The sequence below is a fragment of the Vanessa atalanta genome, chromosome 3 (assembly GCF_905147765.1).
Source record: "Vanessa atalanta chromosome 3, ilVanAtal1.2, whole genome shotgun sequence".
Taxonomy (NCBI): Eukaryota; Metazoa; Arthropoda; class Insecta; order Lepidoptera; family Nymphalidae; genus Vanessa; species Vanessa atalanta.
Genome location: NC_061873.1, coordinates 5,902,685 through 6,015,456, shown reverse-complemented (window position 1 = coordinate 6,015,456; position 112,772 = coordinate 5,902,685). Strand labels below are relative to the sequence as shown.

The 112,772-nt window shown below is 31.0% G+C and overlaps 10 protein-coding genes across 12 annotated transcripts; 7 read left to right on the top strand and 3 right to left on the bottom strand.

Annotated features, from left to right (window-relative positions):
* Nucleotides 1–27,228: 27,228 nt before the first annotated feature.
* LOC125076895 lies at nucleotides 27,229–34,153 on the top strand. Its single transcript, XM_047688624.1, has 6 exons — nucleotides 27,229–27,393; nucleotides 27,544–29,672; nucleotides 29,741–30,802; nucleotides 30,890–32,448; nucleotides 32,569–32,848; nucleotides 34,141–34,153. The coding sequence occupies exons 1-6, from the start codon at nucleotides 27,229–27,231 to the stop codon at nucleotides 34,151–34,153; spliced, it is 5,208 nt and encodes a 1,735-aa protein (XP_047544580.1).
* Nucleotides 34,154–37,914: 3,761 nt separating this feature from the next.
* Nucleotides 37,915–42,370, top strand: LOC125077299 (aromatic-L-amino-acid decarboxylase-like). The gene is made up of 5 exons (XM_047689208.1): nucleotides 37,915–38,135; nucleotides 40,032–40,152; nucleotides 40,393–40,506; nucleotides 40,743–40,862; nucleotides 41,015–42,370. The coding sequence occupies exons 1-5, from the start codon at nucleotides 38,056–38,058 to the stop codon at nucleotides 42,086–42,088; spliced, it is 1,509 nt and encodes a 502-aa protein (XP_047545164.1). The 5' UTR covers nucleotides 37,915–38,055; the 3' UTR covers nucleotides 42,089–42,370.
* Nucleotides 42,371–42,873: 503 nt separating this feature from the next.
* LOC125077300 lies at nucleotides 42,874–44,488 on the bottom strand. The gene is made up of 2 exons (XM_047689210.1): nucleotides 44,140–44,488; nucleotides 42,874–43,061 (listed from the first exon to the last, which is right to left on the bottom strand). Exons 1-2 carry the CDS (start codon nucleotides 44,312–44,314, stop codon nucleotides 42,931–42,933), a joined length of 306 nt encoding a protein of 101 aa, XP_047545166.1. The 5' UTR covers nucleotides 44,315–44,488; the 3' UTR covers nucleotides 42,874–42,930.
* Nucleotides 44,489–46,249: 1,761 nt separating this feature from the next.
* LOC125077052 (negative elongation factor E) lies at nucleotides 46,250–48,084 on the top strand. Its single transcript, XM_047688840.1, has 4 exons — nucleotides 46,250–46,657; nucleotides 46,763–46,916; nucleotides 47,092–47,253; nucleotides 47,797–48,084. The coding sequence occupies exons 1-4, from the start codon at nucleotides 46,390–46,392 to the stop codon at nucleotides 47,999–48,001; spliced, it is 789 nt and encodes a 262-aa protein (XP_047544796.1). The 5' UTR covers nucleotides 46,250–46,389; the 3' UTR covers nucleotides 48,002–48,084.
* A 5,910-nt stretch (nucleotides 48,085–53,994) lies between these two features.
* On the top strand, nucleotides 53,995–56,975 carry LOC125077327 (cysteine desulfurase, mitochondrial). Its single transcript, XM_047689243.1, has 8 exons — nucleotides 53,995–54,194; nucleotides 54,277–54,353; nucleotides 54,431–54,685; nucleotides 54,883–55,048; nucleotides 55,127–55,411; nucleotides 55,608–55,781; nucleotides 56,125–56,257; nucleotides 56,606–56,975. Exons 1-8 carry the CDS (start codon nucleotides 54,074–54,076, stop codon nucleotides 56,757–56,759), a joined length of 1,365 nt encoding a protein of 454 aa, XP_047545199.1. The 5' UTR covers nucleotides 53,995–54,073; the 3' UTR covers nucleotides 56,760–56,975.
* A 1,600-nt stretch (nucleotides 56,976–58,575) lies between these two features.
* Nucleotides 58,576–61,290, bottom strand: LOC125076947 (ras-related protein Rab-14). The gene is made up of 3 exons (XM_047688694.1): nucleotides 60,847–61,290; nucleotides 60,527–60,771; nucleotides 58,576–60,139 (listed from the first exon to the last, which is right to left on the bottom strand). Exons 1-3 carry the CDS (start codon nucleotides 61,024–61,026, stop codon nucleotides 59,941–59,943), a joined length of 624 nt encoding a protein of 207 aa, XP_047544650.1. The 5' UTR covers nucleotides 61,027–61,290; the 3' UTR covers nucleotides 58,576–59,940.
* Nucleotides 61,291–61,743: 453 nt separating this feature from the next.
* LOC125077434 (MPN domain-containing protein CG4751) lies at nucleotides 61,744–66,768 on the top strand. Its single transcript, XM_047689396.1, has 7 exons — nucleotides 61,744–62,096; nucleotides 62,465–62,581; nucleotides 62,671–62,905; nucleotides 63,375–63,468; nucleotides 63,823–63,992; nucleotides 64,500–64,748; nucleotides 64,836–66,768. Exons 1-7 carry the CDS (start codon nucleotides 61,899–61,901, stop codon nucleotides 66,461–66,463), a joined length of 2,691 nt encoding a protein of 896 aa, XP_047545352.1. The 5' UTR covers nucleotides 61,744–61,898; the 3' UTR covers nucleotides 66,464–66,768.
* A 190-nt stretch (nucleotides 66,769–66,958) lies between these two features.
* On the top strand, nucleotides 66,959–84,288 carry LOC125077433 (chitin synthase chs-2-like). Its single transcript, XM_047689395.1, has 25 exons — nucleotides 66,959–67,104; nucleotides 67,890–68,001; nucleotides 69,333–69,577; nucleotides 69,658–69,824; nucleotides 70,251–70,584; nucleotides 70,665–70,864; nucleotides 70,935–71,250; nucleotides 71,395–71,615; nucleotides 72,079–72,170; nucleotides 72,240–72,391; nucleotides 72,798–73,060; nucleotides 74,172–74,382; nucleotides 74,996–75,196; nucleotides 75,915–76,141; nucleotides 76,406–76,573; nucleotides 76,651–76,956; nucleotides 77,534–77,763; nucleotides 78,231–78,351; nucleotides 78,663–78,815; nucleotides 79,514–79,690; nucleotides 80,225–80,392; nucleotides 80,998–81,229; nucleotides 81,776–81,945; nucleotides 83,723–84,101; nucleotides 84,252–84,288. The coding sequence occupies exons 2-24, from the start codon at nucleotides 67,901–67,903 to the stop codon at nucleotides 83,852–83,854; spliced, it is 4,587 nt and encodes a 1,528-aa protein (XP_047545351.1). The 5' UTR covers nucleotides 66,959–67,104; nucleotides 67,890–67,900; the 3' UTR covers nucleotides 83,855–84,101; nucleotides 84,252–84,288.
* A 599-nt stretch (nucleotides 84,289–84,887) lies between these two features.
* Nucleotides 84,888–108,597, top strand: LOC125077432 (chitin synthase chs-2). Of its 3 annotated transcripts, none has more exons than XM_047689394.1 (23): nucleotides 84,888–84,998; nucleotides 92,814–92,921; nucleotides 99,315–99,559; nucleotides 99,692–99,858; nucleotides 100,198–100,525; nucleotides 100,616–100,815; nucleotides 100,941–101,259; nucleotides 101,351–101,571; nucleotides 101,670–101,937; nucleotides 102,146–102,408; nucleotides 102,542–102,752; nucleotides 102,828–103,028; nucleotides 103,207–103,433; nucleotides 103,515–103,682; nucleotides 103,766–104,071; nucleotides 104,160–104,401; nucleotides 104,506–104,656; nucleotides 104,728–104,880; nucleotides 105,156–105,332; nucleotides 106,620–106,787; nucleotides 106,897–107,140; nucleotides 107,223–107,359; nucleotides 107,672–108,597. In XM_047689394.1, exons 2-23 carry the CDS (start codon nucleotides 92,827–92,829, stop codon nucleotides 107,867–107,869), a joined length of 4,689 nt encoding a protein of 1,562 aa, XP_047545350.1. In that variant the 5' UTR covers nucleotides 84,888–84,998; nucleotides 92,814–92,826; the 3' UTR covers nucleotides 107,870–108,597. The 3 variants fall into 3 exon arrangements, with proteins under 3 accessions (XP_047545350.1, XP_047545349.1, XP_047545348.1); XM_047689393.1 differs by lacking the exon at nucleotides 105,156–105,332 and adding an exon at nucleotides 105,494–105,670 and having other exon boundaries at nucleotides 107,214–107,359; nucleotides 107,672–108,596; XM_047689392.1 differs by having other exon boundaries at nucleotides 107,214–107,359; nucleotides 107,672–108,596.
* Nucleotides 108,304–111,293, bottom strand: LOC125077435 (COP9 signalosome complex subunit 8). The gene is made up of 4 exons (XM_047689397.1): nucleotides 111,122–111,293; nucleotides 110,602–110,672; nucleotides 109,963–110,144; nucleotides 108,304–108,599 (listed from the first exon to the last, which is right to left on the bottom strand). Exons 1-4 carry the CDS (start codon nucleotides 111,173–111,175, stop codon nucleotides 108,349–108,351), a joined length of 558 nt encoding a protein of 185 aa, XP_047545353.1. The 5' UTR covers nucleotides 111,176–111,293; the 3' UTR covers nucleotides 108,304–108,348.
* Between the last annotated feature and the right edge of the window lie 1,479 nt (nucleotides 111,294–112,772).

Below are 112,772 nucleotides of genomic sequence, written 5' to 3'. Positions count from 1 at the left end.
AGAAGCAAGTCTCCCTTAGCAATTCCAATGGAATGCTTAAAAAGATATGAGAAAAAATTTGGAACGGATGGAGCTCGTACCTAAAACTGGCTAATTTTGGCTGTTCATGATGAACAATCTATTGATGTCTTTCTAATGGTAACATTTATTTTATTCATTTAAAAAAAAGTACAAAGTTACGATTACATGTTTTTCTTTTGTACATTACTCGAAAGAAAGCCAAAACGTATAAATAAAATAAAGGTGGAAGCTTAGATTATTTATAAGTCCTGATAGAGTGTCGCTCTAAAAAAGAACTAAAACAAACGAGCCAAATTTATTATTAATTTATTTATTTCATTTATTAGATGTGCAGTGACCGCTAGACTTGAAATACCCGAAACGTCATCTACTTTATTAGTGTGCATGTATAATGAAAAATAAAAGTGACCAAGAGTTGGCACCTATTTTTTACGATGCGTTCTCAGCTTTGACTTTCTATGTACCCTATAATAAAGGGCGGAAGATGTAAAGTATAACACTTGTTTTTTTTTATTATATTACCAAGTAAAGAATTAAAAAAAATATATTTAACGAAACATACGGTTGATATAAACGGCAATTGGTATTGTTTAAAAATTGCAATTTCATTTCATAAGAACTTTAAAAATTAGCAAAAGACAATCATTAGTCGAATAGAGAGACCAGCATCAGTAGTTGGTGAAGTCAGTTTACCAATAAAAAAATCAAAATCAAAATATACTTTATTCAAGTAGGTGCCCTTCATTCAACAAGCACTTAATCATCATTTTCAAAACTATATTAAGTGAAGCTACCACTAGTTCAGAATGTAGATTCTACCGAGAAGAACCGACAAGAAACTCAGTAGTTAATATTTTTCAAAATTCAAAATACAAAGTTAAGTTAGTTAAATACGATTATATTTGTATATAATATATCCCGTCTGGAAGTCAATAAGTATAAGCTCCAAGCTTTTTTATCATCTATATAATCTTGTATTGAATAAGATGATATTTTTATTAATGTATTTTTTACAATTTATGTGCAATTATAAATCATATTTACCACTGAACTCACGTACCACATGAGAATCAAATTTCGTTTTTTACTGCTTTCAGTATTTACAAAATATGTACAAAGATTTTATACAATTTAAAGATATCATAGTATCTTGTATTAGAAGTTCGTAACTACTCGTAATATTATGTTTTTCGATATAAAAAGATTAACGTGAATAATTATGGATGGATGACACGGCTGGGCACACCCGCCTGTCGCAGACGACGGTTTAATTCGATAATGTCTCTGTTATCTAATTACGATGGAAGCGAAAAATTATATCATCATACAATTAGATTAAAATGCAATTTAGAGACGAGCGGCGGGCGACACGCGCCGCGCCCAACATCAGTTTATGGTGCTTACCAGCGGGGTTTCTCTTAGTGCTTTAACCGCTTGCCTTACCTACAAATATATATTTCAATAACCTGAATAATCAATTCACATTACTTATTATTTGGTCCTAAAACCAATTTAAAGTAATTTAAGAAATATCATAGCACAATTTTAGTTATTATTATATACAGTAATAAAATCAAATTATAAATCCACCCTGAGTAATGTTTAAATTAAACAAAAAAAAAAATAGATCAAGGCATAAAGCAGAATTATATTAATATTTTATTTTCTAATAAGTAATTTTGAATGTAATTGCTATTTAAATGTGAAAGGCTCGCTTGATGGGATATTATTTTAAAATAAAATATTTGTGAACATATAGAAAATATACAAATGCGAATAAAATAAGAAAATATGCGAATACTACCAAATAATAAAAAACCTTATGTTTATTGTTTGTTTAAACATAATCTCACCGTAACACGATTCCCATTTGCAACTAGTGGCTTTTTTATTGATCGTATTGTTTCCTTTTAATTTTGTATATTTATTAAGTATTTATGATTACATTTCATTGCTGCCAAAATATTACTATAAAGTTTTAAATTGAAATCTGTTATGGTTTTTTTTTAGTTGAAACGAATAGACAATTAATATGTTTTTCGTAACAATTATCTGTGTTGCACCAGTCTTGTGCTATTTTTTTAAATAAGGCGCAGAAGAAGAATCGTCGGCTTACTTGAACCCTTTTATAGCCAATATATATTTTTCGTGTAAATAAATATATATTTTTCGTATAAATTTAATGGAAAAAAAATGCCAAACCACAATTGAATATAATTAAAAATATATCTCAAATCTACCTTTTTTATACCTTTACGCGTAGATAAATCTTGTGATTACGTTACATTACACATAAAAATAAAAACACGCACAGGCATTTTTTAACAAAAAAATTATTAACACCTTTTATTATAATCATAAGATTTTAAACAGACTTTAACCAGTAATCAAAACCTGTTTGTAAATATAAAAAAAAAGAGATAAACATTTTTTAGAGCAGATAATTGAATAAGAGCGCCAGAAACCATAAAATCAAAACTAATAAAACAAACAGCGAACTGTCGTCGCCCCCTCCTAAACGAGTCACCCCACTTATTAAAATTAATAAGTGGGCCCTTGCCTGTATTAATGATCGCACTGTGTCAATAGCGGAGTAATATATTTAGCAAACAAAGTTAACCATGCCATAGTACGCTTATTATACCAGAATTCCGAATATACCCAAAGTGGATATATTTGAACATTTCTGTGCATTTACTGCTCGATGTTTAAATGAGATACAATTGTAAGTAAGATTTCCATTTTCAAATTATTATACGATACGGTATGTTATTTAGGTTACTATACGATTTGCTTTTTACGTTAGGTCACAAAAGTGCACTAATAGTAATGAGCAAATAATAAATAACTCGATTTTTTGCACAATGTTTTGCATATCTGGCATGCATTATTTGAAATAAAAGTGAGGTTAGCATAAGTTTCACTATTTTATAGTATAATATATACAAATATATATATATTTATATATAGGACAATTTTTTGTACCTGTACATTGAGTTTTATTAAATTCTACATTTTATTTACTAACAGATGTTTATTCAAATGGCCGCCATTTATATATATTTAAATAATATTAAAAAATATTATACTGTTTTATTTAAGAATTGCAGCGCTTTGATCTAGTTATGTTTGCTCACCACTACAAGACCGTGTCTGAGGGTAACCAGTGGAAGAGGGGTTCTTGTTTATTAAGCAAATGTTTTTAATAAGCGTACCCGCATTTATTTACTTTATAATAAATGATTATGAGTACGAAAAACGAGAAATCTAGTTGGGAAGCTTTCTCATTAATGTAGATATTTTTGTTCTGGTTTAATATTATGTCCATATCATGATTTGCCTGCAGTGAGAATCGTATTACAAGTTGGAACGCATTCACATTGTTTTGGTGTGAACGAGTTTTTGAGTTAATGAGGTACCTACATTAAGAAGAAAGCGGCGGGCGTGACGCAACCGTGTCGAAGTCGCCGTCAATTCGCATTCGGTAGCTGAAATTGAATCCGTGGGCATGCCGACGGCTCTACGTCGCATTTAGCTATGCTTGCTCGCAACCATAATAAGACAAAATAAAACATCGACGTTGGTACTGTACTACGTACTATTAAAAAACAAATAATTTATTAATTAATGAATTATATGAATCAAATCCATAGAGATTGATTGTGGTTTTTACAAATTCACATTTTCAGTAAAGGTTTGGTTATTTGTTGTAAGTACCTTATTATTTTTTTCCTTAATGATAACCATAAAATGACAGCCCGTCAATTTCTGTCAATATAATACATTGTTAGGGAGAAAAGGTCCTATTACGGTAGAGGATTTCGAGCTCAACGTATTTGTATAATATAGCGTACAGTATAAGAGTATGCGACAACATTCATTTTATATCAAGTTAAGGACAATTTTAATAAAACATTTACATTAAATACGTCTTATATACAAAGAAAAACGTCCTATTTCTAAAGAAGACCAATACAGTGTGTCTTTTCAATTCTATAAAAAATCAAAATCCAAATATATTTAAGTAAGTATTTAGATTCTCCCAAGAAGAACACCTTACATATTAGTTTTTAATTTTAAGTGTTTAGTGATAAGTTCATAGTCGAGCTATTTCAATAAATTAATAAAAAACACAAATTAGCATTATGTAGTAGCTATTTTTTATGGAATATAAAAATAAAATATCGGTCATGTTCGATTTGAAATTGAAATTTTTACATGATATTGAATATATTTTTTTTATAAATTTTGTAGTGTATTTTTTTATTACCATGAAAATGAGGATTGTTCATTTCATTTATAATATTGATTTGTCTCTTTTAAGTTTAAATTATTAGAAGATAATAAAGAATACGTATACAATGCTACTTCTTTGGTAACACATAAATAAAAATTACTTTTGTACATATCATGACCGCGTTAGGTGGCAAAAATATAAGCAGCATTACTCCGTTGCAATTCCGATCCAGTCCTGCTTTCACCAATGCCTTCGTTCATTCACAAGACGAGGACTTAAAATTAATAACAATCTACACAGGTCAACATTTAATACCTTAAATAGGTACTTATTTAAAACAAAGAATATAAAGACAATACATAATGATATTAATATTTATGACTATACATAATGCTTTTGTACGGAAATATCAGTTTCAAATACAAAAGTCAAATTATTAGTGTTCGAATTGAAACCTTTGAATCAAGTCGAATCACGATGCGGAACATGAAAAAAAATTGAAGTTGGAAATTACAAAATGCCTGTGCAAAGATATAACTGATTACTAGCCGTTGCTTCCTATTCAAGTTTTTAACAAAAAATTTATACCTAACACTTTTTATGAAGGTATTTCGTTGCAATTTTATATAAATATATGTATATATGTAGTATAAATATATTCCTATGATGGATGGACTATAATTATTGTTTTATTTTTCAAATTAAATTTTTCATTAAAAGAAACAATGATTTTTCGAACAACATAACTGAAATTACTACTAAACCTATACAAATAAAATACGAGATACAACGCGTTTCGGAGTTTTTAGTATATAATACATGGCAGACAATGTCTAACGGTTTGCTTATGTTTTAATAAAATAGCAGTTGAAATCATTTTCCTGTCTATCGTTGAAATCACCGATTTACCATTCGTGTAAGAACAATGAAACGCTTCGCTTGTCGTTCCGATTGATCTGCATAATGTTTGTAACAATTAAGAAATTATGTATAATTTAATTTTTTTACCCGTCTAGGGCGTCCTAATTCGTGTATATATTATGTCGTTGTCTCGTACTTAATCGCTTTGACCGTATTTTACAAATAGCTAAGTGCTAGATCCGCAGAGCAGTCTTATCGAATATATCGAGTCACCGATTAAATTGTGGGTGCGATTTCGAGATTAACCGTGTTGTATTTTTTTACATGAAAATGTAGAGTCACAAGTTGATATATACAAGACATATATATATATAACTTGAATTATATTATATTGTATTCTACATAAAGTAACATTGACAAGTGCCTTAAAAATTTACTATACCTAATATAATCATTAATATGATGAATTTTATTTTATTTTCATTAGGACAACCAACAGTAGATACAATATCAGATCCAAAATAAAAAATTACATTTCAAAATTATCAAGGCAAAAGTTCTACTACTTACAGGTAGTCTCACCACGCATTATCATATTACACAATGTAATTATTGAAAATATGAATTAAACATAAGCATAATAATTAAAAATAAGAAATACAATACATTTTTTAAACTATTATATAATAAATAATAATTAATAAGATAAACCATATGATTAGAATTGAGCACAAATGAAATTCTTTATTTTTCGATTGAATTCACATAGCATCAATGGATAATACATACTCACTTAGATATATTTATTAAGACGTGACCATGTAACATTTCCTTTGACTCAGCATCGCGTGCTCCACCGCTTATTATTCTATACTAAAATTATTGCAAGTAACAATACAACGTACCTAAGATTAAAAACTACATTTTATCATCATTGAATTACTTGCATCGTTAAACTGAGAAGTATAATATTATAAATTTAAGAGATATTATTTTGAGAAAATATTTATATATTAATACCGTAAATATGCATCGAAATTTCCTAGTATTGTTACATTCAGATCCAATCGTATTCATACTAATAATATATGTATTTATCTTTAAAAAAAAGGTTGAGGCATAACAACAAAATTAGATACAACTTGAAAGAAATGTAAAACATGAACTAACGTACAAAATGTACGAACTAGCGGTAACCGCAAACCCTTCAAGGATGAGTAAGTACGATCTCCAGGAAATCATAAAACGTACGAACTGCAAATCAGGATGGATCAGCTGTCATGGGGAGATGTGGCACGTGCGGAGTGTTCCGAAGCCGTACGGGGCTTCGCGTGACGTCAGCGGCATCTGCCCGACAGATGGCGCCGCGCCCGACCATAGATAATATCGCACAATACTCCCGGTCAATTTAAAAGTGTTCATTATTATACGTGGACAATAATCATGATCAAATGGCCATTCGGTATTTGTATTGCCTTGGCAATCAAATCTATCAAGGCATTCATTTTTCAAGGTTATTTTTTATTAGCACAGCGTATTTTATAAGATACATTTACGAAAAAATAACATTCAATTTAATTTAACGTCTAAGCAACGTCTTTAAAAATGTAATGATATATTAAAAATATATTACAAAAGTCAGTTACTTGCAATCGTATTACGTGTTAATAATTAATTGACACGTAGTTTACGGGTTAATTATATCGCGGAACAATTACGATAAAACTCCTCGTACGTAAGCGTAAGAAATCGACTCCGTAACAAGGCATAACACCATGGTGCAATCTATTCTAAGTGTCTACGCCTCATCTTACAAGTACATAAAAACTGCACGCGATTTTCCATATTTCTTGACATCGTGAGAAATACGTAGTACAATTCATAGTATTGAAATATAACCTTCACCTCATACGATAAAAGGAAAAATAATAGATTTATCATTTCGACGCTTGAAACTCTTGCCTTTGCCATGAAAATTACATAATAACCTATAATAGTATTTAGTCTTGAATTTTCAACGTGGTTTTCTTACTGTTCGTACCAATTCCTTTGTTCAGTTTGTTATATATTGTGTAGAGGTTAGTTTTTTTTTTTTTTTATACAAATGTTGCTTAAATACCAACCTTTTGTATTATATACCCAAGTTTTAATTTCTGACCATATAAATTTTCATAAATAGGTAGGTTAAGGGTTAAATATAATAATAATAAAAGTTCAACGTTGAATTACAAGGATATTTATAATAACTTACAATAGCTAATAGATACGCTTTCGTAGATCATGTTCTTCAATCTTGACATTTTGATTTCGTTTCATTTCTTCTATGGAAAAAAAATACCACGTTTGACCATCTGGTTGAGGTAATCACTAGGGCGCTTTGCATGCACACGCTGCGTGATCCACCCTATTGTTTTTATTACGAAGTAACTAGTAATTACTGTGAAACATCATCAAAATAAGTGATTTGTTAGATACGCCATATGCTTATAGATGGAATCATAAAAGTATTTTTTATGAACTCCGGAACAATCGAACAGTATTATGATCTATAAACTGATTTTATTACGATTTTATAATTAAAATGAACCAATTAAATAACTATTTATTATCTATAACTTATTACCTAGAAGCCATATAACTATAACGGAAATATGACAATGTATACTGTATTCCAACAATAACACGAAAAAAGCCAAAAAACAACATTTGAAAGCAAATTGACGCGATATAATTGATCTATGAGCTTGATTAATCTATGATATTCACTATGAATTTGCCAAAAAATGGCGTTTTGTACGTCGACGAAACTGCTATCGGAATTTTTGAAGTAAAATTAAAGTGGAAATACGTAGTTATCTGCAATAGTGTTGTATTATAAATAAAGATATATTAATCATAAACTCGTCGTTCACAGTCTAGCTTAACAAATCTTAGTACGGAGTAGAACTGTGCTATTAACAAATCCAGAAAACATGAAATACGTAAATGTATATGTGTCTTCGTATCATTCTATCTCATTTTGAGACAAGTAATTCGTAAAATTTAGTTATAATTATAGAGTCCTATAATTGCTTATTATATTTTTTTTTATTGTTTCTGCAACTTAATTAATTAATAAAATGGGACGTGTCCAGAATTTTATTGTAATTGACACAGGTTTTTATAATTTATAGGTACTAATATTATAAATGCGAAAGTACCCTATCTATCTCTTGCTATTTAGCAGCTAAACCACATACGCTACATTTTTATGACGAACAACCCCTAAAACGCAGGCGAAGCGGCCGCGCCAGCGACAACTAAATTTATATTAATTAATTTATGTTATTTAATAAAGATCTTAAAATATGGCTGTAAAATTAATTTGTAGTTTTCAGATTATTGAAAGATTATTTTTTCGAAAGGCTAAAACGACCGTGAAGAGTAGGCAGTATAAAGTTTAATATTGTATTATTTCATCATTCGTCCACTGCTGGACATAGGACAAATGTACGCCACTGTGGTCTTTCTTCGGCAACTCGCAACCAGCTCCTGCCAGCCGTCTTTTATTACTTCTTAATAATAATTAAACAATAATAAATAATTAAACCATACACATTGTATATTACAATTTTGATGATTTGTTCATTTATCTATTAATTAATAATCTGAATTCTTACTTAGACTGAATCTTTCAACACACAAACGTACAGAAACACGCTTACAAAAGTCTTAAGAAATAAGAAAATATATGTGTGTGGGACAAGGGAAAACGAAATATATTTTTATAAAAACAATGAACTTTCACATGGTTGGGTCTGGTTGATATAGTATAGCTTATCGCATTATCAAAGCATAGAACTGCCTGTGGTGTCGTAATTGAATTTAGTAAACAATCTGTTTCCCGCGGAGTTCACGCTTCGTATTCTACTCGCACACCTGTCTGCAATATTTACAACAATCACATTAGAAACGAAGTAAATACTTTAACACTTCCGTTCTACTAAATATTATATTTATATTAGTACATGATAAATATATGAGTAATTTTACTAATAGTGTAATAAAATATTAAATTAGCGATACAAAAGTATGATTACCCTTATTACTTGTAACATTGATTTATTTATTGTTTATTGCAGAAAGTACATAAGAAAATATGCTACATTAATACAAAAAGGTAAACTTCAAAACATATATAGGTTTCATGATCTCTTTCAGGCAATATCATAAGAAATTAAGGCACGGTCAAAATAGGGCACTGTGTGGACTTTTAAAAAATATGTTAAGTATATACGTAAATACGTTTAATACAAATATATCTAATTATTTAAAAAATGGCTTGTATAATTTTAATTAAAAAATACTTAGAATACTTAGAAAAATCATAGATCGATATAAATTATATATATTGAAGTATCTCACACTAGCTCTCGTAAAAAAATCTCGATTGAGATTTACACGTTCGGTTTACACAAGAACATAAATTCACCCTTATCAAAACGTTGACGCGTGCGAGTAACTTTTTAGCCGCGAGAAAAAACAATGGAGCAATCTCTCACAAGTATCGTTTTCACCCGTCGGCAGATCTATGTGAGTCCCGCGTGATAATTGAATCGCGAGGGTCAGACCGGCCCCGGATCCATTATTAGTGATACATTTGATTCGTATGTGGCTTCCCTAACCAGAGCTCTTGTAAGGGGATGTCTCCGTACTAAATGGAAAAAGTCAACGTCGTTAGCAAATCATTTAATTATAGTTTGCCAATAGTGTTCTAAAATCGACCAAATGAAGGCTAAATGTTATTTTTCTTTAAATTATTTTTTCAAAAGTAGACTATGTTGTATATGGTGTTATATTGTTTTATAGATACAATAGGTAGTATTTCAATGAAAAATAATAAAAATCCATAAATTTTCGTTTAAAAATAAAACAATTCTGCCCTAGCGTAGCTTGTGTCTGTTTTCCAGTGGGGTCTTTACTTAACTCCATTACACTTTTTGTGCCAAGTGTTTTGGTGGTATTACAAGGGTGAAAACGACCCTACGAAGCGAATGATATGCTCTCAACGACCTTCTTTTATTTTATTTATTTTGAACATTAACTTTTATGTGTATAAGCTATTTTAAAATCTTAATTTATTTATTATGAAAACAAACTGTTATCAAAAACACATTTTCTGAATATATTTTCATAATTACCTCCAAAACTAATAGTCTAATTTGAAATGTTGGAACGTCAATGTATTTTTTTTTAAAGAAAACAATCCCATTTAATCAAACAGCTTATTGTCATTAAGAAGTCACAGTCATGTATATATGGTTAAACATTTCTTATTAAATTTGCACTAAATTCGGAACGATAAGAGTATCACGAAATGGAAAGAAAAAGAAAACAAGCAGGCTAAATGACCTGTTAATGTTAACCTTTTGAATACTTGATAAGAATTAAACGAATCTTTGAATAAGGCGTTCGTGATTGCCAATGTGTTAATATAACAGTATATATATTTTTTGTAAAATAATCAAAATTTACACAATGTAATATTATTTTAAATCGATATTTATAGCCGCTAGTCCAATTTACAATGTTTGAACGACAATTTTATACACGGAAAATACTTTGTTATAATACAACTAAAAGAAAACAAGTTTATATCGATTTAATGTTGATATAAACGTGATATAAGATCGTGGTTGTAAAATTATATAACAATAATTTTATTATTATATATATTATACAATGAGAACAGACATTGTAATTTTCTGAAAGTGACTTTATCGTTTTATACGACTTTCCAGTGGTAAACATTTGTTTGCATTAAATACTTTTTGCAATAAAGTTTTAATAGCTATTAATCTAAGTGATCGCATAACATTTACATGCCCTAATACGCACGAATGCGTAGAGTAGTCATCAATCTTGAAGGGTGTAGTGTATAGTAAGCGTAGAACGGTAATGCGTGTGGCATATGGCATCGTACGCGTCCTCTGGCTCGTGTATGGCGCGTTACGCTTCGATGCCATCAAATACCCGAATGACCCGCACCGACCTTTAGATTCATGGTCGTCTGTGAATCGAGATAGTATCATACAAGTGGACACCTATTGTAGCACCCTCGAGTGAAGCTACTTCAAAATTTTCATTATTTGTGACAAGTGTTTGTATTTTTTTTTTGTACAGAAAACAAATTCACAAATAACCCGCATAATGTCCACTTGCTAAAGCATTTTAAAATATTTAATAGGTATTATATGAAGTAGAGTTCCACGATATAATGCACATAGCAAATATAAACGTCAAGATTTCCAAGCCAAGTCTACCTCGATAATAAATGATAAAGCCTTTGCACACTGTTTTGTTCCTTAACTTATTTTCTAGTTTTTATATTATGACCTGCTTGATGCATTAAACAATAAATAATCCATAAAAATCTTCCACTACATAAAGATTGTTACAATTTTAGGTTTCGTATGGATGTGAAATATTTTGTCAACGGCGTTACTTCACAAGGCAATATCATAAAAATGAATATTTAAAATACATGACGAATGAGCTAGCACGTATGGGCGCGTTAGGAGATTGCGTCAGCGGCAGTCCGGGGATGCCTACAGAGGGTTGTGAAACGCTAACTGCCGGGAGGCCACATGTCGCTCTCGTCGCGCTAATCTCCAGGATTTGCCATCCGATGTCCCTTGAAATCGCCTATCTCACTTTCCATTACGCGCAACAATACATCCATCTCACTCGGCTCATTGAATATGATTGCTCTATGGGGATTTTGAAAATATGGAGCCGTTTAGCGAAAGCTATACATTGTATCCATCCCGTGGAATTATTCATACGCGGCCTGCTGCATTTATCACTTAATGGTATTAGCTATTAGGCCGTTAAATCGCTCGATTTACGTCTTTGTCATTCTGCTTTGTTTATGCAGTGTTTATGAAAATTTAGATTAGCCATTCGAATGATACGCATAAGCGTAAATACTACTTAGTATTCTAGTAGTAGATCTAACAATTCAAATTTTCATTTGTTTGTCCTGTTTCTCACATTTTCATTACACAATAAAATTGCTGTAATCAGATTGACTAATTTGGTAAAGTATTTTTAGGACAGCGTTATAAATTACAGCTTTACATTTTCTTTACAAACGCTATTTAATCAATGGAAACAATTGTCCATTAGGAGATTGATGTCAGAACTGCATATATAATAATGATCGCACTGGCTGTCAACGCGACATGCGGTATATAACACATGGCAAGTCTGTTTGTGCACCACATTATGTAAAATAATCAATAAGCGTATTATACGCTTCTATTTCAATGGTACAAGGACTATTTTTGAATAGCAATGGTGGCATAGGTTGCAATAATAAAGTTGGTATGAGTTCATTGTAGAGACTACGGTATGTCATTCCCTCGCAACCCTAAAATCGTTCCATTCCACCAAGCCGGACGGATGGACAGGTTAACTTTTGTTGTTTTACAAAAGGCGAGCATTACCAACTGATTCTTGGCACAAATGTTGAGTATTACCGAGCGTTTTATGTTGACTTAGCAGTAATAATTATTCCAAGTTTTAATTCATTATTATTTTCCGGTGGTTGATTTGATTACATTTGAAATAATGAACGATGAATACACGGGAATTATTTGCTTAAAATGTAATTAATATACCTATTTACTATACAAGAAAATGTGTTTATTTAATTGTTTACGAATCTCTGTTTATTCGTTAGTACGTTATTATTAAATTTATATTTTACAATGCAGAAAATGATCACGGAGTGATACTTTTTGTTTTCCTTTTCAGGAACATAATTTTGTTGTATATGAAAATATTACAATAATTCAGAATGTAATGACAAGATAAACTCCCTTTAGATCAAAGACTTGTCGTCATAGATATTGACGTATCAAACAAACAAAGAAAATATAATATTTCTTTAGCAAACGAAAAGTCAATAGAGGTTTTGAAGCATTGCCCTCGAGGTTGAGGTGCGGGTTTCAGGCAAGGGGAGTGCGGGCCGGGCGGCGCCTAGGGACGGCTCTACTCTTCTTGATTACAGTTCCCCATGCCTCCTCTCCACCTCTCTACCTCCCCTGCTGCATAAGCCTACATTACCAATTGCCTACAAGTTACAATGACACAGTCATACCTATATTTGAAACAACTTTTTGCATAACTATTTAACAATATAAAAACCAATTGAGTCGAGAACAGAGTATATAAGAAACCTTGTATTGGGCATCGTAATAAAAATATATATTCACATCCTTAAAATATACTATTAACAAAAATATTTAAAGCCACCAATAAATAAAGTTATCACAAAAAAAAACAACATTACTAATTATCGAAAGTGCATTATAACTCTACAGTATGATTGATATAAGGCTTAAATAATGACCTTGAAATAAATACCTTCAGTCGGAATGATTTAATAAGTAAACATATATATTATACTAAGGGTTATCCATAGTTATATTTTACTGTAGATGGCGCAGGCGAAGCTGGTGGAAGGGCCGAGATTACAGGCATCAAACATGCACGAAGTTTCGCCCCGTGCTCGTAAAAATACATATTCTATCAGAAGGGCCCTGCTTTTAATACTACCCAGTAATGAGCAGCGGAGGTCGGTCGTCTCCTTAATATTCTCTCTAACGTGCTATTTAGGTAAATTGTTCGCCTTAACAAGGTGAAGGTGAAAACGTTCCAATATTAAATTGCTTAATTATACTCGTAATTTAATAATATAATTTTAGAAATAAAAGACCCATTTATCGGTTTAATAATGAAATTATTTATATATGAAAGCATCAACAACCGTTAAAATTATTAAAACTTAAGAAAACGTTAATGTTTACATACCTGAAAACAACTAGAAAATATATAAGGAAATAATACGAATGATCCTTTCGTAATTATTATGTATATAGTATGGCAATACTAATAAAGTTATATACGATGTTTCTCTTTCATTATATATCTCATCAGTAATATGACATCCGATAAAAAAGATAAATTATCGTGTAAGTAACTATACCGATGCTATTCAATTATATTTTTATTAAGAAGGCACTGGTACAATAAAGTTTTGTTTGGAAATGGGCATAGGATCTATATTTTTTGTTCAGTGTTGCCTTGGCGTACCCCTCTCTTTTCTTGAAAAGAGAAAGTATTTCATTTAAATTTTAACGCCTGTTTCATACATTATACGACTGTATAAGAATAATAATAATAATATACCGAAAGAGTTTATGCATATATGACGTCATAATAAGTATCATTCTAGTACTTCACCACCTACAACGAATTGAACTATTATTTTAAATAAAGAGTTAATTTGTGCTAGGAGTCTCCGCTCTTCCACATACAGCACAAGGAGATCTAGTGTGTTACGTTTAATTCGCAATTTATTGCAATGGCTGTTTTATGAGTTGAGGTAAATGTGTGATTTTTTTTATTATACCATATTCTGTTTTATTGTAACCAAATAATTTTTTTAACTTGTTTATTTTCTTTCAATCATGAGGATTGTTATTATTTTTTTCATTTCATTGTAAATATATTCGTAGCTTTTAATAAAAAATCTTACGCATACGATTTTAGTAATAGTAAACATAACATATTGTTTTTTTACACATTGCTTTAGGTACTCATAATTTAGACGTTTGAAACATATCTGAAAAACATATAATATATTTTAGTCACATAAAGTAAATTAAAAAAGTTTCAAAGAAAATTAACTTGGCTGATAAGCCGATATTTATGTCCTAGTTAGTCCAAAGAACTTAATTTTACTTAAATCGAGACGCACTAAGATAAAACCGATTGTCTCCAAGTGGTATCGTACTTTATTGAGCAGCTTTTTCGTAACTGCGTAAGATATTTTTTTGGATTTCATATTGATTTGTATAGAAGTCGTTTATTTAACTTTTGTTATATTAAACGTACAGTCATTCAATGACAGCCCTGAGGTGGCGAGTATATGTGCTTTCTCCAAAGTATCGCCTGGGAATCTTACCGCAGTATTAAGTAAGCATAGACCTCTCCTACTTCAATATCTCATTTTCAGAGGTCATTTCGTATATAAGGAAAAGTGTTGGACTGAGATTGTTTCACTTAATAACATAAAAATAATGCTTATGATTGTCCATATAATGACTAATCTCACAAGCTGTTAACAGTTAAATAGTTTTTCATACTAAATATATATATAAATGTAAGAATTTTAAACAAAATATCAATCATACTAATAAAATAAAAGGTTACTTTTATTACTATTGATGATTCTACGGAATTTTTCATTCGTCTGAATCACTCATTACTATTAACTTGACTGATATAATTTATTTATATTAGCTTATAGTACGATAACTGACCAAGTGATGATATTTGATTAACGTAGATTTGTCGCAGAGATAACTCCGCGTCCATAAAGTGATCAAGGCGAACACTGCCAAAACTATTAAAGACCAACGATATTCACCAAAATTATTAAAGAAAAATACGCAACAATTTAAATATTAATCCTTAACAAAAAATGTATTTTTTTTTTATTTAGTTCTATACATTTGACACATAATTTACAAATTAATATATATTGTATTTTTAATGCATAATATCTACACAAATAACATATCGTAAATCTCATATTCCATAGAGAAACCCAGTCGGATACACGTGGCAAAATTATACGATATAATTAAACGATACATCCAATTTTTCAAGGCATTTTTCTTCAATATCGAAAAACAGATGAATTATAAAAACGAAATAAGCTCATAAAAACTCAGTTCTTTTTTCCTATCCAGTCAAAATCCACGCGTGCATTAACCACACATATCTTTGATACTCATTAAAAACAGTTTAGAATAGTTAAAAATAACTTATAATTTACTCAAAACAGTCGACGAATCTATTAAATTTCTTTCCTTATTCCAATGTTTGACTCTTGAAATATACCTGATCGAATGAAAAAATAATTGTCAAAATTTGTTTTTGATAAACTAACCTATTGGGGAATACACAAACAGAAGTAAAAAACAATAACCATTTTCTTTTAAAAACGTTTAAAATATTATATGAAACGTATCTATAGCTTATAATTACATAACAATAACATTCATTTGCAAAAATTTTATAAATACGTTCAATTCTTTAAAAGGGACATTAAATGAAATGTTTCGTGCTATCGAAGAGACACGCGAATTCCAAATAATTATTCATAAGGACTCAATGATTAAATATAAGTTTAAAATTATAATTATTATCAATCCATATAAACGGTTTAATAATTTTTACAGATACAATGCAAATTGTAACCATAGACGGTTAACAAATACTATTTTCAGATGGTGTTCTATTTATTCACACGTAGTCATTTAAAACACGAATATCGATTTTTTTTTATACTGTTTACTTTTTATTTAATAGGTAGTCAGACTGGCAAATGCCCATAGCCACTGGTAATGTAAGAAATATTAACCATGCCTTAATTTACTAATACGACATCAACCTTGGGAACTCTTATGCGTCTTGTTCCTGCAGTTACACTGACTCATTTTCTCTTCAAACTGGATCACAATAAGCAGTAAAATATAATATAAAGAAATATGTTATGACTTCATATGGTATAGTGGCTCTAATTGTTCGAAGTAATCAATCTTTAGGATCTAAAACGTAAAACATTATTTTCCGTTAAATGATCTAATGCTATGAACTCCGAATATAGATTCTAACGACAAGAAATGACAAAACTCAGAAACTACTTTTTAATATTTTAGTTATTTGTGGTTGCAACCAGCGTATGAATTTATGAATATGACCCAACGAAGTCGGCCAAACTGGGCCGAGATAGCCCAGTGGTTGGATCGCCTTTATCTTAGCCAATGATTTCGGCTTCAAACCCAGGCAAGCACCACTGAATTTTCATGAGCTTAATTTGTGTTAATCTCGTGCTCGGCGGTGAAGGAAAAATTATGTGGAAACCTGCACATGTCTAATTTCATCGAAATTCTGCCACATGTGTATCAACCAACCTACATTGGAGCAGCATGGTGGAATATGCTTCAAACCTTCTCGTCAAAGGGAGAGGAGGCCTTAGCCCAGCAGTGGGAAATTTACAGGCTGTTACCTAATGTTGAAGTGGAATCAAAAGAAATGATCTGATTACGAAACACGCTGCATCTTAATATATAAACTATGTATGTATGTATATCGGTATAGTTCATATCCCTAGTTTGTGAAAATAAAAAGGTCTCCTTATTTATAGATTGAGACTTAATATTATAGCTAAGAGATTTACGACTTGACCGCATACGAGGTGTATAAAATAAAGACTAATAACAAAGCAAACAAAGCATAAACACTGTTCGCGTTTTCCAAAAAGTTCTGTTAAGCGACCGCAGACAACATATAGATAGATAAAAACAAGATAAGTTATCTATAATTTAATAAAACAAGATATTTATCTAATTAAATACGTAATTAATACAATACAAAATTTAATAAAGTAGTAGGTAATTTAGATAAGACGAATCTCAAACATTGACCGCTTCTAAGTCGAACGTTTTAACGATACCTTACGGACATATCCTACATATGTAGATTAGAAAATAAAATAGGGGCCAATGATGACTGAGTAATTGTCGTTAGGTATACTTACGATAATGATTTAAAATATATAAATAATAGCCTACAATTGGGCTGAAGCCTACTCTCCTTTTCAAGAAGAAGACTTGGAACTTACTCCACCACGTTGCTCCAATATTTGGTGGATTTACATATGATTTTCATCCGACATGTTCAGGTTTCTCTACAATATTTTCCTTCGCCGCCCAGCATTAGACGAGTCAGGAACACAAATTAAGTACATTATACTTATACTTATAAATAAAGTGGTGCTTGCCGAATGATTGTTTAAAATTTATTTATTTATCTTATTTCGTTTCTGATAAATATTTTTATCTTTTACTTAAACGCCGTAAACTTGGCTACAATGCCTCGTCTTATTCATCTCTCATTTGACATAAGGATTAGTTTATCTTTCGATATTTAATTAACAAATGCTGCTAACATGAATTGGCACTATTTGTAATGGGTGTTTCATGGCAAGGTCCAATTTGTATTTTTTTTTTTGTTATATATTATATAAATATATATTTCATTTCGTTTTCAATTATTGTTCTATTTAGACTTAATATTGTTATTATTAACTAATTCATATTTTTGTTCTTTTGCAGGATCTATTAGTGTTAATTTATTGAGTATATAAATATATTACCACAAGGTTATAATAAAAAAAATGATTGTAATAGAATAGTGTAGGTATTATCTGAGTTACCACAACCTTTTTGTGAAACAAAATTCACATCTTAAATACCAACAATAAAAGCCGTTTCTAAAATTAATAAAAAATTCAGTTGACCTTCAAAAATTAAACTGTTTAATTATCTTCTTAAAATAAATAATAATTTGTTGTTGAAATGTTTAAATGTTTGTGTTCTTGAAGGGAAACATCATCTTAGTTCGCAAGTTTGGTGACGCATTTGCGATGTAAGGAATGTTTAATATTTCATACAACGCCATTATCTGTGGGCGGTGGTGACCATTAACCATCAAGTGGGTTATTTGCATAAAAATCGGTCACATCAAAAATAGAAGAAAAGTTACACCAAGGACACGGTCAAAAAGTCTGTGGAGATATATTTATTAAAAAAACATATGTATAGCATATATATAAATAGGTTTTATGACTGATGGATGGAATTAGATTATGAAAAAAAATTCAAGCAATCGCGAATTGTGGCATACTCTTGTATTAATGTTGAAAATACAAGTCATTTTTTTTTTTAATAACAGTAACGTTTCATTAATGTCTGCTGAACAAATGTATATTAATAAGCTATTTGGAACTTACTGAAACTTCCTGCTTCACCACGGGATGTATATATGTATATGACATGGTAGACTTTCATCCCACATAGATACGAGACGACGCAGTAGTAAGAACAACACGTGATATAAAAAATATCTTGTTTGAATAAACGGGACCTTACTGGTGAAAATTGGAGATAATCTATGTAATCTGATATTATTATTGATGTTTGTGGTATAATTGCGTCAATTATCTTTTAGCATGGTATAGTTAAAATTAGACGTAACGGGGAAAAAACATCTATCCACACAAATTTCCATTTTTAACTTCCTACTAAGTAATTCACAACAGTACATCATCATAATAACGCCTAATTACGTTCAAATTGTTGGTTCTCTCAGTAGCGTTGATAGAAGTCAAAGAGCTACCTCATCCAGCCAATATAATTACCCACGCAACGGTTCCCCTATTACCATCTGTCTCACGTGGCGCACCCACATTGTTTTGATATGAATTTATTAGGGAATAATACTTGTTAAGATAAAATCACCAACGCGTCGGTGACTTATATTCTCAGCAAGCTCGAGTCAATAATGGTTGAGTTTGTTATATTCTTTTTATAATTTTATGATACCTATAGTTTAATAAACGGTTCTATTCTACGCTCTTATGTATTCTAGAATATGTAAAGTCCTATTCTGGAATAAACAATACTATATATATTAGAAAGGCATTTGGACCTTCTGATATTAAGTGGTCACCTGCGCCCTTATTGATACTGTAGGAAATATTAATCACAGCTTACAATGGCAATGCGTCGCCAGCCTTGGAACTAAGATGTTGATGTCCCGTGTGCCTATAGTTACACTGGTTCACCAACCTTTCAAACAAGAGCTCAAAAATAATAATTATTGCTATTTGCAGGTAGAATATATGGTGAGCGGATTGTACCTACGCAGACGGCCTTGCATAAAGCCCTACCAGTATGTAAATTGGGCATGTTCCCATTAATATTTTTTATTAAAGTATCTCCTCAGGATTTTGCTTCTAACTATCTATTATTATGAGATTTGCAATAGATTTATTATTAGAACGCATTATTATTAATAACATAAATAGTTAAATCGATAATACGAAGCGATGAACACGCGATCAAATATATGCAAAAGCCTTATTTTTATTCTTTTTAGTGAATAATAATAAAACAGAAGCTTTGTATTAAAAATATATCTATTAATTTTAATTTATTTAACATACATAAAAACTCGTCACACTTATCTAAGAAAACAACCAACTGTGACCAACGATTCGAATAGTCTGCACAGATCTCAGTGATTGATTAAAACTCTAACAAAGGGATAAAGCTGATCACGGGCTTTGTGCAGAAGCCCTTTATATTCAAGTAATCAAAGACCTCTCCCTACTAAATCACTCTACTACAAATGACTTTTGGGCTTCGTTTTTGTTTGAGATATAGTATAATGGAGGATTTTTTCATAATACATTTCATAATACATATATACATATTGCTGTTTTTTTACAAATTTAGATTAAAAATTATTCATAAGATATTTTTTATAGCTCATCCGTTTTATAATTATAGCTTTTTATATTGATAAAAAAATTGATGGTTAATTATTTTGCCAAGAACAGAAAATCCTATGCTTATTTTCCTAGACAAATGAACCTTTATGTAAATGAAAAGTTAAATAAATACAAATAAATAAAAATCGATCTAAGGATTACGTTCCATAAAATAATATTTACCCTCATTACAGATGTGAAACTTATATTATGTACAAAATAATAAAGAATCGTTTTCCAAATTAAAAAAATCTTTCGATAAATAATTTTCTTGTATTGTCTAAAATCTATAAAATTTCAACAGGTACGCGACACAGTAGGTACACCGAGTCAGCCAGGGTTAAGTATAAGTGGACAGATGTCGACCCCTGCTGAGCGAGTGATGATTCCGCCCCAATTTAAGCTATAAGCCATAAAGTTACTGTTTCCCTATTTAATTATTTGAATATATATCCGATACTATTATTCGAAGTGTTTTTTATTTTAATGTTCAGTGATGTTATCACTGAGATATTACTCAGTGAAATCTCACGAGATGGGCCTTGGATATGTGAGAAACTTATAATACTGAGATTTAAAATGAGTATTATATTTCGTAATAATTATTATTAATTGCGAAATATTTCTATTATCAGCGATAAATGGACTGTTTTGTTATGCGATTTATTTCGGCACTTCTACTCACACACATACACACTACGTACTCATACGTAAGTAAAATTTTAACAAATATAATACAGATGTTGCTCGAAATTAAAGTTGCCATGCTTTCTTCAAACTGCTTCTCCTGCTTGGAATTGAATGGCTTGGAAAAATAAAAGACTTCTGAAAAGATATCTGAAACTCATCTGAAAGGGTTACACAGAAAATTAGAGTCTTTACATTTATAATTTGAAATTTGGTCAGGGATTTAAGATCAGTTTTAAGGTCCAATAGTTTTGAAATACAATTAAAATTAAATGATTTGAACGAACACAAGTTTTTTTTTTTTGAACGAATATAAGTTTTGTATTTCTTATCCTGTTATTGTTTTAAAAATAACACAAAAACAATGCATATTAATCAAAAAATATTACTCAACAAATGAAATGGTATATTTGAACCTCTTAATGAGGCGCTGGGTAAGATAAGTTTTATTATAAACCTAGATGTTTGGTAACAATGAAAACATTAAACCAGAGCCGCGTCATATAGAAAAAAATATATAGGTCCCCTGAAATCACACTTTGGTTTGAACATGGTATAAGTTATGTAGGTACGAGTGCTTACGTAAAAAATTTATTATTGCTTGACAAAATTATCTTCTTATTAAGATGGAACAACTGATAATGATTTCAAAGTTTCATTCCAATCATGGGTCGTGTGTAAGCGATTATTTTAATAATAAATAATTGAATTTATTGTCAATACATTGCCATACGTAATTTAAGTTGATGTCATTATTTCTTGCGGTTTGACTCACTTTGTAGCTTTGTAGCTCACTCACCCCTATTCTATCGATACGAAAATAAAACGAATCGAATCAGCCTTGTTTGGCGATAAAATAATAATTGACGTCTGCATTGATACTTCCTTACTACTTCCGATGGCATGAGATGGGTCATTGAGAAAATTAAATTTCTTCTTATATCTATATCTATGTAGATATGATGATATGTAGAGAGAAATTATTTATATACATCAATACTCCTTGTTTCTTAATTATAAATAATATAACTGAAGCAAAATTGTATTTATAATTAATGAAATCTGGTAAAACCTATTATAATGAAGTATTTTTATCGTATGCAAAGTTTTTTCCAAAAATATGTAAGTCGTTTCTCAATTTTAAATTACGTTCATTTTTTTCTACGTATTTTTTCTTTATATCGTTTAGGTGAACTGTGCTGGTTAAATTTGTCGATTTAATTCTATTTAATAACTGTAACCAAGTGAGGTTTGTAAGGGAACCGGAAGGAGACGATTCGTTGCGCACGCGTCGCCACGTGCACCCTTCCGGCGTTAATGCGATAACATAATAGGTGACATCTCCACTTTCTGGCATTAAATACTTCCTACAAATAATGTTTCCACCCTTAAAAATTGGTATTGTTTTGAATTTAATTAATATTTTAATTGTATACCTTTACATAAATGAAAAAAATGTATAAATGTTTTAAACGAAATAAATGTTTACATTCAAAATGTTTAAAATTATTGTCAAAATATGATAAATATATGTTCATTACAATGGAAATATTTTTGGAAATATTTTTTAAAATTACAAAAAAAATATTTTGATAAAATTGTAATTTTTTTTCTCACGGTAGTAGAAATGCAAAAACGATCCCTTTCGTATAATATTTAAAGATAATATATTGGGATTTGATTTCTACTACAAAGCTTGTTCAACACAATACAAGTTTACAAAAATAATAAGCGCCTATGCCACAGGCGAAAGCGCTCCCTATCAACATAATCATAGCTTTTAAACATAATAAAAGGGTCGTAATCTCATATTAAATGGAATTGAATGCGGTTATGGTTTTTACTAATTCGCAGTAATAAACAAAAAAAAAACGTATATAAAAAAAAAATATATAATACGTGTATACGTCTTTATAAATAGTTTATTATTATGTGTTACTACTTATGTATGATGTTAAAGATATAGGCAATAGTCACTATATATTTATGTGTAATTTATAAATAGGCAAAGGGAAAACAGTTCAGTGCCATTTAATTCAACCTTCTTTGCAGTTTGAGTAAAATTTTTTCAACTGAGTTTTTTTGTTTAGTGTAGCTACGGCACACGAGTTGGTTCAAAAAAATTCAACCCAAGAGTAGAAATAAAATATTTGAAACATGCAATTTTATTCAAATTTCCTCAAGTCTTCTATAATGATTACGACGTCTGAGAGAAAACTCTCTTTACCGTTAATATAAATTCTTTAAAAGTATTAAATCATTTGTCTCAAGTCCTGCAACCGGCTGCCTGCCTGAATAGAAGAAGTCGTTCAGTGCTTTACTTCCATTTTGACAACAAAAGATTAACTACTGATTTTCTTACCGGATCCTCTCTGTTTAATTTAAATCTGTAACACGGCCAGAAGTGATCATAACAGCTCACTTGAATAAAGAATATACTTATTTTTCATTTAAGAAAATACATTTTGACGTTACACGAAAATTTAAATGTACGACTCCCAAGTACATCTTCTACATCTTTATTACATGTATTTCATCAATAGTAGGTTAGGTAGGTAGGTAGGTAGTTATTGTGCATAACACCATACTTATAAGAGCGATACAATACAGCAAACTTACGTTTATTGTTGTGTGAACAGGCAAATATTTTGTGATGTATTGATGACGTCATTATTATAATTTCAAATACACTAAATATTTGGTTAGACGAAACATTAAAATAAAAATAAAAATAATATATAACTTACTTGTATGGCACTAGTCGTAACCTAATTGTTTGACTTTTGGATATATAGTAAAAAAAAAACCTTTTCACGATATTATATGGTTCATATTGGTTTCATTTAAATTTGGATACATAGTAAAAAAACCTTTTCACGATATTATATAGTTCATATTGGTTTAATTTAAATAATTCTTTAAACATACATCAGATCCCGGACAGAATCAATATCCAGGTAAAAGTATTAGATCAATTTCGCTAAGTGCGACGTTATCGGAATAATAGGTGCCGTTGGCGTTAAAATCAAAAAGAGCCCATCGACGCTTTTGGGCAAGAGCACTTAACTTGATTACGTGCATTTGAAGCCCTACTGGTAAAAAATATAAACTTCGCCTAAGAACAGAAAGTCGAATAGAAGTGGCATATGAATCAAATAAATCATATTCAATATCGAGCAAGCATTTTAAGTTTTAGTAAATATAATTGCAGAAATAGAAGAAAAAGATGGTTTTTGTTTATAATAAAATATATCAGATCTAATAGTGAGCTGTAACACTCAGTAAGTATAAAAATACGTACATTTGAACTTACAATAAATTTCGTTTCAATGTTTAAATCAGAGAATGCACAAATATATTTTCACTGTTTAAGTTCAGGATATATTTGTACATGATCGACCGATAAATTGATTGGAAATCTACGTAATACATGCCAACTGGCAGTAAAGCCGTATGGTTGAATAATCTCTGGTAACATTTGATTAAAGTTTGAAATTTACGAAGTCTAACTTAGTTGTAATAAAAATGGAATATGACATTTCTGATTTCTGTGGTATTAACACTGTAATATTAATACTTGGTAGTAAAAAATATAAACAAAACGCCGTGCTGGTAGGAAGAGGGTAGGTGGCACGTGCCGTGCGCCGCCGTTCGCCCGCACAGCCACGCGGCTCACTACGCGGTAATTGTAGCATTATGAAAACGTCATCCCTATTTTAAATTCAACTTCAACAAGTACTACCATTTCAAGATAACAATTACTTAGGTATTTTCTGCAATAATATATTAAACAGAAATTACCTTAGTGTTTTCTTTAATTGTGAAGGTAACCAAATACAAAATTTAACTAATATATTTTAAAAAAAAGTAATATTGTCAAATAACTTTTTGTTAAATTCGCAAAAGGCATTAAACAAAATAAATTTACAATAGTACTTTATTATTACAAGATGGACAGATATAGAATGTAACGATCTATTTTTTTTCCCAAATATTTGAAATACTCAATGTTTGTTTGCTCATAAATGTAATACGGTATTTTTTCACAAAAAGAATTGTGTATAAATTTACATGTTTGCAACCATTTGGAATTTTCAGAAAGGCGCCAAAATTTTAACAAGATTGATAACCATGTAATTAAAGAGTTATCTATTTCCTAGATCTAACCCATCACAAACGTATGACGTATAAGCAAATTAAGGAATAGATTGTTAAGCGCACCATCGATAAGAGCAAGTAACCATGTCACGCAACAGAAGACCAGAATCAACCAGATCTATACACAACATTAAATTATTATAGACGTTCATTGGTATGAGTGAGTGACGTTCCTGTTTACAAGATATCTTAGTGTGAGTGAGACGACTAATAGTAAAGACAGTAAAAAAATACACATGCGTTTTTGTTTGTTTATGTTATTTTATTAAAAATTAATTAAATTAATGTGGAAGGGTGGACGGAGTGCCTGTCGGCCGTCAAAGATGGTTAACCCATTTTTATATGTAACTTATACATTTATATACTATATTATGTATTTAATTCTATATTAATTCACGCTGTTTTAAGTATGTAATATTTTATTTTTATTCATATGTATATTGGTTACATATATTAGTTTGAGTAAAAAGTTTTCTTATAAAATAAAATATGTTTCATTTACACATTTTTGATTATTTGCTGCACTTCAGATGATTGTTGTTTTTTTTTTATATTCTACGTAACAAATAATTAAATATATAAATAATATGATCAACTACAAAGAATTTAAGGTAACTTAATCACAGAACTATTTCTTAGCTTAAAAACGGCTTATTTCCCTTAGTTATTAACACAAACAACGCACTGCTATTGTTTTATAAAAATATCTAATAACACGACGTAAATAAATTTTATTTACTATATTATTAAATAATAATATATTATTAATTTGCTATCATGAAACAATTTTAATAGTAACAGTTAAAGTACCTAATGCAAAAGTTATTTCCACGAATAAAAAAATCTAAGTTTTATTTAATATTTTCAAATAAAGTTTTCAGTAATCACCAAGTTATTACGAATCTTAATGGAGTATCCTGCCTTGTTAATCGTACCTACCTTCCAGAGCCTTATTTCTCGCTAATAATGCAAGTAAAACGTCGGGTGGCGGTGGATCCAGAGGATGCATAGCCTCCAGCGTGGGGTCCATGGAGCTCTCACGAAGCTTTCGCCCAACATTAACTTCACAGAAACTAGTATCTTGTATCTTTACATCCAATTTGTCCGATAAACACAAAGCATTAATCCCTCAATACGACACCACAGCATCCCGTAGTAGTCACGGCTTAAGAGTCTTACACACGCACCTTTTCATAATTGAAGCATGAAAGAAGTGCAGCGGTCGTCGCGGCGGATAAAGGCTTGGCCCACGTGGCAGCGCCGCCCACGCCCGCCCCTGCCTCGCTTTCGCCGCGCCCTCCCATTGAGAAGTAATTTTTCACCCCCTGAATCTGATAAACCCCCGGGCCCGGGGTGACGAGGGGCTCCCCCGCCCCGAACTAATTTTCCCGAGTCGTACGACACACCCCCCGTGCTTACATCCATCTACAATATTACTCTAGCGCGTTATACCGTTCACGGGGCACTTCGTTCCTACTTATCTCGTACCGAAGCGAAGAAAGGGAATTTTGAAATTATAACAGACTTTTGTAATTCGCATTTAGTACTCGTTTCTTATGTTTATTTTCGAGATACTAAAACGTTTGAGTAAAATCCGTATATATACTAGCATATTTATATAGTATTCAGTATTCTAGAAAAAAAAATATAATTAATAATTTTATTTTATTGAATTCTATATCATAACTATTTGATTACTTATTTTTTAACTGTTAATTCTAAAGTTTATTTTGTCTATGTCATAAACAGTATTTTTGAAGTTTATTGTATAAATCGTCATTTTAATATAGAATCAATTTATTTTAATATAATTATGTCTAATTGTAATTCCTACAACCCTGATGATGTTTTCAAAAGATTTAAAGTTGTGGAATTTCCAATATCTTTTGTAGGACTTTCTACAACACTTGAATTAGATGTTGAATTCGATCTTGACACATCTGCTTATCTGAAAACGCTATGCGAAGGACGTTTAATGGTAATATAGCTAAACTATAAATTAAAATAGTAATTTTATATAATTTAATATCAAATAGTCAAGGTAAATAATACTAATAACTCGTAATATCAACAACGTATGTAATTTATTCGAGACTTTAATAACTTATAGACTTGTACTTTTTCTCAGAAATTTGATGAAGCCTTTGAAATTTCTGCCGCACATAGAGCATTTAGTGTAAAGTATAAAAACAGCCATACGATTGAAATAACATTTACACCTAAAAACGAATGTATAACGAAAGCGAAATACGATAAACAATTCGATAACAGATTTGTATTTGATTTACGTTTAATAAAAGTCGATGGAAGTCGGTGTTGTTACGATGAATTTCATTCCGAAATTGGCCGATATTATATTAGTGGCCAATTCGAATATCCAAATGTACACCACACCCCGGAAAACATAAATTTTGGTGATGTCATTATAAATACTAAAACAACAAAATGTATAAGAATACAGAATGAATCTGTTTTGAGTGCTAAAATGCAATACGTTAGAATACCTGGAATTAATTTAGATCCCGAAACTTTTACAATACCACCGAATACTTCGAAAAAAATTGCCATAACCATCAAGTCGACATGTCTCAAGTTAAAAAATATCATAACATTAGAAATAATTAATCCACACGACGTATTTAAAGAATCGTCAGACAAAAATTGTATAACTTATACTGTCCATTTTAATATAAAAGTAATTTATAAAAAATCTTCGAAACAAATACAAATTGAATCATTACATAAATTGAACGAATTAAACCCAACTTATACATACACAGGCAAAGAATTATTAATTCATAATGAAAGAAATAAATTAGGACTAAAATATCTTCAAATGTCTAAAATGTTGTATGAAAAAATACCTATTTTAGAAAAGTACACTACGGACAAACACAAATGTTATACAATAGCATCAAAGGAAATTAAAGACAACATTTTTTATCAAGCGATCCAAGAAACACCTTCAACGTACGATCTATTCCAAATAAGATTAATCCCTTTTACTATAAATTTTGGAAGAGTCGGAGCATCAACTTATGGGGAACATAATCTCATAATTCATAATAATACGAAATTCAATATATCAGTTGAATTTTTTAAAGATAAATTTATACTTTATTCAGATGAAAAGAAGGTAACACTAAAAATGAAAGTAAAATCTTTTGTAAAAGCGAATGTAACAATATTTTGTTTAGCACATATGGAAGGAACATTTTCACATACATTTAAATACACTATAAATGAAAAATATCATCGGAACCATCCTTATACTTTACAAATTGGCAATCCAACTTTAATGGTAAATGAAAAAAGCTTGAAATTTGGTATGGTTACAACTGAAACATTTGTAACTTCAGTTCCCATTAGAATTTATAATCATTTTAATTTACCCGTTGACTTTAAGTGGGATGAATTACATCCAGATACGCCTTTTGAAATAATACCAAAGACTGGAACTATACCACGACACTCGTGTAGATTATGTGATGTGCAATATATATGCAAGCCCAACAAAACAAAAACACATGAAGTTGAATTATTATCAATAAGTAAATGTACGAGAACTATACCTTTTGAACTCAGTGTTGTTACTCGTAAGCTGTCGATAAAATTTTTACAGACAGCGGTAACATTCAAAGATATTGCTTTAAATATGGAAACTGTTGAAAACGTTAAGCTTGAAAACTCATCGAGGGAAATTGCTCTCTTTCATGTTGTAGAGCCGTTAATTCAAGGTTTAAGGATAGAGCCAATGTGTGGTACTATACGTCCAAAAGTAGTAATGGTCTTCGATATTATTGTTAAAATTCCATGCATTCTTGAATTCAATTTTGATATATATATAAAGATAAATAATAAAGAAAATGTCATCTTACCGGTTAGTGGAAATGTTGTGGAACCAAAATTATTAATACACCCTAAAAATATATACATGCCTCGAATACCATGTAATATGATTACTTTTGTACCTGTAACATTTCAAAATTTAAGTGTATTAAAGACAGTTGTCGAAGTACTGGATACAGGAGATGATAATATTTTTGACGTATATGTAATGCAAGGGAATGAAAGAAAGAGAATATTTTATTTCAATTTAGATGGTGGACAATCCAAAACAGTATATATTAAAGTATATGACATATTTCGAAGAGAATATGAAATGTATATACCATTTAGAATAAACGGCTTGCTAGGGCCACCTAATCAAAATCTATGCTCAACAGAACTTCGGCACTATATAGAAGACTCTGAAAAGTAAGTAATCGTTAAAATATAATAGTCACATATATTATTTTAATAATATACATTTGTTAATTTTTTAGGTCATACGAAAATAATCCTAAAATAAAAATAAAAAGTACGAATAAAGATATTTGTTACTGTCGAATAACAGGAGTAATAACAGTACCTTGGATAACATTTTCGGTTGATAAATTTGAAATGATTTACATACAAAATATCGAAAATACTATGGATTTTGCTATGACTAATATATCGAAATATTGCTTACCCATAACAATTGTCACCTCAAAACTGTCTCCAATATTTACCTTAGACATACATAGTACAGAAGACAGTCAGATTGTTATAAATGAAAATAATATGAAATTCGAATTAAATATTGGAAAATCAGCCAATTTCACATTAAAATTTCAACCAAAAGGTCACGGTCGATTCGTCTCGACGGCTTTATTATATTTGGACAAACTTATGACCATACCTTACTACAACTTAACTTTTATCGGAAAAAGACAAATCCCAGATATGTATCCTGATACATATAAAATTATTTTTCCTCCATGTTCTATAGGTACAGAATTAAGAAAAATGCTAACATTAAAAATGGACGGTCAGTCTACGAAAGAATTATTTTCTTGTTCTTCCAAGGAAGAACCAAATCTTACAGTAGAATTCATTGACTCAAAAATCGAATTAGAAAATGAAACGTACTATACTTATGTTTCAGTAAAAGTTTCAGTTTCCTGTCAAACAACTTATGTTCAAAATATTACTTTGAACTTTCAACACACTAACGGTTCATGTTGTGAAGTAGAAGTTTGTTTTTGCTTCACTTACTGTCCTTTAACTTTACATTCCCAGTTTTTAGTTAAAACTGAAGAAAGTTCATATCCATATTTTCCTTTAAAAACCCAATTCGAACTATATAATTACATGGAAGTCTGCTGCTCATTCCTTGAAAAATGGATGTTTCAACAAGGATTTCGAAGAGATTTGTATCCCATTATACCAGACACGTTTCATGCTATTTCAGCATCTATATCAACTCAATCAGGCGGCGCCAAATCAAAAGGAATTAATGTTTCATACTTAAATTTTGTTCGGAGGATTGCCGGGCCACTTATGAAACACATACGTAAAATATCGTTAGTTATCGAAATTATTTTTTTGTTCTTATTTCGTTTATCATAAAGTAAAGTGTTTTTTTTAACATATTCAACTCACATTTTTAGAGTAATTGGCGTGGACGAGTCATATAAATGTGTTAAAGAAATTCATGACACATATCGGGAAATATTAATATTACTAAGATCTCGCGGAGCAAATGTAGGAGTCTTACAGGCGAAATTTTTGCTAAGTTATGAACAATTTGTTATATATTCTGATAATACGACCCCACGGTGCAATGCTGATATTATTTTAACGCAACAACTACTAGCCGATGTTGTGCTTTTTAATAGGTTAAGTAAACAAAGTTGGATTGATTTAATTCTTCAAAGTTACAAAGTATTTGTGATGGATAGTTGTTTCTTTGAATGCGTCTGTATGAGTACACAACCGAGAGATATTATTAAAATATTAACAGAGTGGTATAATGAAAACATTTTATTACAACATGAAAAACTTCGTGGTAAGAAAAAAACTCCGAAAATTATCACCAATATAACAACAGATTTAACAGATGGAATTGCAATAATATCAACTATATTGACTTACTGTCCGTTTATGGAAGAACATTTTCAATTATTTTGTGACGATTGCAATAACTGTGTAGAAAATAACATTATAAATAATGCTTGCCTTATAATTGAAGCAATGAATATTTTAAAACTATATTTTCCACTAAGTAGCAAAGATTTTTTACACCCAAACTTTTTAGTTATGTTATTTTTATCTATACATTTATTCGTAACATTGCCCATGTTTAAGACAAAAGATCTGGTTGAGTTTAATCCACCTCTTCTTAGAAGTTCAACAAGACTGTTAGCCATTAGTCCTTCGAATCAAGAATCATTAATATTTAATTATATTATATTAAATAATATAAAAAGTAATTTCACTGTTGAAAAGACGTCATCCGCTGACACTGGAAAAAAAATATACCTCAGTGTTAAATATACAGCTAATTTTGTTGCAAAAGAGACAGCAGTGCTTCTCGTACATGGATTTAATAAAACAAGAATATTTGATACGTTTATTATTTTCATACTCTCTGGACATGCAGGATCGCTCTATCCCATAAGAAAGTGTAAAGTAACGGGACCGTTATATAGACCAAATAAAGTAGACGTTTTGGTAGCATCCCCGTTTGCCGTGAATGCTGTATTTAAATTACATTTGACTGACAATGAACCTGTAATACCTGTTACCTTTGAAAAAGATATTCAACCAAAGTTTTGCATAAACCGACTTTACCTTATTGATCAGGAAATTACTTTAAGTGGAATACCCAAAGAAAGTGGGCAAGAAGTTCTAGAACACAAATTATATTTTCAAATTGTTTGCCTTAGTACACAAATGGAAAATTCATGGTTATGGTTCAGAAGCGACGTTGGTGAATTTTTTATCCGTATAACAACGCAACCTCGTTGGGATTTAGCTATAGATACTTTACAAGTAAAGGTTCAAACGTGGCCTATAGACCCCTGTAGTTGCGGAGAAGCTTGTGAGTGCTATCGAACTACAGCCGTAATGGTTCCTCACCGAAACGAGTTAATGGTAAAATCGTTACGCTATGCATTACTTGAACAAGCGTCAGATACAATGATTCACGTTTTTGATCAGCTAATAGGTATGATATTTAATTTTTCGGTCACTCTAAATTGAGCTTAATGTACTGTACAAAGTATTACTATACAAAACTATTGTTATTATAACTTGATTCATATTTTTTAATCTTATCCTATTTCAGAAACTGCTACAGGAAAGATTATCTTAGGGATGCTTTTAAAAGAAGGTGGTTCAAACTTATCAGAAGTGCAACACATTCTAAAAAGCGAAGCTACCTTCCGGATAACCTCTAAGACTCTATTTCCAAGACTCGAAAAAGTAACATTGGCTCAACATACAAACGCCTTTTTAGCTCTGCCTGTGACAATACCAGCGAAAGACAAATCAGAGAAATATGCAATTACACTGACATCTGAGTGCGGAATGGACATACGCACTTATAGGATAATATTTATTGAATCGTATAGCGAATAATAATAAAAAGGAAATGTATTTTTAATACATGCACTAATAGCGTGTATAAATTCAAAATTTATAGTTTAATTATATATATACTTTAACAATAATAGAAAACTAACCTTGAATATGCAGTTATCATTTCGTTGTGTTTGACGTGTTTTAATATTATAAAAAAATACTTCCGGGTCGAACAATTTCATATTGATACAATTACTTTATAGTAATTTGTTCCTTATTTATTAATCACTTAATTTGTTCCTTATTCTAATCATTAACTTCATAAATAAATCGTATTTAATAGCTAACGAATACTACAAAGTTATATATTTTGTTATTAAGTAATAAAGAGTAAATTAAAACTTTAAAAAATCATTCTTTTAGCACCCTTGTGTTGAATAGTTTAATATTAAACGTATGTCATGTGTCAAAACCGTGCTTTGTGTGGTTTATTGACCTCGTGACGTCGATCGCAGGTTCGATCCACATCTCTCGATGTCTTTCTCACTTTTGACAAAGCTTAGCTTTCCTTATATAAATCCATAGCAGATCAATTGATTCAGTGACTCTACTCTGTGTTTTGATAAAGCAGAGTTTGGAGCGTTTTAACTCGATCGTCGAATAAAGAAGGCAGTTTAGCTTAAAACGGCGAACTCTTAATCTAGTCAGTCTAACTTTCATAGTCTGTATAATTTTTGTGAAGGGTGTCTTATTTATTTATATCTTTTTATTTATTTTTGATTTGTAATTTTATTTTGAAATATAAATAATTCCTAAAATAAGTAACAAAGATATCAGTGTCAGTACACTGCTAATAAAAATTATAATTTTCTCTCTTATCGTTAAATATCTTTCTCTCATAAACAACCTTGAGAGTGTGAGAAACTCTAAATAAATAAGAGAGTATAGACACAGTATACATTAAACAATACTCACACATATTCACCAAATTATTAACTACGACTATATACAAACAACAACCTGGATTCTCCTTACCGATGAATATAACAATGCTTCCCATAGCAGAAGTGACACTCTTCACTAGTGTCACCTCAACTAGAATCATAATTAGTCGTCTATACAATTCAACCTAGTAAAATGTATAAATTAAAACCAATTTCTTAGATTAATTTAATGCTTTGAAATTAAATTTCAAGTTACTAATGTACAACATACTACACACAAAAAAAACGCGCACATATACACAAATCTAGTGCCTTAATTTGTATACATGCTAAACATTGTATGTTAATTTAATATATTCCTATTTAATTTAATTTTTATATTTTATTTTAAGAACTGTATCCTGAGATGTAAGTTTGTTATAAATTTATCTAGTACAAGACAATTAAAAAATTACACCTGAAATTAACTAGGTAACACATTTTTATTTACTAACAGTATTTAAAACGGGATATTTACCATGTTTTTTATTTTTATTTGTTGGAGCTCGTGAACAAGACATTCGTAGATAATGTCGAAATATCGAGCTCCAACAAATAAAAATAAAAAACATGGTAAATATCCCGTTTTAAATACTGTTAGTAATAAAAATAACCATGTTAATTTAGAATCTTACATTTTTATTTAATTTAAAGAGTGATGAAATTAAAAATAAAGTTATCATAAAGTTATTTTGACGTAATGTTATAAAATATATTTTAATTATTATGAGTTTTAACTATCTAATAACATTTAATTTTATGTCCTACCGTCATTGATAATATTTATTAAGCTACATTAACCCAGCGGTCCACGTTACGATTCCTAGGTGATCAAAAACGGTTGTTTTTGTCAACAAACTTTAAGTATGCGCGTGTTTCTCCGTTCATGATTACCTTCGCCTCAAATTATGACTGCACTAAAATATATATAAATAAATATCTTTATATTAAAAGGCTGCTGGACATACTTTAGAAGCCTCCTGAGATTATAAAAGATAAGAAGGATTTTCTTTGAATTAATTTTCAGAAGCAATCCTGATTTCTAAAGTTGCCGTTTATCAGATATAGCCCTCACAATGGCAAAAAAAAACGCTTATGATTGTGAAATCGCCTAAGAGTAAGGAAATCTAAAGTATCTGTGTGTGCTCAAACAAAGATGTGATCTATAAAAATCGTTATAATAAGGTTTGTCTTATGGTAAGAGTAAGTTGATTAATTTGCCTTTTATTTGGGAAAATTTCTCTATTTTCTTTAAAAAAAGTATATTTACAAGTACGGAAACACCAGGACCAATAACTTCTGGTATAAGAGAGATGTCGGTACCACCGCGCGTCTGTCGCCTTGACCGATCCACTTAGCCACGCTCACCCGAGCGGCAACTGTCTGACTTTAAGTAAGCTATTATTGACCTTTCTGATTTGTTTCCCATTATTTATTCATCCATACCCATAATTTGTTCATCCATCTATAGCTTCCTTAGTCCATTTTCATAAATAAACTGATTTTTACAGAGATTCTAAGCATGAATCAGACTATTACCATTAAAATAATAAATCTTAGTATTTTTTTACCGCCTATAAGTATAATGATGTCGTGAGAATTTTTTTTTTTTAATTTAAGTACTTTTCAAAAAAATTACAATTTATTTTTAATTTTTTTTATACTGTTGAGAGGAAATAATTTAATATTTTTCTTATGCTGCCAAATCTTAGAAAATTGAGATTTTGACGAGGTTGACTCCGACAATATGAGTGATTTTTTATATCTATTATTGTATCTACATACTACTAAGCGGCTGTGCCCTTATTTAACTTATAAATAAACTTGGTGGTAGAGCCTTGTGCAAGCAAGACTGGGGAGGTACACATTCACCACATATTCTACCGACATATGTACAACAATACCTACTAATACTGTGTACAGGCTTAAAGGGCGAGAGACCCAGTGTTACACAATGGACATAACATCTTAGTTCCCAAGTTCAATGGTGAAACGACGATATTAAAAATGAATATTTATTACAGTAACAATGTCTATAAGCGATGTTGACCGCTTCCCATCATTATCCCATTTAGCACTCGACCAATATGCTTACAGATAAAGTTAAAGAGTCATTTGAATGAATTAGCAAAGATATATACTTAGATAGATAAGATATATACTATATGTAGTCTCTAAGGCTGTTTACTAGACATATGAAACTTAAATTAAGTCATTAATAATAATCAAGTTATATGATATAACGATTAGCAATATTTAATTGAACCATTACACTTTATTGGACAAAATTCGAAAAATGGTCCGTTGTCCGTCTATATGACACTTCTAATGAGTAATGAAATAATTCTGCATTACGAATAATGATTAATTTAAAGTCATATTTTGGATCTTATAATTAATGTACAAAAATCATTTTTATGTACAATTATTGTTTATTAGACAATTTAACTTTGTTAAAAGAATGTAATAGTTCCTTTGTTAAAAAATATTGTTTAATAATACATTGCTTTTAATATTCTTTTATAGGAACTGTTTTGCTTAAAGACAAATGATAATGCCCAAGTGTGTGCGCTAACACAATCCCGCTCTCTATTCCTACACATCTCTCTCTCATAATCATAATCTCATAATCAGATGGAATGGCAAATCCAACACGAACAATGAACTCCATCATGTGCAAGGCCCACGATTTTACGTGTTTTACAAGGCACGGGAGTATAGACACTGACATCCAGACTCCGGGGTGCTGCTGTGAATATCTCGACAGAAAACCCAATTATTTTTTAATGGCCAATTGTTTCCTACATATATGTCTTTATTATCATCAGATAACAGTATCTAAAAATAATATTCGAAAACGTTATTTAAGATAAGACGAATGAAATTTTTTCTTACAGGACTCGTAGAATCATTGTATTTGCCTCCAATTTATTTCATTTTAGTACCTAGATAATTTGTTGTTTTACTCGCAAGCTTTATAAGTGTTGATGCATTGATTAAAAATTAAGAAAAAAAACATTACGAAACTACAAATTTCCGAAAAACCTTGATAACTTTTTAAAATTTGTAACACTTTTAGATTTACTCTCACTGTAACTTATTTATAGATAGTATATGAATATGAAGGTGAAAGCTATAACCAGGACTTACGTTTTGCAAAATTGTAATGTTTTTAAAAAAAAAAAATTTGCAAAAGGCATAATTTGTGATTAGACAAATTCATTTATTTTTTTAATAAATTGAACTACGTCTATAACAGGAACCAACTTTTCACAGAATTAAGTCATTGCAAATTGTTTCCTTGATTTAGTTTAAATTTTATTATATTAGTCATTATTTTTTTAATATGGTTAGATTTATATTTATACGAACTTTTAAGAACTATATTTTATAAAATGTATATATTCTTTGCTTAAACTCTTATATTGTTACAGCAATGTGACAGTCTTTGAATTTAATTGTATGTATTTAAATAAAAACAAAAAATCTTATTTATTTAAAAATCTCTTTTATCTTTAGAAAAAATAAAATATGTCAGAAAATGTTAACTAACGAGTTTCTTGCCGATTCATCTCGGTAGAATTTTTTCTCCGAATCAGCAGTTGTTTTCCATTTAATTGTATACTAACATCACGATTCAAAGGTGCACAATGACCTTACATTAATAAAAATCTGATTTGATATAATTTTATGTATAAAGAAATAAAATATATGTTTGTTATATTGTGTATTCAATTTGGTTGATATTAACACAATAGGTATTATATTAATATCTAAAACACTGTTTCCGTTAAACCGAGAACTTTCCTAAAATAAAAACTGATTTTCTTATTATTAGTTACGTATTAATTTTTTTTTTTTATTAAAAATGAGACTCTCGAAACTAAAACTAAAACTTATAAGCTGTAGAGACAATTTTGTTGTGTTGTTTATTATTATAACACAACTTTTCAATATCCGTATAACTAATTTAAAGATAATTCGTTGCAAAAATTTAAAATAGAGCTTGTTGACTTATTCCTTTGAACGCTGAATTCGCGAATACAAACAATCGGTCGTAGAAAGCTGAGTAGCGCATATAAACGCGATCTCACAACCTGTTTCACCATTGTCTCTCTGAACGTCTCTCGACTTCGAAGTGCCTTCGCTTCTTTTACTTAATCGAACATTTTATCCCTCATAATCTTTTTCACTGTATTCAATATTAAAAGTATTATACGTAAAGGAAATTAGGAGTCGTGATTCAAGTTCATCAAGTGCAGTGCATTATGGATTCCGGCCAATTCCGCGAGTGCGCTAAAGCAACGATAGAGATGTTGATTGATTATTACGAGAATATAGATAATAGGTAATAATTTTGATTTATGTTACACTTTCATAATATGTAAATTAATATTTTCAAATTTTGGAAATATTAATAAATATTTTATATATTTTTACAAACAATCTCATTATTCTTTCGAAATGGGCTTATGCTTGTGCGAGTGGTTAAGAAATAATAAGTACAATATTAACCCAGAAATAACTCTTTGGGATCGAACATGCGGCTACTGCATCGACAAACAGGCCGGCTGCTGTTGAACCAATGCGGTTTTTAGATTCAACTTTTTTGTCAGTTATTTGAAAAGAAAAATGTTTATTTCTTTTAGTTTTCCCATTATTATTTGTTGGTTTTTATTTCACATGGGTTAGAGAACGAGCGTTTCATTTAACAATAGAATATGAGTACCATAATATGTAACGTTCATAATTATGATGTTCTTTGTCAACAATGAAATCTCGTCCTAGTTATTGTGTTTATAAGCTTGAAATAATTCCGCTAATAATTGCTGTAATTTTTATTACATAACGCAACTAGCAATGAGTTGTAATGATGCTTATATTTACAAAAGTTTTTTTTTAATGAAACAAATGTACCTATTTCGTTTTTTTATGGCTCTAAATATTATTGCTAACATACAATGTTACGCAAATAAAAAAAAATAGTTTAAGCTTACTCAAAATTAGTCTTCTTTTGGTTTTTGTTTAATTATCATTAAATGTCACTAGTTTTATTTACAATATATTGTAAATTCGCAATAACTGGACGACTGAACTAACAAGAATATAATGATATAAAATATACGCCGAAATGAAATGAAAAGAAATCGATAATAAAGCACTGTCTGATGTTACGCATTATGAGTCGATGTCCCTAAATGACGTAAATAATTAATACAATTCGTATCAAATAATAAACCATAGATAAAAATATTTGTAACAGTTAAATAGATATATTAAAATAATTATTTATTTTATTATTATTTGCACTTTGTGCATTCTCCAAAGATAATTTGTGAAAACTCTTTTGAAACATATTTTACTTAATTCATATTTTATTAGACCTATAATTATCCTATTAATGTATAAAATAATATGAAATATAGTTAAAAACTAATTAGGATGGGTAACAGAAAAATGACTAAAAGTCATTGCGCTGAGCCAAAAACATATAGAGACCTGTTTTTAATACTTTAGGCCTTTAACGGCTCTTTTTTAACAATTACCATAACAACTTTTTTAAAGTTTTATTTCTCTCTTCGGGATGTTTTTAACAAAGAAGGAATACTCACACAGTAGCATTGATCACTTTGATAAAATCAGTGATAATCATTGTATGTGCACAAGAAGTAAGGATAAGCTTAGAACGCCAAGTTTCCGACTCCTCAAAGTCAATAAATCATTCTTAGGGCAAGGTATCCGCTTCTATAATAAAATTCCGTAGACATTTTTGACTTTGCCGTTTCATAAATTCACGTCAATTGTAAAAAAAACATTGGTAAAGAAGGCATATTATTCGATACAAGATTATATTGATGATAAAAAAGCGTGGAGTTAATGCATGTTGACTTCCAGGCAGGAGACGTAACATACATATAGATATTATTATTATTAGTATTTAGCTAACATGACTGTATTTTTAGATGTTGAAAAAGAGTAACTACTGAGTTTCTTGCCAGTTCTTCTCGGTCGAATCTACATTCCGAACTGGTGGTAGCTTTGCTTTAAATAGTTTGTTAAATGACGATTCAAAAGTGCTTGTAAAAACCTACTTGAATAAAGTATATTTTGATTTTGATACGAAAGTAGAGCAATAATACGAACAAAAATTAACCCTAACATTTGTAGATAATATTCCTAACGTTTATATTTAAGAGAGATTTTTTCATAAATAAGAAACAGTAACAATGTTATTTCTTGGCAGAAACGTTTTACCCTCAGTGGAGCCCGGGTATCTCATGAAATTACTGCCTGAAAATGCACCCGAGGAACCCGAGGATTGGAAAACTGTACTCAAGGACTTCTACGAGAAAGTTTTACCCGGCGTAAGTTGAATTTAAAATAATGTTTGTAATTTTCCTATCATATTACAGAATATGAATATACCTTATAACTGTTTATATACTGTTAAAATATTATAAATAACATTATAGTATTAAAAGATTTATTGTAATAAAAAATAATGTACTTATTTTAGAGACTTAAAATTACAGACATAGAATTAAATTAATGATATTGATAAATAGAGGAGGATGAAAAAATTGACTAAGTAATGTTTGTTTTAGGTAACACATTGGAATTCTCCACATTTTCATGCTTATTATCCTACTGGTTGTTCCTACGCCAGTATTATTGGAAATCTTCTCAGTGACGGTTTAGGAGTCATAGGACTTACCTGGGTAAGGTTATTTTAGCTAATAATATTTTGTTTTGTTGTCATGGTGTCACTTTTTTCAAGATATGCACAATTTTACTATGTATGTATTTATTTTAAAGCTAACTAATTGCTATACTGAGAAAAGACCTAAAAAAAAATACAAATCGATTAAAAATTCTTTATCACTTACTAAGAAGCAACTTGATAATTACCAATCAATGTGATTTCGTTCGGTCAAAACCAATTATTTTTAATTAGATGGCGAGTCCAGCGTGCACTGAACTAGAAGTTGTGACCATGAATTGGCTTGGTAAGCTGCTAGGATTACCCGAAGAATTTTTAAATTGTACAGATGGTCCTGGGGGTGGAGTTATTCAGGTATCTTAATTGGATATAATCTCATTTCTTTAAGTTTCACATATAATATATCTGAAAGTTGTCAATTACTTGAAAATTAACTTATTATTCATAAAATTATTATAATAGATCACATCAAATATTGTGTTAATTTTTATTTTATTTATTTTAAGGGTTCTGCAAGCGAAGCTACACTTGTTGCTTTATTAGCAGCTAAAGATAAAATGGTTCGTACACTTACGCAAACAAATCCTGATTTAGATCATGATATATTGAAAACTAAATTTGTCGCATATACGTCAAATCAATGCAATTCTTCTGTAGAGAAGGCTGGTGTACTCGGATCTATGAAAATGAGGCTCTTGAAAAGTGATCCTAATGGTAAATTGCGTGGAGAAACATTAAAAAAGGCCTTTGAAGAAGACAAGGCGCAAGGTCTAATACCATGTTATGTGGTTGCAAATTTGGGTACTACAGGAATATGCGCCTTCGATCCTCTTCATGAGTTGGGACCAATATGCAATGAAGAAAATGTATGGTTGCACGTTGACGCTGCTTATGCTGCATCAGCATTTATATGTCCAGAATATAGACATTTAATGAAAGGCGTTGAATATGCCAATTCATTTGTTGTTAATGCACATAAATGGCTTCTTGTAAATTTTGATTGTTCAGCTATGTGGGTTAAGGACTGTTATGACTTGATCTATGCTTTTGACGTTCAACGCATGTATTTGGACGACTTAAAAACTACAGCAAAAATACCAGACTACAGACATTGGCAGATGCCATTGGGACGCAGATTTAGGTCACTTAAATTATGGACTGTTTTGAAAATGTATGGAGCCGATGGCCTACGTGATCATATCAGAAATCAAATAAACTTAGCACTGCATTTTGCAAAATTAGTACGTTCGGATAACAGATTTATCGTCGAACCAGAACCGTCAATGGGTCTTGTTTGCTTCAGACTTCAAGACGGCGATAGCAACACGAAAAAATTACTTGAAAATTTAACAGAGAAAAAAGAATTATTCATGGTCGCTTGCACGTATAGAAATCGTTATGTTATACGATTCGTAGTATGCTCCAGACTCACCACAAAAGAACATATAGAAACGAGCTGGAATTTGATTAAAGAAGAAACGGATCGTTTGATTAGTCCAGACAAAATAAATCCTAAATCACAAGCAATTTCGACAATCGATCATTTCGACAGTATTAATATTTGTGAAAAATCCAAGTGAATTTAATTAAAATGAGGTTATAATATAAGATAGTTACACGAGAGCACGCTTAGTTTAAATAACATTTTTGTTTTTTTAAATAATTTTTTTTCAACATGTGTTTAATACAATATTTAAATTTTGTTTATTTACAACAACTTTTTAATTCGTTATTCGTTAATAGACGGTGCAAATAATAAATAATTTAGTAATATTATTTCTCTATTAAGTATTAACTTAACAGATAAATAAAGGTATTTTTTTAATTATTGGGTAAAGGAATACAGAAAATAAAATTATAAAGTTTATTGAAAAGAAAAACTAAACCTATATAAAATTATATAAGAAATCATTATTTATGTGTGTATGTGTGTACCGTGTATGTAAGCATATCAGAAGCTTTTATTTATTGGTAAATGGCTTATTGCAGGTGTAAAGACATCAATCAATGTTTAAGAAAGAATATTTTGCATTATGTGAGAATAAGCTTCTCCATTATGAACCGAATTTTCGTATCGGTTGAGTTTTTATTATGAACGAGACGGAATATATTTGTTTTAAAGATAGTATATTAATTGTAAACATTAGTAAACACTTGTGTTCGAAGATAATTTTTTTTTGCGTCATAATTTAAACTATAAATTAAGTTGGCTTACTAAAAGGGAAGTCGTATTTAACATATCTGGAATCATTTAGTTGTTTATTTTTAAGTTCTAGAAATTCAATTAGAATCTTGAATTTCAATTAGACTACGATGCATATTATACGTAATCGTGAAATATATTCAATAATAAATGAATACAACATTTTACGAAACTGTTTACTTTATTAATCCATTTTTCTTAGAAATGTGTACGAATTATCTAGATGCAACTACACGTTTCACTGACACAAATGCCATATGAATAACCCTTCGGTAGACAATGTTCTTGACATATAGCATATTCGGTCGCCTCCTCGTAGGGACAGCTCACACGGCCTGGTATTTTGACATCTGAGAAATTAGAGAAAAACAAAATTAAAATAATTAGTTCATCATAAAAATATCAACTCTCTCTCTGACGATTGTGATTATTTAAAAACCCATCTAACACATTTCTACACAAACCAAATATTAATTCATCGTTATTATTTATAGTCATAGTCGGAACTGAAATATATGTGTAGTTTAAAACCGATGAGACAAATTACAGAAAAACTCTTTGAATTCTGTGGTTTGGTGATAAAACAATACAAGTCTCAGAAATTTTGATAGTACACGTTTTCGCATAAAGTTTTCCTTTCCCATTTAAATATAACGAAATAATTGTAATTATGATTTCATTATATTCTCACAACAAACAGCTAAGAAACAACAAATTATTTCACAAATAATAACATTTTAAAAGTAAAACCCATCTCCGGAAATAATCGTACTCAGAAAGGCGCGTACGACACATAACCCTGGTTTCTGCCTCGCCGTAGTCGGGTATTGAATTCAAATGCTCATAATGTATTTTATATAAAAAGCTAATACACAAGTGTCTTGTTATTCCAGTTTCGATTTCCGCGTCGGGTGTCTATTCTAGTAGGAGGAGGTAAGTAAAGTAATAGAATGCACCTGTATTGTGCACAATCAAGTATAACATCTCCAAATAAAACAATGTCAAAAAATAGTTGTATTCGGTATCATATTTTTTACAAAAAATACAAAATTAAAGAAATATATATATGGTCAAATACCCTCCAAAGTTAATAAAACTCAATTTCAATTTGTAATGGACAACAAAAATAGTAATGTAGTATAAATATTTCATATTCCCACATAATAACTAGATAATGTTACATAACTTTAAAAATATATATATATTTATACAATCAGAAAAATTACAGACAATTGCACTATCAAAAATAGTGAAAGTATTTACAAAATACCTACAGGTAAGTATACAACATGTCAATAAAACAAAAAATATTTCAGATTGACTTTACTGTGTAATTTCAAATTGTTATTTCTTGTTATTTTTCAAGTAATTTCAAATTTATATTACTTGAAAAACGTACATAAATAAAATGTATATTTTAATTTTTACCTGATTCACTAAGGACTTGTACCGGGCTGCCTTTCACCGGAGACGACGCTGTTTCGTGTGATTCCAACAAGGTTTCTGTTTTCGTCACACTGCTGTCTCTTGGAAACGCATCAGTATGTTGTATTAAATAAATAGAAAGGGTAATTAGGACAAAATAAATTCCCTTTAAACCCATTGTTAAACGGTCTTAGTTCACACAAAATCAAAGAGCACTTTATACGTGAACAAATACGAAATGAGCTTGCCTTTCTGTGAGGTCAATATAACTGTTTTCCTTAATATACCTACATGCATGAGTCAGTTGATTTAATTACGTATGATGTTATTTTGCTAATCATTGCTATGACACAATTACCGAGAAAAGTTGTTGATACACCTAACAGTAATTGTTTATGATTTATTTATAACTTTAGTCGGTAGTAAAAGAAAAAATAAAATAAAAACAGTTCTCATTTGTTTTTTTTAATAAATTACACTTTAGACAGAAAGTAGAAATGCCATATACTGAAATTGTTTTACGGATGCTTAAAAAAAGATTTTCTTACATATTAAATAGGTAGTACAAGTAGGTAGGAAATTTAATACATTTTAGAATTAAACATTAACCCTCAAAATAAACACTTTAAAGAACATATCGTAGCGTAAATTATTATAACTATTCATGTACATGCAATATTACACCGTACTGATCGGTATTTTATTTATTATAGATAGACTTTTGTTACGGTAGGTTCTATACTAAAAGTACACACTAATATCAAACAGAATAAAAATATCAACACCATAAGTCGAAAATTGCTTAGGTCTCGATCGAAATCATGCAGTTTTATAATGAATATTTAAAACGAGATAAGCCCTCCAACAAACAATCAAGAAGACTCAATCTGCAATATATGATATGGAGTTTAAGCCATACTACCTATAATACCCATTTGTCATGTTTTATTTTAATTTTAAAGATTCCATTAGGTAAGGGCTATAAGAAAATTAAGGAAATCTTGAGCCCGTTACGAACGAAACTTGTGTTTGCTCTCCATCGTTTGTATTGGACAAAGTAAGAGTGTATATGAATATACGACAAAAGGTCATAATATTTATGGTAGAATTGGAAACCAAATAAAAAGCGTTATTAATTATGAACGTTATTATCATGAAAATAGGTTATTCTAAAATTCTGTTTTAAAAAGTACTTCAAAATGTTGATTTCCTTTTTTAATCCCGCAAAAACGCTGTTAGTCATTTTGGTGACGTCACATTGATATAAACAACAGTTGTGTATGTACGACTGGCACTCATGCAACGTTAACAGCTATAAATGTTTGATGTTTTTTGGGAAAATAATAAATTAAAATCGTTATTGGTAGTATACACACCAAATACTAGCATTAAAACTCCCACAATAGTCGTTTAACAAAGTGCCAGATAATAGCCTAGATTATATTGAAATTACACTTTGTGCCTATCTGACGCCACACCATGGCGGCTCAGTTACGTGATAAACAGATTAAAAATTACGAACTTTAATTTTAATATAATAAAATTATGCGCTTTTATGACTCAAAATCAAAATAATTAAGTATATTTCCACATATATTTTAATTTTTAAGAACCGACATTACCGAAAGTACCCTGTTGCAATGATCTATAACATAGTAATCATATTATTTTTAAAATTTGATGTTATAATGTTTGAATGTTGCTACCGGTTCGGAAAGCAGATTCTACCGAGAACAGCCGGCAATATACTGAGTAGTTACTCTTTTTCACAATTTCAATTACATAGTATGTCATTAAAGTACAATTAATTATCTGTTTATCTTTATCCACGCTTTTTTATCTTTAATATTATATTTTATTGAATTGCCTTATTTATATTTTTTTTGAATGAGCTTAAAATTGTTTAACAGGCCAATTTATAAAAAAACTGTTCCATATGTAATTCATTCAATAAATGAGTAATACACGGATGGAAGCATTATGGAAATAATTAGGGTTGTTTATAAATTGTGTTTGACAACGCCTTTGCCTTTTCCAAGAGAACACAATCATAAAAAAATGAATGGAAATCTATTTTTGTTTGTTGTTGCTGTCTCTTTGACATTGACAGTTACAGTCTTAACTAAAGTCGGATTTTATTCACGAAAACTTTTCATTTTTCATTTAGTATTTAAACTATTTAACTAAAAAGAGCTTTTGTTAGTATTTCATACAAATTAAACGATAAACTAAATTATCCCATAATTATTTAAAATGGTGTATCTTCATTTTCCATCTAATTTAACCGAAGAAGAATTAATGCTTCAGGCAAAATATCAGAAATTAAAGAAAAAGAAGAAAGCTTTGCAAGCTTTGAAGGCTCCTAAACAAGAGCCAGAAAAACCTGTCTTACCGAAACGGCCTACTGAAGCGAGAGATGCTCGAGAAATAGCTCGAAAACTTATTAAAAGCGGAGCCATCCAAGCTATAAAAAGTCCACCAACACAACCACAAAATGCTACATTTAAACGACCAAGAGCAGGTAATTATATTTAAGGTATCTATATTTTGTATAATATATACAATAATCGAAACTGTAACTTAACTATTAAAATCTGCCAAATAAAATATACTTTTAATTTAATAGGTCGGGAACGCAAACTTAGTGGTTCAACTGGGACAACAGGAGGTGTAGCTTCATATCAACCATTTAGTGCATCTCAAGAACCACCACCACCTGATGAGAAAGCTGCACCCAGAGTTAAATACTTATATGATTCTTTCGTAACTGCTCGGGAAAAGTAAGTTTTAACAGTGCAGTTTATTTTCATTAAAAATTATATTTTTTGTTGTGTAGGATTTGTATTGATTTGAGAAGACAATATTATAATATTATTTCTCTATTATAAAATATTTAACTGTCTAACTGTGAAAATATTTGAGTGTTATCTAAATAAAATCTGTAAATTATTTCAGAGAAGAAAAAGGTGCCCGCAATCAACCGTCTGACCCAGCAACTCCAGGCGGAAAAAGTACTTATTTACAAATTTTAGGCCCTCGAATAACTGAAGAGGTTATAAGACGTCGCTTAGCTTCATTTGAACCATTTACATATACACAGGAACCAGAGGAAGAAAAGTAAGTATAGGAAGGTGATTGCTTCATTTCATTATTAATTATAATTACTCAATTTTATTTTAATTAAAATGTAAAAATCCCCTATCACTAAATAGTATACAAAATTATTTCTGTTTATTTAACTTAAAATTATCTTGGTTATATTTGAAAAATTACGACTTAAGACACTTAAGTGAAGCTTAACAGTGTCTTAAGTGGTAATTTTAGCATTTTAAATGAAAAATACAAGTCTATAATAGTGCATTACTGCTGAGCAATTCTTTTCTGCTACTCAAGAACAGAAAAGAGGAGGACAAGAAGGAATTTCTTGTTAGATTTTATTTCACTACATTGCTTCAGTGCATTTGTATAGACAGAATTTGATCTGACAAATGCAGATTTCTCACATTCTCCCTAACTATTGAGCATGTGATGAAATAAGAACGTTCAGCTCTTCAGTATTCTAGATTTTCGAAATAGTATTGATTACATAGGATATAACTACTGTTTAAAACAGTACTTATACATTATTACATATTATACTGACTATATAAATTATTTCAGAGTATTTTTGTCTTTTGATACTGTGGAAATGGCAACTCATGCACAAGGGGCTCTTGATGGATGTGAAGAAGGATGGCGTATAACATTTGTAAGAAGGCTTCCACAACCTGCTGGATCTTGGACCCCAGCATCTACTCCAAGAAATGCTCCTCCACCAAAAGATTCAAAGCGTGCTCTTGTGACTTATGATGACATTTTTGAATGAAGACTGAACAAAAAATGGTGTAAACTAAAATTGTACTGTCAAACATTGTACCAGCTGAAAATTAACATTTATTTTTGCATATACATTGATATTTAATTTCAAATGTCACAATTTGGACTAAGAATGCAGATAATTTCATAAGTTAGGATTTTTTGTAGGTGAAATTATGTAGAACTTTTGGGTCATTTGTGAATGACACAACAGACCCAAAAATTGTACAAAGTATTGCATCAGAAATTACAGTTACATATTAACCTTTTGAATACGTTATTTTCTTAACTTTACGTTAAGAGTACTTATGACACCCAAATGAGTCAAATAAACATAAAAGGTGCCTCTTGCCAAAACTAAACAAAAATCTTACAGCAAAATAAAACAATTATAATTTTTACTCAAATGACTAAAGACAAGAATGTCTCTGTTGAAACGAAAGGCAATAACAACAACTATGTTATATATATTTTTTATTCTTAATCGTTTATATTTTTTTCACTCCGTTATATTTTACCGCCTAGTTGCTATAGCGACCCCGTCTTTTCTTTCCTGTTATCGGTTGCCATGGGCGACCATCCCTTTTGCATAATTGTTAATGAGTAACGTTCGGAAAAGACTGGGTCGGCTATTCAATTCTAAGGCTTGGCTTGGCTTGGCTTGGCTTGGCTTGGCTTGGCTTGGCTTGGCTTGGCTTGGCTTGGCTTGGCCTGGCTTGGTTTGGCTTGGCGTTGCTCGGTTTAGCATATAGCGTTACAATCGGCCATCCTGTAACAATTGCTCCCGCAATGGGGCACACAATGTTGATTAGCTTTCTAGTAAATCAATCAGATCTTCTGTCACCAAGCTGCTTGCACTGTCAGATACACTGCAATAGGATCGCAGTGAATCTGCAGACACCAGCCCAGTAAAGTTTTTGTAACCCCTTACACCCTACCTGTCCTATCTCATCGTACATTTGTACAATTTTCCACCTAGCTGCTCCAGGCACTACGATTCTATTACCAGTGAACGCCTTCCGATACAACATATCGTCTAACAGCACATAATTATTAACAATATCGGGTCCTGCTGATCCGGTTTTCAGTTGATCGATAATATTTTCCAATTTAGAATCCTTATATTGAACAGTATGAAACCAATCAGTAAATCTAAGCGATTAATATTTACGGCGTCAATTGGATTCCTACTTAACGCGTCTACATGTTTCATGCTTTCCCCGGGTCTACATTCTACGCTAATATCATATTCCTGTATTTACAACCACAATATTGCAATGCGGGGAATCAAGTCGCGTTTTGTAAGAGTGGCATGGATAGCGGTACAGTCAGTGACCACCTTTACGTGTTTGCCCACAGTATATACCCGACACTTACACAAGGATTCAACAACGGCTAGTGTTTCAAGCTCATAACTATGATACATAGCTTCTTCCTTAGACGTCACTCGGCTAATATACATAACGGAATGCAGGGTACTATCGAACTGGTGTTGTAACAATATACCTGCTACTTCTAATTTGCATGCATCGGTATGTATTTCTATATTTAAATTTGGATCATACAAAGCTGAAACTGGCTTAGAGCACAAATGTTTCTTTAACTTAACAAAACTAGAAACCTGCTTATCACTCCATGCCCACGGCACAATTTTCTTAGTTAATTCTGCTAAAGGGCGAGCTATAGCTGCAAATTTATATATAAATTTTGGGAAGTAACTACAAAGACCTATAAACTGACGTACTTCATGTACATTTCTAGGTTCACGAAATTTTGAAACTGCCTTTAACTGTGGTTTTGCTGGTTGCAAACCGTCATGTGAAATTTCATGGCCTACATAAGTCACTTAGTTTTGCAAAAAAAAACACTTTATATTTAATTTTAAATTTTCTAAATGTAATTTTTGAACTACAGATGCTGACATTTTTATACCGGAAGCAAAATCAGTCGAAGTTAGTAATCAATCATCTAAAAGGGCAAGAATCTCTTTTGCTGAAACGTCACTTTATAAAGATTGAAATGTGTACAGTATATTGAATTAACTATTTTATTGACCGTTCGTATAAAGGCTGAAGGTGCATTCGCTAAACCAAACGGCACACGCAGATATTTATAATGACACTGAGGTGTAATAAAATCAGTCTTATGAGTGTCTTCAGGCGCAATTAACAATTGATGATAACTTTTAGTCATATCAAGGCTCGCAAAATATCTTTTACCGGCTAACTTTGAAATCTGATCGTCAATATTTGGCAAAAGATATCTTTCTTTATAGCAATAGCGGTAAGAACACGATAATCAACACATAACTGACTATCACTGTTATTTTTCCCTATTATAATAACTGGAGAGGCATATTTCAACTCGGATTCTTTGATGATTTCCCCATACTGATTTCAACTATACCTACCCCACTATATACTATTATTATCTATGTCATTAGTGAGGAAGACGGAGGCAGACAGAAATGTAGAACCATATGAATTTAAAACTTTAGTCATTAAACAGTTTGGCTTATGATTGGGCAAAATATTACGCAATTTAGATAGTAATGGCTTGGCTGTTCTTACCCGGCTTGGCTGATTGGCAGATTCAACACAGCTATCTGCTCTTGTAAGAGTCTCGTCTGCTTCCCAATTTTCGTTCTTAATACCAGTGTTAATAATCTTCAAGTAACCCTCACCGCCTCGAAGCAATGTTGCTGTTTAATTAGTAGGACACTTCTTGCAACTAAAAATGACGCGTTTTTGTGCAGACATTATTTCCTTTGGCATTACCTAGAACCCGAACTTTGATGATAGAGGTACCAGGTGGTAAGGAATCTTTGTTTGTTGTCACCACAAGTGACATGCGATCAGCATTAATAACTGGTTGGCTGATCAATAAGTGAATATCCTGCATGTCAATCTCTGCTATATGTGCGGTACATCTTACTTTAATTTTATTGATTTCCAGATCAAATTTTACCACACCGCGACCCCTTAGTAAGCCTCCAGAAAAGCCTTTTAGAAAAATACATGATGGTATAACGTTAAACGTCAGTATATTAACAATTTGAGTATTTATATAATTCACTTGGCTTCCCGTATCTATATATGATTTCAGTAAAATCCGTTTAATCTCACAACCTTTTTGTAAAACTCGTTATAATTTTGCACTGGTTTGATTTCTTTAATGTTGCTGTTCGAATCGACATATGGTTTATTTTGGGTAGTTGAAGAGCTAGGGCAGCGATATGACCTTGTAAACCACACTTAAAACAAAACCGTTGATCAGGTAATGAGCAATTTCGTAAGATGTGGCCAGGTCTTCTTCTAGCACGGACAGGGATCAAATTCAGATTTCATCTTCTTGTCCAGGTTTGGCAACTGCTTAGCATCCTTATTTGGTTGTCCTTTGATTCGAATATAGGTGAACGGTAATTGACGAGAGCACAAAGGAAACCCTCGTATAATTCATCCGGATGCTGACATTGAAATGCACGTGCGTTAGATTGCAATGGAGATGTTAAGCCGCCTCTGATTATGCGTGAAACGCTAGCGGTGTCAGATAAGTTACAACAAAAGTACATTTCGATTTCATGTTGGTAATATTTAGTCATTGTTTCGTTCGATAGCTTCTTCCTAGTAATTATTTCATAAAATAATGCACTGAAGTCACGTTGTCTGGGAAATGCTCTAATCAACATACGCTTCCATTCGTTCCAAGTAGATACAATTCATCAAGATGATTATACCATTTACGGACTCGACCACGAAGTTTATCTTGTAGATGAAATGATTTTACGTCGTCACTCCAACCGTGAATATACCATAACTAATAAAATTTTTTTATCCAAGCCGTTAATGTACAATCTTCTCCTTCGGCATCAATTTGCGGAAAAGGAGACGTTGCACGATGACCTTTGAAATGACTGAGCGATAAAACTTCTTGATTGGGTTTCCGTATCGCCCTCTCAACTTCGTTTTCTAGTAAATATTCCAGTAGTTTTGATAGCGAGCGGTGGCGGAGATTCTTCATCTTCACTAGAATCATTTCGTTCTTGCCTATGCTACCCAGGCGGACGGACTTTATTGCCAACAAACTCGTTAGGGCGATTACGTTTCACATCCCACTTCTGAGTGAAACGAAAGGCAATAACAACAACTATGTTATATATATTTTTTATTCTTAATCGTTTATATTTTTTTCACTCCGTTATATTTTACCGCCTAGCTGCTATAGCGACCCCGTCTTTTGCATAATTGTTAATGAGTAACGTTCGGAAAAGACTGGGTCGGCTATTCAATTCTAAGGCTTGGCTTGGCTTGGCTTGGCTTGGCTTGGCTTGGCTTGGCTTGGCTTGGCTTGGCTTGGCTTGGCTTGGCTTGGCTTGGCTTGGCTTGGCTTGGCTTGGCCTGGCTTGGTTTGGCTTGGCGTTGCTCGGTTTAGCATATAGCGTTACACTGTTTTTTTTTTGTTGATGTGATCAGTGATCACTATTGCTACGGCGTCATTATCATATACAATAATTTATCTTTAGATAAATGGTAACAATTTTTTAGAATGTTAAAAAACAAGGAAACTTGTTTTTTATGTAAAAGAACATGATAATTGATAAGTAACAACATTTCTTTTTAAAACATTTTTATTTGTTGTATTACTTTTAACCTTATCATGTATTAGTAAATAAAACATTGATTACATCGTCATAATGAGTCTTTTATATACTTTAATAACCTATTATGCATTATCAATAAGCGTTATATTTTAAATACCGATTAACATACAAATAGAGAGAGGTGTTTCATAATATCAAAAATAGAAAATGAAATGCCATTGTAGCGCGTCTGATATTCATGTATATATATCAAAATATTGAAGATATATATACACATCAAAGATTATTTTTTCATTCAAATTTATTTTTAGATAAAAAGAAAAATATGTGCTACATTTTAAAGGCAATATTACAGGTAAATGAATCGTTTACAAATCCAGTTATTGAAAATCAAGTTGTTCTATACAATTAAGGTGTCATAAATAAGAAATAGGTAAATAAAAAGTGGTTACATTTTAAACACAATATAGTAAGTTTAATATAATGACTATGAGAAAAGTATTAAAATTAAGCTGGTTATGCAAGCAAAAAAATTGGTACTTAAAGATTCAAGTTATCAGTAAGATGTATTTGTGTAATCTTTACACTTATAAGCGATGATCTTAGTAACGCTGTATATTAATAATTATTGGAATTTGGCATACTGTAAAATTATTGGCAACTATCATACTTATTATTGGCACCCTTTTTTATATGAAAATAAATAGACACCTATTTAAGTAATCATAGATAATATGTATGCTATAAATAGATTTTTAAATAAACAAATAATGCGCAAATATTAAAATTAAAATAAATATATTCCATATTTTTATTTTGTTTATTTCTGTCAATATTTCAAAGTTCAGCTTTATTTCAATAATTATATACTTAGTCAGTCTTACTCAAAATACAAAACTCAATTCAACAGAAGTATAATTAGCACTTTCATATTGATTCTAAGATCGGATTTAATGTTATCTCTTTTTATTGAGAACGTTGTTTGATTTTCATTTTAGGGTTGTGTTTTGTTCTGTATTTAAATTTTATGTCAAGATTTTTTGTTCTTTTTTATCATTAATTACTTGTGGTAATCTTTAAATGTCTTTCATTTACCTTTGCTATCAACCAAATTTAACCGTGCATAATGGGAAAAATAATGATTTTAGCTTATTTTAGTACAATACGAACATAATAATATCAACATAAAATATAGTAAAAGTACTTAAAAGACTTTACTTTAAAAATTGAAATAATCAGTTTCAGTTATTGTATCTCATGCCAATATTGCGGCTTATATCAATGAAAACAAAGAAATAAATATGTTATTTTAAATTATAGCGAGTGTTACCCCTGAACAAATATTATATTATTGACTTGATCACTTCACTAGTTATCAGTGACAAATGACAATGTCATTCTCATATGTGACTGCCAATGTCGTAGTCACTAAGCTATTGAAAAATATAAAAAAAAATCTGAATAAGAAAAAAGAACTTAAAGATGTTTCGGGTTATTAAAAATATTTCGCCAATTGTTTCTAGAAACTTATTACAAAGATATCCCCAAAAAGTAAATGCAGTTCTGATGGTTATACAAGACAAACGTTTCTTATCAGATTCCGGTAAACATAAATTATATACATACGTTTTTTTTAATGAGTAATTAAGAATGAAATAATAAATCTAATCTTTGTTTTTATTTAGCAAATGAAAGATTTGCTCTTAAACACGAGGAGATTGGACGTCCCCTCTATTTCGACGCACAAGCAACAACCCCTGTTGTAAGTAAAATTTAAATGACCACCGAGTCCTTTTCAGAGCCTGTTGATTTTGTGATTGATTTGTTTTTGAATTTTAGGACCCCAGGGTACTGGATGCAATGCTGCCATTCTTGGTAAATTATCATGGCAATCCACATTCTCGTACACACGCTTATGGATGGGAAAGTGAAGCAGGAGTAGAAAATGCAAGAGAGCAAGTAGCTAATCTTATCGGCGCTGATCCAAAAGAAATAGTGTTTACTTCTGGAGCAACTGAATCTAATAACATATCTGTTAAGGGAGTAGCTCACTTCTATGCTCCAAGAAAAAAACATATTGTAACGACACAAATTGTAAGTTTAATCCTAATAATTAGCATTTCAATTACAGTATTTGTTTTTGTGATATGAATTTAAAATTGTGTATATATTTTGTAAATTAAAACTAATTACATAAATTTTACAAGTATTGTGCAATATTAAAAAAAAATTACAATTGAAAACTTTGTGTATTACAAACTATGTATTGTTATAAATTATAATCATTTAAGGAACATAAATGCGTACTGGACTCTTGTCGAGCATTAGAAGGAGAAGGGTTCAAAATAACATATTTGCCAGTGGGTCCTAATGGTATCATTAATTTAAGTGATCTTGAAGAGGCACTGACACCTGAAACAAGCTTAGTTTCAATAATGACTGTAAACAATGAAATTGGTAAGTACATGATAACTTGAACTAAAAATGATTCTATTTAAAAAGATTTTTATTTAATATTGTTCCTTTTTACCTTAGGAGTGATGCAACCCATTGCCGACATAGGTGCAATGTGTAAGAAGAAAAAGATTTTTTTTCATACTGATGCAGCTCAAGCAATCGGCAAAGTACCTATAGATGTAAATAGTATGAATATTGATCTCATGTCAATATCTGGCCATAAAATATATGGGCCTAAAGGTGTTGGAGCCTTGTATATAAGGCGTCGGCCAAGAGTACGAGTCGAACCAATTCAAAGTGGTGGAGGGCAGGAGAGAGGAATGAGAAGTGGAACAGTCCCTACACCTTTAGTTGTGGGATTAGGTACTACACATTATATTTTTTTTTGTTTACCATGTCCATTGGTTGACTATGACCTCATTATTTATATGTTTGTTATGATGGTGAGGTAGAATAGCTTCTCATCAGGAACTCTCCCTGTGTTCAAATATTTTATAATCTTAAACTGTTGTAATTTTTTAATGAATACTGATAAATAATATTACTGCTTCAATTAAAGGTGCAGCGTGTGATTTGGCAAAACGTGAAATGGCCTATGATCATGCTTGGATGCAGAAGTTGGCAGATAGATTTTTAGACAAAATCTATTCAAAATTGACACATGTGATAAGAAATGGAGATCCTAAGTTTACATATCCAGGATGCCTTAATTTATCATTTGCATATGTTGAAGGTAAAGTTAAAATGGTTATATAGAAAATAATACTATTTTGTGTTAAGTATTACAATAATTTATACATTATGATTCATCTCTTGCTCACTGATTGAGCAAAATATTAAGAGGGTAAGATGTATGTGACAGAAAAAAATTGTTTCTCATGTCCCCCACAGTATTGATACTTTACAATTGGCATAGTGATTTATTAACTGGTATAGGAGATGAAATGCTGTAGTATTAAAATGCATATAGGTATTCACCAACTTCCATGGTGACCAGTCAAATGTAGTTGAAGATTATTAATCTGAAATAAATATACCAATTTCCATTTTATTTCAACATTGAAATTTTACTTCAGGTGAGTCCTTACTAATGGCATTAAAAGATGTGGCTTTATCAAGTGGATCAGCATGCACTTCAGCATCTCTGGAACCCTCTTATGTGTTAAGAGCTATTGGAACAGATGAAGATTTGGCACATAGTTCTATAAGGTATTGTTAGATAGCAACTACTGTTTCTTGTTGGTTATCCTTAGAAATTTCATACTGACTTATTAACCTTTAACACAATCCAAATATGTTTATAAAAGCCTACTTGAATAAAACATATTCTGATTTAATATAGCTTTTATAGTATTTATTATTTTACAAAAAAAAATTGACAAGCTAAAATGTTTGAATACACATTTAATAGAAAGTAGTCATGTAATCAGGTAAGTCATGTAATGTAGTATTTGTATTTTGAGCTACCAAATAGTTACCAATAAAATATAGACACATTACAAATAACAATATAAGGCAAACATAGTTATGTAATACATATGTGCACAAATTTTACAGATTTGGACTAGGAAGATTTACTACATTAGAAGAGGTAGATTATACAGCTGAAAAGACAATTCGACATGTAGAACGACTAAGAGAGATGAGCCCACTTTGGGAGATGGTTCAAGACGGAGTTGACATAAAAACAATTCAATGGTCCCAGCACTAGATTCAACATCATATCACATGAGGCACTCCATTATTTAAAAACTATGCATGAAATTCAAAATTTTTAGGTGAAAGACAAAGATCTGGCTAAAACTTTTAGGTTCATTATATAACATAACTGTGTTAATTATATGATGACATCAGTAATAGTAGTTTATAAAATGACATTTAAATGTGATAATAATGCACTAAGTATTGGAACACAAACTATATTCATGTTTGTTGTTTTTTTAATTTTTCTTTTACAGTTTATTCATATAAGTTTTAGATCCTGCAAAAAGGATGCAAAAATTGTAATATTTTGAACTTATATTGTCTGTTTGTAAGCTTGGTTACCTATTCTACTCATATAAGATTATTTTTTTTTATCAAAATTGACTATATAGACATATTTTGGTTTTTGAAATTTTATGTTTAAAATATTAAATAAAAAAGTCTGTTTCTGTTCAGTTGATTGTTGAAAAAATGTATCACAAATTTTCAGAATATATATAGAGTATTAATAATAAAAATATACTTTACTCATTGCTAGTTAAAAATTTGTATATTTTTTGTCTACACTGAAATGTATAAATTATTCGACACAATTGTTAACAGTTACACTGTAATGGCTGCTATTCATGAAAATATGGCACCAGTTTTTTATTCAAAATTCTCGAACACCCAATAAAAATGTAGTGTAGATAATTTAGAAATATTTATGAATAAACAGAGAAATCTCTGAAATTATATTGTTAGAAAAGGTTGTTTATTTGAAACCAAAATACCAAACATAACATGAACACAATAACTTTATTTCAAGTTATTTATGAAATATTTATTTGAAGAGATTATTATTACAACTACATTACAAAAAATGAATATTTTATTTGATATTACATTTATAAAACATTAAAGCTATTATTCAACTCATACAATGGCTTATTAAAAATTATCAAATAACAAGTTATTTTTTTAATATCAGTATATAATATGAAATAAATGAGATTACAATTATTGCAAACAAATTTTAAAAACCACCATGAAAACATATTAATTAGGTTTTTAGATTTATCCATTATATATAAAAATTGTAGAAATAATTAATAATATTAGAAGAGATTGATAAAATAATAACATATAAGTCACTTGATTCAGGTATGTATATAAATAAAAAAGAAATAAATATCTTACAATTGAATACAAAGAATATAAGCAAAATAATGTAATACTTCATACTATAGTAATATTTCAACAATTATCTTTTAATAAGGAATAATAGTAAGTTTATGGGTAAGCATGTTTGTGCTATTGCATTATTTTTATAACATTTGAGACTGGTAAGTTTACCATTAAGATAAAAACAATTAATTACATAATATTCAAAGGAGATGTTCCAAGTTTGTATGGAGCTCTGGACATGTCCATGAGCACATAATTAAAGGTTACAAAAAAATTAATAAAACTTAGATTTTACGTTATTTTTAATGAATTACACGTTGTTTCCATGTACATTACATTTTTCGCGATTGTATATTGATTGTATTATTAGTATGTCAATAAATGGCGTTTATTATATTGTCAAAATATCTAATTGACAAGTTTAATTAATTATGTAGTGTTATTATTTTGGAGTCATTAACCTAAAAATGTAAATGTTATAAGTGATATAATATATATTTATAGTTGTATTATTTTATTACAAACGATGAATAATTTTTCCGAACGTTTCGTAAACATGGCGTGTCAAATTGCCATATAATATTTTTTTATAAATAATCTAATATTTTTGTACGGCGTTATTTCGAAAGATAAAAAATGGTTGTTATTTTTAAGGACTTAGTATGATTTTTTTAGCATTGATTTATATGGTGCTCATTGACATGTCCAAATTTGGAACATCTCCTTTCTGTCAAATATCAGAGAAACAAAACTTGCAATTTAATAATACTTACTTGAGTCTGGATCTTTAATAACCATTTGATGACAGAAGTTAATGCAAATACTGATATAAATGTAAATAATTTAACATAAATACAAAATGCAAAGATAATCTTAACAAATTATCTAATATCTTATAAAGTAATCTGGAATTATTTTTACAGAATCATATAAACTTATCTTTTTAATCATAAACAAATTAAAATTCAAGTAATAAAATATCCATATATGAGATGAGAGAACAATGGTACATTAACCTTTTTTAATATTATTACTTCACTGGCATACCTGCTATTCGATTATCAACTGACACAGAAGTGACTTTGGTCATGGACTAGGCATGTCTGTACATGCGACTTATACTATATTGTGTGATTATTACAGTTGGATCAAGCTACACATACAAAAGAATAAAACATGCAGCTAGAAGAAATTTCTAAACTGACTGCGCAAAATTTAATCATCTCAAATTTTAGATGGGTTTGATTTGTTTAGAAGATGTTATTAATCTTTTCTTTTGATTTTGGTGCTCGAGACTATTTAAATTAGTTTGTGATTTTTGTTATCATTGATGTTGAGTTGTCATCCAATGCCTCTGTGGGCCGTAAACTCCCACATGTGACAGAATCAAGGGTGAATAAGTAGGATTTTACTGCAGGTCTCTAAAAGTTAGTTCAATGAAACATTGTACCAACTATCACATAAAATCATCACAGTTCCTAGTCCTATACAGAACTATATTATATCAATGTGTAGTGTCAATAGACAGGAAATGTCACATTTAAAATGAACTAGCCATGAACAAAAAATCTTCAAAACAATAGTTGTACTGAAGAAGCTGAAATTTCTATCACTGATTAGACTAAAAATATATTAGTAACAATGATCCTAGTCTACAAATACATAATGCAAAAGTAGTACTTGTAAGATTTCAAAACAACCAAAGCAACCTACGATGTCAGTTTAACCAATTAACAGGCTTTTAAATTGTAATTGAAAACCTACATTGTAGAGTAATCTACTTATTTTTAATTATAATAAATACTACACATTGACACTATATAATATTTAAGTTTATAATACAAGTTACATACTAATACTTTACGTTATAAAAAAGTTGCTGATCATAAAAAATATTAAGCATACACCTACTTAATGAAAATGATAAATACATACAAACTAGTGACAATATCTTAAATGGAGTATATTAGTATGACTAATATAGCCAAGCTTCATATTAAATATAGTAAATAAGTTGCTCATTAACAACTACAGGACGGTTCATCTGGGGGTTCTGGGTGTGTTATCTTGAAGCTATTGTGATCTAACCTTTGAAGTTCAATTTTTGACCGGTTACATTCAACTAATTGTTGAGCTATATCTAAAAACATGTCTTCTAAGCCTTGTCCACTTTTGCATGATGTTTTGTAAGTGCTGCTTATTAAATTGTGGCACTGTTCACTAAAATATAAAATTTATTTTAAATTATACGCATCTAAAAATACATACAAAAATAATTATTTCTTCTTTATTTTGATATTTGTATGATGTGTTGTACCAACAACAAACAAATAGTCCAAATTTTACATTATTATACTTTCTATTTCATTATCTAATATTATTTTACTATCTAACATTTATTTTACTAACTAATCCAACAAAAATATCATAATCTTCTATATAGGTATATCATATAGCATTTAATGATATTATCATTATTATAGTCATAGTATAATCCTCCTCTACTCAAAGGGAGAGGAGGCCTTAGCCCAGCAGTGGGAAATTTACAGGCTGCTAAGGTAATGTAAAAAATATAAAATGTTCCATAAAAAAGAAAAGAATTCTTACCAGAAATTTTCTATATCAGCATCAGTTACTTGTGGGCATGATCCTTCTAAATCAGATTTATTGCCACACAGAAATATCTTAGCATTTTCAGCATATGTTACAATATCCAAGAGATGCTGACTTAAGATATGAAATGATGAAGCATTATCTAATGAAAAGACTAAAACTGCTGCCTCAGCATATTTATAATAACTTGATGTGACTGAAGCTATTCTTTCCATACCACCAGTATCCCAAAGCTGTAACTGAAGTGTTTCATGTTGTTGAATAATCAATATAATTAAATAAATTAGATATATTTAATTGAATAAGCAAATCACCTTGACATCTTTGTCACCCACTCGGTACATCTTCTCAAAGTGATCTAGGCCCAAAGTAGATTTTTTATCAGCATTAGGTAAAAATGTATTATTTATGAACCTTCGAAATATTGAACTTTTCCCGACTCCATATTCACCACATAATATAACTTTAAGCACAGGAGTTTTAACAACAGCCATTGTTAATTAATATTCGTTGTAAGGAAGTCTTCAGAAATTATGGTTTGTTCAATAAATAACAAATACACTCATTTACTTAATACAATAGCCTAGAACATTCTTCAAGTCATAGTAAAAATAATAATTAGATTGGTTATTGAAATGTTAAGCTTAAGAAACAGTCAAATTTCATAAGAATTGAAAATTTAGGAAATTGGTATGTCAAATGGTTAACAGGATGAGAATAACAAGAATTTAAGATTTGCCATTTGGGACTATAGAGTATAGATTACCCAATATGACAACTTAGTCACTGTGTAGCAAGAAGTAAAAAAAGTAGTCTTATAAGGCTACATTACACATTGATTTATACTGAGCTACAATACGGGCACTACTTACGGCGGCCCATAAAACCACGATCAGACGATTTAAAAAATGTAGCCCCAATGAGAGCTAAATGTTGCTTTAAGTTGTATAAGAGTGTAATTATATGTTTTTAAGCAAATACTTTAAAATAAAAAATACAATTATGACATGGAATAGATCGGAAGGTACTGAGATACTATTTGTATCTAAACATTGATTAATGTTATTGATTTCTGCCTCTTCATTTAATATATAATATTAAAATAAAATAACGTCATAATTATTTTAAATAAATAAGATTGCTTACATCATAATGCCAAATTTAAAGAAAATGTAAAATAAATAAGTATACAGTCTGTGCTAAGTCACACAGGCAAGTGGAAGTGCTTACTGCTTATTGCTTTCTAGCTTTTATAGTGCTTACTGTCAGCGTTCCGATGGTGTATATGTATAATGTTTACTTATTACGATTCTCACAATTGGAGCAGTTATATTAATAAGATCACCTTTTTTAAGTAAATATAATTATGGATTTACAAACATCTCACTTAGCCGCAGCTTTAATGTCGGGAAACAATGTGTTTAATATACCACAACAAGAACCTGCCGGTGGAACAACAGAAACTGGCAACGGTGAAAGTAAAAAAGAAAAGACCAATGAAACTCAAAAAGAAACCGCTTTTGAAGAAAAGGAGGAATTAGAAGAAGAAGAGTTCTCTGATGAGGTATGTAATAAATATTTTACGCACTTTTTGCACAGAATTGGGTATGATATAATTAAAGTATTTTTTTTCTAAGGTATATGTATATATGTATGCTATACTTAACAATTATTTTTGTTAAGTATAGCAATAATGTCTATAAAATTATATTGTTTAAATAAAATCACATAAGTGACCAGTAAATATTGATAACTATTCTTTCAATATTATTGTAATAATATTAATAATTGTTTTATACATGTCAATGAAACACGTAAAAAATACACGAATATACATATCGTATGTTAATGAGGCCTTTAGCCTAGCAGTGGGAAAATTTACAGGCTGCTAATGTTAATAAAAATATGAAGGCTATTAATTTTTGTTTTCAGGAATCTGAGACACAGCCGGGTAACAAATCTATACCTGGTAGAGGTGTTACTCTACAAATGCTGTTAGAAGACAAAATGTTAGAGCCAGGCACTGCTGCAATGACTATAGAGTATCTGGTAATATTTTATTTTTTATTTCTAACAAATAACTAAGAGTGTCTAGATTTATAACTGCAAGTTAACCCATCCTTTCTTAAACATTTTAGGGGCAAAAATTTGTTGGTGATTTACAACCTGATGGGAAAATCAAGTCACATGAAACAGAAACAATTTTTTGTTCTCCCTCTGCCTGGGCTATACATTGCAAAAGGATTATTAACCCTGACAAAAGATCTGGCTGTGGTTGGGCATCAGTAAAATATAAGGGCAAAAAACTTGATACCATTAAAGCAACATATCTTCGGAAAAAACAATTACAAAGGGAGAACATGCACACTGATGGTAATTCATACATAAAAGTTAAAATGTTTTTATGTATTATTTTTACTTCAGTTTTTCCTATTATAAATCATGATACATTTAGGAAGGTAAAAGTAAAGTATAATAAGACCTCACTTAGTAGAATGGTGGACCTTATTCACCTAAACTGTTTCAATGCAAACACCAATTCAGTGGTGAATAATCTGTGGCAGATTTTCATCCAACTTATACCCATATCCCCACAATGTTTTCGGAATGCACTCTAAACTTATTGGAATTTTCGAAATTATTATTTTAATATAAATAATGCTATGTTTCATTCAGAGACTGTAAAGTCTTCCAGAGCACTAAATATTTCTAATTTCGGCAGAGTACTGTACATATTCTATTATAGTATCTATTCAAAGATAATGGGATTTACCAAAGAAAATTATACGAATTTTCACTAATATGTAATATTCCTAACATTTCCATTAAAAATTAATTTCAGAAGAGACAGAAATGGAAGTAGAAAGTCCTCCTGAGCCCCCACCACAGAGAGTTGTGATGAAACATAATACAGTGCCTAATAGAATGATGCAACAGTATGTATTTAATTCATATTGATTTTTTTATATCATTATAATTGGTTATCAAATTAGATGTTAAAATTATTTCGAGCTATCTCAGGCTTAGTATTTGTCTTAAGAACCAACTAGACTAACACACACACAATATCTTAAGCAATTATTACATCACCAAACTGTACAATGGCAAGAACTACATATGCATAAAACACCATTCTACCAATAGAAGCAATAACACCAGGCAGGTGGCCCAATACAAAAGTGGGCCCAATTCTTTTTTCTTGCAATTATTTTAAAATAAACATCAACACCCAAGGAGACACATAATGTGATGATTTTAAATAAGTAACATATTATTTTATTTTATTTCAGTGATGCAAATATGCTAATTGAGGCAGTTTCATTTTCATCAGCTGGAAAAGTTCAACCATTTCTAGTTTCAGTCAGTTCTAATGCTCTTCTTCTCCTTGATATTCACTGCCATTTGAAAAAGGAAGAAGTTTATGGATATCTTGCAGGAACGTGGGACTTGAATAATCATAGTAAGTTTAAATAATATTTTATTCAATATTTATAGATGAAAATTGTGAGATGAGACAAATTTTGGGTTTATGTAAATTGCAAAATTAACTTAAAAATGTATTCAGTACATTCATAAATTGAAAAATGTATTAAATATTGAGAAATATATATATAATATCCCATGCGATTTGTTAATAGCTTAGCTATATTTTACACTAATATCAATTCTCGATAAATATATCTTTATTTATAATACAACACTACTTAACTGCTTGTATCCAATTTAATTTTAAATATAAAACTCCATTAACAGCTTTGTCTACGTTCAAAACCCAACTTTTTCGTTAATCCTTAGTATCCATTACATAGGTACTATCGTAGATTATTCAAGCTTTCAACCTGATTTTACATCAATTCGATGTCTTTTGTCCTCTTGTGGTTAGAATAGACAGTAGAATAGACTGTAGTAAAATATGTTTACAAGTATATATGTACCTGAATTAAATGATATTTATTTTTATTTACAGATCTGATGATAACACACACATTCCCATGTTTGATTAGTAAAAATGACACAAGGCCTAGGGTTTTAGTTGAATTAGAAATTCAAATGGAAATCGAAAAACTAGGTCTGACTCTTTTGGGATGGTATCACTCCCATCCTACCAACCCTGCCATGCCAAGCTTGAGAGACTGCGATAGTCAGCTAGAATATCAAATTAAAATGAGGGGACCATCAGAAATATCTTACATTCCATGCATTGGAGTTATCTGCTGTGAGTTCTTTGTAATCTGACTAGATTAATGATCCTTAAACTTTTTTATTTTTATTTTATTTAAATTACTTAATTTTTGCATTTTAGCACCCTACAATCCAGAAAGTCCAGTTCTAGAATCTTCTTTAACATTCTTCTGGGTGATGCCGCCACCAGAACAGAGGCCTACGGAATACCCACGCCCATTATTATTGCAATATAATATGGTTCATGATAGTCATTTATCCACGCATGCTATGGAGCAAATTAAGAAAAGTATCAAGTACTACATTACATTCACAGATGATGCGTTTGTTAATTTTAAGGAAAACTATAAACCAGATATAACGTTTTTAGATAAATTAAAGTGTACCCTAACACCTAAATTTCCAAGAGAACAAAGCGATGGTCTGCTATGGCATTTCATAAGAGATGAATTAGGTTGTTCTTCGGAAAATGATGACAAAATGGATTTGGACGCCTTGTTAGCTGTGCCTCAAGTTATTCCAGCTTGTAAACCAAGTCAGACTTCATCATCTAACTTTCCATCAGTTAGTACTTTGCAGCAAATGGTCAGTAGACCACCTGGTGTACCACCAATTAATGTGTCATCGGCGATAGGGCCTGTTTCCCCGCATAAATTTGATACACCACCATTGAACATACCAGTTTTATCTTCTTCTGCGAAGCCATCTAAATCAACTACGCCGTCTCTTCCACCAACTTATCCAACAGGTTTAGACATGTTGACGAGCATGGCTTTAGGATTGGGATCTCCTAATATGTCCCTTCCTCTAGGCACCACAGGATTAGAAAGTTTAGCAGCTGCAAATAGTATGCTCACCGGTTTCAATCCTGGTATGTCCTCTAATTTAGCGGCTTTATCATCTTCTAAGCTTCCCGATCTACCCTCATACGCAGCATCATTACAGAATCTGTCCAGTAATATTGTAAACTTTGAAAAAACCTCGACTAGTACATCAACAAGTTGTACCACATCTGCAGCTCCTATTCCTGCAAATATCGCTTCGAACTTAATGATGAGCTCCGCAGATATAGCGAATGCTTTGTTATCGGCTAGTAAATATTCTAGTGCTGGGATATTGGGAATACCGGACCCTATGTCGAAGTCAACACTTGCCGCTAATAACATGTTTTTGTCCCCGTCTTTGCTCAAGATGCAAGAGTCACTGCTTAAACCTTTGTCAAGTAGTAGTCCAATACCTTCGAAAGCGAGTCACGATCAGAATATGATGATGAAAAGTCCGCATGATTTAATCAAAAGTGGTAGCAAGGATTATTTACCTCCAGACTTTGGAAGTATAGGCAAAGGTAAAGATAGCTCCTTAGACTCTATGAAACATACGGACTTAAGCACACCTAAAGGCGAATCATCTAAATCCATTTTGTCAGAATCTCAGCCGACAGACTATTCCCAGCTGGGTGCTTCGCCGCGGATCGGTGGCGATCCCTTTTTGAATCAAATGTTAGAATTGACTAAGAAAACGACGCTTCCGGATTACGTAACAGATTACAGTCAAAGCCGTAAAATTACAGACGAAGAAATACAAAAGATACAATCAAATCCGCTATCTTACTCTAGCGCTGCTAGTATTGCTGACACCATCGCGCAAGTTGCTATGGGAAACTTCAGTAAAATGGATGATGTGGTCGACTATAGCAAAAGTCAAGATTATTCTAGCAATAAAAGCTTAAATAGTGAAAATGAGAACTAATTACTAAATAATGACATTGTATCAATGTTTATAAACCTTTCTTTGATGGTTATGTGTGCATAGCTGTTAAGATATTTTTACTTAAAGACACATTTACAGAAACGTTTACATAACTATGAAATCTTTCATGTTTTCAGGAATCATTTTTTTTTATAATACTATAAATTTAGTGAGACCGTTAAAAATATATTCGTTGTGTAAAAAATATACGGGTAATCCCCGTAATCTATACGCAACATTATTAATATATTTCACTGGTTAAAGCCTTCAATTTATTCGCAACATTACATCGCAATATGAATAAATATGTAAAATAATCGATTCACAAAGGAATTCGAAATTAGTTTCATATTAATTATATGTCTGATAAGATCATATGAATGTCGCTTCCTTAGAACCGAAAGAAATCACGGTCGCCGGTGAATCGATAAATGATAATCCAATCAGTGATAATAATTATTATAATGACGTTGTTTTGATAACAAGTCAATGCATTGAATATTATTAGACTCCTGGCATTGTTGAGTGACAAACAAGTTCAAACTGATAGTTGTGATATAAAAATAAATATATAATTTACATAGTGAAAAGATAGTGGTTTTTAATTATGTGTTGATTTTGATTTGAGAACTCATATAAAGGTATTTATTTTATATATTATTTAGAGTAAATTGTCAATTTTGAAATGTGATCTTTTGTTTGAAATACTTTATGCGCTAATAGTAAATGTACTTACAATGAAATGTATATCAATATATATAGCGTCTAATTATCAAGTGTTTCAAGTATGTCACTACATACATGATGTAGGTATTTGAGGCTTAGCTTTGGGTGTGATTTTAAGTGTTTGTGAATTGGTATACATTACGAGTGTTACTTTTAATTTTCATGATTTTACTGCGTAATACATGCAAAGTATAGTGATGTGTTATATACATTTAATATTTTGTTTTAAATAAAACTCTTTTAGCAGAAACAGGCTTAAATGTAATCTTTTATAGACATTATCGCGTTTATATTTATGGAAACGAAATACTGTTTTTCAATAGAGATTATGATTATTTGTATAATTTATTGTATTATTCATATTTAATTGTAATATTTAAACATATAATAGTAATTAAATAAACATTTAGAATAAAGAGCATATTGTATAATTCAGATTTTTTTTTTCTTATTTATTTATAACTGTTTTGAAAGGTCAAGATTTGATTCTTGACTATATACATTTTGTATATTTATCGGGGGTTAACCGCCATCCTATATCCGATACTCAATCTGAATATAACATTTTTGAAAATGTTTAATTATGGTAAAAGATTTTTTTTTTACATTTTATATACATGTTAAATATAATGCTTTTATACACATATTCTTAATGAGCCTCCAATTTTGAAATATATAGTATTAATTTTAAATGTTACAGATTATTAGGTTATGGCCAAAAATAGTCAAAAATTCAAAGGTCTTTCTGACGACGATTCTGACCAATCAGACGCAGAGTTCCGACCCCTCTATGACGACAACGATGAATTGGAGTATGCATTTTTATTTATTTTGTATATACCGTTATATTATAGTTAATAGTATGCTAACACACATTTTGGATGTTTTCCGTCTTAATAATAAATATAAACATTTTTTTTAATAATTACGGTACACTGACTAACAAATGGGCCATATGATGTTGAGAGATCAGCACTGCCCATAGACACTAGCGCCGTGCGAAATTTTAACCATTTCCATTAAGATGTTGTCCCTTGTGCCTGTAGTTACAATGGCTGACTCAATCATCAAACCGGAACACATAGATACTAAGTATCGCTGCTGGGCCGTAGAATATACGATGAGTATGTGGTACCTGCACAGGTGGGCTAGCATAAAGCGCTACCACTAAGTAAATTGAACAAGCCTGTATTATCAAAGGAGCATTCGATCTTAGCGATAGAGTTCTACATTTTCTACTGCAATTTTATGTGTGTTTTATAATTTACTGACATCCATTAGTGTTTCTAATAAATAAATATGGTAATTTTATTTAATTTTTAATTTCTCAAGTTTTATCAAATTTTTGTTGTAAATAATTAATTTGATGTTGTCATTAATTTTATCGTTTGTTTTGAACATTACGATATATTAGTTAAAAAAATATATAATTATGGATACAAATAACACCAAACGGAATTTAATACTCGATTTAGCAATCAAGAGGGCTTAAGAATTGTCATTAAAGCGAAAACAATACTTATAAATTGATTAATGATAAGATATTGTTATTTATTTGATAAATTGTTTATATGTATGTACTTATTAATCAGTAGCAAGAAATTTTGATCTTTCTCGTGATTTTGTTTTCCAAGATAGGTATATAAAAATTGTGGCGTTGTTATAAATTGTGGCGTAATATTTACTATTGATTTAGCTATGAGCTTACTCTCAGTGTTTACAAAAATGATATATATGTATATATTTTTTAAGTATCAGTTTGGTGGTTGAGTACATGGGCTACCTGATGGTAAGTCATCACGGCCTACATATATTGGCTCTGTAAGAAATAATAACCTTTACTTACTTCGCCAGTGCACCACCAACAATGGAAACTAAGATGTCCCTTATGTCTGTTGTTGTCCTGGCACAATCACCCTTTAAACCGGAACACAATAATACTAAGAATATCTGATGATGGATAGTACCTACCAAGACGGGCGTGCACAAAGCACTACCACCGACTGCAAAGTTGTTTAATTTTTAAAACGACTATGATTTTAATAGAAGAGTTTCTTTATTTGAATATTTAATACAGTTTGTTAGTATATGTAAGTAACATAAATAAGCTCGCATCTTATTTCAAAAATATTTGTTTTATTAGCCAAAGAACAGCCCAAGAAACAAAAGGATGGAATCTATTTCGCGAGATTCCGGTCAAGAAGGAGAGTGGATCTATGGCAACAAGTTCATGGATCGAACTCAGTGTGAAGATCCTCAAACTTCTAGCATACATCATCGTATTCGTCGTAGTACTGGGTTCCGCAGTAGTCGCTAAAGGAACACTGCTATTTGCTACTTCACAACTAAAGAAAGGCCGCTTCATAAGTCATTGCAATAAAGTATTAGGTAAGCCGTTCATAATTATAATTTGAGTCACTATTATCCGGTTGAATAGAATACATTTATTAATATAATTTTTATTCCAGCTCTAGATCAGCAATTCATAACAATCCTAACTTTGGAAGAACGAATATCATGGCTGTGGGCGGTGCTCATAATTTTTTCCGTGCCCGAGATAGGCATGTTTCTCAGAAGTTTAAGGATATACTTCTTCAAGACAGCAAGAAAGCCTATGCTTCTACATTTTATTGCAGTAAGTTTTTACTCGTTTCGTTAACGTAACAAACGTTATGACATTACAAATATGAATATTGTCAACCCATTATTTTAATTTAAGTAGTACGTTCTTGGAGAGAAAAATAAAAGATGTATATATTTTCGTTAAAAGATTGGCGTTCTGTTCTATTTGTTTTCAGTGCATTTAAAAAAGATATCTCATTCGTGATTTTTCGCTCGTGAATTTATTTAATTTCTAGGTAGCTTGAGATCAAACGATAATATCTTTGTATCGACTCGAAATCAAATGAATTCGATACATAATACTATAATGAACATCTACCATAGAATTAAATAATTATTGCTTTGTACCTACCAACAAATTGTACTTGTATCTAAGGTGTCTGGATTAAGACCAGGTGTGCGATCCCACTTTGTGTAAATTATTATATATATATTTTAGGCATTTGCAATAGAAACATTACAAACGATTGGGGTTGCAATGTTGGTGCTGATCATATTACCGGAACTGGATGTCGTTAAAGGAGCCATGTTATTGAACGCAATGTGTATCATACCCGGGATACTGAACGCATTTACAAGAGATCGCAGCGACTCTCGGTTCACTATGATGATAATCTTGGATGTGCTGGCCATGTCCGCTCAGGCGACTGCTTTTGTTGTTTGGCCTCTTCTCGATGGAACTCCTGCTCTATGGTGTATACCATTTGCGTGTATTCTTATATCTCTTGGCTGGTGGGAGAACTTCATTGGACATATAGGAAGAAATACTTCAGGTTCGTAGTTAATATACAATAAAATTACATTTAGTTATTTATGAACGTGCTATGGATTCTTACAAGTTTTATTTTTTTAGTTTCCATGTCATACCTGTGCGAACTTCGAGACGGCATCAAGAGTTCTCGATATTTCTCTCAAGCAATACTTTCGATTTGGAAAATAATCGTCTTCGGTTCCTGCATTTTGGTTTCGTTGAGCCTTCAGGATGATGATCCCTTCGCTTTCTTTACGAAAGCTAAAGAGTCCTTCCAAGCACGTGATTATAAAGTCCATGAAGTAAGTTATAAGACATAATTTAATATTTAAGTATTTTGTGTGTAAATGATTTAATTTGCCAACTTTTAAGGTCCAAGTGATCCTTGAAAAACTATATCAAGGTGCAGTAGATTACTCGAAGACAGGAGGTAGTTTCGTAGTAGCCGCGAAGCCGCTGTCTGCACTTTGGGTATCTCTCATACAAGTCGGGACAGCCTACCTTTGTTACGCTTCGGGGAAGTTCGCCTGCAAGATTCTTATTCAAAAATTTAGTTTCACATTCGCGTTAAATCTCGTCGGTCCAGTTACAGTGAATTTGCTCATTGCCTTGTGTGGATTAAGGAATGCAGATCCATGCGCTTTCAGATATACCATACCAGACTATTTGTTCTTTGAAATACCACCGGGTTAGTAAAAACATTACCATTTGAAAAAATATAGCGCTTATCTTTTGGAATTAAAATGATATAATATCAAAGCTAACCAGAAAACTCTGGAAATTTGTAGTTAACATATAAGATAAAAATCTAATAATATATATATATTTACAGTCTACTTCCTGAAAGATTACATTGGTCGCGAGATGACTTGGGTGTGGCTGCTATGGCTAATATCTCAGTCTTGGATCACGATGTACACTTGGTTGCCTAAATGTGAGCGTCTCGCTTCAACGGACAAACTCTTTGCGAAAGCTTGGTACAGTGGTCCACTGATAGACCAATCTTTACTGCTGAATAGGACCAGAGATGATGAAAATGAATTGCAAGTCGATGTAAGTTTTTTAGATTTATAACAAAAAATAATGTGTTGTAAAAACATACAATCGTTGATTTATAAAACAATAGCCAAGAAGAGAATAAAAGTAACATTTCTACTTTAAAAATAAGGTTAGTTTAACACGCTTCTCCTAAAACATTAAATGAAATTGAAATGAAAAAAAGCCCATGAAGCTAAAATATCTTCGTGGTCAGACAGGTGAGTCTTAGCAGAATTTTATTTTTTATCATATAGTTAGACGCACGGGCAAATGGGTCACCGGATGGTAAGTCATCACCGCCCCTAGACATTAACACTGTACATTCCTCACATCGAATTATAATCTATATATATTTGCCTGTTGGATGAAATTTGCCACATGTGTATATTTAAAAGAGGTTTTACAGCTGTTGTGTACATAAGAAACGTATTCTAACTTATATGGGAAAGATTATAAGATGTAAAATATTTATTTTCAGGATCTCGATGACTTCACAGACGCAGATAAAATATCGAATGGTAGCGTAGAGAATATTGTTAAGGATGTTAGACCTTCCGATAGTATAACCAGGTAATCGGCTTTCTATAAAGCGATTTAAAACTATTTAAACATTTTGCTTAATCTTACACTTCCACGCAGGATCTACGTGTGTGCGACCATGTGGCATGAAACGAAAGACGAAATGATCGAGTTCTTAAAGTCTATATTTAGGATGGACGAAGACCAGAGTGCACGTAGAGTAGCTCAGAAATACTTGGGTATTGTAGACCCAGACTATTATGAATTAGAAGGTATTATGAAATATATGTAAATTATATCACTGGGAAACACCGCCTAGTAATCATTAATGGGTTTCAATAAAGCAATACTTTGATTTCTATAGTAAGCCAGTGTAACATGAATTAGGAACATAACATCTTGTTATATATTATTGATACCGAATTGACACTGGGGCATAGATAATAATACTTTTAAATTTAATGTCTGTTCGATGATACAATTACCATTGCGTGAACTATCAGTCTGGTTTCCTTTTTTAAATTATAAAACAGGATGTTAAGTTATCCGATTCGTGCAACCATTTTCCTTATATTTTTATATATATTATATCTTGTTATGTTATTTAATTTAATACTAGTTACAGTTATTAAATAAGACATTTTATTTATAAGAAATAATTTATTTATTTAATTTAAGCGCACATATTCATGGACGACGCCTACGAGGTATCAGACCATAGTACCGAAGATTCTCAAGTGAATCGCTTCGTGAAATGTCTGGTAGACACAATAGATGAAGCAGCGTCTGAGGTTCATCTTACCAACGTTAGATTACGTCCCCCTAAGAAGTATCCCACGCCGTACGGCGGTAGATTGGTTTGGACTCTACCAGGGAAGAATAAATTGATCTGCCATTTGAAAGACAAATCCAAGATTAGACATAGGAAGAGATGGTCACAGGTAGGGTATTTTTCTAAAGCATTCAATACAGTTTTTATGAAGTTAGATTATTTTATATGAATATTTTATACAAAAATTTAAAATTAACGTTATTTGAATGAGAGTTCCTATGAGCACCTTTGGAATCGTCATTTTATTTGAAAACGGGATCGGAATATAGAACTGGGAAGAACACGAAGAAATGGCAAGGAACGCATTAGTTACACTATTTCATGAGTCATATATGTACATATAATTAACTATTTAAGGCGTCCTTTGTATAGAGGTATTTTGGTCTACATAACTTAAAAATGATACTTTTTATTATGCATTAAATATTTCTCGGAATTCTTAAAATAATTATCAAAGAAACTACAAAAGGATTTGTACTGAAAGTAGATCTATTTAAAAAAAAAGAACCTCATTTCACCTTTGGAAATGTTAATTAGAATTGTATCTATTTTACTATTCGCAAGTATCTTGAATAATCTTTGGTTACGAGTGCCGTTTGATAAGAAGTTACTATAATGCTTTGCCTTAACCTTAATGATATCAGCTCTTGATCCGCGTCGATCTTGGCCTAAAAATTAGTCACAGTGCATCTGACATTCCAAGTTTGAATTGATAATGATGGATTAATGTGATTAAGTCATAATAAAATTTGCAGAATGGATTGTATACACGAAAAATTGCGTCGAAAATAAATTTAATATATTTATCTTTCTTACCTTGTTCTAATTTAATGGTCTCACTGCTGAGCTATGGCCTGAAATTATTTCATCTTTGAAAAGGTGGAAACACGTGGCATAATTTCAATAGAAAAATGAAGGTATCCTCACGATATTTTCCTGGAACTTCGATCATAAAATGTGACGGTGATAGAACTATCTTCGGTTGAGGCCAGCTTGGATTCTGAGCCCGTTTCAATTATCACAAATAACTGCCTTAATTATTCACCGTGAAGAATATTTAAAACATTACAGATCTGTAAAATCTTGTATATTATCTATGTAGTTAGTAGTAATAGCTCAAGGGATTCGTAACTTTTCAACATTCACAGACATTTTTCAAGGGATTCATAAATTTTTCAAACCATAGACGGTAAATATTTGAATGTATTTATCTTTTTAAGGTGATGTATATGTACTACTTCCTCGGCCATCGTCTGATGGATCTGCCGCTCTCTGTAGATCGTAAGGAAAATATTGCCGAAAATACGTATTTGCTTGCCCTTGACGGAGACATCGATTTCAAACCCTGCGCCGTTACTCTACTCATTGATTTGATGAAAAAAGACAAGAATCTTGGAGCTGCGTGTGGTAGAATTCATCCTGTGGGATCAGGTCAGTCATTACATTAAGAAATTATACAATATTAGAAATTTTAAGTAAAAGTTAAGCTACCTTTTTAGTAATCTTGATTCCATCGATATCATATATATTGTGTAAGTGTATGTATCAATACTAAATTACTATTTAACTAGGTGTAAACTAGACTAATTGCCACAAAAAAACGTATGTTCTGTTATAAAAGATAATTTTGATTTTAATCAGTTTCTAGAACCAATTTAAGTGTCATGAACTGATTGCGTTATGCGGAAATTGATAAAAAATGTAATAAACAAAACAAGATAAGTTTAACTTCAAACGCTATTTACAAAAGAAATTTCAAACTTATAAAAGATACGAAATTATTTTTATATTTTCATATAAAATAAATATATATATAATATAATATATATTTATGCAATAATAGGTTAGCTGATATAATTAGTATTATTTTTTATTAGATATATATGTATATTATGTTTATATTTATGTGCTATATATATTTTTCTTCTGAATTATTAGAAAAACAATAACATATATCATATTTTTTTTATAAAACTTCATAAAATTAAAAGCAAATTATTTTGAACGCTACTTGACTATTTTATACAAAATGAATACATTTCAGGTTTTATGTCGTGGTATCAAATGTTCGAGTACGCTATCGGTCATTGGCTGCAAAAGGCGACCGAACACATGATTGGCTGCGTACTTTGTAGTCCTGGATGTTTTTCCCTCTTCAGGGGAAAAGCTCTGATGGACGACAATGTTATGAAGAAGTATACTTTAACATCAAACGAAGCTCGACACTATGTACAATACGATCAAGGTAATCTATGGTTAATATCGATGGTTGGTAATAGTCTATGGTTTATTTCATTATCATAAAAATGGATATACATATGTATTGTTTCATGGAAAAGTTTTCTATCTACTTTTTGTGACTCGCCAGTAGATGGCGCCACTTTACAACAACTACCATTCAAGACATATTTACGACAATAGTATGTATACCACCAACATATATACTATTGTATATGTTTAGTTTTTTTAGTTAGTATTATATAATATATATAAAAGAGAAATGACAAGCGCAATACTCTAAGACTTGAAATGGAGAAAATTTTTCGTTTTATAATGAGAAGGCATTGAATTTAAAAAAAAAAAAATATGTGGTCGTTACACCAACTCAACCTGAACATTGAACTTCCAGTTTGACATGTCATTTTTTCTAGATCACGTAAACGAATAAAATTTTTTTGTAACCGTTCAACTTTGAAAGTTAAGTTAAGTAAGCAAGTACAGTTACAGTTACAAAGGTCAGATCATCTTAGTTTCCGTGGTTTGTGGTGCATTATCAAGGCGAATGAGTAATTTTATGTAATAATTTAAAGCTAGCATCGTGTCATCGCCAGTAATCGAACAACTACAGTAAAATGTAACTTATTAAATTACCAATATCATATTTACAAACTTTTCTTAATTTTGTATTATGTTTAATTTCTTCTCGTTAAAATATGTAAACAATTAACCATTTTGAAATCCAGGAGAGGATCGATGGCTCTGCACACTGCTGTTACAAAGAGGTTATCGCGTGGAGTACTCGGCGGCGTCCGACGCGTACACGCACTGCCCGGAGAGTTTCAACGAGTTCTTCAACCAGCGCAGACGATGGGTTCCATCGACCATGGCCAATATTTTCGACCTGCTTGCTGAGTCAAAACGCACTGTCGAAATGAACGATAATATATCTACCTTGTACATTGCATATCAGGTAATTCGTTTAAAAAGTTCATTCGTTCTTTTGAACTGAAAAGTTAATTCAAAGATATTCTTTTGTGTTATAATTTATTTTTCCATGTATTTTCCATTGCGCTATTAACAATATTATTTGACAATCGCTTTATTTCTGCAGTAGTATTTAATATATTAAAAATGTGAAAGTGAACTAAGAATTACATGGCGTATATCCAAATCAAAAACATGAAATACTTTAATTTTATAATATATAATGTGATTAATAATTAATATGTTTTAGACGATGTTGATATTGGGTACTATCTTGGGTCCCGGGACCATCTTTCTTATGATGATAGGCGCTATAAACGCCCTCACCGGCTTGAGCAATATCTACGCTCTCTTACTCAATCTAGTTCCGATCTTCATATTCGTCGTGGTGTGCTTGACGTGCAAATCAGAAATTCAGGTATTTACACAGAGATAAACAAAAATAAGTCGTTAATAGGAGGAGGGTGATGTTAATACAAATATATTTACTTTCAGCTTCAAGTGGCGAATGTAATTACATGCGTCTACGCGATGATAATGTTGATGGTGATAGTCGGTATAGCGCTCCAGATCGTACAGGACGGATGGTTGGCTCCAACCAGTATGTTCTTTGTAGCGACTTTCGGTATATTCTTCGTGACGGCCGCTTTACATCCACAGGAAATCTTTTGCTTAGTGTACTTGGTCATATATTATATAACCATCCCTAGCATGTACATGTTGCTCATCATATATTCGCTCTGTAACCTCAACAACGTGTCGTGGGGAACTCGGGAAGTGGCGCAGAAGAAGACTTTAAAGGTACTTATTGTTTTAGATACATTATTTATATTGCATAAATAGCACTAAGCAGTGACTACTAGTACTACTCGTAGTAGTACTAGTAGTAGGACTACAATATTTCATCTTTTTTTTTTCCTACATGTCGTCGATATAATAAATGATCGAATTCCTTCAAAAGAGTCACATTCGAAGCAATAATGTCTAAATATAATTATCATATTACACTAAAAAAAATCGTTTTTAATTAATTGAGAAAAATTTTCATTTCAAGAAACTAAATTTTGGCACGCGTAATATAATAAGTCACAACGACGTGACGTGCCACATTGCACGTTACGGTAATGTGTTTAGGTGTAGCCCTAAGTAAACATTAATAATTATTTAAGGTCACGTCGCTCTAACAGGACATATTTTAGTAAGTTTGGTTATTAAGTCGCTCAATACGTTTGGTGAAAACGACTGAAATCGGTTCTCAACAATTCTAAAATACATTTTGAACAACTTGCACATCCACTGTCAGACACTTAGCTTCGTGAAAAATCTGAAATTGAAAAAAAAAACTGTTTTAAATCTTATATCATTATTTAATTATTAGGAAATCGAAATGGAGAAAAAGGAAACCGAAGAGGCAAAAAAGAAAATGGACACAAAGAGTATTATGACTTGGTTCGGAAAATCCGAAGAGACTTCTGGATCGTTAGAGTTCAGCATCGGCGGCTTATTCAAATGCTTGTGTTGTACCAACCCCAAAGACTACAGCGAGAACTTGCATCTTCTGCAGATTTCGAACTCTCTGGATAAAATTGATAAGAGATTAGATTCATTGTAAGCATTTTCATTTTTCATTTTGGTATTTTTTTTATGATCGGACGTTTTTTTCAAGTATAATTATTTTGGTATCATCTTATAGTTTCTATCGAAACAAAATAATCTTACCATATAATATATTTTTAAAATACTATTTAAATTGAAGCCTTCGCATTTTAATTAAGTAAATGAGGCAAATGGGAAATGTTCCAAATGTCGGTAAGTGGTCACCACTGTCCATATATATTTGTACTGTAAGAAATATTAACATCTACAAGGCGCTATCAACCTTGGAACAAGGATGTCATATCCCTTGTCCCTGTAGTTACACTGGCTAATAAATCCATCGAAACGGAACATAACAATATTAAGTATAGCTGATTACCGGGACTTTTACAAAACCCTCAAAGCCCTCGAATATTTATGAATAACGCCTGGGTTCCGCAATTTAAATCCCAAAGTGATTCGCTTATCTGTTGTTATAGGGGTGCGCCGGCGGAGGTGGAAAAAAATCCTAGACGTCGATCCTCAATGGGCCTTCGAGGTGATACGTTATCGATGCTGCCTGAGTACGAAGACAGCGAAGCTTCCACGGATATACCTAGGGTTTGTTCAAATTGTTATATATCACCGGTTATACGATACCGGTCCCGACTTTTATTGTCTAGACAATGGGTTTTAAACAGATACAATTATCTTTATCTATATTATTGACGAAATCCATAGTACCGCACTCCAAACATTTTTTCTTAAAAGTGTCTCTCAATTAGTCAACGACAATTGGAGGTGAGGACCAAAAATCATTTTCAAGAGTCCTCTTGAGGAGGTCTCGACCCAGCATTTATAGACTGTTAATTTACTTTTATATACTGCGCCTGCACCTTTTATTTATATGCTGCTAAATAATGATTTTATAGGAGGAGAGAGACGACTTAATCAATCCATACTGGATTGAAGATCCAAATCTGGAAAAGGGGGAGGTAGACTTTTTGACGACAGCTGAAACTGAATTCTGGAAAGATTTGATCGACACGTATCTCAGACCCATCGACGAGAACAAGGAGGAACAGGTAATATAGCGTTTGTTCATAATATCCAAATGTTGATTAAATGTCAAAGTTGAGAACAACTTGGGAAAATAGTAGCCAACGGTTGACCACTAACTACACGCACACTAGTAAAGTAGTATGTAGTTTGGCGATTGTCAAGCGTATCTGTTACGCCCGCCAAAATAAAAAAGTTGGCTCGTTCATTTTAGTTATTTTGTATTGCGACTGATCTGGATATATAAATTACCAACATATGCGTGCATACGTATATGTTGGTAATATAGAAGTATAGATGAAATGAAAAAGACAGAATGTAGTATAGAAGATATGTTTGGTTTTTACCCCAAGAGTAATGTTTTTTGTATATATATTCCTTTGTAACGCTCTGTAGTCTAAATTGCTTGACGGAGCTGATTAATTTATGATAGTGCTTTATATTTTTAAAAATAGCATCAGGAAAATAATCTATCGAGTGTGGACATAGGGGCTGCTTTGTGGCTAAAACCGATTGGCGGATGACGCCAATCAAAAACATTATTTGTTATAAAAAAAATCTTTATAATAATCTAAATAACTTTTCTTAATAATAAGAAGAAGCCAAACGTAATTTTTATCCTTGTGTGGATCTTTTTTGTGTATCTGTGTTTATGACATTTAAAAAAAATCGATAATATGTTTAAATTGTTCCCAATATACTAATAACTGTGTTTTGCTAACAGGAACGAATTAAAAATGACTTAAAGGAATTGCGTGACAACATGGTGTTTGCGTTTGTGATGCTCAACGCTATGTTCGTGATGGCGATCTTCCTCCTACAACTCCGACAGGATGAGTTGCATTTAAAGTGGCCTTTCGGTCAGAAAATAGCCCTCTCATACGATGGTAATGATAATGTTGTAAGTATATTGGTATTCAAATGAATATTTTTGTCATTAGTAGCTAATATGGCGTATGGAAGGAGCAATATTTCATAAATAAATTTCTTAGTGGTATAAATTGTTTTCGGTATAAAACAAACGAATTTACTTTTTTTCCAGCCAAGTCAAACAAATAATCTTATTAAAAGTTGATTCAATAATTATTATGTTAATATTTACTAAATGAGTCGGAATGTTAATACGGTAATTATTATAATTATTAAACCTAGCTGCGTCATAGGTTTAATAGCTTATTAAAGGAAAGTGATAATAAGAAAATAATAACATAATAATAAAGACTTAATAAATTCAGATAAAGTTTGACAAGAATATAATTAGAAATGAGAACATTATTAAAATCAAAGATCATTTTGGCATGTTTAGAGTTGAGGAACAGAACTGAGATTTTTGCCCATAATAAAACAAAAACGTAAAAGAAATTAAGTTTTTAATAATGGTCCGGCTGAAATTCAAAGTTTAAAATATGTGATAATTTATTTTCGCTCGTAACAGGTTCTGGTAGAACGAGAGTTTTTGATGCTTGAGCCAATTGGGTCAGTCTTGATCATATTCTTCGGTTCGGTGCTCCTCATTCAGTTCATGGGAATGTTATTCCATAGACTGGGAACACTCACACACTTGCTATCCACCGTCCAGCTGAACTGGTTCTTCACTAAAAAGGTTAGATTTATAAGTCTATAAAATATAGTATTAATTATTATCGCTGTTATAAAGCAGTACTTATATGTAGATCGAAAGACATTTAAAGGGTAGATCTAATGGTAGTATTCTTTTAATTTCACAATTTTAAGTTTAACAACTAAATCTTTAAATAGATAATTTAATCAACAAATATTGAGAAAAAGTATTTTTTTTTAACTTTTTTGGGTTCTTTGGGAATTCGAATTTTGATCATTAACGATGAAATTAAACATTTATTCTCTTTCTTTGCTATTCGATATTTCAGTGTCCCAGTGTCAACGTTTCTGGGTATTGTGTATGGTAATACAAGACAAGGCGAATTATTTCTGTTATAAAAATAAAAAGTACCATTATCTAAAGTGTTCTTGCGGTTATTGTGAACTTATTTATATATGACTGCTGTGAAAGTCAATTTTTTCGTTCATATTATTATTATCTACCTAAGTAAATTTATATTTTTAAAATAATAAAAGTAAACCTATTGTCTCATCGTTTCCGAGTAATATAATACGTAGTCTAACAAGTCACGGACGTAAGCTGGATTAGAAAATAAATGAATAAATCGTACGACGTTCTCGAAACAGCCACATGACATGTCCGAAGACGCACAGTTCGAGAAACGAGCGGTGGATATCGCGCGCGACCTGCAGAAGCTGAACGTGGACGACTTGGAGCGGCGCGGCGTGGACGACTCCAACGTGTCGCGCCGCAAGACGCTGCACAACCTGGAGCGCGCGCGCGACACCAAGGCCGCGCCCGTCAACCTCGACGCCAACTTCAAGCGCCGCCTCACCATACTGCAGACCGCCGACCCCAGTGAGTCGACGTTCTCCTTGTCGACATCATTCATTTAAGCAGTGATCGAAACGGATGGGACTACCCATCCCTAACGTCCAATCGATTTCTGAACATTTCCGTATGCGTCATTGTTGTTTTACATTCGTTGAGATGATCTCAAGAAAAAAATCTCTTAGCAGTGAAATGAAGTCCTCGATCACTTACATAACGTTTTAAGTAAAATATATATAACTGAGTTTAGATTAATATAAAAAAAAATCACGAGTTTATTTTACATTACGATGATCTCAATGAATGCCACGAGGATCATTCTACCGATGCTGGTCAACAAGCTGTTTATATCTAGCGTCTTCCAGCAACAGATCAACGTCGTCTGCCCACCAAGCGTGGATTTTGCCAATACTGTATGTTTCGATCGTTATTTCAATAATTATATTGCTCAGCCATACTTTTGGATTGGAGTTGGGGGAGGAGGAACTAAGTTTAGGCACAAGGGACCTTAGACAGGCACCTTAGACCGTATATTGCCGAGGGTGCATTGCGTGACGCTGTCCGTGCCCTCAGCGACGGTGTCGCGGCTGCCGTCGCTGGGCGGCACGTCGGCGTCGCGGCGCGCCACGCTGCGCGCGCTGATGCACCGGCGCGACTCCGTGCTGGCCGACAAGCGGCGCTCGCAGCTGCAGGCCGCGCGGGACTCCACCGGCGCGTATCTCTACGAGGACCCCATCACGGCGGTGAGCTCTCTTTGTTTTATTTCACTCTAGCGGATTCTTTGTGTTCATTTCGGTGTAGCAGATTAAATATATTATAGGAACGGACCGATTACGTTCCGAATAATTGGTAAATCAGAAAAAAACATGGAAACAGACAAGAAATAGAAATATAGAAAACTACTAAAAAAACGAATATCTGGTAGCATTTTCATGTTATGTGTTGTGTAATAAATTCTTCATTGAAATGCGGAAACATGAAAAAGTAATATAAAAGGTATATTTTTAAGAGAATATCCAATAATGGAGCACCGGCCAAGTAGGAGAAGTAGAAGTCATTACAGTTTATTCTACCGGTCATGTGATGTGATTAGACGATTTAGAATATCAACCGACACAAGTAAATTTCCTCACAGTGTTTTCCTTCACACCTGAGCGTGAGATAAAACAAAAATTAGCCATCATATATGTTGCAAGATACGACTTTATTAGGTGTATAAGTTGAGGTTATTATTCCGAGTTAAATACACGTAGTTATAAAGGAATATCATCTCTTTGCCATTCCATCATAAGATTCATTTTTGCGTGTAGTAACATCGACTCATTGTATATCATATTGCCCTTTGCAGTCTCGCTACAATAACCGATCTAATAAGGAGATGTGTTGCGATAAAGTCATTTATAATAAGTTTATTTTTCACAACTTTGCTGATAATAACGTTAAGTGTTGTAATTATAACACTTTATGTTGTCTATATATAATATATATGTTAAACGAATGAATGAATGAATGAAAATGAAATGAATTTTGATGTCCTAATTTTTGCACATTTCTCAGTAAAGAATAAACACTGTACAAGACAATATTATAGTGTAGAAGTTTCGGCGGAACAAGTGCACTATTCTCTCTTTCGTTATCCGATGAGATTTAAAAATCCAACACGTCGGGAAAAAGTAGACGAAGGACGGCTTTCCACTTGGATATCTGAGGGTCTGAAGTATAAATACTGCCAAACTTCTTGAGATTTGCGGCCTTATGGGTTAGCCATTGTGCCAGTGGCTAGACTGACAAGGCTGACAATCATTTAATAAATTCTATCGTATAAAGAACTTGACGGCAATTATACTAACTTATAACGGTAATGATACGTTCCCGATTCTATTTCGATCCGACTTCGACTATTCGTGATCGTAACTTAGGAGCTATATTATTTATTTTTATCGGTTACGATACGATCTCAATAATAATCCGATCAAGCTTTGACCACTGTTTCACAACTGGATCGGTACACGGTTCGATTGCGATAAACTGTCAGTTTGTTTGTAGAATTATCATATCAAAAAACGTTGATAAACAAGGTATATTACACAATACAAAATTATATTAAAGATAAAAAAAGTGTGGCCTTAGTAATTATTGACTTCTAGGTAACATTACATATGTTACATGTAACAAAGTAATTGTTGCTTATTAACCTACTCTGTAATTAAAATGGTGGAAAAGAGTAACTATTGATTTTCTTTCCGGTTCTCGGTAGAATCTATTTTCCGACCGGAAGCTTTGAATTTTATTCAACAATGGAACATGAACTTTCAAATGTGCTGTTATGAGCCTATTTGAATAAAAAATATTTTGATTTTAACTTTTTAGTTTGTGTCAGGAAAATGGAAAAAAAATATAATTTATTTTTGATTTAAGTTTTATCCACTAATCAACTTAAGCGTTGGATTGCTCCAAGCCTTCTCATGTCAGGCTTTATCATCGCTGTACTGTGGTTGCAACTGAAATGACATGGTTTAGATGAACGACATGGCGGGCCGGTCGTCCCTCGCCTACATGAACAAGGGCTACGAGCCCGCGCTCGACAGCGACGAGGACGTGGCGCCGGCGCCGCGACGCAGCACTGTGCGCTTCCGGGACATCTACAAGTGATACCACCACCGCTACCACCATCAACATCGACAGTTGTTGATATGATGTTATGACCTATCTATCCATCTATAGTTTGGTTTTAAGAAATGAAATTTTTGTTCATTATGATTTTATACTAAAGATCTTATTGATTATAATATGACCAACTAATCTTTTTATATCTATTTTGCTACTGCTATAGAATCCATAGTGCACCGTAAAAGTATTTATTGTTTTCGTTGCACTGTTAGACATGTTTTTTCCGAACGTATTTTGTAATTTAAAATAAATAAATATATATATATATTTATTTTGTATTAATGTAAAGTCATACTAAACGGTTTAACGTTACATATGTAGGTTCTGGTAAGTTTACATAACATGTAAAAGTATTTTTTTGCCTTAAATATATTTGTAGGTACTTACTCTCTATACACGTGACAAAATTTAATTTATAAAATGTACTCCTATTTGGATTATAATTCTGTGATTTTTTTAGGGAGTTGGTTTTTTTTTGTGTGTGCCTATTTTATGCAATAAGTACTATTATAAGATGAAATATGCTTTAATAAATTATTTGCAATAATTTATGTTTTTTATTTAAACTTAGCGTGGAAAACGATTGATTATTTAATTTTTTGTGTAATTTTCATTTTAATGATATTGTTGAAAATTATATTGCTTCTAAAATAATATTCATTATGATGTATTTTTTTTCACTTTCGAGTCGCAAATATGTTTATATATATATATCTTTATTTTATACAATTACTTTAGTTAATTGCATTGACTAATAATTTAATAAAATTGCATAAACGTTATTACGATTTCATGGAGGCTTGGTAATCTTTTTGTAGTTACTTCGTCTGTCGTTTTTTTGATGACATCGATTTTTTTACCAGATCTCTATTCTATTACATATATATTAAATATAATTCGAATGGAAGCAATGACAAATTAAGATAAATTTGATCAAAGTAGAAAACCCATAAGCCAAAAGCCTTACAAGTGAGTCAGGAGGTAGCGACTGTCGGTCGCAGACCGCAGTGTTCGCGCGGCGACCCGACCGACCACACGCACCATGCGCGCGACCCGCGAATGTGTTCATACCACTCAATTGTGAAGTGACAGTAAATCCGGATTTCACATACGTCTGGATAAAAACGTAAGTATTTTTCATATTTAAACAATAGTTGGAAAATTTGTGAAACTTTCGTGTGACCTTTCGTAGTTCGCGAGGTTACGTGATCAGCTGCGAAAGTATGCGAGGCGATCCGATAGATCTCACAATGTATCTGATTTTCTATACACTGATATATCTTATAAATAAAAAATATATTTTACATTTTAAATTAAAAATAATACAATATTTTGATAGAGCTTAGAGGTTTCTACGGATATGGTCAGATCGTGTCGTTTTCGAAAGTGTAGATCTGTCACTTCGAAACTCTTACTATTCCGCGAAGTAGGTTAAATGTAAATATTAGCTAATAAATGTGTATTTCACGAATAAACGTTATTATAATATGGAGCTTTAATATCGCTTACCTGATATCGTGATTGCAATGCCAAACAAAAGTGAATGTAGGTGGTTGTATCGCATAAGTAAGAGTGAGAAACTAGCCGCAGAGGGCATTCCATATCACAACAATGAATAAACCATTAATATTATAAAATTTCACTTTTATGATAATTTCAATGAATTAAAAATGATACGCTAATTGCCGAATTTAAATGACCAGTTGTAAAAGACGAATATTTTTAATGAAAGCAAATATTCAATATCGTTGTCTAACGATCTTGATGATTAAAAATTAATTAAAATATATAACTGTTCGTTTATGGTATACATGGCGAATTTAGTTAATGAAATATTATCATCTGACTATCTTTTGAATGATTATACTTATCAGTATAGAAAAAGAAAATGATCTATGAAGATGACATTACATAATTGTTGGTAATGATACATTATTTCATAGTTTCCATTTAGTCATCTGTAGGCGTGTATCAACTGACATAATTGTATGAGAAAGAGGTAGCGTGGCCTCTAGACCTCGTGTATATCCGGTTCCGACAGAGGGTCGTTCTCACTGGAACAAAAACATTTTCTGATTTCCGTAAATTAATTGTATAATTAGTAAAATATTGCATTACGCATTCAAAGCGATGTTTACTTACAAAATGTTACATACGTTACATTCGATGTGCACGCTAATATTAATTGTTCTTATAACATTCATTAGTGATGTCCGCTTTCGCAATAACAAATGTACATTACTTCGTCTTTGAACGTACATTTTATTCCTACCTTGATTATAAAAAGGCCACTGTTAAACTTATTTTAAAATATATGCAACGTAGAACCAATATAGACCAGTGGATAGAGTACGTAGATCTTAGCTGAAAATTGTGTATTCAAATCCGCATAAGCTAATTTTTATATGATTAACTTGTATTTAAAACTCATTCGTGCTCATTGTTGATAATCTTGTGATCATCAGTATGTACTGAATATAAAGTTTTTGACATATATAATTGAACAACACGCACCAGAGTAGCGAAATAAAATAAGAAAGGAGGCCTTTGTCCCGTGTAACAGTGGAACATCTATGGGTTGGTAAAAAGAATGAATTTTTATTAATATCGATAACTCTCTTACTTGCTATATATTTAATATATATAATAATATTAATACAATTTCCATGTTTAATATATTTGATGTAAATTTAGCAATACTCATTATCAATACCGGTATGTGATATATTTTGATGATTCTAATATTTAAAAATGAATTTGAACTATATAAAAAAGTATGATTAATTTTGTGATATACCAATATCTGCCTTTGAATATATGAAATTTAATCATATGTTTAAGGTCAAACTACCGCAGAAGCACCGACTAAATTGAATATTGACCTCTACTGCATTGCTTATGCATAGATCAAGGAAAATGATTAAAAAGTTAATTAGGGCGCAGAGTACACAACCCTCCTTCCAAGGATATATTATTTATCACAGCCAACAACGTAGATAATAAACACTTCTCCAATGGTGATCCAAACTGGAGCTATATACCATATACTGAACAACGATTCTATAGAATCGATAGCCAAAGCGAGTTAGAACCGAAGCCTCAGGACTAGGGTTGCCAACCATGCCTGGCTTTTTAGCATCAGATCCGGTCAAAAACTTACATGTCTGATGAATCTGGTTTTTGTTACCCATATATCAATAAATTAAACAAAACATAATCACACGCAATAAAATAAACTCCAAAAGACATTAAGGAAATACCAAATAAATATTACATCCAGCGATGAAAAAGATTTTGTGTCATATAAAGATTACGTTTGGCTTAAAAAAGTCCGCCTTTTAAGAACAAGTGGTTGCGTTTGCATTGCCGAATCCGGCTTTGATCATAATTAAGTCTTTGTTTCTGTTAAGTCTGTTTTCGTTTTAGTTACTTGATAAAATTGTATTTTATGGATTTACTTAAAAATATATATATATATTATTTTATACTTCCTTAATCATCGATGTTCGTAAAAATATCATATCAAATCGTAATTACTTATAATTGAAAGTGCATTTAATATATAAACCTTAAAAAAATAATATTTGAATGTACCCACTATTGTATTCTTGTCCGTTATTCTAATAAATATATAAATTCTAGTTCCTTTACACAGGATTATCATATATTATATAAGACTATTGACATGCTTATTACAGCGTACATTATTTAATAATCATTTAGCGTAGTGTTTAATCTTTCTAATGTTAATTTTAGGTGCATCTTATATTTTACCAGCGAGCCGCCCCGGCTTTGCACGGGTGCAATGCTAATACTAAATATACTACAGTACCTATATTATTTTGATCTATCTCGTAGGGTTCAGTCAACGTTAGCAATGTAAACGCAAAAATGTTTTTATTTACGACATCACTTCAGAAACCTCTAAAATTATCAGTATTTCTCTACTATATTGTGCATGTAATATACTTATAAACGTTGCTCTTGAATCAATCATCTACCTATTAAAAAAATCGCATCAAAATCCATTGTTTAATTTTAAATATCTAAGACTTGCGACTTTTTTTTTAATACGTAGTAATGATAATATTTATATTCAGTGTTTATAAATATGTTTAGCTTCTTCAATTGATTTCGATCGCGCGCTTTTGAAACACAATATTCAAAGTTTCATGGTATCTGTGCTATATTATTTTACGAATACTAGACGAGACGAAAGAGCAGGACAATCAAACCAATTCAATTTCAAAGTTATAATAATATAAGGCTTTTTATGACTCATTCATTATTGTTAATAAGTTATGTATTTTTTATACATTTCTCTAAATAGGTCCGTTCAAGGAATATTTTATATTGAATAAAAAAATATTTGATTATCTTTAAGCAATGCTAGTTACAAAATTTTACTAATTGATATGGCTAAATACATTTCATGTTTTTAAACTCATAAAGTTATGTTCTTGACAAGATAATTGTTATCGTTGCAAATTTGAAATATTAGACTTTCACAATGGTACATGTACCGAAACAGTTGTGTATTGGTCATTGATAATAAAAATCACGTATGGCTTAATAGTTCAAGTGACAGCTTACATTTTTGTGTAATCTTATAATCGTTAGCTATACCGGTTCACTAATAGCAGTGTAATTGTGAGCCATTTATTGTAATATTATATATATTAGTATTATTATATTATTGATTCTTTAAATCGTACATGACCGCTTACTAAAATATGTTACGTACTTTGCTTCAACTGGAGTAAAAGACATCAACGCGATCGTAGCGTCATACAGTTTATATCAAACTTTACCTCTTAGTATAGGTAATTTATTACTTATAACAATACAGAATTAAAATAAATTTAATTCGTTTGTTCGTATAGAAATTAAATAAAGATTAAATAAAGTTTTTTTTTTTTACTATAAATACAAGTTAATTCATTATTCGTACGTATTCATAGCATCGTCCTTAATAATATTATTCTTGTGCTTCTCATACATATGTTTGTAAAAATGTGAGAGTGAGACGTCATACGCTTACTTTCGATTTTTTTTTGTTATCTCATGATCTATCAATGGCCTAGCAATTGCAGTATACTATGTAACTTTATCTTACAACCAGTCTCGGGTGATTTGTAATACAATCATGTAATGTATAATCATTGATGCTTGAAAACTTTTAATCGAGCAAACATCAACTTTAATTGAAACGACGTATGTGTGATTGTTGAATATTTGTTATTAATTAGGTTGTTCAATAGAAACCTCAAATTATAACTAATCAAATAGTTAATCATCCTTTAAACTAATCATTCTTGTTAATATGGTACATAAAGTAAGTATGGATTCGTTTTGTCTTGACGTTGATAATTTTGTCATTTATTAAGTTAAGTTAATGTTGAGTTTTATATTATATGTGTTACATGTTATGTGATCGATGAATAGAGCCACCGAACTTCACTTATTGTTAGTAGATATTTACTTTAACTACAGGTTTAGACGGGTTGGTCAAAGTGAAACTAAAAATTTAAAAGAAGTATTGTACTGGATAAACTTTTCCTCGCATGTTTCTTAGTAACTGCCTAACAAATAACAGCTTGTGCAAGGAAATACACAATAAAAAGCCAGTATGAAAAAAAGACACAAAAATGTAAAATTCAATGAGTATCGCCGAACTTATTGCGCTTAATTTATCCATTTTCGTTCCGCTGTTATTTTCATTGCCAAATCACGAATAACATTAAATAATGGATCTATAAATGTCATTCTACTGACAACTTTACCTTAAGAAACATGCTCACTAAATAAAAGTATATTTGTCAGTTCTTTGTATATTTTATAAATATTTTTTAATAATATTTTTATTCTAGACAAGAATATGACAAGACTGGATATTGTTTTCACCGATAAACCTCTTTTGTTACAATTGATCGCTAACATAAACACGATTCAATATAAATAAGTTATAAACAGATATGATTAGTGCATGATTATGAGTAAGAACGAAAATTCCACATGCAGTTTTATTTGGTTATAAATGTTGTGTAAACTAAAATGCAATCGACACCAAACTAGTATTTACCTATTTAGTCGAGACTTCAGGTAGAGCGGCTTTACATATACTGAGAACTAATTCTAGGCTACTCAATTAGTCCAATACGCTTACACGAAAAACAAAACCAATGAATCACGATTTAAAAACATGCATGATTATTTTCAAAACTCGTTTTTGATTAAGGTTTTTTTGCCTGTATTAGCATTCATTTATGTTAAATTTTAGTTTTCCGCGTAGACATTAATCAGTTAAGATAATATTAACAATATGGTAATCATATTATTAAATTTGCCTATATTTATTAAAAAACATATGAAGACGAGTCAAGTAAAAGGCATAAAATTGTGTTAAAGAGCTTGATAGAGCAACAACAAATGGTCGAAACTAACGTAAAATAGTAAAATATGAGTGACTACACTCATATTTGGTCGTAACTTATAAAGGTGATTTCATGTTATTAATCGGTTCCCTAATCACTAGCCTACAAAAACAATTGTAGTACATCGATAAGGCATAGCCTACTCAATATGCATATGCGTGTTAATTGTCTAAGAATAATGATTTCCTCGTGGATTTGTAATAAATAATTTTTCTTGCATGTCAGATTCCGCAAGTAATGCATTCGTGATTATTTTTTGACAATTAACAAGTAAAAAAATGATTTCAAATAACACTTGAAACTAAGACTTGTTTTTTTTTTAATTATCTTAACGAGGAGTATAGAGAGGCAAAGGTAATGACTGAAGGAAAGTGTCACCTAGGAATAAGTAAATTCTAACACAATTATAGCTTACCTTTAAACTGTAATAAAGCATTCCTATAAATGTTAACTCGTGTTGATACCCACTCAAACTACAATCTTAGCCTTGAATAAATCAATGACAGTAAAAGTGACTAAATAAAATATCGGACAAGAGTATAACATGTTAAATAAGTTCTACTTATAATATCAATGTGTTTAAGGTAATGATTTTTGTACACTATAAAAAATGATGCATATACATATATATTTATTCTTTGAACTAGTTATGGATAAGCATTCATAAAGTATGGTTAATAATCTGTTACTGGCTAAAGCTAAGAATGTAAGGCAGTGTTGCGTAGTACTAAGGTGGTTTTGAGGCAGTGGATGGAGGGAAGGGAGGGGCAACAGCTGGCGGCCGCCAATAGTGAAAGTGAGCTTGAGTAGAATTCTATACTCAGTACAAATCTTACGATACTTAGTAGTTACGTGCTAAATTTTGAAACATGAATAGAACGCGAAATCAACTTTATATGATAAATATCTATTTGATTGGCAATGACCCAATAAATTAAAATAATTCTAAAAATAAATTAGCCTTAAAAAGTATAACGAACCAAAGAACTAACTAAAATATGTATTAACTATATTCTACTCAGCATTAATTCCGTTTTGCATTGTATTTATAAAACATTACTATCTATATACAATTCTTACATCTAATAATATGACAAAGATACAATAAAATTGGTCAAAACAAGTGATCTTAAACCAGCTGTTGTCCTTTAAAGGAACCCAGAAACAAACATTATGGCTAAAACTTTTATCCAATGTAACTTTTCCTATTTCTTTGATCAAATAGTAATATAAATATTGACTACAGTGAGTAGAGGCTGTTTTATTGGCTAGGAGGCGCGGAAGTCGCTGACCTTGCCGCCGTCGATGCCCTCCGCCTCCAGCTCCAACGAACTATGCATTTACTCGTAGTACAAACGAAACATTGCAATGCTATTCTCTATAAGCACATTCGTCATTTTTTTTATATAACACACGATTTGATATGCATGTCCTATTCATTATTTTTTTATTCGTTAATTAGTACTTCAACAACGCGATATATAACATAATGTAAAGTATAATAAATAATAAAATGATTTAGATTCTTATAATTATTATACATACAGTTAATTATTTTTTATTAAACTAATGTTTCAAAAAGTACCTTGACCCCATTGTTTTTAAACATTTATTTATAAAAGTGTTTATATCATTTTTGCGTAAAATTAGCTTTAGGGACATGGATTTAACAACTTTTGAAAAATCATCATTAATTGTAATAGATACGTTGCATTTAAAAAGTGTGTTTATAGAATTAAAAATAAATATGAAACCTACATAAAAAAAAAGATTATTGAAAGACAAAGTAAAGATTTTGCCCAAATCTCTATAAATACAAAGTAGATTAAATAATTAATACGCCGAATTCTTTATGAAAGATGAATGACCGACAAGGCTAAGGGACCGCTCGCAGGGGAATGCGCAGATCGCCCGGAACGTGATTCACTAATTAAAAGGGCCAAAGGGAAATGTTGCTTGTTCAAACAATTTCTCCGGCTAACTGTATTTCACAGTAATAAAAAAGTTCGATGCTACATAATTTGGAAAGATTTTTTAAAAATTTAAACAAGCTTCGATTCCCGATAGCTTGTAGGGTAAGGTTAATGTAGTTTATAATAATAATATTATAATTATAGTTCGTGTGAGTTCCTATAATTTAATATAACTTTATTTACGTTACTTATTGTTTATAACAAATAAGAAAAACCTTCGAAGAACCTAAAGAAAAAAATACGCTGTTTTTTAAATTAAATTTCCTTTATTGTTTTTATAAATAAACGATTAAACAAATATTGTTAAAAAAAAATTAAATATGAAAATTAAAAAATAGAATGAGTTAAGAAACCCTTGTAAGTAACAAGAGACACATGCAAAGCCGCTTACAAATAAATGTCATGATATACATATATTATATCTGACGCTACAAAAGACTTCAACGCATTCCTTAACATTATTTTTAGTAGCTGCAGATACGCACCTTTATACCTACAAAAAAAAATGTTTATTTTCTAATTATTATATTTCAGAAACTAACAAACAATGGCGACTTCAGGGGGGAAGTCGCGGCGTGAGGAGACGAGCGATAATTCGGATGATGAGCTGTTACCGCTCGCAAACGACACTTATGGAGGGAGGTTGGTATATTTACTTTAAAGACAAGCTAATAGTCAATACCATCTTAAAGTTCGCTGCCGTTGTAACAGGTTTTAAAATAAATCTTCCGGCTAAAATTTACGATTCTAGTGACGTAACTAAACTTGTGATATTTAAGATACTTTTAACAATGTTTATATATTTTCATCTAGTTCAGCTAAATAGGATTTTGGTTTATACATTATACAAAAATAGTGAAGATATAACCTTCGTCGCTCTCGAATGCGTCATATTAGGGAAAATGTATTAGTCTCATATAGAGAGTACGAGAACAGTATTATAGTTATACGGGTGTATTTATTGGCAGTAGGGGACAGGAAGGTATAATATTATTCAATGTGATAAAATATATTTATGTTTTAAGTAGCAAAGACAAAGAAAACAAAGGCCAACGTATTGTTGAACCGCAGCTTCAAGTTTATGAATAGTGTATGGTAGAAGATATATTTATATTTTTTTATTTGTTATAAATTTAAAGCCATTTAAATATAAACTTTTTGTTATACTTCTCGATTATATTTTTTAATTTAAAGAGATTAGAATTTACTTTAAAATTGATTTTAATCTTTCTTCAATACCTATCTCATATTTGAATTCGTATTCGATCAAAGAAATTTTGAAAAGTATAAAATTTTATTGCACAATCGTTATCTATACTACTATTAATTTAATTAGACTAAAAAGTTTATTTTTTATTAAAATTATATATATCGACTTCATGGTATATAGCAGTGTACTTTATGACATATGTATAAATAATTATGTCAACGTAGTTAGAGAAAGCCGCGCGTTTTTCTAGCGAAAGCTGGTAAGACAAACACTAAGTCGTTCATAAATCGTAGGTTTATAATTGCTAACTTAAAATATATATTTTTATTAACAGGTTGTAAAATGCAAATTAGTACCTCAGATCGATTTATTTGAATCGAATTATTCCTTCTTATAAAAAAATAATTGATGTGAACGTTTTAGATACTTTTAAAGTTTTCAAATTTATAACAAGATGATTAAATAACAGCGGACGTAGGTCATCCGGCTAAAGGCATTAGCATTAAATACATTTGCGAGGATCCCCTGACTCGTTTATTCGTGTAAACCGTAATAAATTTTAATTAAGAATAATTCAGGTCTGGTAACTGCCATGGTCTACTAACTAGTATAGGTATTGTTACTCAAGGTTATAGTTCCAGCTGTCTTCCCAATTCGCCTTAGTCTTGTATGAATTAACATAAACATCAAATGTATGATATCATCGCATCTCTGGTTAACTAGTCACGCTAACAAGCAGTCGCTGTTGTGTCAACATTCAGTTTTCACGATTTGTTTTGAAAGTAGCAACTTTTGTTATATCAAGTATTCCAAATAATTTTCGATTAAAAGTAAAATATCAGAAAATAAAATTTATCAAAAATAATTTTATAGAATAAGTAACGTGTAATCACATGATTTAATTAGCAACAATAAATTAGAAAGCAAGTTTCCGTTTGTTTGTTAAACGATCTCACTGAACCGTTTCTTTTCGATCATACGTGGCAAGATTGGATTTATTTGCTTTGACTTACGTGATATAAACTAGTTATATGTTTGTTATCTTATTAATATCTTAATTGTCATCATATCTCCTACAATATACACAATGGATATGTTTATACATTTCTCGTATTCTGTAAAATTTGAACAATTATTTAGCATTTTATCTTAGAATAATGGATAATATTATATATTTATGTGCCGTCTGATAAGTATTTTGTCTTCTTCAAGCGAATAATTTATATGTATCATATAATTGTAGTAAGTAAATATGTTATTGGCTATTCATGTTTGAAATATTCTGTATGACTCAATTCTCAGCATCAGTAATGTGAATGTGTTCTGAAGATCGCGTCATAACGAACGCTACTCACCTCTCATTGTAAAGCTGTTGAGTAATTTTGAAAAAAGTATGCAATAATATAATTACGTGAGAATTCAATTTAGACGAATATATTTTCACCAGTCTTTATAATATATTTAATATTACTGTTAGAATAAAAATAATCGAATTTATTACCTGTAGAGGTCATAAGAGATTGTGGACATAAGTAAGCTTGGATCAAGTTTTAAATTCAAATAAAATTAAAATATCTATAAAAGGGTTTCGTTAGACTAAAAACTTGTTATTAAAACATACCTATAGATATGTACTTAGTTAGTGGGTAATTGTTATTTTACGAGATTATTATTAATTGTAATTAATTGTAACTAAATTACATTATTAATTATCTTAAAAATAATTTCATACGATAAATCCATATTAAATAGAGTTTAGAGTTTTAGTTTTCGTTATCTAAAGATTGTTCTCCTTGTTAATTTTATCAATTAACCAAGAAATAAATTGATGAAGAATACAAGATCATTAATTAACGATAAAAATGTTAAATTTTGTGAACAATAGCTACGTTTTATATAAAGCTAGAGGTCGGTTCGCGATCGGTCGCTGCGGCCGGTGCCGGAACCCGCTCAAATGCCAAGGTTGTCAACTCTGACGACACAACTTTCGATCGAGTGCGCCACATTTTTGCGCCCCACTTCTTCCTACAAAGACGGTAATGGTTAAGCCATTTATAATCACGATTGACTTATTTATTTAGAAAACTATGTATAACGGGAAAATTCTGTAAGAATAATTATGTAAACAAAAACTAAAAGAAACATTTTTAGGCATTTAAGGACATCGATATTGCATTTTAATACGTTTCCAGTTAATGTGTTCAACACTATTTTAATATATTCAAAGTCGTATCTGTAAGTATAAGCTGGTTAAAGAAGTTAGACGTTTATTAATATGTAAATAAAGTGTATAATTCTATAGATGCATTTTGTCTGGGTTTAACTGATGGACAGTACACGCCGGGCACGGGGTCGTGCGTGAGACGAATATTATATAGAAACGGGTCTGGCTAGCTTATTTCTATTTTTTCTTAACGAAGTTTTGTTGATTTTTGATTCAATAAATCAAATACAACCACATAAACTAGACTACAATGATTATGATGTTGTTACAAAATAACATACGCTATATTTATACGGAAGGTAAATCGGTAAAATCTTGTAAGTGTATGAGTCGTTTTATGACATGGTCATTGACCGTTGGACTTGGGCATGAATTTGGGGAAGGTGTTTCGCATACTAACAGCTTTTCCTGTTGAAAGTATTTCGTAATGAGAAATCTTAAGATTTGCTTTACACATGCTTAATGTAGAAACAAAATAATAAAATGCAATATAATTTTGACGTTACGTGTTTATTTTATGATTTATTATTCGTAACGTTGTATTAATAAAAATTTAAAAAATATTAATTAAATTTATTGTTTATATATTCTATTATGTTTTTTTTACATTTCACTTAAATAGCTTGAAATTTATAAATTGTTTTTTAATAGATTAAACGTCAAACGCTAGTCATGGTGGGGCCTTCGTAACTTCTCATGACGTCATTAGCCGATGTTTTGTTTGTATACAATAAAGTACATAATAAAAATATGAGCTTTATGGACTTAAAAATAAAGGTCATGTTAAAGTCGATTAAGTTTATTCGCGTGGAAACGACACGTATTTAGGTAGACTCCTAATGATAGCAGTCAGAATCGTGATATTAGCAAGGTCAGGACCTTTTTATTATGGTTCAGGAATAGATTACCTGGGTATTGAATATTTTGTATTAAAAATACTAAAAATATTAATTATGCTTGGAAAAATAATTACACATCCTCTTATCATAAAAGTATTTTTTATTAAACTAGTTTTAATTTATACATACATATTATTCAATCTAAAGAAGTTACTCTTTATATAGACTAATTATTTTAGAGATAAAATTTGTAACTTTATATTTAAATTTGATCACAATGATTTATATAGGTTATCGTATTACTTAACGTATTAGCATAGTAATATTCTGTACAATGATAATTGATATATTCGATTATGAAATACTCAAAATTTCTATAACGCCACTTTCTTTCTCGCGGTACCATACATGTCAGGTGTGTGCGCTACTAATATAATATAATTATCGAGGCGATGTAATTTCGCCTGCCCACTACCGCAGAACGAAGAACTCACTGCACAATGCTACTAAATAAACATCGCTAGAAAAAAATATATCGTTATTATGTTTTATCATTTCAATTTGATATGAATATAAAAATATAATTAAAAACTATATTATCGTTATTTCGTTTTCTTAACATATTTTTTATAATATAAATTAGATATATTAAAATTAGTTTAATAATAATAGCGTTCGAATTTAATAATAATATTAATAATAATAGCGTTCTAATTTTACGTAAGTTACTATTATATTAACTTACATAATTAAAAAAAATTGTTGTTCAATCTAATTTTAACGAGTAATTAAATGTTTTATGTCTTGCTTATTGTGCAACAATAAATACAAAATATATTAAGTAAAAAGATGTAAGCTATGTACATAACATCATATTATTTGTGTCACAGTGGATGATTAAAATGTCTGGAGCATCCGATAGTGTAAGGCTGCTGTTGGTTTTATATGCAATAAAAAAACAATTGAACTACAATGTAAATATTTAATTGGTGGTCGAAAACAAACAAATGAAGTATAAATAAAAAAAAAAACGAACAAAAATTATTACTCATCGTTCGAAGATGTCATTCACATTTTTTTGTTTGCGAATACAAAAATTAATATTCCTATTTTGTCCAGCGATACAGCACACTGATGCCTTTGGTAGGCGCGTGCCGCCACCAACAGTAGCTATTGCGATCGCACCGTTTGCCGTCCTCGATTGATTGAAACAATGAGTTATTGAATAATATTCGAACAGTCAGGACCCATTCCCTGCTCGTAACTCAAATAAATACCTTTCTATTGTGATATAACTAGTGATGTGCGATAATAGTGCTCTCTTTATTACGGGACAGTGATGCAAAAAAATGAGTGACCAAGATCGTAAGAGCTATTACGAGAGACAAGATTTTGTAGAAGTTGAACCTGTTTATGTGGCTAATAATAACAACTCGATTTACAGCAATTACTGTAGTATTTACAGGTTTGTTTAGGCATTTGATAAGCCTTCTCCTAATTTTGATATAGTTACTGTCATAATTTCTTCTAAATCTAAAAATTTACTAGTCGCCAATGTAATGGATAAAAAATTATAAGGAATGTGTATATATTTTAAATTATGTAATAAATTCGATAAAATATATTCTTGCAATATAATTACGTGGATGTCCTACTAATGTCTTAAAAATGTTGTGAGAAAATTAATAGGCGGGACATACTAAGCGTTACAACTTTCTAATGCCGCCAGTGACGTTATAAATTTTTCTTTAAAATATTAAATTATGAAAAACCTGAAATTGCTTAACACTGAGTGATTTTGATATACATCATAATAATTATGAGCAATAGCAGTTTGGTAAAATAATTAAATTAAACAGATATTTAACTTGACTTAGCTTCACACTTCACACAACTTTATATGTACATAATTCAAAATGATAAATAAAAATGGTCGCTACATTCGCAATGTTAAAATTATACATTACCCGCTCATAGCTTACGTAAACCCCCTGACACAACAGTGGCTAAGCAAGAACGCTATGTCGAAACTATTAGGCATTGTAACAGATCGACTTGTATACGAAAAAAGAACAACAATTACATTTTTAAATAACAAAGCGTGAATGCGTTCTTAAAATTCTTTACTCTATATGAACTCTGTATTTACGAACGCTATAGTTACGTGCATGTCATTTTATACGTTACCCAAAAGTAGGCAACGCTGAGTAAAGGGTAAAGATTTAGTTTTCCCTTTATATGTTGGAAAATAATTGTCACCGGTACCATATAATAAATTGTAGATTATACATACACATATTTAATAAGGTCATGCATATACACTCAGGAAGGAAGTCGATAAAAATGTGTCAATAAAAACGCGAGAGAATATCGTCTTGTGTTGGTCGCGTGTGAAAGTTGTTTTTCTTGATTTAATATGAACGCTAGCTAGACACGTGAAATCTAGAAGTGTAAATTATATCAGGAACAGGAGAAAATAATAAGATTTGCAAATTAAAATATTTATTATTTTGTTGGATAACTAGATTTATCAAATGATGCTTGTACGTGCTAGTTCGTAAGCTATATTTAAATTAAAAGAAACCACAAATCCCTAGCAAAATTTTCTTGTAAATAATTACAGAAAATAAATTGTATCAATAATTAAAAAAAAATATATTCGTCCAGTTCTGTTGTAATTTCAATTTGTTTTTAAATGAACTATTGTAAACTAATTTTCAGTCTGTCTGTATAATGTATCAACGTATTTTGTTTTATTTCAGTCAAAGAACTGTACACGAGACAAAAGGATGGGACGTCTTCAGAGAGTTCCCACCGAAACAGGACAGTGGGTCTATGGAAACACAAAAATGTTTGGACTTCACAGTACGGATACTCAAAGTTTTGGCGTATACGATAACATTCATAGTTGTTTTGGGATCTGGTGTTATAGCCAAGGGCACGGTACTTTTCATGACCTCGCAACTAAAAAAAGATAAAAGACTTGCATATTGTAATAAGAATTTAGGTAAGACACAAAACTTTACTATTAAACGTAGCGGGATTTTTGTGATGAGATGAGATGATGTGGCGTCCTGTGATCTACTTTCCTCGTATGTATGATATGTTCAGATTCATATACTATGTCTTTTTATTTCAGGTAGAGATAAGCAATTTATAGTTTCACTGCCAGACGAGGAACGAGTTGCGTGGATGTGGGCGGTCCTAGCAGCATTCGCGATCCCGGAGATAGGCACACTAATTCGCTCAGTCAGAATATGTTTTTTTAAATCTTCGAAGACACCTACCAGCATACAATTCATTGTGGTAAGCTTGATGTTTAAATAAGTATATATTTCAAATAAAATTACTGTACAAAAATATATCTATTTATTTTTTATGTCATAAATACATTCATAATAGAAAGACATTAAAAAATAATTATGAAAATTCAGTTTGCATAAAATATCAGGTACAATTTATTCGGCAATAAAGATTTAAATAATATATATAATAGTTAACGAATAACTAAGACTTAAGAATAAAAAACAGATTCGCTTTCTAAACGTACTTCTACCAGACAGCTACCTAACTACTACCAGAAATAAATATTAATTACATTTTTTTTTTGTGATTATAATATTTATGACATTGTTATAATTTCAGATTTTCATTGCTGAATCTCTGCATACTATAGGAATGGGATTATTGTTCTTCGTGATACTTCCAGAACTGGATGTAGTTAAAGGTGCTATGATAACCAACTGTCTGTGTATCGTGCCTGCTATTCTTGGTCTGCTCTCCCGGAACTCGCGTGACTCGAAGCGCTTTGTTAAAGTTATCGTCGACATGGCTGCGATTGTCGCACAGGTCACTGGTTTCATTGTATGGCCACTGCTAGAAAACAAACCTGTCTTGTGGCTCATCCCGATTTCATCGTTGTGTATATCTTTAGGATGGTGGGAAAACTATGTGACTCGCCAAAGTCCGATCGGTAAGAATTGAAAGAATTGTCCAATTGTATTTTATTTACGATAACACACAATTATTTTAAAATGGTTCATTTTTACTATTTCACTTTTAGGGATAATCAAGAGTTTGGGAAGATTAAAAGAAGAACTGAATCACACACGCTATTATACATATAGATTTATGTCTATTTGGAAGATCCTTCTATTTCTGATGTGTATTCTCTTAGCCATATGGATGGAAGGTGACGACCCAGCTATGTTCTTCCAACTATTCAACCCAGGGTTTGGACCTCATAACATAGTTGTCGAAGAGGTGAAAATTAACAGTTTATTTTTAAATTACATCAATTTAATCATAATTAATAAACACTGCGTATTTTTTAAACTAACGGTGTTTTTCATTGCCAATAAGTTAATTAAAATATAATATGTTTTCAGGTACAAATTCAACTCGGCAGTACAGTTATACCGGATCTAGCGAACGCTACTCTTACAGGAGATTCGGTTGAGGTTGCAGCTGTATATAAATCAGCTTTCTACGTACTATTAATTCAAGTGTTTGCCGCGTATTTCTGTTACATATTCGGAAAGTTCGCTTGCAAAATCCTTATTCAAGGTTTCAGTTATGCTTTTCCGATTAATCTTGTAATACCTTTGGTAGTGAATTTCTTGATCGCTGCATGTGGTCTACGTAATGGCGACACTTGTATATTCCATGGTACAGTTCCGGACTACCTTTTCTTCGAAAGTCCATCAGGTAAAACTATTTTTCGATCACTGCTACGATTATTTTAATTACCTTTTAATTTAAATTATTGAGAGATTGATTTAATTGTTATTTGTTTTAGTATTTTCGCTCAGTGATTTCATATCTCGTCAAATGGCATGGATATGGTTGCTGTGGTTACTTTCACAGACGTGGATTACGATTCATATATGGACCCCAAAGGCGGAACGTTTGGCATCTACTGAAAAATTGTTCATACTTCCAATGTATAATGGTTTGTTAATTGATCAAAGTATGGCCCTCAATAGAAAAAGAGACGATCATAAGGATGTAAAAACTGAGGTATAATCATAAACATAATCCTTATTATAAAATATTAGTTACTAATTATATCCAATTTTCGTATATTTTATATAATTTTGTGGTATAATATATTTTAGGATCTCGCTGAAATCGAAAAAGAGAAAGGCGATGAGTACTATGAAACCATTTCTGTTCATACTGATAACACTGGTTCGTCTCCTAAAACTATTAAGTCATCCGATCAGATCACGAGAATTTACAGTTGCGCTACTATGTGGCACGAAACTAAAGATGAAATGATGGAGTTCTTAAAATCCATTCTACGATTAGATGAAGATCAGTGTGCTCGGCGAGTTGCCCAGAAGTATTTGCGAGTTGTTGATCCAGATTACTACGAATTCGAAAGTACGATTGTTGTTTTGTGTAACATTTTCATGAATTTTCGTATTAGTATCTTTATTATATCTATCAATTTCTATGACGTCATACATTATCGTAATGGATTTTCAGTTTTTCTCTTAAAAAGTTCAAGTTTTTCAACCACTACAAAAACTATTAAGATGCAGAATAATTTCATCTATTTAAATATTTATTTATTGTCTTATATTTTCAGCTCATATATTCTTGGACGACGCTTTTGAAATTTCTGACCATAGTGATGATGATTCTCAAGTAAACCGTTTCGTCAAGCTTCTCGTGGACACAATAGACGAAGCTGCTTCGGAAGTTCATCAAACTATAATTCGTGTACGACCCCCGAAAAGGTATCCCGCTCCATACGGGGGACGATTATCGTGGGTATTACCAGGAAAAACTAAAATGATCTGTCACTTGAAAGATAAGGCAAAGATTCGTCACAGAAAACGATGGTCACAGGTAAACGTAGTCTCAACATTGAATGTTCACTTTATTATCAAAATTAGCTTAAATATGTACGTAAGTAACTTCGCTACAAATAAAACTAGTCCTGCGGAATCAAATTAATACGGGAATATTTATTTTGTTATAGGTCATGTACATGTACTACCTTCTCGGACATCGTCTTATGGAGTTACCGATATCAGTAGATCGTAAAGAAGTCATGGCTGAAAATACGTACTTGTTAACTCTTGACGGAGATATTGATTTCCAACCGCACGCTGTTAGACTGCTTATCGATTTGATGAAGAAAAATAAAAACTTAGGTGCAGCCTGTGGACGTATTCATCCTGTTGGATCCGGTAATAATTTTTTTTTATAGTCACTATAATGTTGAACTTTTTTTTTAAATTTATTAACCTTTTTAATTTTCTAAGGTCCCATGGTGTGGTATCAAATGTTCGAGTACGCTATTGGTCATTGGCTGCAAAAGGCGACTGAACACATGATCGGCTGCGTACTTTGTAGTCCTGGATGTTTCTCCCTCTTCAGGGGAAAAGCTCTGATGGACGACAACGTTATGAAGAAATATACCTTGAGATCTGACGAAGCCCGGCATTATGTACAATACGATCAAGGTTGGTTTAAAATGAAATATAATCCATAAAATGAGGTCAATAACGCCCTAACTCACTTCAATTAAATTTCATAGCAAATCGTTTTTTTAAATTTGTAGTTAAATAATTATTAAAAACGAAAACAATTAGGATTATATGTAATTTTCAAATACAAACAAACTTAACTATTATTCTTTAGGGGAGGACCGTTGGCTCTGTACGCTTTTGCTACAAAGAGGTTATCGAGTAGAATATTCAGCTGCCTCTGATGCGTATACGCACTGTCCTGAAGGCTTCAATGAGTTTTATAATCAACGTCGTCGATGGGTACCCTCAACTATTGCTAATATTATGGACTTGCTTGTGGATTACAAACATACGATTAAAATTAACGACAACATTTCAACTCCATATATTGCCTACCAGGTATATTTTCAAAATATTCTTTTAATTAAATGCATTTCGCATTTCAGTAGTAAAAATTGTTAAATTTAAATCTTTTTACAGATGATGTTGATGGGTGGTACAATTCTTGGCCCTGGTACTATATTTCTTATGTTGGTGGGTGCTTTCGTGGCCGCTTTCAGAATCGACAATTGGACATCTTTCGAATACAATTTGTATCCCATCGCTATCTTTATGTTTGTTTGTTTCACGATGAAATCAGAATATCAGGTAATAAAAACATATAAAAAATATTATTAGATTATTTAAGTTATAAAATTATATATTTTATTGGTAACATTTTTACCTTTCAGTTACTGGTCGCTCAAATATTATCAACTGCATATGCAATGATAATGATGGCTGTAATCGTCGGTACGGCACTCCAATTAGGAGAGGACGGTATCGGGTCGCCTTCAGCCATTTTCTTGATATCACTTTCGAGTTCGTTTTTCATAGCAGCTTGTTTGCATCCGCAAGAGTTTTGGTGTATAGTGCCCGGAATAATCTATTTACTATCTATTCCTTCTATGTACTTGCTTTTGATTTTATATTCAGTTATTAATCTGAATGTTGTATCGTGGGGTACAAGAGAAGTTCAGACAAAAAAGACTAAAAAGGTATAACTATGTGAAATCATATAACTGTTCAAAAACATTGCTTTTGTTGGATTAAAGGAACTAAACATAATTGTTCATATAACTTTAGGAAATCGAACAAGAAAAGAAAGATGCAGAGGACGCGAAGAAAAAAGCAAAACAAAAGTCGCTCCTAGGATTCCTTCCAGGGGCAAATGGTGATGAAGAAGAGGGATCTATTGAGTTTTCATTTGCTGGATTGTTTAAGTGTTTGCTTTGTACACATCCCAAAGGAAACGAAGAAAAAGTGCAACTCATGCATATTTCGTCAACTCTTGAAAAATTGGAGAAAAAATTAGAGAACGTAGAAAGGTCAGGATTCAAGTTAATTTAGATTAATTTATATGACTCATATATTTTATTTATTCAAACTTTTAAATGTTATTGTTAAAATAATTCATCGTTTTATTTAATAGAATTGTAGACCCTCATGGCCAATTAAGAGGACGTAAGTTGTCTATCGGAATGAGAGGTAGCACCAATGGAGATCCACTGGTCACCGTGGCTGAAGGCGAAGAAGAACACGACTCTGATTCTGAAACTGATACAATGTCTACAGTACCAAGAGTAAGCAAACTTGATTATAATATAACATGTAATGTTAGTGACGTAAATTTACTTATGAAATATTATTGTAGGAAAAAAGGGATGATCTGATCAATCCTTACTGGATAGAGGACCCGGAATTAAAGAAAGGAGAAGTTGACTTTTTAAGCCAGTCGGAATTATCATTTTGGAAAGAGCTTATTGACAAATATCTTTATCCTATTGACGCAAATAAGGAAGAGCAGGTAAAATTAAATAAATAACAATAATAAGCAGTTAAAATTAAAAGCTTATAAAAATAACTATATAACTAAAACATAAATAAAACATTTTTATTGTATTATCAATATTGCTTTAGTTAAAAGATGGATTATTATTAGTGAATAATAATAAATTAATATGATTTACGATAAGATGATTTTTTACAGTTGATCACAATGACAAAAATATCTTCAAGATACGCATTTAAGCACAAAACCATAATTACTGTTGTATGTTACTAATTTACCCCGAATTTTAGGCACGTATTTCCAGGGACCTTAAAGAATTGAGAGACTCGTCTGTATTCTCGTTCATAATGATAAATGCCCTTTTTGTGCTCATTGTTTTCTTGCTGCAACTCAACAAGGACAACCTTCATATTAAGTGGCCACTTGGAGTTAAAACTAATATAACATACGATGAGGTTTCGCAAGAGGTAACGTGGGAATAAACGTGTCCAAAGAGATCCGCCTTCAATGATGACTTGGAACGACGACACGAGCCCTTTTGCGAAAAATTCAAATTCCACCCAATGTCACTTTTCGGTCACCATTGAAAGCTGATAGAATTAATGCTTTGTTCTGTGTAATTTTACAGGCTCGAATTGCACGTGATTTAATAGAGCTTCGCAATAAATCAGTGTTTGCGTTTGTCATGTTCAATGCTTTATTTATATTGATAGTATTTTTATTACAACTCAACAAAGATCAACTCCACGTGATTTGGCCTTTGGGAGTAAAGACCAACATTACGTACATCGAGGAAACAGGCGAGGTATAGCCAAATATTACAAACTATGTGTGTCACTTCACAAGTCTAACGGTCTCCTTCTAACCGATCTGTCTTGGGATGGCACACCAGCATGGAGATTCTAAATCTACCACACCGAAGACTAAACAACTTGGATGTAGTATGAAGGTTTTACACAATCCCAAATACGAATCCAAGGCCCTAAACTTCCTGTTTTACTGAACAAAAAATATATTTATAACATAGAAACATTTTTTTTTCTTAATTTTAATGTACAAAAATTGTACAAGGGGACTTAATGCTAAATGCATTTTCTCCAAATGAACTCAAATCAGACATGCAGTAATAAATTGATAGGTTAAAAAAACTAAAAGTATTGTTTTTTCAAGTACTGTTTCTATGTCGTGAAGTTTCCAAAAACCTCTAATATTTGCACCACCCTAAGAATTATGATCTATCTTTCTTTTAAGGTGAAGGTATTTCTTCTATTAAATTTCTTGTGTCAGTTAACAGTCACTGGTGTCCTTTGTAAATAAATTCAATCACTGATAATATGGTGATTTGTTTTAACATTAAAATTATGTACTTCTCTAAACCTTTCGAAATAATGTTTTTATGATACTTGTTTAATATAAAATTTCATATAAGCACTTCGTATTCATATTGCACCAAACATGTTCATGTTAATTTTATACAAGAAAATGGCGCGGAGCACATTTTAAATATTTTTATAACTAAAATACACATTGTTTTTATTTGTTATTGTATAGAAATATTTTTGCTCACTTTATAATTTGTCAAATTGTGTACACCGTTATATATGCAAACATAAAACAGACGCATTCAGAATTAAAAATAATAAAGCGTGATTATGATATATTTGAACATATTAGCATTTTATTTTTTGCTTATGCTTTGCCGCAATTTACACATGGAAATAAAACAAAATGTTAAAATATTATTAAATTTTCAGGTACTTATATCGAAAGAATACTTGCAATTGGAACCAATTGGTCTAGTTTTTGTATTCTTCTTCGCTTTGATCTTGGTTATTCAGTTCTCCGCTATGCTGTTCCATAGATTTGGAACTATTTCACACATATTAGCGTCCACTGAATTGAACTGGTTCTGTGCAAAGAAGGTAAGACTAACAGTTTAATATCTATTCCTATATATACCTATTCAAGATAATGTTTAAAATGTAAACGTAGTAATATAACACCATCATTTAAATTATATTTCTTTTATAGTCAGAAGATTTATCTCAAGACGCGTTACTCGATAAAAACGCTATAGCAATCGTGAAAGATTTGCAAAAACTAAATGGATTAGATGACGAATATGATAATGATTCCGGCTCAGGGCCCCAAAACGTTGGCAGACGGAAAACTATACATAACTTAGAGAAAGCGAGACAAAAGAAGAGGAACATAGGAACACTTGACGTCGCATTTAAGAAACGGTTCTTTAATATGAACGCAAACGATGGTCCAGGTATAAAATGTGAATTTCGTATTAAATCACGATCTGAGTAAAATTTTCATGTAATAATTATAACTTTAATTAGGTACTCCAGTATTAAACCGTAAGATGACGTTACGTAGAGAAACACTCAAGGCTTTGGAAACGAGGAGAAACTCAGTAATGGCCGAGCGGCGTAAGTCACAAATGCAAACACTTGGCGCTAACAATGAATATGGAGTTACTGGAATGGTAATGGTTATTTTTGTTTTATTTTATAACTAGCAAAAGGGCAGACTGTAAAATAGACGATCGTACCTGATGGAAATAGGTTACCTCTACACATAGATATTATTATAATAACTATGAATTAATCTTGATATTGCCAATACACTGTCATGAGGTCTAAGATTAAATGATGAATGAAGAATTACACTGATTACAATACTACTATTAAAGTATTGAAGGAATTATTTTATAACTTTCATACTTCAATCTGTCCACAAGTCAAGTGCTTTTTAATACTTATTCACTTAAATTTTAATCGATTTGGCATAATTTTAGTTAAATAACAATCATGGAGTTGCTCCGCGTCACCGCACTTCAACAGCCAATATATCAGTGAAAGACGTTTTCGCTGAACCAAACGGAGGTATGGTTAATAGAGGGTACGAGACCTCATTAGGTGATGAAGACGACAGCAACTCTATCAGACTACAACCGAGACAAAATCACCAAGTTTCCTTCCAGGGAAGATTTTAGTGAACAAGTGTAAACTTGTCTTAACAACTGAGAGTTGCCAACATTACGAATTAAAATATCTAGTTTTAAAAATTGTAGATACTCATTTATTAGAATAGTAATTATTGTAATTTAAATCAATTTGCGAATCGAATATCGTCCTTCTTGTGATATTACATAATTGTATCAAGTGACATCGACGGACTGATGTGAAAACATTGTGTTCTAATGCTTTTCGAATATTTTATATTTTTTTAAATAATTATATGGAATTTTACACTGCCACTTTACTTTTGTATTTCTTTTATAAGATATATCCATATACATTTACATATGGTTAACTTGGTTGGTTTTATTTACCCTTTACCATGCTATGATTTTAGTGACGATTTTTCGTTTAGCTAATTTTTAAAATAAAGGTTTTTTTTTTTTTGTATAATCAAAGTAAGATATTATACTTAATTAGCCAGTTTTATTTTTAAATAAGCATAAATGTAAATTTAGTTTTCTAAGAATGACACAAATTCAGTGAGCTTGAACAATTGGTCTTCACTTGATGTATGTAGAGGGGCTGGTTGAGATGGTGGAGTTGGTATAATAGTGACGCCATCAGCATGAATATCCCATTTACGGTCTCGACATATTTGCAAAATTGCGTCTCGGCTCAGTCCTGTCATTAGCACCACAGTGTCCATCGATATCGAACTATATGAACGTCCAATCAAATTGAATGCTCTTTCACGAACTTTCTCTGAAAAAAAAACTTATACATACATAATATGTTTGTATAAAAATAATTATAAAGATTTCAGCTAGAAATGAATATAAGAAGTACTTATCAATAAATGTATTACCTTACGTTGTATTTATCTATTATCAACTTATATTTGTTTCAATTCTAATACATAATTTCATTTACCACCTATTATACATTTAAAGTTATAAATGAATGGTTACATATTTTATACATGTATAAAGTCTAACCTTTGTTTGATTTAATATTATTAGTAGTATACTGGATATGTATATCCGGACTTTTATAGATTTAAATATTTATATATTTAAAAGCAATGCTCTGTCCGGCTTCTTTAACAACAACACTGAAGAAAAATGAATTTTCATTTTAAGGGATTGTAAGGTTATTCCAATAAGATTTTTTTTGAAATATCATTGTTTCTTGTTCACCAATTGAATAATGTGATTATAGATAAGTTAACTTAAAGTATGCTATGTATTTGTCTATGAAAAATATGTTAATTGTTTGTGTCCATTATGTTAGGAATACCTCAATGTCCTACCTTGGACAGCTTTTATTAAACACTTGTGTTAATGACTCTGATGGTATCATTGTTATATGTTGAAAATATATTAAATGGTTAGGTAATTTTCTTATTGTATGATACCTGTGAGACTAAATATTTTTTTTATTATTTTAATATTATACATACATTTGGTTAATGATTTCATTAAAAAAAAATTAGTTATTTAGTCTAAATGCAATCTAGAAGTTAGATTCTATTAACAGAGTGGTAATATAAATATATAGGTCTGCTTGCTCACAAAGGTGTGCCAATAATTCAAAGTGGATGCCTCCACTAAACATTAAATTATAGGCATGCATTAACAGATATAATGAAAATGCCACCGTATCTTACAGTTTTTTGATTGATAGTCTCAAGGACGCATTTTTTTTGGAGAATGGTAGATGAAAGTATATCTTTAGTTTATGTTTAACCTATATTGGTCACTGTTTCTTTACTTTACCTATTCAACAATAGCATACATAAATAATACTGCTCTCTAAATATATTAAGAGAAATCAGAGCCTTTACCCTTTGCTTATTATGAAAATAATTGGACTTTGGCATTGGATGAAAAGATGGCGGTAATAGACTCCTTTAAGCTGGGTCTTGTATTGCCTGTGCCAAAATTTACTTTTTCCTTGTAGTTTTTCTTAAGTGTTATGAGAGCTCTCCTCGTAAAGGTAATTTGAAATAAAAGTATCATCTGGGCCCCACCGGGACTGCCCCTGGGCCCCGGCATAGCCACACCACTGTGAGAAATATTGCATAGCATACAATTAACATAAATTGTTTACACATCAAGTATCTTACCTTCTAGAGCTCTTATTATGTTGGCGACTGGTTCCGTCCATGTGTATGCAGAGAGAGCATGGTAAGTGGCAGCAAGATCTTTTTTCCATAGTTTTTGTCCTATAGCCCATATTGCCATTAATTCAGGGTTGCTGCTAGTAATATTTTGCGGGATCCTTTTCCATAAAAATTTCGCATTACATCTGCAAGAATTATAATGTCGAATAAAATAAATGACATATGAAATAAGCATGGTGATGTTTTTAACAGTTGCATATCTATTAAAATCATTTACCATATCATAAAATAATAAAACAATAAATAAAACAGCCAATATTTATAGGCTGCGAAGAGACCTTAAGATATCTGCTTTTTGAAGAGAAGACCTGTGACCTGCCCTGTTGTTAGTACTTAGACTAGTGAATAAACTTTTTACTCAAGATTCCAAGTTCAAACCACGGAAAGCACCAATTAATGAATATGCTTAATTTTCATTTATAATTCATTTAGTGTTTTGTAGTGAAAGAAAATGTAGTGATGAGAAAAAACCTGCATGCGGCAGATGAAAAACTATCATATATATCCATTAACTCACATAGAAGTAGCCTGGTGGAAACTTAATCCTCAAAATATATAATTACAACATTTTTTAATACTTACAGATCATTCTGATAAAGGTATATTGCTAATAATTGTGCATATGTTGATATAGAAGCTACACCATTTGTTGCCTGAAATACATAAATAATTTTATAAAATATTTTACTTTGGAAGAGAAAAAACAATAACAAATCAATCTCAAGTAATAATTCGTAAAGAAATGGTTTCAAATGTACTAATATGCTTCAGAAGAAGAATATATTTTTTTTATTTCTTTCCTTCTTCTGTTAGTGTAAATCTATTCAAATTGAGTTTAAAATATTCTGCCAATGTCCCTTATGATAGAGCAATATTCTAAACGGTAAGTTTATTTATTAAAGACTTATAATTAAAACAAAGCATATTATATCAATAATGTTTGTTCATTGAAGAAACATTCAAATATTGAAGAACCTTCTATATATTTGAACTTTTCTATTTCACTTTATAATATATGTCTATAAAAAGGAAATAGAAGCTTTAGATATAAGTGAAACTACACAAAAATGTACCGGTTGTGTATCTAACAAACACTACACACCTCCAATTCTTGTTTCTCTAATTCTGTGCATAGCTTATCAAAATTTGTAATCATGGTTTATAATATAAGTAATATTTTGTTAAACGTGAAACTATTTTAAAAAATAAACAATTGTTAACATTAGAACTTTTTATGTAGTCGTGAATTCTTAACTGCGAAATGAAATGAGACAAAACGATGACAGTTGACATTGACATAGACACTGACATTTGAGATTAAAATATAGTCTGACAATAGAACAACAGATTACATATAAGATACTAGACATAAAGATAACAAAAATAAACCACTGAGTAAAAATTAGTCTAGGAATCCGCAAAGAGTACATGTATGTGTTCTGAGGTCTAGAATATGATGTAATATTTTAGAGCAGGAATCCTTTATTTATAAAGAGATTTAATATAAATCATTTAGACGCGACTACAAGCATTACAGCTACAGCACCTTAGCTGGGCCAAAATGAGTTTCTTTTTTGTATAGTTAATATATAGGGCTGAGACTAATACCTAAAACAAATAATACCAAAATTTTTTTAGCTTTGTTTTTATTTCGGCGTAATGCAGCGGCGTAGGACCCTTAATGACTAAATTAATACCTGTTTATTTTATAATTTATTAATAACATTAGCATTTAAAACTTGAACAATTCAAATAGATATTTCAAGAAAGTAAATACTAAATACTTAACTAAATGGATATCTACTTGCGCGTGCGTGTTGAATTTTTAATGTCATATATAAATACGTTTAAAAAATCATTAACCATTTATAGCATACCTACTAACCGAGAGAGCAGCGAGTCAGCTTTGAGAACGCGGTTTTAACACGTACTTAATTAATGTTAATAAATCTTGAAATTATTATTGAGCCAACGATAACTTGATTGTGTCAGAAGAAATTCTTAATCATTGCTATACTTTAAACTTCAATAGACCAGTTCGGTCGAATAAGCTTTGATCTAACATCTTACATAACAAAAGGGTTTTAATCCGGTTTTGAGTTTTCGAGTTATTAAGTTTTATAGTTTTACTTTTGCTTTTGAGACCTCTTTTTAATTTAAAAAGAAATATCAAATGACATTGTTATGGTTACGTGTGGTTGAAATGTTATGATTTTGTCTAACCTATCAAAAAGTTCTAGCGCTCTACCTGAAAGAAATGATCATGAATTTTTAAATTTAAATTATTAATTTTCAACGAAGTGTTTTAACTTTTCTAAGGAGACAAATCTCATCTGCAGATATCGAATGATTGTAACGCGTAATTCGTGTTACAAATTAAAATCTCATGTAAATATTGTGATAAACAAGCAGTTAGGTACATAAAGTAAGTCTAACGTACAGGTAAAATTATTTTATATTGTATTATAGATAAACAAAAACAAAAATAAATTAGTCTATTTGTGTGTCGAATTTTTGAGGACCTTCGTAAAATAATATCTAGCTACGCCCGTGTGCCAGTTCAGGTAACTAGTTAAGCTATTACCATCCGTGACTTGCCAATGACTGATCAAATGAATTTTTATACAATGTATATGTCTGTTATCATTGCATGAGCTGTGACCTGATTTTTATAATTGAATTTCACGGCTATTGATCGAGGGCTTGGGCGGGCTTGCTACAGCTAACTTGTCGACTTACTTGCGTCACAATGA

Excerpts from the sequence above, each read along its gene's own strand:
- LOC125077434 (XM_047689396.1), top strand. The coding sequence starts at position 61,899 with ATGGATTTACAAACATCTCACTTAGCCGCAGCTTTAATGTCGGGAAAC. Across the intron at positions 62,906-63,374 it reads GGAGAACATGCACACTGATG|AAGAGACAGAAATGGAAGTA; the intron begins GTAATTCATACA and ends AATTAATTTCAG. Across the intron at positions 64,749-64,835 it reads ATGCATTGGAGTTATCTGCT|CACCCTACAATCCAGAAAGT; the intron begins GTGAGTTCTTTG and ends TTTGCATTTTAG.
- LOC125077052 (XM_047688840.1), top strand. The coding sequence starts at position 46,390 with ATGGTGTATCTTCATTTTCCATCTAATTTAACCGAAGAAGAATTAATG. Across the intron at positions 46,658-46,762 it reads ATTTAAACGACCAAGAGCAG|GTCGGGAACGCAAACTTAGT; the intron begins GTAATTATATTT and ends TTAATTTAATAG. Across the intron at positions 46,917-47,091 it reads TTCGTAACTGCTCGGGAAAA|AGAAGAAAAAGGTGCCCGCA; the intron begins GTAAGTTTTAAC and ends AAATTATTTCAG.
- LOC125077433 (XM_047689395.1), top strand. The coding sequence starts at position 67,901 with ATGGCCAAAAATAGTCAAAAATTCAAAGGTCTTTCTGACGACGATTCT. Across the intron at positions 75,197-75,914 it reads CTATGTACAATACGATCAAG|GAGAGGATCGATGGCTCTGC; the intron begins GTAATCTATGGT and ends TTTGAAATCCAG. Across the intron at positions 81,946-83,722 it reads ACGAGGACCCCATCACGGCG|ATGAACGACATGGCGGGCCG; the intron begins GTGAGCTCTCTT and ends GACATGGTTTAG.
- LOC125077299 (XM_047689208.1), top strand. The coding sequence starts at position 38,056 with ATGGATTCCGGCCAATTCCGCGAGTGCGCTAAAGCAACGATAGAGATG. Across the intron at positions 40,153-40,392 it reads ACGAGAAAGTTTTACCCGGC|GTAACACATTGGAATTCTCC; the intron begins GTAAGTTGAATT and ends TGTTTGTTTTAG. Across the intron at positions 40,863-41,014 it reads CTGGGGGTGGAGTTATTCAG|GGTTCTGCAAGCGAAGCTAC; the intron begins GTATCTTAATTG and ends ATTTATTTTAAG.
- LOC125077432 (XM_047689393.1), top strand. The coding sequence starts at position 92,827 with ATGGCGACTTCAGGGGGGAAGTCGCGGCGTGAGGAGACGAGCGATAAT. Across the intron at positions 92,922-99,314 it reads AACGACACTTATGGAGGGAG|TCAAAGAACTGTACACGAGA; the intron begins GTTGGTATATTT and ends GTTTTATTTCAG. Across the intron at positions 100,816-100,940 it reads ATAACATAGTTGTCGAAGAG|GTACAAATTCAACTCGGCAG; the intron begins GTGAAAATTAAC and ends ATATGTTTTCAG.
- LOC125077327 (XM_047689243.1), top strand. The coding sequence starts at position 54,074 with ATGTTTCGGGTTATTAAAAATATTTCGCCAATTGTTTCTAGAAACTTA. Across the intron at positions 54,354-54,430 it reads CACAAGCAACAACCCCTGTT|GACCCCAGGGTACTGGATGC; the intron begins GTAAGTAAAATT and ends TTTGAATTTTAG. Across the intron at positions 55,049-55,126 it reads GACTGTAAACAATGAAATTG|GAGTGATGCAACCCATTGCC; the intron begins GTAAGTACATGA and ends TTTTTACCTTAG.
- LOC125076895 (XM_047688624.1), top strand. The coding sequence starts at position 27,229 with ATGTCTAATTGTAATTCCTACAACCCTGATGATGTTTTCAAAAGATTT. Across the intron at positions 27,394-27,543 it reads TATGCGAAGGACGTTTAATG|AAATTTGATGAAGCCTTTGA; the intron begins GTAATATAGCTA and ends ACTTTTTCTCAG. Across the intron at positions 32,449-32,568 it reads CGTTTTTGATCAGCTAATAG|AAACTGCTACAGGAAAGATT; the intron begins GTATGATATTTA and ends ATCCTATTTCAG.
- LOC125077300 (XM_047689210.1), bottom strand. The coding sequence starts at position 44,314 with ATGGGTTTAAAGGGAATTTATTTTGTCCTAATTACCCTTTCTATTTAT. Across the intron at positions 43,062-44,139 it reads ACAAGTCCTTAGTGAATCAG|ATGTCAAAATACCAGGCCGT; the intron begins GTAAAAATTAAA and ends CTAATTTCTCAG.
- LOC125076947 (XM_047688694.1), bottom strand. The coding sequence starts at position 61,026 with ATGGCTGTTGTTAAAACTCCTGTGCTTAAAGTTATATTATGTGGTGAA. Across the intron at positions 60,772-60,846 it reads TGGGTGACAAAGATGTCAAG|TTACAGCTTTGGGATACTGG; the intron begins GTGATTTGCTTA and ends GAAACACTTCAG. Across the intron at positions 60,140-60,526 it reads GCTGATATAGAAAATTTCTG|TGAACAGTGCCACAATTTAA; the intron begins GTAAGAATTCTT and ends TTTATATTTTAG.
- LOC125077435 (XM_047689397.1), bottom strand. The coding sequence starts at position 111,175 with ATGATTACAAATTTTGATAAGCTATGCACAGAATTAGAGAAACAAGAA. Across the intron at positions 110,145-110,601 it reads TACCTTTATCAGAATGATCT|ATGTAATGCGAAATTTTTAT; the intron begins GTAAGTATTAAA and ends TAATTCTTGCAG. Across the intron at positions 108,600-109,962 it reads CATAATAAGAGCTCTAGAAG|AGAAAGTTCGTGAAAGAGCA; the intron begins GTAAGATACTTG and ends TTTTTTTTTCAG.